This window comes from Motacilla alba, chromosome 3, assembly GCF_015832195.1.
Source record: "Motacilla alba alba isolate MOTALB_02 chromosome 3, Motacilla_alba_V1.0_pri, whole genome shotgun sequence".
NCBI classification, from domain to species: domain Eukaryota; kingdom Metazoa; phylum Chordata; class Aves; order Passeriformes; family Motacillidae; genus Motacilla; species Motacilla alba.
In genome coordinates this window covers 29,893,768-30,015,663 of record NC_052018.1, presented here as the reverse complement: position 1 = coordinate 30,015,663, position 121,896 = coordinate 29,893,768, and the positions used below count along the sequence as shown (strand labels likewise).

The window sequence follows — 121,896 nt, the reverse complement described above, 5'->3', positions numbered from 1 at the left end:
GGGCCCTCACGGCCGCGCAGCCCAGTCCGAGCCTCGCGCGCTGCCCCCGCCGGCCGCCCCGCGCCGCGCGGGGGAGGCGGGCCCGCCCGCCGCGCCGCCCCATTGGCTCCGCGCGGGACTCTCTGCGCTCCCCGGCGCCCCATTGGCCGAGGCGGCCCCTGCCCCGAGCCGATTGGCGGAGCGGGCCGGGATCCCCTCCGGCGGGGGGGGCGGCGCTCGGTGGAGGCGGCCGCTCGGTCACCTGCGGTCGGGGCGGCCCCGCTCCGCTCCGCCGGGGCGGCCGCGGCGTCAGCGGGAAGGGCCGGGAAAAGCCGGAGAAACAAAGAACATGGCGAGGGGAGGAGGAGCTTACGCTGCCTCAACCGCTGGGAAGGGCGCTCCGGGGGCGTACAATGCCCGCCGCGGGGCGGGTTCGCTTCCCTCCGCCCTCTTTCCCCGCCCTTGTGGCCGGGCTGGCGGGGGGCTGGGGCGGAACGGGACGGGACGGGTTGAACTGGACTGGACTGGAGGTGGCCGTCAAGAGTGGGTCCGCTCTCTGCCACAAGTTTTCGCCCAGAGTGGGAAAGTTGGGCGGGATCCGTGCAGGTAAGGAGCGGGCGGGGGTCCTGGGACACCTGCGGGCCGGGCCGCGCTCCCGCTCCGCCCGCGGCTCCCGCGGCTCCGGCCGGGGCCGCAGGTGCGGCAGGACGGGCAGCCGTGCCCGGCGGGCCCCGCGGAGCCGGTGGGGGTCAGGCAGCGTCCGCGTCTGGAAAGTTTTTAGCAACTTGGAAGGTTGTCCGCCCTGCTTGCCTCCCTGTGTGGGGAGAGCCGTCGCCGTGCGCTACCCCGCGGCACCTGGCCCAAAACCTGGCGGGACTGTCAGGGCTGGAGCGGGAACCTCCGAAAATACTCTTCCTAAAATTGCGTGGAGTTACAATCCTACCTGTGGAGAGGTGCCGGGACCGCTGCCCTTGTGGAAAGAAAACACTCCAGCCCATTTTATTCTGGCGTCTGCACAGAGTGCGGCTCTCTGCTGGTTTTTCTCAACTCTCAAATTATTCTTTAGCTCTGGTCTTGAATAAATATTGCTCATGTCAGAATGATTATGGTACTGCTGAGAGGCCTTGGTCGGGATTTTGATTCCTTTAGTTTGTACTGAGATGGAGACTTTGTTGTTTTTTCTTTTTTTAAAAAACTTTCAAACTAACTAATGATTTGTGCATCCGGTTTGAGGGGTAACTTAAATGAATAGTACTAAGCGTTCAGCTTTTCGGCGTTTGTTTTAAGATGTCTTGAGCTAGTTAGCTGAAGTTTGAATTTTCAGAAATGTTTAGAGATGAAGAGATAAATCACTGGGCTGCCTAAAGTCATGATTAATGCGTTCATAATTAATTCAGTTACGGTCCCGTCCTCACCATCCTCCCCCAGATTCACATCGAGGCAGCTCAATTGCATATCAAAAGCCTCTTCTCATTTTCATGTAGTAAGTTATTAGACTTTCAGACTGTTCTTGCTTCTTTTCTTCTGACTTTGCTCACACCCTCAACAAATGAAATGAAATTTTGGGGCAAGGGTCTCTGTGTACTTGCTTAGACACAGAAGATAAAGACAGCTTAGGCGCTAGAAAAGCCAGAAGTGTAAATAGCCATTATTTTCTATCAAAGGTTAATTAGTTATCATCTTTATATCTGCCCATGTAAGTATAAGATGGGTAAAATTTTAAGGTGAAAGTGCACAGCAGCTCTGGAAGGTACTGTTACACATTGCCCCAGCTTAAGAAGAATATCTCTTTAAAATGTGTTGACATTTAATTGACCTTTGAAAGTTCATTCTGTTAATCATACTCAAAGCACTAAAGCTATGGTTGACTGATCTGGTGCTCGTACATTCAGTCGTGCTCAGCATATAAATTCTGCAGCATAATTGCTACTTATTGAGCAAGAGTTTCTTTTCTCTGAAAATGAGAAAGTTTTGCTTCGCCTCCGGCTGGGTGCTACGGGTAGAGTTGTGAATCCAAATGCTTTCCTGCCATCAGTTGTTGCGGCGGGTGTGGCCTCCAGCCAGGCAAGAAATTCCTTTGCTGAAACTGTGGTTTATTCCTTCCTGAGGCCGCACATAGGGCAAGGTAACCTTGAAGGTTACTTCTGTATCTGCTTTGAGTCAAAACACAATAGGTCACTTTGCCTTTTGTGTTTTATGCTCTTCTATATGCCAGCTGCTTGAATGGAGAAGGCTGACTTTTAAAAGGTTGATTGCAGAAGATGACTCCCCTCTCCCCCTCAAAAACTTGGCTCTTAAAGTCAAACCTAATATACCCATGTTAATATGCATGCTACCTTTTTATGGGTGTTGTCCGTAGCTTTGTTGTAACTCAAACTCATACAGATACAGAGAATGGAAGCTCACTGTCTGTCACTTATGGGCTCACTGTCAAAAGATACGGAGAAATACTAATTTTTACTGGGTTCACTTTCTGGATAGATTTCCCAATGAAGCTAATCGTTGGTAATAGTTTTTGTGTGTTGAGACCTCTTGTGTCATGTAATGAATTTGTAAGTCTGTCTGTTGCATCGTGAGAAATGAGGGAAATACTAAATGTTAAATGCAATGTCAGTGATTCCTAATGCATCATTAGCTCTTTGTTGTTACCATTGAAAACTAATTAATAGTTCTTAGTCATAAATCTACTTACAAAGTTAGAGACCTGGCATAGCTGTTGTAGTTTTCTAAGCTATTTTGTCAATGCTGCTTTTGAACTAGAATCCCCTTCCCCGAACTGTGAAGACAGAAATGCTCAAGGTGCATTTGCAGCCACGTAACTGCCCTGACATTGTGTTGGTAGGAGCTGTTAAAGCCCACAGAGGGTGAGGTTGTCATCCGAGCAAGTATTTTTGTCAGGGCTGTGTCCACCAGCGCACAAGTGCTTTGAATACTAAAAAGTGATCCTGTGGTTGAGTTTTGTTTATTTTAGTAGAATAGATACAAGTACCACACGTTACTCATCTCACTGATTCTTTAGAAAGCTGAGTGAAGATAAATGTGCCAAGAGCATGTCTGTACTTTCTGTACAGTTGACAAAAGGAGGAGGAAAAATATCCGGGGTAGCTTAAGGGCTGGAGTGTGCAGATGCCTGACCTGCAGCTGCCCTGATGCCCATAGCCCAGAGTTGGCACCCACTTTGTCTGTGGGGCTTGCAGGAAAAGGCCATGTAAGTTGTCCTCTGTCACCTCAGAGGACAACGATCAGAGCCTCAGGAACCAGCAGGACATGTAGAGAGAGATCTGCTCTTCAGCTTAGCTTTTATAGAGGCTTAAGTCTTAAGGGTCTAGCTAGGTGAAGGTGTCAATCCATTTGTTATTTGCAGTTGCAAACACTGCCCTGGAATGAGATGCCTGAGCAGGGTCCCCTTTTCTAAAGGGGTCATCTTATTGATTTGGGGCAGTGATTTGAATGTGTTGGCTCTCCTGGGTGGCAGAAGCTCCTGGACTGAGCTTCTCCTGTTGAAAGCAGTGGTCAAAGCATGGATGGCATCACCACATGGGCACAAGCATTCAAGTGGAGTTTTGATAGGCACAGGCATTCAAGTGGAGTTCTGAAAGCCAAGTTTTGAGTTGTGGCTGAGACAGGCCTAGAGAGGTATTTAAACCTGAACTCTTCTTGTCCTAGTGCTTGTACTTTACAGAAAGGTTTCTGGTACAACTGATGTATTCCCAAACTTCTTATTTTATTGTTGGGATAAAGGACAGATCTGGAAGTTTCACATTCTTGTACTTCAACAGTTGAGGAGCAACAGGGTGAGCAGGGGATTTGAGAACCACGTGGTGGCTTGGTTGTGCAGTATGAGTTCAATGAGTGTTATGAAGGCTTCAGTGTTGGTACAAGTACCCACTGGCAGGAAGCTGTGTGCTCGGAGGGTAGTAGCAGCCAAGAACGGATGTTTAAAGTTTTAATAATATCTAAAACTTTATCAGGCACCTAAACCCTTGGGGGTTAAGAGAGAGAGTTATGAAGGTGATGGTTGATGTTCTTTCTATCTGCATTCCTAGATTACTCTGAGGAGGATAATGTGAAGTCATTCTCTGAAGATTATGGCATTGCGTGAAAGGAATGTAGCACTGAGCCATAAATTAACAGGAACAGGAAAAGCTCATTCTCAACTCCAGTTTATTAACTCAGCCATTTGCATATGTAATCCTTTGTGCCAAAAACTTGTTCTGTATAAATATATCTTACAATAGCAGCCTACCACAGCAAATTGATTTTTGTGCAGGAAAGTTTCCCCTTCTCTTTTATATTGAGGTGTGTAGAAAATAAGTTTTCCATTATCCTGTGAGACTGCTTCTGTCTATGACACTTCATGTTGAATAAAACACATGATAATATGTTCTTGACCAGTGTTAGATCCACTGATGCTTTTCCTCTGTAACCATGTGAAATTTTAGAAGTATGTGTTAGAGTGCGTACACAGCCAGGTTCAGTTGCATTTTAACATACTCACTGGTCAAGGTGAGTCCAAGCCATCCTAATGTGACATGCCTGACATAATCCCAAGGGGATTAGTTGTTAAGATATTTGAAAAATAAAGTCAGGTCTTGCTTCAGTGTTTTTCCTTAGTGACACATGTTCTAAATTAAAGCTTTTGCAGCAAGTTGATTATAAACTTTCTCTGAGTCTAAGCAACTGAGAGCTGTTCTTGGAGCTGTCAAGAGATGTACTCATAGCTCTAATTTTTAGCTGACTACGGAATCTATATTTATCCACCAGGGATTTTCCTCACTGTTGACTATCAGAAAAGTGGGGTTTTTTTTAATAGAAAAAGGTTTCGTATATGTCCTGTTTCTTCTTCTGTTCCTTTTCTGTAATCTCTGGGTGGTTATTTCTGCTATCAGGAGTAAAATGCAGCTATACGAGCTGTTTGCATCTGTGGAAAGCTGTGTGGGGGCAGCATTTAGAGTAACTCTTTGAGATTTATACTGAAAATTTTGGGGTGAAGGTGAGGAAGGATAATTCTAAGTTCCCAATGCCTGAAGTTAATCAGTGGGAGTTTCTTCTCACTTTGTGCCCTCCTCCCACTGGTCATTTCTCACATGCAGCTCTATTTCAGCTGTTCCAGAAAGGGTCACTGCCTTCTCCTCTTGCAGAACTTTGTAGTGTGTGCATTCTTTGGCATGTCAGCATTGATTGCTGTGTAGTAGTTTTTTGAGCACTTTGGAGCTTCCCCAGTGTCTTAGCTAGGGCATTTATGCTGGTAAACCCTCTCTTCTCTTGCTCCACTGGTCAGTCTAATGCTTTCTCCTTGCTTTGTAGGACTGAATTGCGCCTCTGTTTTAACTTGGTGGGCATTTTTTTTTGTCACATGCTTATTAGTCTCTTGTAACTTCTGCTTCTGAAAAGTTGGAACGAAAGACCTTTTCACGGTGATGAGGATACAGGATAACATTAACAAGATTCAGGTTCATGGCCCTGTCAGTATGATGTCAGCATTTTATCTGATAGGTCAGAATATATAATTTCAAACTGTGGGAACAAGCAAGTGTTTAACTACTGATGTTCAGCCTCATTCTGTTCCCTCATTTCATAAGCCTGGTCACACCCAAGAAAAGGGGAGGCTGTTGGAAATAAATGAAGAATGGGACTTGAGTAGGTGTATTGCCTCAATCGGTATGTGTGCAAAGTTTAGTGCATTTGCTGCACATAAACTCTAGTTTTGTTCTTTAAATGTTGCTGTTACATATTTCATGGTGTTCTTAATAAAGTTGCTTTCTGCACATTTTTAGTGGATGTTTTGCTTCATGTAGTACCCTGTAGTTCTCTTTCATCTAGAACTAATTTCTGGTAATGTTCAAGTACCTTTGGGACGAGAGTAATCAATGCACTGCACAACCTCATGGGTAAGGATGTGTAAGCTGAAGCCTTGCATACTCCTCTGCAACATGTGGGGCTTGTGCAGTTCACTGTGGAGCACACTAAATTGCAGTAGTGTTGTGGTCAGAGTCTGTATTTGTTTTGATCTACTGGAGATGAAGGACAAACATTATGATTGTGCTAATTATTTTGAGAGTCTTTATGTCTCAGTTTTGTGTTCGAGTTCTAAATGAGGATAGGAGTGATGGGAAGTAAAAAATGGCCTTCCTGTGTTTGCAGGATGTCTGGGATGGGTGCAGTGTCCTACCTATAGGCAAGCAGAAATGATTCCTGCATTAACAAACTGACCCTGAAATTGCAAATATGAGGGTAAACTTGTGAGGTGTGAGTCACTGGGCTGGATTGTAGTTAAAGCCCCTGCTTTTCTCAAGAGTACAGCAGGGTATAAAATAGTTCCCCAGGGATGTGACTTCAGCACAAATTACATGTCCCGAATAAAGGAAATAAGAAATGTGAGTTAGGAGACAGTTTGCAAAATACAGGATGAAAGTGTTCTAGTTCTTGGAGGATGCTGGGGCAGAATTTTGTGTTTGAACATGGTTCTTGTCAGCCCAACATATGTCTGCTCCTGTGTGCAGGGATCTCAGGTATGTGCCATAACTGTAATGTGTCCCCTGTGCCAGAGGCTTATCACTGCAGCTGTGTTTTGCCTTTGAAATGAACAGTGCAGCTGAATGAGTTGTACATGCTGTAGGTATTTTGTTCACACTGTTAAAGCTAAGTAAATGTTCTTTGCTAAGCTTGGGATCTGTTACATCCTTGTCCCTTGGATAATGCTTCTCCCATAAAACTATGAGAAGTTACTACCCCTGGAGACTGTTTTCTGGTCTAATACATGCTCTTTATTCTTTTGCTGACCCAGTATGTGGTCTTTGTATTTATCTGACATAGGAAGCCACACACTTGATGGCTCTGCACTGGGAGGTGACACAGCAATGCACAGTTAGGCACAGTTTCAGGCTGGATGCTGCAGTGCTCGTAGAACAGCTTCTGGCACAGCACTTGGCTCTGCCGACAAGGAGAGGGAAATGCTTTGAACCACCTGGGTGTCACCCACTTCTGCCAGCTGATACCAAAGAACAGTCAAACATGTTGCATCTTCCTTTGTGGCCAGTACTTAAGGTTTGCAGGCTTCACAGTGATTCCCTCATGACATTGAAATGGAGACGAGTAAACAACACTGTACTGTTCAGTGATGCTATAGCAGGGCATAAATAGTGCTCATACTCCTCTTTGGCCTTCACTTGTTGCTGCAGCTGGTTGGTGGAGATGTGTGAAACAAAGGCATCTTTGTTTCCTGTGGCATATCCAGAATGGGTTCAAGTACAGGTGTCAGGAGTGCAAATTGAAAAATAATATGTTTTGCACTTATACATTTCAGTTAATACGTCCTGCACTTCTTTGCTTTTGTTGTGTGCTCATAACTTAGATTTCCGAACCGTCATGTGTGTATTCTCCCTCTGCTTTAAGTTGGTTTACTTTGGTTCTCCATATTTTGTTTTTTCTGTGCTCTTCTCAATCTCTGTTTCTTTGGGTTTTGCTTAATATTGTGGTTTTGTCTTGTATATCTGTTTGCTCATCCATCTTCAGGGAGTTCTCTATCTCCTTCTTCCTCTAGAATGATTATGTGAATAAGTTTTTCTCCATCTTAAAGGCTCTGGGGATTGTGCTTTTCTGAAATCATGTTGAATCTGAGATTGAGTATGTGGTTGGTTTTGGTTGTGTAATCTGTACATTTCTTAATATAATAAATGAGAAGTCATTATGCCTACCTCTGGTGGGAAATTTAAATTCTTCATTGTTGTTTCTGAATACTTATGCTGCCTTAGCAGTTAACCTTTATCTACATGAATCGAGAGACAGCTGCATTCAGCAGTAATGTGTCACTTTAAACACATTCTAAGTTTTAAATGACAGTACCAGAAAAGGACACAGTTGTAATAATGGTTGTTAAGAGCTATCTGACTTCTTGCAGACAGTCCTAATAATGAGAACTATGCAATCTGAACTGCTGAACTTCTGGAATTACAATAACTTCTGTTCATGTATGTGATACAGATTCCTGGAAATCTGAGGAGCAGACTTTGGTGGACGAAGAATGTAATTCTCCCCGGAGGTGTGGGTGTCTCTTATGAAGGGGACTGAAGTAGGATCAGCTGATATCCAAGAAGTAAGTTCTTGGGGGTTTTTTTGCCAGATATATTGCTAATAAGGTGCACTGTAGTATTCATTCACTTGGGTGGATTAGAAGCTGATTAAAGTCTTTAGAGATTAGACATTGAGGAGAGAATTTTGGGAAGAGGCTCAAGAAAACTAGGCACTACATGTTCATGATTTTACCAAGAGCTTTGACATCTTGTTCCTGAATGTTTGGCTGTTTTGTTTCCTGTTTGGTGCATAATTTCAACTGCTTGTCTGTAACTGCCTTCTTAGTGCAGGGGGAGCCTGCTGCTTCAGGCATTTTAGAGCTCAAATGCAGTTGGGAGAATTGGATTCATCTGCAACAGTTGGAGATACTCATGCTGCATCATAACAGCTGTGAACTTGAGTTCATATAAGTAATGTGTGCTTAATCTTCCTGGGCTGTCAGTGACAGGAAGAGGAGGAATAATATTTTCCCATATTTAATGATGATCTTAAAGTTTTTGACAAGTAAATTTGAAAATATAAACTATAAAGCAACTTAGGAAATAATTGCCACGAGTTAAGCTTTTGCAAAGTCTATGTAGCTTTTAATTTTCATTTTCATCTGTTGATATTCCAGTGTTAATCTGATATGATTAAAAACTAACTTACCTGCCTGAGTTACCCTATCACCTTGTCTATATGGAAGGCAACAGAAAAGGTAGAGGCTCTGTTTTTGAATTCTAGGAGCACTTGGCAAGTTTTGGTTTAGTTGCTTTGTTTGTTTATTTGTTTTTGTAGTTATTTCTTTGTCATCAATAATCCATTCATCTGACTTAGAAATTTCAGGGGAATGAGAGAAAAGCAGTGGAAAGCTTTTTTATTTACAGAACAGGGCTTAATGCTACTGGTTTGCCCCTTTCTCCTTCTGGGACATGAGCTATAAATTCATTAAGACATTGAAATGTTCAAATGTTGTTCCTTTTGTCTTACCTGTGTTTTGCATGTTCAGCTATGTTTCACCTTATCAAGAACAGCATGTGTCAAGTCCTTTTGATTGCTGTTTTAGTCTCAGGCACTTTCTTACTAAACACCTCTGTAAGAATACTTTACAAAATAAATATCAGAGTGGTAAAGACAACTCATTGCCTTCTCCTGCATTACAGTCCATACTGTGTGCCTCACAATTTTAGGCTGACCTTCTTTTGACTTTGATACAGATATAATCTGTTTGTGTTTTTAAAATGGAAAGGTAGCCATATATAGAGTGAAATTACATATGGTTGCTGATATAATTTACTTAATCTAATTAATTCCATTTTATAGCCTTCCTACATTTTCCCCCTTTATGGTGGGGATATTAGGCCAGTATATTTACAAAGGAAATGATAATTTTAGTGTGATGAGTAGGTGCAATTAGGCTGAAATACTTCCATTCTGCAGTCAGTATTTAGCATTTCAGGTTTTTTGGCTGGGATTTTTTCTTTTTTTTTTTGATTTTGGTTTGGTTTGGTTTTTGTTACTATCTATGCATATTATTTTACAAGGTGATTTAAGTGTATTTCTTAGCTGGCTTGTGATAAATAATGTGGGACTGGCCAAGAGAGGAACTCTTTTCCCTTTTTTCCAAAGTATTGTTATAGTAAATACATTTGCTTATGTCCTATTCTTCAGTAGATCTCACACAGGAAAGGCCATTACCTCCTCATATTGCCAACTTTACACAAAGTTGGGGACCTTTCTGAGAGTTTCATAGCTTGTTATGATTGCTCTGCTAAGGAGAGGGTGAGTGGATCCTGTGGCTCTGATGTGGTATATAGATGCCAAGTGCTAGGAATTCCTGGAATGTAGAGTTGTGCAGCACTGATAAAGTTTGCTTTGTTTCCTTAGTGACTTGACCCATTGAGAAAATGTGATTCCCCTAGGAAGCCTTAGTAGCTCGAAGTTTATATTGCATAAAGGGAAAGGCCCTAGAATGATTCTGCTTGTTTTCACCTGCTGCCTGAAAGAGTAATTTTCTTAACCTTAGTATAGAAAATATAACCCTGAGTTTTGAAAGTGATTTATAGAGATCCTTCACACTTATCAGTTTGAGTAAATACGCCGCAGGCCTCTGCGTTCCAGCTACAGTCTTTTCATAACTGACTCGGTTTACAGTGTGGTAATTTCATTTGGGGGTAAGAAAGTTTCAAGGAAAAACACCTTCTAATTAGAGTGATATAATCGCTCTGCTTGCCTGCTGTGGTTTCATATGACTTCAGAAAAATAGTTGAGTGATTAATCTTTAATTTTCCCCATCATTAACTTAATAAGGAAATGGGAGATAGAACAAAAAACAAACAGCCGAACTGTACAACTGAGATGCTGTTATGCCAAATATTTTTGGCTTTTTCATTTGGTGAGAAATGCCATTCTGCCAACTCCATGTGAAGTGTAGCAGCAACTGGTTAGTTCAGATAATTTGTGGAAATATTTAACTTCATTGAACCCTTTGCAGAGCTTGCTATACAACTTCTTCCTTTTTCCCCCACAGTCCCCTGTGGGTTGGGTAGTGAGTGGGATTTTTTCCATGGTTTTATTTAGAAGCAAATACTATATAAGCTAACTTCTAATACTGTATAATTTCCTTGCACCCACTTTTCTGAGGGGAAGGAAGCCATCCCAGACACTTTAGTGAAATACCCTTAGGGAGGGTTTGGTTCTATTTTTGTGCCAGTTTCTATCTTTAGTTGCTGTGCTGATAAGTGAACTTCGTTGTAGAGTAGTGTGGTTTTTATATGAATGTGACAAGATTGGTCGAGTCTCTTGGAGAACAAAAACAAATACAACAGTGGAAGCAAGTTGCTCTTTTTGTACGTCTTTATTTAATTCTTACTGGGTATAAAACAGGCAAGATAATATTAGAAGTGTAATGCTTGAATAGAAAATAAGCCTGGCTCTTTGCAGATGTTCCTCTGGAAGTTTAACGTTATTTCATTAGTAAATACTATAAACAAAGTCCAGTGTACATCTGCAAGCAGCAACACAGCAACAGAAGTTGTAGTAGAGCTTAACTAACCTGCTTGGAGGCTTCTACATGTTAATAATATAAAATAAACAGCCAAGGAATGTGTATTGCTGTTGACAGTGAGCGACTGTAAACATCCTCGACTGGAAGCTGTGAAGCAGCAGATGGGGCTTTCAGTCGGATGTTTGCAGCTGCCAACTGCCACAGACGTCAAGAAATGTTTGACACCTAAAACATAGCTGTCTGTTTAAAGCTTTTATTTCATTTATCACAGGCATACGAATTAGGCCAAGCTTCTCTATATACTGCTTAATCTTTCTTGTGATGTCTGTGTCTTAATATCTGTAAATCATCCAATCTCTGTAAGGAAGAATCAAAAATGGAATCAGGTTTTATTTTTAACTGCAAACTCGGTTCTAAGTTTTCAGAGTTGCTTGTTTGTACAGGTTGTTTGGCTTTGATTTTACACTCTGCTAGTAAGTTTTCACAAGATTATTTCACATCTTTATCATCTCTCCAATGGTTCATTCAGAATTTCAAATGCTAAGCCTTGTAGGAAATAATCACTTAAAGGACTTCTGGAAACTAGAAATTGTCCAAGTGTCCAATAAGCAAAACTGGGGGGGGGGGGGGGGGAGGAAAAGTATTAAAAATTTAATTTTCCTGGAAGAGGCCCAACTCTGAAAAATGATGGGGAGGTTAGGGAGATTTCATGTGTCCGGGTTTACTTGTGACATATCATAGCATCTCAGTTGTTTGAGGTTCAGTGATCTTCCCCTTCACCCTCCCTTGCAAGACAAAAAAAAAAAAAAAAAAAGGAGGAAGTGCTAAAAGTTGATTCATACTTTTCATACTTTTCTAGAAGTCAACTGAGGCAGTTTCCAGATTCCAGTCCTGCCAATTAATTGTATGTGTGGGTGAGCCCTGTTGCTAAAATAACAACCATAAGAGATAGAGAACAATTTATGTGATTGGTACGCTGCTTAGGGGTGATTGCTGTCATACGAGAAAAAGAGCAGTAAGGTTGTAGCACATAACTGATTAAAGTTGATAATAAAAACACTAGTGAAGTCCTTCTTGAGAGAACCTATATAAGATATGCATCCACTTGATATGTGTGTTAAATATCTATGGTTTTGGTAAAGCGAGTTGAGTTGTTAATTGTTTTTTTCTTTCTGTCAGTATCCTTTTTTCTCAAATATGTTTGTGTGCATGTTTGCATCAAAGTATGAGAGGACATAATCTAAACATAATCATAATTACTCTGTCCCTTTACATTTCACATAAGATACAGATACCCTAAGACTTCCTGGACTTTGTGTCTTGTTCTGGTCAGAGTTCTTACAAAACATTATTGTCATATAGGTAGGTAAAACAGTATCTGCAATGTCAAAACCCCCATATTTTATATTTGAGAAACTTCACTGATCTGTGTTTTGCAAATAGCATTCAGTGAAGATTTGTATACTTGTCAGGTTCAAGTTATATTGTATTTCAGTAATGCTTGAAGGTCCTCTTAGGATTAGCACTACATCATCTTGCACACTTCTTCATGGTAAGGTATGAGGTCTCCCAAAAAGGATTTACAGTCTCATTCAAGACCAGTGACATCAAAGTGGAATTTAGATGATGTGTGCAGGGGTCACATGGGAAGATGGGAGGAGGAGGGCAGAGGGATGAGCATTTTTAATGGCTTTGAGTTGCTTGCTAATTAAAATGTAGGAAGACAGGAGATGTATCTTCTTAGCCATTTATTTATTTGGCTGTAAATATCTTGAAAGATGATGGTTTAGTTGGATAGTATATGGATTTGAAATTAGGACAGACACAGATGAAGCTGTGATTTTAGGTTGATGATTTTTTTCTCTGCAGATGGAGCAGGTGAAATGGGCAGAGGTTTCCAAAAGCCTTTTCTTGCAGATCTAAGTGACGCTGGAAAGCTTTTAGTGAACTCAGAAAAAGAAAACTCAACAAATACAGCATTTGACTTAAAATAATTGCAAATTTAATTCTGGACTAAGATAGTTGCTCAGGGCATGACTTACATGGGTTGTAGAAGTAGCTGAATTTTTGGAATTTATGGCGGAAGAAAAATGGGAATTATGGGCAACAGTCAAGTTACATTTGTGAATGATAGAGGTGGGTGTTGCTGCTGACAAAGTAGAACAGTAATGAACAGAGTTGTGGTTTAACAAATAACAAGTGCTTAGAGGAGTCTTTTTGGTCTTAAAACTGGCTTTATTGAAAACCACGAGAACTTTCTAAGTGAACTTGTAATGAAATTTATGAGACTTGGATGCACTTGAGAAATGCCATCTAGGCAGAGGATTCTTGACATAATCGCCTCATCTGGAAAGCTTCACAATAGTTTTGAAGAGGATTGAGCAATAGGAAGAGACTTGCATAGGCAGAGTATTTAATATCAAAAGCATTAAGTACCTCCTGTGAAGATTTACATATTGATAATATTTGTGCTTTGGCAGGAAATTCTTTCAATGCCCATTCTATTACTCTTCTTCCTGAATTACGTACCGTCTCAAAGTTCAGCATGTTTCCTCTTGGAAAAAGTAGTAATATGTTGAGACTGTTTTCTTCTGCCTCTCTAATCACACTACATGCACATAAGTTTTCTTCGTAAAAAGCAGCTTCAGACACGTAACCTGCTCTTCTGCCAACTACCTCTTAAAAACTGCTGGAGCTGTACTTCAGAAGAATTTATGGTGATCTGACCCTGTCTGGATGCCAGGCACCCATGAAAGCCACTCCATCACTGCCTTCCACCACTGGACAGGGAAAGAAAACAAAACAAAAGGTTCATGAGTTGAAATAAGGATAGAAAGAGATCACTCGCCAAATACTGTCACATGCAAAACAAGTTGACTTGGGGATATTAATTGAATGTATTACCATTCAAAATTAAAACAGAATAATGAGAAGTAAAACAAAGCTTAAAGACACCTTTTCTCCACTCCTCCATCCTTCCCAGGGTCTGCTTCCTCCCCCACAGTGGCAAAGGGAGATGGAGAATGGTGGCTATGATCAGTTCATCGCAGGTTGTTCCTGATGGTGTTCATTACCCTGCTCAAGCATGGGAACCCTCCCATGGGAGACAGTTCTTCAGGAACTTCTCCATTGTGAATCCTTCCCATGGACTTAAGTTCTTCATGAACTGCTCCAGCATGGGTCACTCTTCCACAGGGTGCAGTGCTTCAGGGACAGCCTGATCCAGTGTGGATCCCCAGCAGGGTCACAAATTCTACCAGGAAACCTGCTCCAGCTTGGGCTCCTCTCTCCATGGGTCTCTGGGTCCTTACCAGGAGCCAACTCCAGCACAAACTTCCAGCAGGGTCGCACCATCTTTCGGGCTTCCACCTGCTCAGGTGTGGGTCTCCTCCATGGGCTGCAGGTGAATCTCTGCATCCCTACAGAGTGCAGGGGAATCTGCTCCAGTGCCTAGAATACCTCCTCCCTCTCCTCCACTGCCCTTGGTGTTTGCGTAGTATTCCTCTCACATACTCTCACTCCTCTCTTTTTTGAGCCAAATTATTTTTTCACAATAACTTCTTTTCCTTCTTAAATAATGTTATCATGTGGTGCTACTACCTTTGCAGACTGGCTCTGTCTTGGTCAACAGCAGGTCTGGCTGTCATTGGCTTTGCCATTCATGGGGAAAGTGTCTGGCAGGTTCTCACAGAAGCCACCCTTTTAGTATCCACTGCTACCAAAACCTGGCCATGCAAACCCAGTACAAGAGTGTTAGAGCAGTGGCCCTTATTTTCTGTCTGAAATAGCAGCTGGCTGCTAGGTTTGTCTTACATTAAATATTGGTGTATGTTGTCTTACCTGGTACTTGTTGAGGTCACTGTCTCCCTGAGGAGGCAGGGTGTTGTTTTCAGGCCCTGGCTTTCAGATTTGGATAGGTCAAGTCAAGCCCTCTTCACAGATCCACAGAATTAACAAGGTATTCTTAAAAAGCTTCTTCACTCCCCAGCCCTGTTTGAAAGAAAAGGTCTTTTCTAAGTGGTCTTGGTTTTGACTCTCCAGAAGTGTTGTCTGCCAGCCAGGAAGGAGGGAAGTAAAAGAGGAAAGTCAACCAGCGCTATTTACATCTGCATGCTGTTTATGGAAATCATCTTTAAAATGACAGGCCAGCTGTTGGAAACGGCCCAATCCATCTGCCTACTTATGCACTTGTTATGAAGAAAATACAGGTGATGATATGAATGGGAAGCTTTCAGTACTAAGCTGCTGTTCCTACTCAAGCTGCTCTCAAAACTGTACATTGTTCAGATATGTGCTTTAACTCTTTGCTTGAAAAGAGAAGTTCTTGAGAAGTTCTTTTTCTTAATTATACCTGAAATAGGCATTAAACAATGTGCTTGTGTTGTTTAGAAACAGAATAAAAGATTAACAGTGATAATCCTGTATCACTGAAAAAATTTGAATTAGAAAGGATGATTATTTTGAGTTAAAGTGAATTGAGTTGAATTTGGCATATTACTTTTTTCCCTTTAAGCAGTAATTTACAGATCAAGATGCACGAGCACAATTTTTTTTCCTATTGTCATATACGGGCTCTTTTGGTTTTTTCCTAAAGCTTCAAATAGTTATTATGAAACAAATAAATGAACAAAGGATATGGGAAGGAAGCCACGTGCCATGCAGTGACATAGTGTTTTTCCAGATGATAGCTTGAGGCATCTTTTTAGCTGTGCATGTCAACATAGCTGCTTTTATTTAACAATACATCTCTTAATTTAATATGGATAGCCAGCTTTTTCCTCCAATTCAGGCTTCCTGTTATTGGCACTTGGATTTTTCTTGTGAATAAATTGGAAATACTTTCTGCAACTTTGTCTTGTGTTGCTGAAGTATTTCCCCCCCCCACCCCTTCCTTGTACATCCTTTGATTAAATACATACCTCCTTTCATAGTGCAGAGCATAGGAATTGGATTCAAGAACTTCTGCCTGTAGCAAGGCAAGACTAGCAGTGGAAGAGAAGAATATTGCTCAGAGCAGGTTTTTTGCATTTTTTTTGGCATCCAGGTGTATTTCAGTTAGTAGTAGGTCTTTGAGCATCAACCTGGAGGAGCTCTGTGCTATTCCGTCTTCATTGCACTCCTTTTGTAACTCTTCTTCTGTAAGGACAGAGACTTGCTTTTAGCTCTGCAGGATGCTGTGCAGAGATCTCTTGTCTCTCTGCTTTCACCATATCACTCATCTCTTTGCCTTTCCTTGACTGACCTTTATTCATTAGATGCAACTTAAAACTGCTTGCTTTTGTCTTCGTTGAAGCCTGCACATGGAACAACTCCCACATCCAGTTGTTCTGTCATGCTGTTATTCTCCATTATGGACCTGAACTTTTTCAATCCTTTTCAAACCGTTTTCCTTGGTCTCAGAAATAAAAGGTTAATCAGTCAACAACCTTTTTAACCACTTTGTTGTAGTAAAAGACTTGAGAAGCGTTTGTGCACTCTGCTGAAGGCCATAGGCTGTTAACAGATGTTTTTACAGTGATGTTTATAGTACTCTTTTTCCTCTTGCCCTCACTTTCTGTATACCTAGAGAACAGGATTCATATTTTCATATTGCAGTGTTGACTTTGCAGAGTTGATATCTGCATTTCTGATGTGTGCTGCTATTTCTGGGGAAGCTGCTTTGTTCTGTGCAGAACAGTGAAAACATTTTACTTCCTCCAGAAAGATTTTCATTACCCTGCATGATAACTTGTATATCCTTAATGGTCCTTTAAAAATATTTTTATATATGTATGCTTGCAACTAACTATATTAACAAGTTCAGCTATGCAAGGCTGATATACTCTGCCTTGTATTTTTATTTGTGTGTGTGTACATATATGTATACACACACACACTTGTATCATGGAAAGAGGAGAAGAAAGAGGCAAAGGAAGCTGTGCGAATGGCTTGGGTTTTTTCCTACCCATTGCCTAGACGTGCATGCTGTGCGAAGTAAGCCAGCCTTGTTTTCTAGAATTTCTTAATACAATTAGTTGCTAGCATTCTGCCTGTAGTTGATGACATTATTCAATGGAATATGTGCATATCTGAAGCTCTTGCTCAGAAATTAGGGGCTTAAAAAAATAAAGCAGCTGAATACTTAGTCTACCTGCATTAGATACAAATGCTGCTGTTCCTTTAGAGCAAGGATCTTATTAGTGTGTCAGCAATTTAGTTTATGGAGGCTAGAATGATCTTTGAAGTTCTTCTATTTTGATTGTTAAAAGCTATGTGACCTTAAAGCCTTTCTAGATATCTGATGTGATTCTGGGATTCATAGTAGTGATTAATTCTCTAACTATAAATGTTCCTCATCAACATCCTGAAAGGTTTTCAAAACATACAGAGGGGTTTTTGACAGCTTAAACTAATCAGTGATGAAATGGCAGAAAGCCAATATGAGACGCCTTTACTTGCTATCTCCTTGAAATCATACCTGCTATGAGGAGTTTTGGTCTTGCGTTTGAGTAGTGATGTCCCTTAAGATACTCCAGCCAGTAATTGGAGCTTCTATGTAATGTGGTGAAAGCAAGGAAACTGGCTTAGGTCCTAGATTTACAGGGCAAAGGCAAGACCCAACTAGGAGCAGAGGGAAAAGCATATAAAGCAGCATGGCTCTGCAGAGTTGGCCCAATGTCCTGTCTGCTAAACCTTCTCCAGCTCTTCTTAGAGAAACTTGAATGTGCAGAAGCATTTTCAGAAATACTTACTTGGAATGTCTGTATATATTCTGCAGAGCTTGTTAGATGAGGCCCAGGGCTTTGACCCTGCAGATGTACAAGTTCTTAGCAAAGGTGGCAGCCATTGACAGGTCAATAATACAGGTATCTGTGAATCAGTGGAGTACCTCAGAAATGCTTATTTTATGAATATATAAGCTTCTTCACAAAGAAGCTAATAGGAATTATTAACATTCTAAAAATAAGTATGGTCATGTCTTAAGGTGGAAGTCCACTGGAAATGTAATTTCTCTGTCCCACAGTGGGTTAGTGTGGTTGTCATTACCTTTGAATATTCTGTGGGATTCTAATTGTTCATGAAAATTAGGAAATAGGAAATTAGGTAGGAAATACCTGTGATATGCATTCATATTGTTGAACTTATTACAGCTGTGCTGCAGTTAAATATATCTGAGCTGCACTGTTCTAGGCTTACATTAATGAATAAGGAGAGGCCCTTTTACATGACAATTTTATATGTTTTATTTTAGAAGGCATTTAGGAATGGGATAACTTGTCCCCAGTTGCTCTGCTTGTTTCTCTCCCTTAGCTTCAAAGTCAATTTGGAATAACTACCTCAGGTGTACGTATCTGTGCTCATAGAAGTCCATTTGTAGTCAGATGAATTCAATATTTTTTCCTCAAAGGAAGAAATTCAAAAGGTAGAAAGCTTTTGAACAACACAAGGGGAAGGATGAAATATGAACTGGAAAAGTGTAGCACTTTTGAATGGCTTACAAAAACCTTACTAGTCGTGGAAAAATCCATAATCAAGGCAGATAGCAAAGATAAAATGTCTGAGACTAGAGGTGGAAACAGTGCTTTAAAATATTCTTTCCCTTCCTCCTGCCACAAGAAATCCACAAATAGGTGTCTGTCAGCTTTTATTTCATGAATATAAATTAGCAGATAATGAAGCAATGTATAAAATTAGTAAGAAAATGTCATGGACGGAGGTAGGACAGCTGGGCAGTCAGAAAAAGAAAGAAAGACTTTTATTAGACACAAAAGAATTTTAATGTTGGTGCCCATGATCAGGTAGAAGTCAAAATTTTATAGTATTGCTTAAAGACAATACCCTATAGACTTGTCAAGCTTGTGGTTAAAAAGCTGGGGCATAGTCAGATACAAATGTTGATGGCATTCTTTCTGCTTTAGCAATCAAGGAGAATGTTTAACAACAGCTATTGAAATAGGACATAGTTTAGAAGATGCCAGTAATTTGTATCAAGGAATTGGAGAGCAGTAATATAAAACACTCTGTGGATTGGTAATCTAAAATTAATGTACTCCAGATTACAAATGGAAACTAAATTGTACCAGGGCTTAACTGGGTGAGTAGCATTTATGACCGCTTATAGACTTGGTTGGCATGGTCAAAATAGACATATAGACAGCTTGACAAGGTTTTGGACAGAAATACTGAAATAGGACTTGGACCAAAGTAGGCAAGTTGAGTAGATCCTACCAGGAAATGGAACTCATTTGTTACATTGTCAATTGATTTTATTTCATGTTAAATCAGGCAGATTGATAGCCTTGTACAAAAACTAGCCTTTATGATATACTCCATGATATTGGATTTGGCAACCCAAACATCCTGATAGAAAAAATTGAAATAGTAAAAAGTCTAGATATGATATATCTGGTGAACAGATTTAACACTATCGATGAAGAATAGTCACTGAGTGGTATGTTTCCCTGGGGTGGAGAGTGGTAGGCTTTGATTCTTTTTTTTCTCTTGGTTTGTTTTTTTCCTCTAGAGAAATCCTCAGTTATTCCTGTTAACTTGCAAGTGAATTAAATATTGGAAAGGTACAGAGAAAATGGGAACAGGTCATATGGTAGGTTGCTTGTATCTCTGAGGAAGCAAGGTGGTACCGGTCACCTTGAACGACACCAGAATACATACATGTACAGGCTGAGAAACCAGAAGTGTAGGGTATGTTTAGGTATACTCCAGGCTGAATTATAACAGTGAGGAGTTAGAAAAGTGACACTATGTAAGAATAAGTGGTATTTTGTACTTTTTTCAAGGGAGTATGTGCTTAGAGGATAGGTGAACTGTGGCTGTGACCTAGTACATAGCTTCTGTTTTGGAAAAGGGAAGGCAAGGTTGCTGTCTATTGCAATGTAGTGGGCAGTGTCAGGAGATGGGGGAATAGAGGGAGGCATGAAGAATGAATGTCTGGCTTAGCAAAGAAAAAAAAAGAGAAAAAACAAGCTAGTAAAGCTGAAAATGTGGAATGGACAAGCATGGGAGAAACAGTACCAAAAACTTGAGAACAAGTGCTGCAGCTAACATTTTTGAAATACTTAAATATTCAGTCAGTTTTCTGTGTTGAGCAGTAGAGCATGACTCTGTCAGGCAAAATATGTCACCAGTGTACCTCTGATGCATCTGATCAAAAGCATTCCTGCATGCCTCACTGACAGGGTGGAAGCAGAGCGCTGACCGGCTCTGTGGGGAGTGTGTGTGTGGACAACAGCATGAGAGGGATCAGCCTTTAAGTTAGGGTGTCCTAAAGAGATGTACCTTTGTGTCTGAGGGAGATTGAGACTGGATGCTTGATGTCTTCTGAAAATCAAGCCTTTGGAGGATTCAGCTCCATGCAGTCAGCAAAGAATGCTAATGGGTTGCATTTTTTTTTTCCATACGACATGGTTATGCTCTTTTGACCCCTAAAGAGAATTGTCAGCATCATCTTACAGCTTATGTTGGATGGTATTTTTGAGAGGGATAGAACTTGGCTATATAAAAACAGCATGTTAAAAGTGTCATTTTAGAGTTCAGAGAGTTGGTTGGTCTCAGACCTGAAGTAGGTGCACAATGGATTACCTCTAACACTGAGCATGCTCTATTGCTATGAGCTGAGGTTAACAGATCAAATTCCTAAGTTAGTCAGTCTCTGATTCATCTTTTAAATGTTGTTCCAGGTCTTCAAAGTAAGCCAAATTCTCTCCAGCAACAAATAGTTCCACTTCTCTGAGAATACTGAACAAGTAAATAAGTCCAGCAAAATCGAAATGCTGTTTGGTAAGACAGGATAATGCTAGAAACACTTGCCAAAATTGACTTGGCAAAAGCTCTTCTGTTTTCAGTAGATTTGGAATAAAATCTGACAAGATCTCAGCTCTCTCTCCATGGGAACTATGTGACTCTCCTAAATATTCTTACTATTGGGTGGATTGTGTGTAAGGAGTATAGCTATAGAAGCACTTGGATGCCTTTCTTGCACAGTATCCCTTATCTCTAAGATGTGAGAAATGGAATATAGCTACATTAGTAGAATCATTCTGATGCTTGTTAAATAAATGGGAAAGTAAACATGAAGGGGCAATGCTTTCTCCACTGTTTAAAACTTAGTAGTTGTTCTGTCCCAGTCGGGCATTAGTGAAGGTCTGATTTCTGTCAGCAGAACACAGTCAGGAGGGCTTCTGGGTTGACAGCCAGCAGATTAATATCTTCCCATGGAAACAAATCCCAGAAAATGGAAGAACAAAAAAAAAAAAAAAATGGAAAGAAGTCTAGGCCAGTACCCTCCAGGGTATTTTTTTTTCTTCTTGAAATTTCTAGTGATGCTTGTGGTAGCACAAATACACATTAGGTGCTCCTGTTTCAGTTTAGGCTGTTTGCTAACAGTGGGGAGTAAATGGTTTGGGGCATTAGTTAAATTTTCCAGGCATATGTGACAATATGGAAAATAATATTTTTACACTTTGTGCAAACAGCACTGCTTTCTTTACTGCAGGTAAAGAAAGAGAAATAGTTTAAGGCAAACAAAACCACTGGAGGCAGGGGATAAATAAAAGGCAGTCTAAAGAGAGCAAGAAAACTGCCATAGAATTTCAAAGTTGTCACAGGCCTTGTTTCCTTTTCTATTTGTTATTGAGTTTTGAATTCCTGACCTGACTGAGCTGAATATTCAGGCTGTAGCAAGATGCTGGTGGTGTCACTGATGATGCCTAAGATGGATGTTCAAAGCAATTTAAATGCTAAAAATTAGACAGGATCTCCCTCTGGAGGTCTTTAAAGGCATCTCTGTCCATGAAGGGAATTTTGTACTTTTTTAAGAAACGCTGCATCATTTATTTCCTAAACCTTGGAATTATCCTGGATCAGGTAGTTGCTTCTACCTCAACCTGGATGTTTAGTGGAAGCACAATATATGACAGAACCCGACTGGTCACTGAATGAATGGGAGAACTGACCTGTTCTGTATGAGTGGTTTTTTTTACACCATACTGAAAAAAAAGTTGGTTAAGGCAGTTCATGCAGACAGATTAAATAGAAGGTTTTGGCAAAAAGGTTTTGGTTTAATCTTCTGGCAAGCGACTAAGGGATCTAGGGAAGAAATTACATTTGGCAGCTTCTTTAAAACATGGGACCCTAAAGAAGTTGCTGCAAAGGCTAAATCTCTTGCACAGCCCCCAAACCATGGTAAAGAGCAGTCAGAGTAGTCAAGAAGTGATAGCTGTATTCTTATCAATTGCCAAAAGAATAAAGGATGCATTCTGTTCATGATTGATGAAGGATGTTTAAGTTTTATACTTTTGCACCAAGTTTCTGTGCTGTCTGTGTTCGTAGCTGGTGAAAATGTCCTTGGTAGAGTCATTGGGGCCTGGAAGGTAGCCCTCTGGTCACGTGCCTGAACTAGGTGCTAGCTAGGATCTCTGAACCATTGGTAAAAATTGCATAATGCTGATGGATACAAGCTTTACAGGAGAGGCAACTGGAACTGAGGTGAAACTGCCAGGACATTTAAACTGACAGCACTTACCTATGTCTAGGTACCTGAATTAGACCCCATATGTCTGCTGTAGAGTAAGCTCAATCTCTCTGTAGGCTTTTTGACTGTAGAGGACTGTATGGTTTAGATGTCTTACTGCAAGTTTAATTGTACCCTAAGTGTCTTTGCTTATTCTTCATGAATCTGTAAATAGGCAGGCATACCTGTTGGTATAAAACCTGTGTAAGAAGTTCTCAGAAGAATCAGGATTTTGCTTGAGAATGTCAAAAATGGTGTATTTTTTAGTAGGTCCATGCAGTGTTACATTGTGGTGAAGTGTTGACAATGTTCAGAGATAATCTGGCATTTCATTCCTAGAGTAAGTTTCTTTTTCCTTGAATAAGTCTTTCAGGATTTAGTGTAGCTTCTGTTCTCTTTGAAACTGTATTGTCCCTCCTGTCTGTTGCCTAATCCACGTGGATGTTTTTCTCTAGTGCTGTGCAGAACATGTGGGGGCTTTGTGAAGTTGCTAATACTGTGTTTGTTCTCTACTATCTGACAGCCTTAAGACAGGAAGCTGAAGGGTTTCAATTTCAAGATGGATCAAGTGGAACATATTGGAAAGCTGTAAACAAGAAGTCTGATCTCCCCTCTTTTTCCCCTTAAGTCTGCACCATAGCAACTATCTATACAGAAGGATTTCGTGTCTTGTATGAGGAAATCTGTAAAGAAGCCTTGTTGTTCTTTTGTTCATTTCTATCGCAAAGATATTTTACACAAATATATCTGGTGCTGTCCTGGAAGGTTGGGTGTTTCATTCCTGGGAGGAACTGACTGCAGATACCAGCTTTGTTAAAAGAACTTTTTTTTTTCTGTTACATTTCCTTCCATGTCAGCATGCTGAGCTGAAAATCCGACAGTAAAGGAGATGCAAGCCCATAGTGAAGAAAGCATGCAGGTTTCCTAATCTGAGCATTCTCCTCATGAGGAAGATCTGCAGGTTTTTCATATTAGTAAAATGGAATTAAAGTGGTAGCTTTAGGAAAAGAAGAACATGAGTGTTTCGGTACAGAGTTTGAATAATTAAAATTTTGAACCTGACACATTTTTTTCTCAGGCGTTTTGCAGTTGCTGCTTATGAGAACAGTGTTTTTTTGGAATGTTTCGAATCTTCTGTCAGTATCACTGATGTGAGACTGGTTCAGCCCTTTTACTGCCAAGTGGACATAGATTGAGGGGAAGAAGGTATAAGTGCTTCTCTTAAGACACAGGCAAAAAGCTGCAAGCATGTAATAAAGGTATGAAAAACATTTTCCTTGCGCTAGTGTTGACTGCACCCAGGTCTAAGCCTGTCTACCACTTTTCTGTGTCAGTTTTCTCTTCTGCCAACTGAATGTTTGATGTTTGTGAAGGTGGTTGCACAGCGGGGCTGAAGCTTGGATATCCCTGCCTGGGTACTCTCCTTGAGATGCACACAGTTTGCCTTGTGTTCACAAGTGCTTATTGTCTGCAGCTCCTCTTGACTATACAAGTGTACTCATTTACTCATAGCTAAAACAGGTTTAAAGTATTTCCAGAAGGGGTATTGGTGCTTTAAGTCCTTCAGACTTCTGGCACTTAACTCTCTGACGCCGTGGGACACCGGTGATTAGACTTGGTCATATCATTGTCGGTGCTTCTCTTGCAGAGAAGTTTTCTGAACTGATGGCAGACTATAATTGCTAGGAGTATTGACTTAAAGGTAGCGTCATATGCATTCTCCTCCAGGAAAGCTATAGAACAAGAAAATGCTCATAAATGCATCTGTAGAATGTCTGCTGTCTGTTTTGGATGCTGGTGAGGTATCTTTCTTCCTAGAGATTCAGCAGCTCCTAGTAGAACACACACAGATAAAGCACTTTTGCTTTAGAAGTAGTTTTTAACTTTTCGAAGACGTTTCTGTGGTTCCAGCAAACCTGTTTTGTGAAGTATATGAGTAGAAACAGGATGTACTAAAATTGCATCATGAACTAAAATCAGTTGTGACATCCATCATATATTGAGAAATAGTTTGCACTGAATTTCTTGAACTCATATGGAATATCTTGCAGAACATCAGTTTTCTACTGAAAAGAACATCTGAATATATATCCCCTAGTTTTCATTATAAGCATTAAATCATCACTTTGATCTGATTGCATTTTGCCTTATGTTGCTACTACTCTTTAATTTGCTGGAATGGATTTGTGGAACCAGTTTTCTCCTCTTAGCAGAGAAATAGCAGATGGTGGGACATAATTTCAAACCTTTCTTTGAGCTGACCAAAATGTAACTGATATATCTTGAATGCAATTATGCTTTGAGGCTAGTATATATTACAGGTTTTAACTGTGGTTTATATCTGCTGTTATTTTAAGCCTCCAGACACTTTAAACAAGGAGCAAAATATTTGCATTTTAGAAAATGAGGTGTGTGATTTCAGATCTTCTCACAGAAATGACTGTTACAATAAATTTTAATGCATAAGATTTGTCAACTTTCTGCCTTTCCAAAGAATTTGAAGACACGTGACGTAAAATTGAACATCATTTAATCTTCACTTCCTCAATTTCCTCTTTGGTTCCTGTTTTAGCATGTCTTGGCGCAGCTCTTGCGTTGACGGGAGGTGTCACTTCGCAGAGCTCTAGGGAACGAAGTTTCCTTGCACTAGCATGAGCAGCATCAGGACAGATTTTTTTGTTATGAAAAGGGTGTATAAATTACTGTGTTTCTAGAATTTGGGCTTTGGCCTCTGCTGAAGTGTCTAATGGTGATGACAGAGTCATTTCTAATGACATCCCCTGGTAACCTCAGTGCAGTTTGTGCAGCCCGCTGGGGCTGTGGGCAGGCAAAAGTCAGTTGCAGCAGCCTTGAAGAGAAAGTAGAGTACGTCTAGCTAGAAACATAAGTCAGGCTAGGAGGGAAAGTAGTCATCATGGTTTTTTAATCAACATCACGAGGTGTTCTCAGTATTTTACATAGCCTCCTAACAAACAGCCTGTGTGCCACTTGCCGTCAGCCCTTTGAGCTTGTGTTCAGAACAGAAGATAAAATCAGGATGTTGCTGAGCTCTGCCTAACACATCAGTTCCCTCAGTAAGACCCATAGAATTGCAGCGCTGGTAAAAAATATCTCTAGAAAGGAAGTACCCAAGCTGCTTACATCCCTTTCTTCTCCCTTTAATACTTGGCAGGCTTTCACTTAGCTTGGCCAGGAAGTAATATGGGGTCTGTCTGAAATACTAGCTGCCTGCCCTCATCTTTTGCCAGAAAGGGCACAGGCAGAACTGTATGCAGTTGCTTTATTTATTTAAATTGTATTTTACCTTACAATTTTCCTATGCAGCAGTTTAGATTTCCTGGTGGTTTAAGACTTGTGAAAGAAAATGAAGCCTCTGTCCACTGTTTGGTTGGGTCTAGACAAGGTTTCTTGCAAATTAGGTTTTCTTAGAAGTAGCCTGCTCATTTTTATATGGAGAGAAGATCTGGATGTGGGTAGCACCATTCCATGTTAGCACAGTTCACAGCCCTGAAGAGGGGAACAGGATGAGATTTTGCAGCTTCAATGGGGGAGTCATTGGGCACAGAAAATTTTTAAGGTATTATTTCTGTTGCCAGGCCATTTGCTTAAAAAATCGGTGTGCTGGAGCCTGTCTCTGCCCTTATCTTATGCAGCTGACCCTCGAGTTTCTTCCTTCCTGCTTTTTGGATGGAGCCTGGATTTCCACATTTTCTGTAACAAACACTTCTTTGCCTCTTGCTTCATATCGGCTGTCTCATAGTCACCAGGCAGGTTGTAGGTCTGGAAGTGAAGTAGAAACAAGAAAAAAATGTGGTACCTTTGTCTCTTGTTCCTGTTTGCCTTGTCTCATACACTCACCATATGATGTGACAAGTTTGATTCGTTGGCAAAATGCATGCTGAGAGCAGCTTTTTGCTCCATTCCTGTGTTAGTAACTGTGAGATTGAAACCACTTCAATTACCAGATGGACTGGGTTTTCCAAAGGTTATAATTCTCATGAACTCTGTGAAAATGAAAGTTTATATTTATATATCCTTCCCTTGGATTATAGTTTTCTGTATTTATTTGTTTAAGTACAGGGTACAGCATGTACTATTTGATGTACTATTTTTGATGATCGCTGTATTGTTCCACTTCCTTAAAATAAATAAAATAAAAATAGACTAATACTTAGCAGCATGCTAAGTACTGAAAAGTTGATACTAATTAAATAAGATTGTCAAAGTCCATGTAGGAAGAATTACAGATGGTCCAGAACTTTTGTAAATAGTTTAGGTACCCTGCCTTTATATTTTCACAAACTTTGGGTAGTCTAAAGTTTTCAATGCATTTAAAAAATGCAATTCCCACAAGAAAAAAGTATTCCTTTATTTTCTACTGGCATGACTTAGGCCCCTCATGTGCACATATGGAAGTTAGGCAGCAAGAGGACAGGTGGGGATGGAAATATAGAGCTGCTGCTAAATTGGTACCTCTCAGTTCCTTTGTTCAGCATAAGATTTCCTTTAACCACAGTAAAAAAGATGTGTTTTTTTTCAGGAAGCCTCCCTATGAAATAGCTAAAAAAATGTATCAGCATTTGACTAATGCTTAATTTACTACTTTTTCATGGAAAAAAAATACTGCTGCATCTGAATCTGTCCTATCGGTGACGTTGCTGTTTCTGTAAACACTGTCTGTGGGCTGGCTCCAGGACTCTGTTTGTTCAGAGCGTGAGCTGGGAGACTCCCTTCCAACAGAGGAAATGGGACGATGTGTTAAGCTTTCGCTGGAGATTGTTCACTTCCACAGAAGCTATATCCTCTGCAGGGAAACAGAGCTTGGATCCCTGCCGCAGCGTGTCCATGATGTTAATGAGTAGGAGAAGCTGTGCCTGCTTCAGCAGCAGTCTGCGAATTCAGAGAAGGGGTTAGAGAACAAAGTGGAGTTTGATGAAATTTAAATGCGACACTTAATCCTGTTAGCAGACAGAGGGAAAAGTTTTTTGTTCCATGGAGGGGAAGGAGAGGAGCTATTGAATTTACCTGAAATCTATGCATCAGGAAGAACCATATCAAATGGAATCTGGGTCCATGCCTTGTTTCAAATACATCGTCTTTGCCAAACAGAAACCTCAGCTGAGTTTCTGTACAACTGAAGCCCTGCTTGTTTTCAACCTGCAGCAACTGTTGTTTAATACAGATGAGCAACTTGATCTTCTTTGGGTTGCTCACATGCCATAGTGATGAGCCTTACTGAAATACTGCAAAAGAAGTTTTAAGTTTACTGCCTATTTAGGAGAAAAGAAAGTATGTTCAGGTGAGGCTTTTTTTTACTGTCTTCAGGGTCAAGTGGTGATTTTATTGCTAAAAAAATTGTTTAGTTTCAGCATAGCTGCTTCAAGTAATGCTTATTATTTTCTCTCAAATTTTTCTTTAACATTGCTAATTAGTCAGCCTTAGCCAAAAATGGGTTAAATGACTTCATAAGTTGTCAGTCACATGTTCATTGTGACTGCAGCATGTGGTGCTGCTGAGCACCGTCATTTCTGTGAAGTCCCTGGCACAGTTCTGGGTCAGTGTGTACATGAACCTACCCCTGTATGGGTGGGACTGGTACATATAGACAGTGTGAAGAGAAGGACTCCCAGGGAGGCTGTGAGGGTGGAGATTTCGTTTCTGTTAAGACACAATGAAGGAGAAGGCACTCCACATTACAGCTTCTATTACAGCTCATTCATGCTAAGTCTGTCCTTGTGTGATACTGGAGGTGGAGAAGAAGTCTTATTTACTAAGGGCAAGGAAGGTTGCAGATCTTGATAGGCCTAGACCATGACAATAGCTGCTATTTGATTCAGCTGAGAAGGAACAGGTGGCCCTAAGAGGATATAGGGATTCTTAGAGTATTCTTTCTGGCAGTAATTTTCTAAATCTATTCCAGTCACAGCAAGATTTTTGCCTTTCCTTCACTGGAGAGTATCATGTTAAAGAGAACCTGGAAGACAAGGTGTTGCCTGGATGGGCTGGAAATGTAAGGATCAGTTGAAAGGACTTCAAGTTAGATTTTATACATAAATAATCTGCAAGCCTGGGTGTTTGGCTAGGTCTGTGGTGTTGCAAGTATTAATTATGTGTTAGAATTAGTAAAATTTTTCTTCAAGTGTTGGAGAGATAAAGAAAGATTTCATGTCTGCCATTGGACACAGAGTCCAATGAACCATGTTCACAAAGGGGATGGGATTTTTTTAATTGCAAAGTAAGCCCCCAGACTGAATGCGCAGAAGAGCTTTTAAGGATCTCCACTCTAAAGACAAATGGAATATTTTCTGGTAAGGAAGGAAGGAGGGGGGTAGCAGAATAGAAGACCTGGTTCTAGACTGTCACAGAAAAGATTGGTAACTCAAAATACACAGGGATGGAATAATGCAGATATCTTTGGACTTTGGCAAGAGTACTGTTTGCTAAGTTAACCTGAAGAAGATCTGGGATGGAAATAGGAAGGTGAAACTTAAGGCAACTACTGTGCTTAGTGAAGAAATGGAGATCTGGGTATTTAAAAAAGAATTGAGTAATCTAAGAGAGGCAAAATAATTAAAGGATGAAAATTCCCTAATAAGGCATACTTTGCCATTTAACTTACAAGTAAGTCATTGAAAATGGGATGTCTTTAAAAACAAATGAACCAACATTAATATTTTAACATGGTTATAGTGACCATAAGACACTAGCAATAGGAAATGCTTCCTGCATTGCTTAATTCTTACTTGTGAATGTAATAAAACTCTTAAGCTAGCATTGGCAAGAAAAATTACGTGTATGAGTATTTCAAGCACAGTGTCAAATGTTATTCCTACTTGTCCGTGTAGAAATGACAGCATTTCAAGCTGACAATTTCCCCTTTTTTAAAGGCATTTTTAACTAGAACTTTTTTATTGAGGAAAAAAATGTGTCCACTGTTCTCCATCTGCATGGGCATGCCCCTACTGCCCCGTAACTATTGAAATGCCGGCCTCTTTCAAAGCCTCACAGCTTGAATGCCATTTGCCATAGTGCATTCAGCAGCAGAGCTAACTGCTTGGTGGGTGTAGAGGAAATGCTAGAAGATAGCTGTACATAATTTAGGTAATGTAGAGAAGAATCCAAAAACTGCTTTGAATACTCAAGGGTGAACTTTGAAAAATTTTAGGAAATTAAATTGTGCTAAATAGTAACTGACTGTAAGCTTCTTTCCACTCAAGTTATGCTGCTGATCTGAACTTTCAGTAACTTTTTAAGTGCAGCTTTGCAGTTCTGCTTCTGCAGAACCTGAAATTCTTTGTGTTCTTAGAACTTAGATTTTGAAGGAGTTGCGTTTCTTGGATGAAAGGAGCCAGCTATACTATTATTCCGGCATAGTGTGCAAGCTGGCTGTTGAGTCACGTACTCTCAATGCTGGTAAAGTTCTTGAGATTTCCTAAATAGACAGTAACTGGAATAGTGCTTATCATCTGGACATAGCAAACTCAGTCTGGGCAAGTGGCATATGTAAAACTGAGACCCTTGGGTTTGGTTTTTGCATGTTTTGAATGTGAAAAAGTGGGGAGAAATGACATGCAGAAGAGCTGTTGTAGAAACAAGTGTTTACGTGTAGGGAATTTGAGGGAGGGAAGTTAACAGAGAGAAACGATGAGCCTCAAGGGTCCTTGTTACAATTAGAGCCAAGACTCAGGAATTAAAAATTCCAATTTAGAGAGTACACATAAATTACCTCTTGTTTTAACCTGACAAAGACGTGCAGTTGTAAGGAACAAAATAGGAATTGTGAAAGGTTTCCTAATAAAACTCAAAAGCAAGGTGAAACATGCTTATAGTTTCTCTGTTTAATTAAGCACTTAGTCAGGTCTGCAACAAACCTTGCCCTTCCTCTTGAGTCAGTGATTAGGCTCCTCCAGGAGAAACTTTTGAGACTACAAAGCTCACCTGAATTGAAGGGAGGTTCCAAGGCTTAGTTTAGGTATGAAATTAAGAGGTGCTCTACTTTAAGTGGTTTGAGGGTTTCCTGTGAAGAGATTTACTTCACATTCTTTTTTTTGCATTTGCTGCTGCTCAACTTACAGGCAGTTTGTTCTCCATCTCCCCTTCAAAATTATGTGACTTTCAGGATGCTGCCTCTCTGGTTTTTATTTCTCTTTCATATTAATATCCAAAACATAAATGCTCAGAAAAAGTCTCTATCTGTATTTCTATTGCTCTCTCAATTTTATTCAACCTGAGATTTGAAACTTTACAAAGGAAATCCAAGATTGTGGTATGGTTAAAACTGAAGCTAAAACCTCAGAGCTGTGAAATGGCCCTATAAGGCAAGAAAGATGTTTCAGTAAGTTCTTTTCCAAACCATTGGCCTAAAAAGCTAATTTTTTGTTCATGGTTTTTAACTCACCAAGTTTCTTATAATTATATAATTTTAAAATTTTTTTGCATTGGACTTAAGAAGATACATGCACTGAGTTGATTTCATTTAGTAAGAAAATAAGAGGTTTTGTAAGACTGTGCAATAAGCCAATATTAAAATTACAAACATTTGTTGTATACTCTTATGCAAACAAGTCTTCCTGAGGTAAATTTCCACAGATCAATGTATGTTGCTTTGCTTACCTATTATTTATCACAAAATGGAAATCACAATGTCACTAACATTGAGTAGGTCTATGTCACTTGACAATTCTCTTCTTGATTTCTACAGTTTCTGGTGTTCTCTTAGTACAGATTTTTGCTTCAAAGTAAGACTTGTTGATTGTGGGAGGATAAGAAGCTCAATCTATAAACTCGCAAAGCTGAAAATTCTTGCTGAGACTAAATAATATAGATTATGTTTGGCATAGGAGAGTGGTTTCTTTCCTTTTTTATTTGTTTTTTAACCTGTGCACTGATGGTCTGAAGTAAGGCCTGCTCTTTAAGTAGCCTGTGAAACCTCTCTAGTTAATAGCTTTACTAGCGAAGTTTGTAACTGAATTTGGACATGGAGCAGAAAAAATATTTATATGCCACATGTCTTGCTGAAACTAATTTCTGCTACCAAGAAATCACAGATTTATGTATTTGTTTGCATGAAGGAGTTAGCTCAAGTCTGCTGTTAGAAGTTTCAAAGCAAAATCACCTCAGCCAGGGGTGCTCTGGAAACTCTTTCCTTTGCAACTCTTTCCTTTGCAGCTCTTGTAAAAAATCAGAGCTGGGGAGAATGTGGGGAGAGCCTCTGCTGTAGCGCAAGGACAGACATGGTACTGCTTGTTTTGCAGAAAAGCTTTATTTAGCTTAGCAACTTCATTGCTAAATATTCCCTGTCGCTTTGCAGCATAATCTAAGGAGTCTAAAGCTATTTAGGAACAGAGGGAATGTGAATGTATGGGGCCAAGACTCACTGCTAGAGAATCTGATGAGCATGAGAGAGGAGGGCATTGAACCTTAATTATAGATTATTTAGTATCAAGCTGATTCTTGTTGTCCTGAGGCATAAGAAGTTTAGGGCTATTCTTACACCTTTGTTGGGTTTTTGTTCACGTTGATAATGTGTAAATGAAATCTATTGCGTTTGATTTTTTTTTCCATTCAGGATTTGCAGAAGGGCTGGATTTGTGTACGGGGACAGCTGGGAGGAGTTAAATAAATATCCTTACCAGCCTGGAGTCGGGGGGTTGTACTGGCAATTCTCTAGGCTGTACTGACATCTGGTGGCAGTTTATATATTTATAAAGTATCTGAAATACTTTTCATTCAAAGGTGGGCCAATTAATTCCCTGTCTAGAATATGCCTGCTTATGTATTTTGGGCTGTTCCACCTTGTTTTGTAGCTTGTGTGTGGTGGCTGTTCTTTTCCCACTGTCTTGCTTCTGACTCTCAGAGGCAAAAAGTTTAAAATTGTTGAAACTAATCTTTCTTTCACCTAGTTTAAAAATGTATTGACTTTGTTTTCAGATTTTTTTTTTTTGGCGAGTCTTACAGCAGTTATATGGAAAAGGAAACATTATTATTTTATTTTCTTCCCTTCTCTTCAGGTAGTTGCAGGGCTCATGAAGAGAATGAATGGGATAGTTTTCTTTCTTTGAAGCTGAAAGGAGAGCTGAAAGAGAACCCTGACATCTACCTCCATTTTTAGGTCTTCCCCATCAGACAGAGACTCCAGGGCTCCTCTTTACATACCCATGTGTGTATATATATATATATATATATATATATATATGTTTCTGAAGTGGAACACAGAATGTTTAAGATGGGAAAAAACAGAATTCACTGTCATGGACTTGAAGTAATCTTAGAAACATGCCAGGCTTTTTTTTTTTTGGAGAAAGTTGATAGCAAATCATTGTTACCAGGATCAAAAGGTATTCACTGAAACTGTGTGGCCTTCCAGGAACAGGCAGGTGAGAAAGAAATCTTGGCAATTTTGAGAGAAATTGTTCTTCATGTAGGAGAACAGCAGTAGTGAGAGGTTTCTAGTTTTCGTGGTTACCACACAGAGTTGGAGACTTAGGAAGAGAGTTCCACCAGACTCTAGCCAAGCTCTAAGAATGCCTGACACTGTGACTGCTCCTTCCCAAGTCCAAATCTCAGTTCTTACTTCAAACTGACACAGCCTTTACAGTGTATACTAGCTGCTTCTTGAAGGGGGGCTGATCAGTGAAGGAGGTAAGTTGGGAATATCTCCAAATGTAAAGACCACAAAGTTTCCAGGATTCCACCAGGCAAAGAAGGAAGAGTTTTAAATAGCTTGCAGTCTTCCCTGAGCCTGCTCCTTTTTAAGTTGTCTGTATTCAGAAGGGGGATTCAGCACAAGTATTTTGCCCCTCAAGTGGGTCACTGAAGGTGGGTCAGGTAAGCCTCTATGTAGGCAAGTTAGCCTTCCCTGTGTGCATTATGGATTTTGAGGAAGGTTTTGAGACAGTTTTGAATTTTTGCAAAAGGCAATGTAAGAGGCTTTCCTATATAAATTGTGCATCATTAGTTTTGCTAATGGCATTTATAATGTTCAGTGATATTTGCCCCAATTTTAATGGTGTGTTTGATGCAGAGAAGAATGATTATCTTTTTTAGAGGGCCATGAGTACACAGAGGGTAGCATAAAGTCAGCTCATTTTAAGCCTGTAAGGGAGTTAAACCTTACACATATATAATTTTCTCCCTGTTTGCATTCAGGGTAATTTTTCTTTATTTTATGGTCCTCTGCTGTTGGGTGATAGAATTGAGTGATTCTGGCTATAACAAGTATTCTCTAAAGTGAGCAGTGAGCAATTTGTGCATGTTGGCACCCAACTTATTGTCATTACCAGAAATTAAACATTTAACTTGCTGCAAAGGGAAGAGAATACGTTTTCTTTTCAGTCCTTCCCTTTTGTGCTTAGTTGTAAAATGAAAGCAAATTAATGACTACACTTTCTTTATAGTGTGGCATTTACTGGGCAACTCACAGCCTCTTCTTTCCAGGTGATAGCAGGGCAGTGCTTTAGTTTTGAGTTGGTAGTTTGTTGTTGCACTGCATTCTTTTAGCAGCTGCTTCTAGCCTAATTGTCTGTACATTTTACAGTCATATCCCTCAAGTGTAGGAGAGTGAAGCCGAGGGAGGGGAGAGCAGGTTTTAACATCAGGTGAATAACTATTTCACTAACACCTTGCCTCTTGGAGATCTGGGGGAGAAAGCTTTTTTGCAGTACTTAATCCTTACTTTTGTGATAGCTTTGTTGAGACCATGACGCTTGTGTGGCTATTCGGTGCAAATAGTGCCTTCCCTTAGATCCTTCAGGGGAAGGATTTTAGCCTAGTTTTGTGCAAGGCTTGCTGGCCGATCACCAGCTGTATTTCTTAGACACCTACACAAGGACATGCTTTGCAATGGAAGCTGGGGCAGGCAGGTTGCTGTATCTGGGTACCTAGACATAGATGAGGAACTGTGCCTGGCAAGTGGTAGGCATCTCTCTGGGCAAGGGGGTATGATACATGTAGCTTCTCATCCTCCCCAAGTACATCACTTTAGATGCATCTTTAACTACATAAATACTAGTAAAAACGGAGCCACCTGAAACAATTTGGAAGTCAAAGGCAGTCAATAGAGAAGCAGTAGAAATACAGAGGACCTGTGCTTAAAGTCGTCATTTAATTGCTGTCATGTTTTTCTGTCATTTGTTTTGACTGTAGGCCCTTTAGAATAGGAGTTACTGTGTTGAGCATAAGTAAAGTTCTTGCCAGATTTTCTTAAGTTGTTTGAAGCTACCTGGTGCACCTTTCAGAAGCACATCTGAAATATATATGCAAAACTGACTTTTAAAGTCCTAAGTCACTTATTCATTTAAATGCTAAAGCTGAAGAATATATAGTAAGTGTTGAAAGTGTTTAGGATTCCGTGAGACCATAATATGTTACTTAGGTTTTATTCTGATTTTTCTTGTTCTGAAACTCCAGATTCTTTTTGCTTCACATGTTTTGAGTATTCCCTTGTCACTGCATCATTTGCCTTGACAAGTTTTCTTCTCTGTGTGCTGACAGTATGTTGCCTGTTACAGCACTGGCTCTCACAATTTTCTTAAATATGAGGCCCACAGCTCCAGTAGTTCATAGGCTTATTTTGAAAGCAGAATTTTTCCTGCTATAGACAGTTTGGCTGTTTTTTTCCTTCTACTTATTTTTAGCCAGTAAAATATCAATGCTTTCTGAATTTACATAGTTGTGTTGGGGTTTTTGTACTGGGGACATACTAGATTATTAGAAAAGGGGTCATTTTTTTGTTCCATGTATTAAACTTGGAAGAACTGTTCTAATGTTAGAGTGTGAAGTAAGCTAATATTTTCTAAGCTGTCTGATTTTAAGCCCTGAAATTTGAATTGTACTGAAAAAGTAATTGTAAATAGCAATTCTAACCAATGGTAATAAAAGATGCACATCAAGATCATATCATGATTGATGTTTTAAATATAAAAAATAATCATCATAGCTCTTGCAAGATCAAAATAGGATCTGTATGCAAAAGAAATATCAGACACCCATCAACTAAAGATTGAGCATACTGTGGTAAATTCCATCAGAGACTACCAAAGTATTATTTTTCAACTTTCTTTTGTAAAGAGCTGAAGTGCCTTCTGCAAATCATACTTAATCTGCAAAAACTTGAATGGGAAATGTAAGGTCTCTTGCAGCAATCCATGTGGGATTTCAAAACTGGCTCTGCCTCCAGGAAGACCTGGGACTAGATTACCTACTGAGTTGTTTACACCTTGATTATTCTGAGATGTACCCATTTTCCTTGCTCTGAAAGAGCAGCTCCATGATTTTATTTCTGTACTTTGTTTTGTTTCTACTGCTGGATTCGTCATTGAGCCAATGCCAGGCTATTTCTTGCAGGGCTACCTGGCAATCTGATTGGTGTGGCCACTTGACTGAAGACAGGGATTTTCCTCTTCTACTGTATGCCCTAGAGAGAGATCCAACCCACGAACCCCACTGACATGTAAAAGTGGTGAAGTTAGGAAAAATGCATCTTCTTAGTGCAGAATTAGCATAGGTTGTTTAACAGCTGACCAGATGATTTATTGAGGACACACAGCTCGAGAAAGAAAACTTTTAATTCTTAAAATTTGTGCCACCTCTGCCCTTGCAGTCCATATTCTTTTATAGCAGAAGATAAAGACAATCTGTGTTTTCAGGTCTATTTTGACTTTTGAGCCTCCTGCACATCTCTAGATCTCCTTATGAATGGTCAAGCAATGGACAATTACATAATCCCCTTCTTTCCCCTCCTGCTGCTGGTGTATTTCCTGACCAGATCGATTCCCTCCAGGCACTGGCTTTTGGATATCTATCCTGATTCTTGGAATCACTGGAATGATACATAGATAATGGTAGAGCAGAAAACTATATAGTTACTTTGGTCCAAATGAAACTTACTTGATGCCCACAGAGCAGCTGTTTCCTCAGAAAATTGGCCAATATACTGTGCTATAAATGGTGTTCATACGATGATGAGTACTGTGCTAGTATTGGGACAGCCCTTCTATGGGTTGTGCACTCAGCTAAAGCTCCTCTACCTTTTCAATAGCAGATTAACTTTTTTTGAAGTACATTGCTGTGCTTCTGTAACACTGTTCAGGTCCCTAGTCACTTGAATATGGTTTTTTGCACGTGCATTGTTTTTTAAAGCAATAATAATCTTGTCCCAAAGTTTTTCTTACATTATACTTAAACCTGTTTAAGTGGAATCTTTTTTTGTGTCTGAGGATTTTGACTTTTGCTCTACATGAGAAAAATTTTTCTCTTTTCTGATTGGATTCTCTTTTTTTTTTTTTAATTTTATTTTGTTAGGTTTTTTTTTTCTTTTAGAGGTCATGTCTTCAAGGAAATCGAATACTTAAAATGTTTCTGAGTGGAAAGTACAATCTCAAATGTACCTAGACTACTGTTAACGGCCACATGTTGTTATTTAACCAAACTCTTCAATTTACCAAGATACATCTTTAAAAGTATTCTTTTCCTCACAATATTCAAAAGTGTTCCTGAACAGTCATTCCTCTGTTAATTAAAAATAAACTAGATAGTGTAGGCATTCTGTGAGCCAGCACTCTAAATATCACTTTTAAATCCTGTTAAAAGCTTCCCAGTCCTTTGGAAATTTCATGACAGCTCTTACTTGTAGAATGCAAAGACCATTAAAATGGTGAATTCTCTGTTTTCTGCAGGAACCACTTCGGGACATGCAAGAGTAGTTTGGAGTGAACTCGCAGAAAGTCTTGCAGTACCACGGTGGCAATAATACTGACTGTCCTCTGGAGATGCTGAAGCTCAGCCTGATTTTGAACTTCTTTCTTAGACTTATTCACAAAGGACTTAACATCGATTTGGATTCATATGGTCATGGGTATGGATTTTTTCCTCCCAGTACTGACACCTGCATGTTTCCAGCAGTCAGTGATGAAGTCAGTACTAGGTCTGCTGACATTTGGTCTGTTCTTGGGAGCTCTGAGTGACAGGTATTGTAAACATCCTACACTCTCAGCTGTGGAAACTAAGAAAGCTGGGAGAAGGCTGTTTACTCTCCCTGCCTTGGAAATCGTCTGGAGGGCAAGGTTGGAATATTATGTTGGTTGTATTTCTGACAGCCTGTATTTCATACTTTACATTATGTTGTCAGTAAACAAATGATGTCATTACATCACATCATCAATGTCTTGTGTTCAGACCAAGGTCAGAAGGGCATTATGAAATGCTTCAGCTGTACTGCTGGCTTGAGGGAAACTTAAATAGTAGCAATAATACACTGCAGTACTTCCATCCTTAAGCAGTGATTAAAAAAAAAGATCTGTCACACAGTTTGTTTATAGGTAGTGATACATAAAAGTTGTAGCGTGGACATCCTCAAATTGACACATCAGTATTGTATTTAATCAAAATCACCATTAAATGGTTGGGACTTGTTTTCAAAGATCTACTCAATTCTCGTTTTCTACCCAAAAGAGCTAGAAACAGAGGTTAGAAGGCAAAAAGATTGTAAAGGAATTAAAATTTTGGTTTCTTTTCAAAGAAAATCGGAGATGTTAACATCAACTCCAACTGTAAATTGTATTAGGATACAAAGGTCTTATACCTTATGTTTTCCACTTGGTGTTCCCTACCACTTGCTCCCCAGACTGTATTAAACTTTGTGCTTTGTCCTGGTAGTCTTCTCTTCTTCCTTTGTGTTTCTTTCATTCTATATGCTGTAAGCCAAGTAGAACTTATCAGTTTAAATGTAGAATAAGCTGAAAAAGTAATTTTCCTTTTAAATCAAATATCCTGCTGGCGTGGTCCTAAATACTCCTAAAGTGAGTTTTGCAGCTTTTCTTAAGCAGAGACTCTGGCAGAAAGAATATTGTTTCCCTCTTTTCTTTTTCCTTGTTTGTGGGGAAGGGACACCTTTGTGTGCTCAAAGATCACTGTCTAGTTTCTTTTGCAATAGCATTTTTATGTCTTCAGATCACGCTGCTTCAGCTTTTTAGAAAAGACATTTAAATATAAAATCTTTGAAATAAGGACTTTTAGAAGAGTTTAGCCTTCAGGGTTTGGAAAGGGATGGGAGTGGAAAGACAACAGGTAAAAGAATGTGTAAGGATTTGAAGTAGTACTTATACAAAATGGACAAAAAGAATTCAAACTTTTGCGCAGAATTTTAAAAAGTCAGTTATTTGAAGTAATAATTCTTTTTCAGGCTCTGGCTTGCTTCCCTATTGGAAGAAGTAGTAAGAGGGAAAGGCAGGGTCAAAGTGCTGTAGTGAAAGACTAAGTTGATAAGTAAAAAGGAGGCTTATTATTAATGTAGTAATTTCCAAGAAAAGCAGAGTTAACCCCTGAAAATTATTGTTTTAAGGAGATGTTAGCTGTTCAGACTAGTCAGACGATAGGGGGTAGCATTTCCTAATACACGTTGTTCCCTTGGCAGAGAGAGGTTTCTGGGGATGATGGAGCACAGTTGCTTTCCACTGCATGACAATACTGATTGTAGACTATGCTGTCTGGGAAAGACAACCTCCTGAGGGAGATAAAATCCTTAATTTCTGAGATGTAGGTTTGTATATTATTTTTATTAAGACATGTTTTGGGTTTGGAGTAATTTCTTTTTTTTTGTCAATTGAAAATACTTCTCTATATTTATTATTACTTACTTGTGCATTGAATAGTGAAATTCCATCTTCAGTTTCATCAGTATAAGACTCCAATACTCCCAACTTTGTCGTACATTTTTCCTGGCTTTGTACTGACATTATTTGTTTAAACCACAAACTAATTCGGTGTCTTGACCCCACTGAAAACTAAATAAGCAAAACAGCTTTTATGTGGATCAGCTGCCTACTCCACCACTGTCCTGTGGCCTGAAACGCTACTGAAAGTCCTAGTTCCTTCAAATATGGCCACTTTCCTGAAGAAGATCAACAACGTTTATTTTGAATAGAATATGTAGTCCTAAGACAATAAAATAGTGAAATTACAGGATTTTGAATATTTTATTTTATATTAAATTATTCTTGATAATTGGTTCTTGATTGTTGATGCTGTCTGAACACAATTGCAAGCATGGTGCTAAAATAAATCCAGATTAAACTGTTTTAATTAAAATGCTTCATTTTTGAGCACCATTTTTGCTTCTCCTTAAAAGATTTGTTGGTAATGTCTAATTAAATTGTGTTGCTAAAATGGAGCAACTGGTAATTTTGCTGTCTCCAGACCTTTAATGGTAAAGGTATGTTCTGATGTACCTTCACCATACTGAGCACTATATAAATTGCATCATTTTTAGATCACAGAGGTTTTTTCCCTCCAAGGTATTGCTTGCCAAGCCAAAGGCAAACATTATGTCCTTTTCTCTTGTTAATCCCAGACTTCAAAGAGTTGAAGATTCTTTCCAGTCGATCAATTAAACACAGAGTTTTTCCATTGTGGAAAAACAATGTAACAGGGCTGTTTCAAAAGCCTGTTGCCAGCAATGAGCTTTTGGATTGGGTCCATGGAAAGGTAATCTGGATAGCTACCACCCCAAGTCATGTCTGGGAAGTTGCTGATTGTAGGCATGGCCTTTTTTTCTTGAAGGGTGGTTCTGCCAAGATGTAAAAATTGTTTGTTCCAAGTGATTCGTGGCATCACCCTGGACAATATTATTTCTGCCTGTTTTGGTCAATATGCTACATTGATTGTGTTTCTATTATTTTTTTGTTATGAGGAAAAGGAAAGTTCTTGTTATCATGTTTCTTTATTTCTAGACTTTGGTTTTGGTTTGTTTGGATTTTTAAGCTACATTTTTGATTATGTAGTCCTTCAAGGTAACTGTCAAACATCCATTACATTTGGTAATACAGGGAGTGACCGTGGGAAGGAAGAAAAAAATGTATGGGAGTACTCAGGCAGAGCTGTTGCTTGTACTGAGATTGCAACTTGAACTTAAGATTTACAAGTGAAATATTAGAAAAATATTGTATTAAAAGTTTCAGAGAGCTGCTGGTGAGGGAAATGAGAGGTGAAAGGGGACAAGAGGTAATTGACTTGTCATCCAAAAGGTGAAAATAATATAATGTTGATTTTAAGTGTAAACACTTCCTTGATGATGCAGTGGAAGAAAGCGGTAATTTCCCTTAATGCTTGTTCAGAAGACAGGTTCTGTTTTATGCAGTAAATCTCACTGTTACTGATTCTAATTCAGTACAGGAGAATTTAAAAGTCTATGACAAGCTATTCTACTTTGAAGACTTATACCAAAATTGAAAAAGAAAAAAGTGTTTGCTTTGAATGAAGAAGAAAACCACATGATGTGGACTTCAATCATAATTGCCCTGAAATGAGAGATGGAGTCTAGATCTGGTTTTCTCTGTGCTGTGATTGAGATAAAAACATGTAAAAGCAACTATCCTTCTGCAGAATGCAAACAGGTGTGGAACATCTGCAGTACAAATATTCATTCATATGCAAACAAATGTTTTTACAGCTTAAAAATACATTAGCTGAAAATCTGATCAAATGCTTTGTTTGATTCAGGTTTTATTCAAAATCAGGTTCCATTTAAAAAAATATTTCTATGTAAAATGATTCTCATAAAAATCATGTTTAATTAAATAAAATGCAAAGCTGAAGTTTCTGTTACTCTTGTGAGGAGTAAGAGAATTTTGGTTCTTGTCAGCTCTGGGTTCCATCCAAGACCTACTTAACTACAGTTAAGCTGTTTTTTCCTTGTTTTTGACCTTTGGTTTTAAGGATGTTAGCATGAATTAAATGAAAATATGCTTTTCTAGCAAACACTTTATAGAATAAGCAAATGTCAGTTGAGCAGTGCAGTCTATAACTACAAAACTGAGGTCTTGCTTATTTTAAATAGTGTAATATGGTAGCTAAATTATACTTCATGTAACTTTTCAAAAAGAAGAAAAGAGTGAGGCTGTGTTGCATAAGTCTTATGTTTGCAATGCTGACTCTACTTTACAAGAAGATTGAGTTTTGTTCCCACTTAAGTTAATAGGGGATTTTTATTTGCTGCCTTGGTGCTGTTATTAAACTGTTAAAATAATACTGCAGAGAGCTGGGCTTTAATCCTGGTTTTGTATAGACTCTCTGCTTTCTCCATGAAAAAGATGACACTTCCTCTGTGAAGGCAGAACCTCGTGTTGTTCATCAATTGCAATAAAGCATGCTTTCTAAAATGATGCCATCACAAGCTGGTCTGTCTCATTGTATTCCAGCTTTTCCTGTGATTTAGATTGCATTACCTGCTTGTTTTGCTGGGAGAGCGGGAAGGATGTTACAGACCTAATGCAGGGTTATTGTAAAGGCTGCTGAGAGCTCCTCCTTGTGCTTCTGTTGTGATGCTGTGTCCTCCCGGGGATGAGAAGAGGGCATACACAACTTCTAGGGCTTTAGAGTGTGTGCTTGTAGGGCAGCCACAGTTTGTACAGGTGTACCTGGCCAGCTGAGGGAGTGACATCTGCCCAGTTCTGGCACCATGGAAACTGGCTCCAAGCCATCCCCACCCAGCTTTGAGACCCTGGGTATATTTTTAGCTATGACCTTGTTTCATTACTCAGTTTACGAGAAATATGTTGGGTATTGTCACCAACCAAGGATTTCTGGGCTTTCCATCATTTGAAGGCTGCATTTCTCCAGTTGTTTCTGTATAGCCTAGAGCATCTGCTGGCTCAGGTGTTCTGAAAAAGTGCTGCTAAAATAACTCAGCTCTGATGGGCAAAGAATAGGTTGATGTTGACAAATGAAATAATTTCAGGATCTATGAAATATATGTTCTGTAGCTTGGCTAGAAATAGATGGCTCTGTATAGCTATGAGCATTGTAAATAGTTGAACTTAGTGCAACTTGCCTGACTTGCAAAGTTGTTGAAGGACGTTGGGATGCCACCAGATTTTATGCTTAGTTCACAAAGTACAGATGAAATATGCGCAGTGGTAATTTTTTTCTTGTATGTGACTATGCTCACAGCATAGATATTAATGGAGCTGCTAATTAAGATCTTGCTGCTTGACTGTGTTCAATTTAATGTGAAATATTTAAAAGATGTGTAGATGTGGCACTTGGAGACGTGGTTTAGTAGTGGAATTGGCAGTGTTAGGGTTATGGTTGGAGTTGAGGACATTAAAGGCCTTTCTAACCTAAATAATCCAATGATTTTAGGACTCTAATTGATTAAAAGCTACAATATGCTTTGTGCCTGCATGAAAGAGCAGATCAAATCTAAATTGAAATAGATCATGTTTTACTGCGTTGGAGTAATTATGTGTAGCATAAAGCTTTTAAATTAGAAATGACAAACCTAGTAGTCTCCTTTGCCACTCGGAGCAGCTGTGTGTCACAGTGTGTATATTTGCAAAAGCAGGAGTGACCAAACTTGTCTGTTCTTCGCTGAAGTCCTAACATTCATGAGAAGTCCCACAGCTACTTGTGTGGCTAGAAGCCTGTCATGTTGATTCCTGGGGACCATGGCCCTCTGGATCCCAGGAAGGGGCTTTCCAGAGGGTATCTATTACCTACTTTCCCTGTTGGAAATGACAACTATCAGCTGCCTTTTGTGATTAGCCTTAGCTGAAGTTTGCATGCTCTAAAAAGTCTTAGCAGGTAACCAGAGGTGGCTCTGTACCTTGAGAGACAAGCTCTACTGCTAAGACAGATCTATTTTCTGATACTTCCAGTGGCAAATCTTATTCCAGCAGTTCCTTTTCACCTATACTTAAAGGTTTCTCCTCTCCTGCAGGAGGTGGGGGAGTGTGTTAGGCCAAATGGTCTTTACTGAGACTTTGCTGCCCTTTAGTTTGGAGATTTGCTGAGAGCTATGTGAGCTTGCCATGTCACATGGCTTAGAATAGGAGAGGAGCAGGACTGAAACTCAGAAAACAAAAGTAGTTGGATTGAAAATAACTGGTCAGATTTTTCTACGAATTGCTGAGCTTTTCCAAAGTGGGGAGAAAAAAAGACCAGAAATTGAAGGATATTGAAGACAAATCAATGTCTGAACTGTCAGTTCAGGAAACTCCAGAGATAAACTGAATGGAAAGCTTTCCCCTAAGGTCCCCATGAAATTTCCCAAGATAAATCTAAATGGAGAGCAGCATGGATTTACATCCTTCTCTACAGGAACAGAATAATTATGTGCAGCCAGAAAGGAAACTCCAGGTTCTTGGCAGAAAGAGGTCTGGCACAGAGACTTGAACAGAGTTGATTTAAAGTCTTTTAGGGGCAAGTGTAAGGTTTTTATACATACAATAGAACAAATTTGTGCAAATGCAAAGGTGAGAGATGAAAAATGTCGCTTCATACTTGAAAAAACATCTACATGGATTTGGTTTGAGTATTTCTGCATGCTCCAATGTAGTATGCCAAATGCAGTGTTTACAGTAAGCAAGGTAATTACCTTTAAAGGAATAGAATATATTCCCATTTCCAATTGCAGTATGCAACTTAAAAACAAGACTTACTTTGAGTATTTTAACAAAAATGCCATTTCTGTTTCACACTTCAGTCTGAAATGACAGGAAAGGTAGATGATGCTATCATCATCTCCCTGTTTGAGCAATCTGAAAAATATATGTGGACTTGAGGTGCACAAAAGTTCACAATGATTTCTTGATTGCTGTGGGAAGTTTTTCTGGGTTTTGGTTTGTTGGGTGGGTTTTTTATGTTTTAGTTTTGTGTTTGGATGTTTTGTTATATTTTTTTTTCTTTTTTAGTAGAACATACTGTTCTTTTGATCTGTTTGATATTGCTGGAATCATTTAAAGCAGCATTAGGCTGGTTTTACTCCCTTCCTCTCTGTCTCTCTCTCTCTCTCTCTAGCCTGCCTTTGTGCCTAGGGAAGCAGGAAGAGTAAGGACTTTGCTTCTGTCCATTTGAGTGAAGATTTCTATGCTTTGCAGAGATTTTTGGTGAGGCCTTTGCAGGCTTTTGTGGGTGGGTACTAAACCAGCAATTAGTTCTGCAGTATGTGAGAGAGTGAGTCACAGCCTCTGTGCTCTGAGGCTTGTACAGAGCAAGACCCAGCCAGGCAGCAGCAGTAGACTGGGCTCTGCTTCCTCAAAGCCTTCCCCTCTGATACCCCTGCTAAACTTTAAAGAAACTTCACAGGACTGTCCACATTGATTTCTCTTCAGATTAACCAGAAAGATGGAGAAATGCATATGGCTGTCACCAGTAGGGATAGTTCACATGGCTTAGCAATCTAGGGTTTTTTAGTTGTCTGCTCTTCTAAAGAGGATTTGAACTGAAACCTCAAAAGATGAGCACAGGAGAAGGCTTCACTTTTTCAAGCGGGAACATTGGCTTTTTTGTGGCCTGGCTCTGAGGACTTGCCTGTACTTGGGCTTATTCTGAACAGCTCTCCAGGATGTCTCTGTGAGTAGAACAGGGGCTTTAAAATACAGTTTCATATTTGTATCATCCGCTGTATTTGAAATGCACTCTGCTTTAATACTGACAGACTTTAGGCAAAGACAAATTCTTGACAGTTTGTTGAAAACAAAGTCTTTTTGTGGAAATATTTTCTACTTTGAAAGAATTTTTGAGAAATGTGCTTAGATCCAGACTGGCTTGTATGTGAACAGAGAGGGCAGACCTGCAGCACAGGCACTGGGACTCAAGTGGGATGTGGGAGACTGAAGTTCACATGTGTCTTACTTGATTCAAAAATGAAAACAAGTTTGAAATCAAATACAGTTCTTGTACACTATGAAGTCCTTGACATTCAGCCTGCTTCAGAGTATATTTTCAAATTAAGTCATCGTCATCCTAATTTCTCATTTCTTTAATTATCCAGTTACATTTGGGATACAATTTTTATGTGGGAAAGGAAGACTGAGGAGAGAGTCAATAAAGGGCTGGTCATGCACAAAGTAAAGAGGCATTTTTCAGAAAGCCAAAAGGCACACCTTGATCCTTGCAGATGCTGACAGACCTGTGGACAGACCAGACAGATTAACATTCAGCAGATGGGGCTATACCCTTCTAATATTGTGCCTTTAAACTTCATCCTCCTCCAGAGTAGTATTTTGCAGGTAGCTCTGTAAGGTTCATTCAGTGCTGTCGTATAGGACAGGAGCTGTCCCTGCTGGTTCCCAGGGTGGCTGATGTGAAGGGACCAGAGGCAGGGCTGTGAGAACAGAGCAGAAAATAACTTTAATAACATGGATCTATGTTTGGGGATTTTTTTTTTATCACTGGAGGCTGCAGGTCTGACAGAGGCAGAGCCTGCCCCTGCTGTCTCTGGAATGTTATAATAATAATAAACCAGTCTTCAGTGCTGCTACTGGTTTGGTAGGATGCAAATTTGCTACTCTCCCTCAGCACTGTTCTCCATTCAGCTGAAAATCATCATTTTCCTTGGAAATGAAAGAAATGAAATTGTTTCCTCAGTCATCTGTGGGATCTGTTGTCTCAAGGCACAGTCAGGTACAGCCTCCTCTGCCATTGCCCAGCTACCACACAACCTATGTCTGCCAAGGGACTCATCCTTTGGCTCAGATACATGAGGTAACTGCCTTACACTGCCTTGAGGAGAAATAGGCAATAATTGGAAGTAATGTTCTAGTAATAAAGGTCAAATTTTAATGAGAGGGGACATGGCCTAGCTTAATAACTCCTGTTTTCTGTTGCAGGACAAGAAAATTTATTTGCTTCAAGGTGAATGCTGTACTCTGCTTTGTCTCCTTGCTTGTTTAGGATTTAGGCAATAGATAGTTAAGGCAGTCTGATGATTTTTTTTTCTCAGCTAGCTAGTCTGTGAATTATAGCAGATTTGGCCTATTTTTGGAGAGTTTTGAGGCAGAGATGCTTACAACAGCTTGCAGAAAGGACAAGACTTGCTTTTGTAAAATTCTCCTTAATGTGCCAGCATCTGTGTAACTCACTGTTGCTGTTATTTGATCCGTAGCTTTCAGGAGCTTCTTTTTTGCTGGTCGTCTCCCTGTTTCTGGAGGAGAGGTAGGGAGGGGTAAGACCTTCCAGCCCGGTGAAAGCACAAAACTTGATTGTTTTCAGATGAAGCTCCAGCTGCAAGCTGCGCAGCCAAGAGAGGCTAGCAATGGTCACACCATATATCTTGCTAGCTTTTTTCAATTTTTTTTGTCACCCCACAACTACTACCTTCTCTGTCTCACTACACTCTGGAAGAATTCTTTCAGGAAAGACAACAAAGGACAAGATAGCTTTATACCATCTGAGATGGCTTTCAAAGAATAGTATGAGACTCCAAATAATCCCTTTGGTGCAGGAAAGAGAAATGTTTTATTTGAGGAAAAGTAGAGGACAACTCTTAAGCCTGGAGCTTTCAGTGACAGTTTCTTTCCTATTTTCACCTTGCTGAAATTCAAGATACATATAGAAATTTTGATACAAAAATTTAATTGGACAATAAAGACAGAGTACTGGGGGTCTGTGGATGGCTTCACTTTTTATACTTCTTATTAGAAAAGGTCAGGATTGTTAATTTCTGTTAGAAGAAGGCACAATGTGCTGACTTGTCTGTCAGTACTTCATCCATCTGCTTAGGCTTTCTGTCTGCAACCAACCGAGTTGAACAGTGTGGTTGTATGGATTCCTGCCTGCAACACAGAGGGTTTCACTGGACAGAGACTATGCTATTTGAAGTCTGATCATCTTTATTGTTTGAATGGAGGTGGGGGGGAATGCAGAAATGCAGCTCTGCGTGTGTGTCTCATGTCTGCTGGCACGCAACTTTTGTGGCAACCCCTGGGAAAGCACATTTGTCTCAGGCTTAGCGCCCTGGTCTTAGTGTGTCGTACAACACAAGTACTGATTTTTTTTTTTTTAATGTAACTCATCATTGTGGTGAGGTTTTTGTTTGTTTAGTTGGGTTTTTGGGTATGAGTGGTGGGGTTTGGGGGTTTTTAAAATTTAATTTCTTTAACAGGAAGCTTCACGCTTTTGCTCAGGATCAAACTTTTCTGGTGAGTGCTGCACTTTAGGTCTTGACACCTGAGTATGGACTTACTGAGGGAGTGACCAGCTCTGCTTGAGCTGTGAGCTTGAAACACAAGTAAGAGGGTGGTTAGAAATCAGAAGATTGACCTTGTGCTATGCTAAGGCAACTCTAGGACCAATAAAATGAGCATTCTCAAGTCAAGAAAATCTGGAATTGCAAAATGCTTGCTTTATCAACCCAGACACAGCTTGGCAGTAATTGCTGTAGGATATCTAAATTAAGCAATGAGGCTTCTGTGGTGGCAACTGCTTTGAAAGACTTTGCAATGTACATCAGATCCTCCAAGACCCAAATGCACTTTTACATTCAAGGGGGAGTTGTCAGCACTAAGATCCTCACAAACAGTCCACTAAGGCCCTAAATCAGCAAAATACTTATAAGCATATCCTTAAGCACTTTGTTGTTGATGGGGGGAGACATAAGCTTTTAATTATTTGTGCTGAACCAGGGAGATGGGAGGCTCCTTGAGTATCTTTTAAAACACTTAAACACTAGCTGTGCTCTGAAATGCAGAGCCTGGGATGCTGCTGCCTTACCCTTTCTCAAGCTGAACTTGCCCTCTGTGAATATGCTCACTAACCTTCAAGTAACTTGCCTTGCATCTGATTCTTTGTGGGAATTTTGCCTATCCCAAGTGCTTATCAGTTTAGAGGAATAGGCATAATGTTGTATTCAGCTTTAACTGGAGCACTTTTGATAACTGTCTGTCTTATTCAAATACTGCTGAGCATGGGGTTATTAAATAATCTGAAAGACAAATGGAGGATGAAGCCAGGAGGAGAACTGACTTTGTCTTTTATGTGTTTGCATCTATATTTTAACCAGCTTTTGGTAGATACTCCATCCCTATCAGCACAGCTAGCATTTTGGAGTTCACCACAGGAGGCAGAAAAAGGGAGAAAAGAACTCCCCATCCCCTCCTCAAAGCAGCAGGCAATTGCAGCTGTTCTCAAGGAGAAGGTTTGTGTCAGCAGATCTTATACAGCTATGCTCAAAAAGTTTGTGTCAGCAACCATAAAAGCTGGCCCATCAGCATTTCTGTTTTATTCCATACACAAAATGCATATTACTGAACAATTATGCCAAAGGCAGGGAATATTTCTTGATAGCACAACTTGGAAGTAGCGTCTCCTCGTGGGAGCAATCATGTCACGTGCCACAGAAGTCTGTGGGTTTAGATAGAAATCCTTTTTGTGGGTCCGTGCTGCAAGATTGTGTTGAGACCCAAGTCATTTGGTGTTACATCTTGGCCAAGGTAGTCTTGGCCTGATTCAAAGTTCAGGGAAAGTAGTGAATTGCTTGTAATTCTAAAAACTCTGTTCCGGCATGCTCCCCAAAAGCATATTCCTTGTAAAGGAAGCTTAGTGATGTTTAGGTTTTTGGCCTCCAAAATCTTCAGAGGATACATAAAACACACAGTGATTTTGGTGTGCAGATCAGTCTAGCTGGTGTAAAGTAGAAAGGAGAACTAGAGTGAATTTTGAATAAAAATTGATTTACTGCTATAATATATATTTATTGCTCTAGCTCATCCACCGTTTAACTGTGTTTTGGTTGTTTCCATAAAGTAAGGTGTTTTAATTCCTATTTTGTCAAAAGCCACAGTTCAGAACATTTATTTATTTCACCGTTCCGAACTTTGGTGGAGGAACAGAATTGGGTTTTAATTTCACTTCTTATTGAATGAGCCCTGCTTTTCTCTCCTGTGAATAGGCAACAACTTGCTGCACAGTCCTCATCTCTGCTTATGATAAACACAAGTTCTATTAGAAACAAACCAAAGAAACCTAAGCAAAACACCATGTTTAAAAGTAGTTAAGGAAGTAGGAGAAGCATAAAAATCCACAGGCACTCACTGAGGATTTGATAGCTGTCCCTACACAGGAGCTTGAGTAATTAATTACATGAGTGTCCAAGTCTGATTGCTGATTATACAAACCACTTTGGGCATGGAGACTCTGGTGATCCAAATCAGTGTGGAAATGGCTGTGATGCTGAGATCTGCCTTGCGTGCTTGGTGGTTGTTACCTCCAGCCTGCTGCTGGGGGTAACTGCTGCCAATCCCTCAGCCAGCACAGATTTGATGAGACACCCATTTCTTTTAAACATTCTTTAAGAGTGTTTGTGATAGATCTGGATACCTGTGCTAGGCAATGAAAGGAATGCAAGGATTAAGTGTGCTCAGAAATTTGCAACCAGGCCACTGGTCCCCGGTGATAATCTCCAGCCAGGAGGGGGTGTGTGTCTCACTAGAAGAACTTTAAAAATAAGAAACAAAATTACAAACCCCAAAATGAAACAAAACAAAGAAAGCCCACCAAAAAAAAACCCACCCTCAACAGGAGCAGCAAAGTCTTTTGCAAAGTCATCTGACCACAGCTGAAACCAGACTTTAAAGGAGACCCTCTCTATGTAAGAGCTAGCATACATTTTAACAAAACAATAACAAAGGACGCAAGATAGAAGAACTGTTTTCATGGAGTTGTACTTTCTCCTTTCCTTTCTCCTTTCTCTTGAAATCAGGAGACTCTCAGAAAAGAGAGAAAAAAATCAAGTCATTAAGTATATAGTATTTTCTGTTTTCTCCATGGACCTTCGAGTAATATGGTATTAAGTCAAAACAAATAAATGAATACAACAGATTTTACTGTGTTTGGGTTATGAGAGAATGACCCAATTATTAATTTGTAGCCATAATGCAGGCACAATCTCAGAAAATGAAAACAAATGCCCTGAGGACTAACTGTGGGTGTTTCTATATAAGCTGAAGAATAGTTCAAATATTGTGCCATCCTGCGTATCTGCCCACCACTTAGGGACTGAGTTGATAGTCATGTCCAGTGAGGATTTGTTTTCTCAAAACCTTCTCTACAGTAGTATCTTAATGGTTCTGATGTGCAGGATACCACCTGCCTTCTGGCATGTAGGTTCAGAGTTGGCACTGGCCAAGAATGTTTGTAGGTACCACACAGTGTTTCCATTACATTCCTCATCTGACTGCACACCTTTCTGCAGGTTATCTGGAAGCTAGGATGTCCTCTCTCCATTGATTATTGCTGTCCATGAAGTAGGTGAAACTAGAGGAGAAAAGCTCTTGAGAATTTTTAATCTTGTAATCGACAATTCAAATAACTTCAGTGACTCGTGAAAATATAAGGGGCACCAACTTTTTCTCTTTGAGAAACCTCTCTAACTGCCTAGGAGAGAGGAAAGGAAAGGGATAAAGATGATTCACTTCAAAAGCAGTCAATTTCCTCTCTGTCCAGCCAACTTTATTGTCTTCAAAAATACTTTTTCCTAATACAGAACTTTTTATTTTTTGTTTCAGCTTCAGCCCTTGACACTAGTGCAACTAATCCCAGTGAAAATATTTCTCTTCCTTTCAATCTTTTTTTCCCCCTGTGAATATTTATATAGTTATTTAGCTATTTCCTTTAATTACTTTCCCTTTAGGCCAAATAAATTTAGTTTTTGTTATCTTACTTTCAAATTGTATTTTTAAATAACAGAGCAGTGTTAAATATAGTTTAAATCAGACAACATAATGCATCTGAGATTTCACAATAATTTCAAAATTAGGCTTTAGGAGACAATAGTGTCCATTTTACTAAGACCAATACAATGCTATTAATTAGTCCCTTGTCAGAAGTTTTTGAACACTTGAAATAATAACTGTCTTTTAAAAGTAATTTACAGTGCATTACTGGCATATAAAAGCCTATTGTCAGACTTTACATGAATTCTCTATCCTATTTTAATACTAATTACAATGACTACTTGAGTGTTTCATTTTTTAAACTCTGAATTAATTTTTCTTTTGCTTGTTAAAACACTGTGAAATAGCTTGGAAATTTTTGTGACAGTTGACATTGGATTTCATAATGCCTGATGGAAGGTATTGCATGTTTCCTCACATCCTGCTCTGGCAACATTAATGCTATTCATTCTTTAGCAAGAATGGGGCTGGGAAGAAGTCCAGGCTTATCCATCTATTCTTAAGGGAACTGGAGGATCCAGGGGATTATGGGATTCAAAGATTCTTAACTTCTAAAGCATTTGTTTGAATTGCTAGTAACTGAAAAGTTTAACATACTAAATATATTTGCAAAGCCTCTTACATACAATTTGTATACCAAACAGATTCAGGACTTGAAGGAATACCAAGGAAGTTTGCTGACAATACAGAATTTGAACTGGTGCTCTGGAGGCAGAGAGGCCATGCAGGAAGACCTTGACCTTAAGAAATAGGCAGTCAACCACTGTGTGAAGTTTCAACATCTACTCTTGGGCTGGGGCAGCCCTGGATGTGCCTTTGTACTGGGGAACAAGCTGCTGGAGACCAGTGAAAGGGACCTGGGAGTCCTGGTCAACGGCAAGTTGAACATGAGCCAGCAGTGACCTGGAGCCAGGAGGGCCAGCCCTGTCCTGGAGGCATCAGGCACAGCATCACCAGCTGGGCAAGGGAGGGGATTGTCCTGCTCTGCTCTGCACTGGGGCAGCCTCACCTCGAGTGCTGGGGGCAGTTTTGGCTGCCATAATGTAAGAAAGACATTAAACTATTGGAGAGTGTCCTAAGGAGGGCAACAAAGATGGTGAAGGGCCTTGAGGGGAAGCCGTGTGAGGAGTGGCTGAGGGCACTGGGTCTGTTCAGCCTGGAGGAGACTGAGGAGAGACCTCACTGCAGTTACAGCTTCCTCGTGAGGGGAGGAGGAGGGGCAGGCACTGATCTCTGCTCTGTGGTGGCCCGTGACAGGATCCAAGGGAATGGCCTTAAGCTGTGTCAGGGGTGTTTTAGGTTGGATATTAGGAAAACATTCTTCTCCCAGAGAGCGGTTGGGCACTGGAACAGGGAAGTGATCACAGCACCAAGCCTGACAGAGTTCAAAAAGCATTTGAACAATGCTCTCTGGCACATGGTGGGACTCTTGGGGATGGATCTGTGCAGGGTCATCCTTGTGACTTGATGATCCTTGTGGGGCTCTTCCAACTCAGGATATTCTATCACTCCATGAAATGGTATCCTGCAGTTTTTCAGTGGACGTTCTCTCCTGAAAAAGTTATATAGAAATTAACAAAGATGTAACAACTGGAATTTGACAGAAATTATCTCTGAGCTCAATAATACATTTCTGCCTATTTGATTTGTTCACTATAGTTTTTACATACAATATTGCTAAGTCATTACCTGGTGGTGTATGTAAATCTTCTGTTCAGCTCAGATTTGTAGATACTCTGTTGGAATTAAAAGTGGAAGTGATGAGGATTAAAGGTTTATCAGTGCTTTCTCACTAAGATCTTGAGTACCTAAGGTTAAAACTTCTAAGTGCATTTTGAGGCAGAGTACTGAGATGCCTGCAACATGACTAAAAAATATTCTGAAGATGGATCTTTTTGAATGTTCTGACCAATAATTTGAGCTTTGCAAACTCATGCCTTTAGCCCCAAGCACTGGATATTTTAAAGCAGGCTCATAATGAGTGATGGAAGTTTACCTTTTTCAGGTGACAGTTTAAACACATTGCCAATATACCTACTTTAAATTTACTAAGCAAGTAAGCAATAAAATAAAGTCTACAGAGGTATATAAAGCCAGGGTTACTTGGATTTACTGACAATAGATGCATGATGAGTATTACTAAGAGGCAATTTGTGCTGACTTTCTAGTAACTCTCTGCTAAAATAGGCATTTCAGGCAGTTCTGTCAGCTTTATTCTTTTTAATTTTGGTCTAAAGATTTTTATCTGATGCAATTGTTTCCTTTGGGAATTATAAAATGCATAAATTTCTCAGGATGAGAGTGTTTCTATGATTCATTTTGCTTGGGCTCTGTTGGTTGAGATAAAACTCCTTATCATTGTCTGTAGTGTTGTTTTTTACTCTGAATTATTCTCTTAAATCTTCTGTGTGATTTAAAACTACTTATAGCATAGAAAAAGTTTCCTTTCTATATGAGTGCAGGAGGTCTCTCTATTAGTGTGGATATAGGAAGCCTTATTCTCTTCATAGGTGGGAAGAAACAGGGTTTGAATTCCCATCATTTTGTTTGTATTACAACTAAGTTCAGCCTGTGATCCTGCTGAAAGAAACTAGAAACTAATCCTTCTGGGAAAGCTTTCTGCCCTAAAACTAAAGGTATATTGTTTTATCTAAATTTTCAAATGCAAGTGATTTAAGCCTCATGCCTTTAAGTATTAAAACTGTGTTCATCCTGCCCATGACAAAGATGTGTCTTGCTTGTCCAGCACAAGCAAGTACAGCCCCTGGTTTGCTTTTTGCTTCTGGTTCAAAAGGGCACTGGTATCTCATGACTCCTGTGTCTCATTGATCAGCCTGTGTAGATGTAACTACACTTAAGACTCCCTCTAATGTCTAGAAAGACCTTATAGAAGAAAAAAATTAGAAGACTAAATCTTACTCTTTCTTGGAAATGAATGGATGGATAGATGAAAGTTGATACAGATTCTGGTTTAATTTCTTCTAAATTACTGTGGCTTTCCAGTACTAGCCTACAGAAGCAACAAGAATCTCTGGCTGGGTTCAGTTCAGATCCTCACGCACAGTTTTTTACTACAAATCCTGCCTAGCCTGCAGCTGCTGCTCCAGAAGGTCCTGTTAAAGCCTGTGTCCTGCCTACCAGCCTTGTGTGGGTGTTCTGGTTTCAATGGTGTCTGTTGTGGATCAAGCTGAATCAGTCTCCAGGATCTGTTGACTGTGTCTGCCTTGACTTCACAGGTAGTTCACACCCTCAGCTCTCAGGTAGACATGATTAGGTGTCCAGTGCTAGCCAAGATTCCCTTGTGCTGTCCTCTCGGTTCCTAGTTACTGTTTCAAAAAGACACTGGTCTCGCAGAAGTCTCATCTCATCTAAAAACCCTGTCTGGACTCCAGAGTGTCTCAGAAGTATTTGACTTGCTCAAGCTGAGATGCTTGAGCACGTCCAGTGGAGGGCAACTAGCTTGGTGAGGGACTTGGAACACAAGCCCTGTGAGGAACGACTGAGGGAGCTGGGGTTGTTTAGCCTGGAGAAAAGGAGACTCAGAGGTGACCTTATCACTCTCTACAACTTCCTGAGACGTGGTTGTAGTCAGATGGGGGCTGGTCTCTTTCACCAGGCAGCAACTGATAGAACCAGAGGACACAATCTCAAGCAGCACCAGGGGAAATATAGGTTGGATAATAGGAAGAAGTTTTTTACAGAAGGAGTGATAAAGCTCTGGAATGGTCTGCCCAGGGAGGTGGTAGAGTCACCATCCCTGGATGTGTTTAAATAAAAGACTGGATGTGGCACTCGGTGCCATGGTTTAATTGAGGTATTAGGGCATGGGTTGGACTCGATGATCTTCAAGGTCTCTTCCAACCTTGTGATTCTGTGAATTCTGTGACACTGTTTCATCTAGAAGTTGGTGTCAGAGCAGAGGACTCTGATCTGCTCAAACCAAACAACCACAGCTGTCCTGTTGTCTTTTTGAAGAGGCTCGCAGGGATGAACTAGTAGCAGCCGGTTCCACCTTAAGGAGACAGATTGCACATAGTAAGGGATGGGATTAATTTCACCTAACTTCACAGATCAAACACTTAGCTAGTCTACAGAAGGAGTCTACACAACTAGCTTGGTAATATAAAAAAGGGTTTTGTGACGAGGAGATGCCTGAGCCAAGTGAGATGATGGTGCCTACTTATTCCTCATGGTTGAAGAGCAAACCTGGGTGGCAAATTTGAACTGCAGCCACAGTGTACACCTACACTGTCTGCTAATGAAACCATGATTAGACTGCAGGTGTGCACTGAGGCACAGCCAGACACAGAAACACTCCAGAAACTCAAGTGTCCAGGGTTCTTTGTTGCTGTGTTGGGGACTGCCTGTGTGACAGCAGGGGGGAAGGAGGTGAAGCAGGCCCTGCTCCTGCCACTTAGGAGTAGACTCCTAGCAGGTAGATAGATAAGGCTTTAAGACATTTCCATTGAAGATATGAAGGTAGCTAGTCAGGTCTGAGTCCACGCCTGGGGAATCCACTATATGAGTAGGGCTACAGCCCACTAAACTATCCCCGCCCTCTCTGAAGCACCCATTTATAAGCTTGATGACTATGTGAAGCCATTTTAAGTGAAATTCAATGTGGACTAGTTGCTTAAGTATTTACCCAGTTTCTTAGGGCGGGCCATGGCATATGCTAAATTCCACATTGCTGCTTCTACACTACAGTAGTATCTATGCACATTATCCTAAATAAGGAAACTTTCCTAGAATGGTTGCATTAAGTCTACAATGTAGACATAGTTCCTTTCCAGGGAATTTCCTGTAGGTCTTGAGCAATCTTCAGAACCATCAGAGGCAAATGAAGACAGGGAAAGTCCTGTGGTGCTGACCCTAGGCTAGTGTCAAGAAGTGTGCAAGATTGTTGTCTATGAGTACGTTTCTAATTTCATAGTTGTATGATGATCTAAAAGCTGATTCCTTTTTTGTTCTCTTTGTCATCCTGTCATCCTACTATAGATCTATATATATATATACCCACACATGCATAGCCACACAGTTATATATGCAAACACACTGTAATGGGGAACGTGGGTGGCTGCTCTCATAGTTCTATTTGGAAAGCTAAAACTAGGCTTTTGATGTTAAAAATGGTGTACAGTGCCCAGAGCAGTGGTTCAGCTTTACCTCCTCTCCCTGTTTGCTGGGTAACCATAGCTACTGCACTTTCCTTAGCAAGAACAGACTTGTGAGAGATTTCTTCTTGCAGAATTACTGATGTAATTACAAATACCAGCAGAAAGCTTCTGCAGTGGAAGTCCAGTTTCTTCTACTGCTTCAGCCTGTTTCCTGGCATACCTGCTCAAGCCATGGGCAAAACCTGCCCCTGCTTTGCTCAATCACATACCCGTCACCCCCTTAACTGGTTTTAGTTGACAGGAGCAGCTGACACCACCTGTCCTGCTCTAAAGAAAATAACCAGTTATTCTGCTTCTGCTGAGTATGTTGATGTTTAGCCATAAATCTGAATAGATTGATTATCCTGAATTGTTTTCACCAGCTATTGGAGACGCAAGTGTTAAAAAAGTACAAGCCCCTTCATAAAAAACATGCAACGATTTCAGGTCTCCTGCAGACAAGGCAAGCCAGGGGGGAGAATAAATCATCACAGGCACTGTGGTACTGGTGATTTGTATTCTTGTAGCACCTATTCCTTAGTCCTGAACAGACACCAAATAAAAGGTATTCCCCTGCCCCAAATGATGGATAATCTTGGCACAACAGAAGGAAAATAGCAGATGTGTATAGATGCATCAGGGAATACAGTCAGCCTGGGTCAGGATAATGCCAACCTTAGCTTAGCAACTGTCTAACTTCAGTTGAATTTTTGAGGTTTTATAACTTTGGAACATTTCAATACGGAGATACTATGCGAACACTGCACTGTGCTGTCATAAATAAAAAAAAAAAAGACTGTTTTGTAACATTTCTAATATGTAAGGAAGGTTATATTTCCTTTATTCTTTTAGTGATTCCTATTTGCAGTGTGGTTTTTGTGTGAATGTCACCAGACACCTGAGCTCAGGCAAATGAATCACAGCCCTCTTCCCTGCTAACACTGAAGATGTCTGATCAGAGCCTGCAAACACGGTGTACAACCTTCATTTGGGTAACCTCAAGTGCTGGTATAAGAGTAGCAGCTCAAAAAATAGCTTAGTGTTGGAGGGATGCTCAGCCTGGATACATGCAGAGCTAACATTGCACTGGGGACAAAGAACTTGATATGGGAGTGGAAGAAAGCTGATTTTCACTAGCTGGGCTGAATGGGCAGAGATCCTACACAGCACGTTCTGAGTTAAATTCTTTAGGTTACCATTTACCCAAAAGCTTGTCAGTGGTGTACTCTTGTTTGGAATGCCTCGTCAGATGTGTCACATCAAACTGAACACTGTCTTTGCACTTTGTACCCAGTGACTGAGCTTTGCAGGAAATAGGTACAGCAGGAGCTACTCCTCAGGGGACAGTGCTGTGGGCATTTCTGTGGCCTGTGCTGGTGTCAGTCTGGGTGCAAACCTTCTGCCACGGCAGCAGGCAAACCCACCTGCATCTGGAGAAGTAGGGGTCAGCTCTACTGCCAGACTCTGTGCCCTCAGGGCAGGGCTCTGGTACTGATGTGCACTGCATGTGCTGCAGGGGAGTGCCTTGCACAGGATGGGTCATGGTATTTCACAGACCTCTGCCTGATGGGAGCCCAAGGTAAACCTTGGGGCTAGGAAATCCAAGTGATCCACCCCCGAGTCCTGCACCATCTGCTTGCAGCCCACCAAAGTGAAGGCACATTGCTTTCTCAGCATTACCCATCTCATCTACCCTCCTATGCTCTCTATGTTCAATTTTCACGTCACTTGTTTGCATTTTGTCTTAGTTCTGAGCAGTTTTGCAGGTGAGCAGTGCTGTTGTACTGCCATATGCTTTGTGGCTGGCAGCAGTGCCTACATGAGCTGAGATCCCAAGTGTATCACTCAAGGTAAGGGAAGCAGCTTGCCAGCTTGCCCTGGCTTTGTACAGGGACATAGAACAATAAGTCCTTGATTGAGACCTCTGGATGCTAGTTTATTGCAAGCAATGACTGATTCATTTACAAGGAGAATGGGAGTGACGCTGCTGTTATGAAAAGTAGACATAAGGAAGGATGTAATTTTTGTTCACAGCTGAACCTGTATGATTTTTCTAAATTGTTGCATCACCTATTTTTTTTTATCTGTTTCCACTCTTGGGTAAAATAAATGCTTTCAGTAAAAAAAAATTCTTGCTTATTTTAATGTATACTTCCTTTTCAAATGAATAGGAAGGGTTAGAGAATGAAGAAGCAGTATTACTTTAGTGTGTGTAGCCTTATTATAAGCAGAGATTACCACAGAGGACTAGAACTGTCTCTATTACCATGCAGAGAAATACAAGAGTATTAATATTTGCTTATATTTCAGGAAAGCAGGAATATTTTGGAACGAAAATCACAAAATTTGATTTTAAATTTTAGGTTTCAAAGAACATCAGTTATTAAGAGACGTATTGCATTGTGTGCCTTTAGTCTTGTACAGAGTATGCAAAAATCAAAATTTTGTAGTTCCATGTAGAATGTTACATGTAGCCTTTCTGGTGTTTTTATGTTATGTCACAAAAATCAGTGCAACAAAGTTTCAATTTTACAGTTATAAGGTTGTTCTACAATTTTTTCTTTGATACACCACTAATGAGATAGCCTTTTCCCAATACACTTCAGAAAGGCTGTGTCATTGGGGGTTTTTTGGTTTTTGGTGGGTTTTGGTGGGGGTTTTTTTTGGGTTTTTTTTGTTGTTGTTGTTGTTGTTGTTGTTGTTGTTGTCGTTGGTTTTTTGGCTGGGTTTGCCTGTTTTGCTGGGTTTTGGAGTTTTTTTAGGTAAAAGATATTTTGATCCTTTAGTAGCAGCTTTGCTAGAATTTAACTCAGGGTAGCCTACTCAGGAAAACTCAATTTTAACACATACTTGGATTAAACTGTGAAGGATTCAAAGAGTTTACTTACCTTTAAAAAAAACCCCACACCAATGTAACTATGGAAACACGCCAAATCAATTTTTAAAAATCAGAATTATTGGAATCATTTCAGTTCGAAAAGGCCTCTAAGATTATCAAATCCAACCATTAACCCAGCCCTGCCAAGTCCACCCCTAAACCCTGTCCCTCAATGCCACAACTGCTCATCTTTTAAACATCTCCAGGGGTGGTGACTCAGCCACTTCCTTGGCCAACCTGTTTCAGTGCCTAAACAAAGATGCTAAAAGAACTAGGCATGCTAAATATTATTTTTTCCCTCCTGAGAATAAAAGTGTCTATTTGTTAACAGGAAGGATAAAGGGTTTTGTAACTTCCCCAAAGAGATTGCATGAGAAAGACCTTAAAGGTGGTGAAGCAATGAAGGCACTCATAGTTGTCACATAAAACAATTCTTGTAATGATCACTTGGAGCAGTAGCTGGGATGGAGTTAACTTAATTCTTAGCACTTGACATGGCACCTTGTTTCAGTTTTGTGGCTGAGGCTGTGCTGGTGTCACTTCAGTGGGTCATTGATTAGCAGTGCTTGCCCAACCTGAAGGTTTTCTTTTTCCCACTCTGTCCGCCAGTGAGGAGGTGGGGGACATAGCCAGGACAGCTGACACAAATTGGCCAAAGGGATGTTCCACACCATATAGCATCTTGCTTAGTAATAAAAAGTGGGTAGAGAAAGAAGAAAAGGGAGGGGTGGCTTCCTAGGTGGCCAGTGTTCAGAGACTGGATAGGCATCAGTCTACCTATGGCAGGTTGTGACAGACTAACTTCCTTTGTTTGATGTGGGGTTTTTTTTTCTTTAGCTTTTAAACAATCTGTATCTCAGCCCATGCGTTGTCTCAGTTTTGTTCTTCCTGTTTTCTCCCTCTGCCCTTCTGCAGTGGTGGAGTGAGCAAGCAGCTATGTGAGTGCTTGGCTGTTGGCCAGGGTCAGCCCACCACAGTCTTTCTTGGCACCTGATTTGGAGCTTCAGGAGTTTAAGATGACAGATTTGATCAGAGTGTGCTAGACTGAGCTTACAGCTGTTACAGATATTTAGCTGTTACTTGGCAGGCTAGTACTTGCTCTTCCTAGCTGATGACGGCATATTTGCTCCCTTACCTGCTCCATTACTTTCTCCCTTTCTTGCTGTACAATAAATTCCAGGGCAAGTCATTACCTCCTTTCTGCTTTCTGTGTCGTTTGTCATTTTGTTTTTCCTTGCCTGGGAAACGTACGATAGAAGCACTGTCCTGAGGCCAAGCCTGGTGTTTGCCCTTGCATCAGTGCCTCCCAGTCTCTGGAAAACCCTGCTATGAACCAGCAGCAGTTCTTGCTCTCTTCAGCTGCTTTTTGACTGAAACACCTTCTACGTGGTAGATATTTGCAGCCTTATTGCAATTAGCACTCAGTTCCTCAAACATTCCTTACTGAACCAGATGCGGGCTGTGAACCTGATTTTGTTTTCTCGTACGGGCAGCCAGATGGTCGGGGATGTGACACAGATCTGCCCTGAGGCAGCCAATCCCTGGGTGGCCATAGCAGGTACACCTTGAACATCAGTAGCAGTGCCAGAGGTCATGCTGGAACACCTGAAATGTGCCCTGTGCCATGGATAAGCCCACAACAGAGCAGCTACACCCCTGGAGGGACTGCAGCCATGGATAAGGCTGTGCTGGAGAAGGTTTCTTCTAAAGGACAGTGACCATGGATAAAGCTATGCTGCAGTAGGTATGACCCTGAAGAGACTGTACCTTATAGGTAAGGCTCCATTTGGAGCAGGTGCAACCTGCAGTCTGTGGATAAGGCAGATAGGTCAGTAGTGCTGGGAACTGTCTTGGTGCTTTGTTTTGCAGTTTGCCCTGTCCTTTTGCAGCCATTAAAAGTTAACTGGTAGGCAACAAAATCATGGTTAGTTTAGTACAGTTTATGCTTGGATGAAGCCCTGAAGCTACTGCTGTAAACAAAAGCCCAATTTTATTTTGAATTTACTGATCGTATCTGATACATAATCAACAGGTATTTTACATCCTCAGTTAATTCAATATCTTATGCCTTGTGCCAGACTTGCCTCTGCCTTTGTTTAATGGATGTTTCCTTTGTTAAAATACTGAATTTTGGAAAACTAGTCCACCGTCCATTTGGTGGTTATTTGTTTCATTCACTTTTGAGTTCAGTAAATCAGCTATCTCATTTCATTCCTCCAGTGGTTAATGGAGCAATAGACTCTTCCAGGATCCTCTTCACTTTGGGATACATTAGCAGGTAGTGCAAGCCAGTGGCAGACCTGAAGAAGTGAGAATCTGACCTGAAGTGCTGAGAATCTGACACCCACACTACTAAGCTTATTAATTTATTTTTTTTTCAGAATAGTCCTTATCTGGTCCCATGGGCTGAATGCCCGTTGCATTTGGAGTGTATTGGTCTCGTGATCTCCATCTTCCAGTTTATTTGATCTAAACCAAATAAAGTTTTAAAGTTCCCTGAGACTGTGTGAATGAATAATATGAACCAAAGCCCAGAATGGGGGGAGAATTGGGAACTTATCTTTAAAAGCTCTGCTCTCTTCCGATCCAGGCTAAAACACTAATATAGATGCAGCCTCAAAGCATTGATGTCAGGTTACAGTTCTGAATTTCTTGCTGTAGCAGTCTCCCCCTTTCTTCATTCCCCACGGAGCGAATCTGTGGGGACTCAGCAGCTACTTCATTGCAGAAAAGTTGGGTGCTGAGAGTTATGCTGTGATTTCCATGTGACACCACTGCAGTGTGGACCTTCCCTCCTGACAGGACCCAGCTTTTCAAGAATCTTTTAAAGCAGCCAATTTGTCAGTCATCATCCGATGGCCAGGCTGAACAAGCTCATGTAAATTAAAATGTTTCTAGGTGCTGAAGATGAATCACTTCTTGGGTGACTTTAGATATCTTCAGTGTTTGTGTCTTTATGCAGGTAAGTCAGTTGTGCTCTCTTTATAAAGTAGACAAAGAAAGAGGTACTTCATCAGACCTAGTTTAAATGGCCACTTAAAGATCAAATGCTTTGTTACCTAAAAGTTTCAATTTTTTGCCCTTGACTGTAAGGGTACTCTGAGCAACCATTTAGACACATCCAAAGCTGCATGAGAAACCCACTTCTTTCTACATTTGGGTCAGACTTCAGAGATATACTTGAGGGTTGGTTTGTGTTTGGTTCTTTTTCTTGTTGTTTTTGGTGGGTTTTTTGTCAGCTTGAATCACTTTTCTAATTTTCTGTGATTTTCATACCCCCTGAGCTAATGATGACTACTTTCACAGGTTTTATTCAGTTCCTGGTGGTTTTTGCCTCACCCAAAATGTCTCACAAACATATCAAAGGTCACTAGTTCTCACCTCATGGTCAGATCTCCAATCTCATTTAATCTCAGGACTGCATACAGAAATACTGATGCTGGAACGAAGTTTAATTTATCTCTTGGTGGATGGTTGACAGCATTGACAGCCTGCAGCATATTACCATACTGAATTATCAAGCCCCTTAAAGGAATAATGAATGCTGCTTACACTGACTTTCTGCCAAAAGCATCCCTTTGTAATGTAAATGAAAGAACACAGCAAAACAGTTAGATACACATCCCACCGCTGTGTCTGCTCAAACACATGGTGCTGGAAAGGGCTGGTCCTATTCTATCTTTTTAGGCCTAACATGATGTTTACATTACTTTAGGTGCTTTATTTTTTTCACTCTGCCACACACTCAGACCTGTCAAGTATTTCCCTGCTTAAGGATAGCTATGAGTGGTGTTAGAGGGTGACAAATTTCATAGAAATGTAATACAGAAATGAATCATTGTTTTCATCTGAAGCAGAACCAGGAGATGATCATTGCATTCTAGAAACAGCAAGCATCTGCATGACAGTGAATTACTTGTGTCAGAGTTTGAATCAAAAAACCCATCCACAGCACCCAATACTGTTACTCATGCAAGGCTGGCAATCTTTGTTTTTTATCTTGTTTCCTTTGAAGATTTCATGTAATGTACACAAACATACATCATGTATTTCTTTCTCCTATGTTTCATACGATGTTGACAGTACCTCCTGTTCTTAACTTGTAGCCTCCTGCCACAAGGAAATACCACCACAAACATCACAAGCCAGCAAATGCCATTGCTTTAATGGTGTTAAGAAAAAACAATGGGGCTTTTTCCTTTTCAACACTGACATCAAGAAGAAAAATTGCCCCTTTTCTTGTTAGCCATACATTTTTTGTAGTGTGGGGATTTTTTTTTTTTTTTGGTTATGACAATAGTGACACAAGTATATATTGTTTAGTCATTCTTAGCCTCTTGGTAAGGATCCTCCTGTCCCCTGACCAAGCTGCATTTACCCTGCAAGGAAACTGTTCCTTGCTTCCAGTCCCTAGCCTGGATCAGTCCTTTTCTTTTTTTGCCTGTCCTCAGCTCTGCCTGCTGAGTCTGAATTTGGCTGTGCTCTTTTGCCCATGTCCTCATGGTTTGTGTTTTGCTTTGTAATGACCTCTAATGTAACAAATGTCATGTTTGACAAAGTATCTTAACAGTTTTATCCACTGTTCTGATTTCATCTGTAATTATGGTGACAATATAGGCTTTTTTAGTTTTGCTTTTAGTATTTTTTAACAACGCTATTGACCAACATGTAATTTATATGCCTTTGTTCCTCCCCAAATCTTGGAACTGCCAGCTCACCTAGGTGGGTTTTTTCTTTTGAAAATTTGACTCTTCCCAAACACAGTTGCAAGCAACCCCCTAATTATGATGTAAGGAAGCATACAGAGTTCATACACAGCAGTAAATAAAAAAGTACAAAGCATTCACTGTATTTTAGCACATTACCAGCAATATTTTGCTGACCCACTTTGCCACATGCAAAAGGAGGTTGTTGAGTTATTGACTCATCTCTTCATTCAGGCCAGAAGTGAGCCCATTTGGATGGTTCACTCAGCCTGGTCACACAACAGTGTGAAAGCCTGGCAATGGCTTTCCTGAGCCTGTCAAAGGCTGCTTGTATTCCAGCTGCCAGGTGGCTTCCCGCTGCGATAGCACATGTTACAGAATGAAATGGGCTAATTCTGCAATAGTGCACGTGCTCACTGTACTCTGATAATTTTCTTCACTGCATCAGATTCCTAAAGTGGACATTTGTTATGTTATTCGTTGACACATAACTCAGATTTGTTGTATCAGGAAAAGATCATCCCTATCATTCTTAGTTCTCCTGTGTCACTAGAAGCAGAATTTCATCTCTTTAAACTTACCATGCTTTGTTGGGATGGCAAATATACTTAATGTACTGATGGCACCACAGAGATAAACAGGGAAAGGCTTTCACAGGCTCTGCTAACATGTTTTCTTCAGAATAGAGGAACACAATAGCATTATGATACGGCTGTCGTGTGGTGATCTAAGGAAATCTGTGATAAAGAATGTTAAAGGGACAACAAGATAGGTAGGGGGAAAAAATCACTCCTTTCATTCCAGAATATGTGTGCATATTCCGTGCATCTTCATAAAAATTGCTGACAGGGTTTCCTATGAGGATCACATTGTGTAAAGTATAACATGCTTCAGTCCCATCTCAAATCACAGACTGTGGGCCATGTCTTGCTCCTCATCACTCCAAAGCAGTTGAATTCCTCAACTCTGCCATCATCTTCCTCCAGCCTGGCCACCCTGAAGTCACACAGTGATTGGCAGGCATGGGGAAGGCTTGCTTTGCGGTGCCATCAAAGACTAACAGGCAGGACTGATGTGGACCTTTGCTTTAAAGCTGTGCAGAATAGTTTAAGTGAACTAACCCAAATGGTTATAATAATCACATGAAAGCCAGCATTGTTAGTGGTTTCAGTTTCTGGTTGTGTCTGTTTGCTTGCTTTTGTGTCTCAGTCTATGCCTCTTTGCCTTAATCACAAGCTAAAAATGTATCATCAGTGGAGCATCAGTGACCTAATTAAAAATGGCTTCCCTGATGAACTTCTTCCCTAGTTTATATATTTATATAGATTTTCTACAGATGATGTAAAAGCATGATATGAAAAAGGATGAAAAGCAGGAGGTGGCAGAGTCAGGGCCTGCAGTTGTCCCACTTGTGTAATTTGGTCTTGTGCCAGCCTCTGGCTGGAACTAACTGCTGAGGCGTTTGTCAAAGATCAATGACTGGGCACTTTCAAATTATCCTTGATGAATTGTATGAAATCCACAATCATCTGCTGAGAAGCAAACTATAGAACTGCACAAATGCATATCATTTAATCTGGGCATTTTTTCAGTGGTCGGGATCCTATGACTCCCATGAATCACATCAATCTTGACGTCAGTTAGATCTTTGAAATAGCTATGCTGCACCATCACGACTACATAAATTCACACAATCACATAAAAACTCAGCTAAGAAAGAATGAGCGGAGTTCATGGTCTTGAAATAGTGTCTTTTTGGCAATATTTCTACCAGGGACAGCATGAGCTCCTAGTCAAGTCAAACTGAAGTGTTACTGCTTGTGCATGCTCCACTTTCAGCTGACAGAGGTGGGTCAAACTTGTGATGGCTCTGTGTTGGTACTGCTTGACTGCACTCCCAGGGGATGCTCTGACTTGATGTCACCTAAAGTGAGGCCCTTTAACCCAAGAAGAGCAGAATGGGATTTATTATTTACTATTCATTATGCACGGAGAAGAGGCTCTGCACAACTTTTTCTGTGTTTAGATGAGGAAATAAAGCACAGCAAATGACATACCTTATAACCTTTCATACTTCTCTGTTCATCAGAGAGCCAAAGGCTGGCTGTTCATTCAGAGACCAAGGAGGAGGCAGTTTTCTTGTTCATCTCCTTATCGTTTTGATCTTATGCATAAGAAATTCAATAGGATGTGACAGGAAGGTTAAAGCTCTGTCTCTTTCTAAAGAGATTTGTACTCTTGAGTTCTGCATCCCTAGCAACAGACACTCTGAAACAAGAGTCCTCTCAGTCTCTCGCTGGAAGTGTATTACATGATATGACCTGATTACAGATACTCTTCATGCCAGGGAAAGGGATGCTCACCACCAGCTCAGTTGGATGCTCTCTCTTTTCCTGTGGGAGCTGGGTACTCAAAATTCAGTATTTTCAGAAAACCTCAAGCGTGTGGGACTGGATCATGTCATGCAATATTTACAGCTTGAAAGTCTGATGTCTAAACCTGAGTTTGGCTAGATCTTGGCTTCCTTTCTAATCAGTAGAAACAAAAAATATTGTGATTTAGCCTACATTTTTAAAATGCCTGTTTTAGGATGACAGGAATTATCCTCTGGAGGTTCCTATTTTTCTCTATTGGAGTACACAAGGAGCATTATGTGATTAGCTCCAGCTTAGTGTCTACAGGTTAGACACCTCAGGACATAAATTCCCCAAATGAGAAGCCTTCTCAGCCTTCAGAAGAATGTCAGTCTCTGTCTCTGTTTAATGACCCAGAGGAGAAAATCACACTGCTCTGGGGGCATTGTGCCTACTCTGAGTACACTAAGTCATGTCCTACATCTGGCACAGGTGCCTCATTTAGCAATTCTGGAAGTTCAAGACAGGAAATACTGTGTGCTATCAGGTCGGAAATGTCCACTTACACATCAGTTGTCAGAAGGAGTCTGTAGCACACCTTCCCAACAGAAATATGGATGCTCAGGGGCATTAGGGGCAGGATCAAGTTTGTAAAGAAACACCTAAATTTATTTGTTTACATAGAGATGTATGCCAAAAGATAACAAGGGGTGTAATAGTCCAATAGATAAATGCAGCTCTGGTCAATACAGACCAGCAGCTTTCAAAGTGATTCAGCCAACCAACCAGTCACATACAGACATAGCTGGCCTATGCCTATATATGATAAGCATGCAGATAGTAGGTACATCATTTCCTTGGAGACAACCTAAAGTAGCCAAAATATGTTCATGTGGCTGGCAGCTACACCACAGGACCTCCTGAGTCTATGGAGCACCAGTGCCCTTCTGCAGCTGAAAATGGATACACCAAGGGATCTCCAAAGGCACTTGGACATTGCATTTGGGCTTCTGCATCACACTCTCAGTTTGTCTTTCAGGGAGAAGAATTTCTTACTCAGTTCCACTGCCAAAATTACTAGCTTGCATGGTGCAGTTCAGGAGCCCTTCAGCAAAACTTAATGGCATCACCTAATCCTGTGTGAACTTCTGGCAAGTGAATGTCCTTTCTTATTAGTGATGTCAGGCAGCTGACCTGCTGATGCATCGTAGACAAGCGCACTACAGAAGAGCTGGTAGTCCCAGCCTGGGGAGCTGGTTCCAGTCCATCACAAGGGATGTGGGATTCCAGCTATAAAGCAAGGGTTTCTGCACAGCAATTAATTTAGACCATGTTGCATCCTAGAACTGGATCAGTTTCCTCTCAAGAAAGTGGCTGCTCAAACTCTTATCTGAAAGACAACAAGCAGAATCTTAGAGGCTTAAGGACTACACTGAGACTGCCTCTCTGACACCTAGACAGATCATCTTAAAGTAAAACACTCTTCAATAATTTGTTCTGAAGTGACCTTTTACAGACTTGTAGTGCAAGACACTCCAATAAGCAGGGCTTCACTTAAGGTCTTCAGGTTTGTAGTCATAACCCAGCAAAAATGAGAGAACTTCCACTGCCTTTACTGAGCTTAATACACTGATCTGCCACATCTAGCATGATTTATGTGCAGTCTTTTCTTTGCTGTAAATTAATTTCAGATTTCAATAGAAACAAATTTAGGCAAATATGCAACCTGACTTCTGAGTTTACAGTTAGTTAATCATTTCCAATGACACTCACTAGAGGGAAATTGTGGAGAACTTTATAAATTAGATTCACCTTCTATAGCTACTACATCAAGCTTGGCATTTAGCAGTCTGGGGTATTACTGGACTGAAGAAGAGAATTAACATTCACTATAGTCAAAAAATAAGCAAATGAGGTAACAAATCCCATTAAAATACCAGTCAGCTACAGCTACTTCTTGCAAAACATTGTCATACCTGTATGACTTTGAACACTTTCCCAATGTTGGTGTCCAAATATATTTGGACCCTTGTCTGAATGTATGCAAATAATACTGTAGCTGTCAGACATTTCTGTCATATCAATGCCTTTCTGCATTTCCTAAATCTACCTTGCATGTTTAAATATCCACTGTGAATCATTTTACATTAGCTCAACTAAATTTCATTTTACCAATGTTATTTATTTTACCCTCCTCTGTCATTTATCAAAGCAGTTTTGTAGTCTACTATATCCTCTATGGATACATAATCCCTCCCAGCTTTATATCACCTTAATATTAGGTTGGTCTCTTCACAGTTGTTAATTGACCTCTCTGGTATCCTATTCCAAGCATCCTCCCAAGATAATGATAAAGTATTACAATTACCGCATTTTTAAATAATTTTTTTTAACAGTTATCACTCACAGCATTAGCTTTGAGAAAGCTAATGTGGTTTCCACTTTTAAGTCCTCATAAAACCATGTCCTCATCAAAGAAAAAAACCCACAGCTTTGACTAACCTATGCTGTTTAAGATGTATATAAATGAATATAATCAGAAGTGCTTATTTTTATAAGCGTTATGAAAGTCTGTATTTAATGTGCAGTGGTTTGCAGTCCCCTAGTATTGCAAAACAAAGCAACCCCCTCAATGAGGGGAGAGAAAAATGACGAGGCATCTGACTCCATCTTCAGAAGGCTGATGAAGCACTTTATTCTATAAATCTACAGTTGAATCTGCCATGCACTCACAAGCTCAACTGCACTCATCCATGACTCTCGCTGACTGTCCCGAGATTGCCAGCAGACAATCTCGACACTCTTGGCCTCGATTGGCCAAGGGAAGAAAACATCTTTACTTTGGGTAAACAGTCTCCACATTCCATTCTACTTTGGCACAATACAGGCACAGCAAGTGATAAGAACTGTGTTTTTCTTTCTCTGATGTTCAGAGAACGTGAGTCCCAGCTATATTCCTGGGAAAAGCTGTGCCTTGCTTTTCTCCTTGAGGAGAAATGTGGTAACACCCTAGGTCTTCTGTTGTTTTTCACCTGTATTATGCGACAGTCAAACTACGTGATTGAAACAGGTCTTTCTGGCTTTAGCACTTAGTCATCTTCCATTGTACAGGAATACTTTAGTGAACTCAAGTGCCATAAATTCACTACCTTTGCAAAAATGACTACCAGTTCTGACTGTGAGGTAATGGAATTTATTTTCTACATAAGATACGTCTTGAGGGAATCTGTTCAAGCTCTGAAATACCACCCTACAAAGCTACTTAGGGTGCTAGAGCCTCTACATGAATCCCGACTGCCTCTAGTTCACAACCAAAACCAGCAATAAGCCATAACCCTGAAAAAACACATTGTTCACAGGAAAAATACATACATCTGGCAAAGGGCAAATCCCCCACCACCACCAGAACAAAAAACTCAAAATGCCAGGGAAAGAAAAAAAATAATAAAACCGCAATGGCTGGCAACCTGGGGAGAAAAAATTGGCTCCTCCTGTCTCAAGAAAAAAAAAAAGCGCAAAACAAAAGGTTCACACAGCAGCTCCAGCAAAACAGATGGGAATCTGGTGAATCTCTGGTGTTGGTTCCTTCTTCAAAGCAGGTGAAGGAGGTGGATTTGGTGTCCTTTTTCTCACTGGCTCGGCTTTTCCGTGGTCTGGGGCTGAGATGGAGCAGCTCCCAGCCAATTCTTCTCCCTCTGGTCATTCTCTCAGGTCTCAGACCAAAACCAAACCGTACAGTTCACTTCAGGAAAAAAGCCACCCAAGGATGGCTGCAGCAGCCTCTCCAAGGCCAGGGGAAGTAAAAAAAAACCCTTCCTGCCTAAGCTAACAAAAACCAAGCTGGCTAAGAAAAAAAGAAAAAAAAAACACACACTCTGCATGGCACTAGGGATGCCAGGAGAATGAAACTTTGAAAAAGCCCATGGAAGAGTCCCAAGGCTCCCCCCTCCTGCCAACCCACCTTAAAGCTACAACATCCATTTCTGGGCATACAGCAGATGATAGACTACTCATCGTAAAATCACCCCAAGACACCCATCTTGTAGGTGGGCATCATACTGATTAACCTCCAGTCATCTGGGACCTCCCTGGGACCTCCATTTGGCTCCCAGTTCTTATCAGTGCTCTGAGATCCAGATCTTTTAAAAATCCACCTAAAATTCTGTTATGAGATTTGGTCGACAGCTTTGAGACTTGGCTGACAGCCTTGCTCTTCAGGTAAAACTGAGCTTTCTATAATAAAGTGCAGTTATTTGCACAAGAAATTGAGCTTTCTTGCAGAAAGATCTTTAGTTTGTGGGATTAACTGCCATGCAAACTGAAATGTCATCAAAACCTTCCCCTGATTTTTGATGCCCATGCAAGGCATGCTTTTGAAGCTCCACTGTATAAACACAATTCCAGTGAGGGAACCTTGACAAAAGTTGTAGCAGGAGAGAGAAAGCAGAACTGGTCTATACTGAGCCTGTAGATGTTGGCCAGTGGAAGTACCTGGTTAGCAGACAGTCAAGGAAAATGTGTTCCAGACGTCAGAATTTCTTAAATCATTTCCTTCAAACTATGCCAACATGGGAGGAGATACTGTGAAAGCAGGAAAGAAATCCTTTCCCCCAAATGAGGTCAAAGAAGAGGGAACTCTCCAAGAATGTGATACATAAGCATGAAAGTTATAAAATACTCTGTTCCCTCAACTGCAGCCCTAGCATCTAGTCTTACTGCTTGCCCTCTTATAACCTTTCTTCTTCCTGCTTGATGAGGATTTTTTATTCTTTATTAAAATGATGTCCACAGGCGAAAATGAGACTGAACTTTCCTGTATGCTACATGCATTCTTTAATATCACATGTCAAAAAAGTTCCAGTAGACCTTGAAAACCTACAGGGCTGGGGGTGGAGGGGAAGTCTTGGCTTGGGCCACTAGCTTTGATCTTGGGAGTGGGAGTAGCTGGATCCTGAGAGGGATACAGCTGGCATGATGGTGACTAAGGGGAATTGAAAAGGCTGAGTGGGCGTCATTGATCTTCATGAAGGGCAGAGGAGGAGGAGAAATGTCTTTGCCAAGGCAGGTGATGGTGGGAAGCAGCAGGGGCATGGGCAGCAGGGGTAGACTGAGCTGTATTGCAGGCTCACGGGTCAGCCATGCAGCTGTGACTGTATCTAGGTGAGCTGCTACTGCAAATACACTTGCCTGAAACAAGACCTGACAAACCAGGGCAATCTCAGTAATTTCTTGTGTTTGGTGTCAGTAGGTGCAGTTAACATGCTTCAAATGAACCTGAAGCAGGGCTATGTATGTGAGTGACACAAGTGCATCTAAGCATGACACTGTGGCAACTTATCTTAAAATGATCCTTGAGTTTATAGAGAGTGGATAAGGAAACAAGAACATATAGATGAAACCACCTCTATGCTGACATCCTCTTAAAACGTTGGTACCTGCACTTGAAACAGATGCTAAAACATTCAACACACAGCAGACAAAAAAAGGTACAACTTGGAGTGAGGGAATGTGAAAGGGAATTTACAGCAAGAGGCTGAAGAAGCTCAACCTGTTTGGTTTACCAAGAAAAGGACTGAGATGACTTGATGATAATCCACATCTTTAGGAGTGGTCACCAGACATCACAGAATTGTCTTTAAGAGAAGGCAGAAATCCCTGAGTGGGAACTGAAGCCTACCAACACTGGCTGGAAATTAGGACATGTTTTTAGACATGAGCGTGAGAGTAGGCACTGGAACAATGTGCTAAGCTGTCAACTCATCAGGTCTTCACTCCTGGCAGTGTTTCTGTCCAAAAGGCATGTACTGGCCAAATACAAAATACACTGTCACTGCCCCTTCCAACTGGTCCTTGAACATCATGTCAATTTCATCCCCAAACTCGCAGGAATTTTAGCAGCAGCCAAAACTGGCTGGTTACCACAGTATTGCCCCCTGCATTCCTGTCTTCTCTAGTACCTGTACGCTCTTTGGGGTCAACAGCTCCCATGTGTAGTGGACAGCCGGAGCTTGCACACTGCAGGTGTCACGACCACTTCCGTCACTCAAAGCATCTCTTCCCCAGACCGCTGCCCTGGGGCAGCCGCCACGCCCGCTCTCCTCGATGAACACCCGCACCCACTTGCTCGTCTCACAAGCCTCCAGGGGACAGCGCGGTCGCCTCCAGGAAGTGAAACGCCCTGGGGCGCATCTCCTCGGGGGGGAAACTCCCACTCACTCTCCCCTCGAGCACGGCCTGCCCGGTGCCGGGGCGGCGGCGGGCGGGCCCTGGGCCGCCCCGCCCGACCCCGCGGTGCCGGCGACCGGGTGTTGCCGGGCGCTGCCCGCCGCCAGGGCCGGGCGCGCGTTTCTTGTGGAAATCCCGGAGCCTCCAGCTCCGCCCCGCGCGTGTCCGTGGGCTGGGGCCGGGCGGGGGAGCAGCCCCGGCCGCCGCCGCCCCGCCCCGCCATGCCGCAGCCGTAGGCAGCCCGCGGCCGCTCGCAGCCCTCGGCCTCCGCGGCCTCCGGGCCGATGGGCAGCCTGCTGAGCGGGGTCAGCTTCAAGGAGCCCACCACGGTGGAGGACTGCGACTCCACCTGGGAGACCGACTCGGAGCCCGAGGCGGCGGAGCCGCGGCGGCAGGAGGGGGTGTGCGCCGCCGCGGGAGGCGGGGAAGAGCCGCCCGAGCCGCCCGCCGCCGACTGCCGGCCCGGGGAGCCGCCGCCGGCCCCGCCGCCGCAGGAGGACGCGGAGCGGGCAGAGGCGGACGCCGCCAGCCCCGAGCAGGTACCGGCAGCGCCGGACGCGGCGCCGCCTCGCCCTGCCCTGCCCGCGGGCCCGGCGGCCGAGCGGGGACGGGCGGACCCGAGCCGAGCCGAGCCGCGCTCCGGGCAGCCCCGCTGCCGCTGCTCTGCGGCACTCGCGGGCCCGGGCTGCTGCCGGCGGCACCTGCCAGCGCCCGGAGCGGCTGGGCACAGCCCGGCACTGCATCTCCGCTAAGGACGAGCCCGTTTTTGTCTCTCCCCCACCCCTCCCCTGTCATTATTGGGAGAAAATCGAGGCCTTGGTGTCGTTGACATTCCCGCTGCTGCTGTTTCCAGGGAATGCTGTGTTTTAAATTAAATGGAGCATTTAACGTGGCCTCTTCATTAAACAGGATAAAAATCTGAACATTTGATCCTATGTGGCAATGGAATTGTGACTCCTCGGTGGGTGTGACGAATTTTCAGAGCGAGTTTCTCTTCTTCAGGAAGCTTTGTAAATGCTGAGCGTAAAGAAATAAAGTGTTCTTTCGACAGTAATTTTATTTGAGTTAGAATACCATGTAGGGTGGAGCAGCTGGGTCTTTTTTTAGGTTGCCTGAGTGTCTTTCCTGTTTCTGCTTGTTACTTGGTGATACTAGTGCCGGATAACCGAGTGTCAAGGGGTGTGTCTTGTTCAAGCAAGTGTGTTTTGCCTGCAGGTATGGTCAAAGCTGGTCTTGTGAAAGGAGAAAGGAACGTAGTTGCTTGTTTGTCATTAGTGTACATTTGATAAGCCCTGGGAGGATGGGCAATAAGAACGGCAAGTGCCCAGTGCAGTCCCAGAGAACTTCCTCTTTTAAGCTTGACTTTAACTTATTACACGTGTATTGCAAGGAGCAGAATGAAATTTTTTTTTTTTTAGTAACTATCCACTTCCACAGGGTGTAATAATAGCAATTAAGTCTATGTACAGATGACTCTTTTTTTTTTTTTTTTTTTTTTTTTTTTTGCAAATAACATGATTTCCTCCTCAAAATTGGTGGTGTCTCTGCATTTTAAAGTTCAGTTATTTATTTCACCTTGTATTAGCACTTGCCAGATTCCTTTGAAGTCTTGCATTTGGAAATGACAATCAGACTGTTAATTTAGTTCAAATTCAGCTTCATTGGAAGGATAATTCATAGTCTTGCTTTTGTATTTTAGATTAATTTTTTTGACTTAGGTTTAAAGTGTGTTGTGTAAGTATTGAGCAGGGAGATTTTCAGTGTTTGACCAAACAGTAGACAAATATATGTACTTACATTTGTTTACATTACTGAAATCCATAATGGAAAGTAATTAATATTATACAAGTATGCTATTTAGGGGGTTTGTGTATGATGATCATCTGCTTTCTAACTGTTTCAGAGTGGTGATGGAGCTGAGCTGACAGCCAAGCCAAAGAGAAGCTTCTACGCAGCAAGAGATTTATACAAGTACCGACACCAGTATCCAGTAAGAACATTTTATGGTTTAAAATTGCCTTTTCAGTAAAAAAACATTCTTAAACCTTTGTGTTGAACAGTAAGTACAAGAAATGAGAACCAAAAAGCTGATACACAAACCAAAAAGCTGAGGCACAACATATGCGAGTGGGAGAGAAATAATGTCTTTTCATCCCGGGCAAACATGCAAACACATGATATGTGTAAGCCCGGGAACTGGGGTAGGAGCCTAGGAAAACGCTTGTGCCTTAGATATCCAAGCTGATAGATCATGGAATTTGCCTGACTGATTATTTGTCTCTCAGATTTCTTGAGACTGAAGGGGGAGGGTGCTGCTATGCTTGCTGCTGCTACCTCAACAGGAGAAGGTACCAGCCAGAAAAAAATTTCAGATCCTAAACTGAGTTTTTAAGTGCATGAGTAGAACTTTGTGGTTCCTAAAACTCTGAAATTTTTTGTCCTTAAATTATTCAAAGAGCCCAATATCACTTTCTGGATACTCTTGGTAGCTTTTTGTGGGCTGTTAATATCCTATTTCCTTTCTTTTAGCAGAACTTTAAAGATCTTCGGTATCAAAATGACTTGTGCAATCTCCGGTTCTACAAAAATAAAATCCCATTTAAACCTGATGGTGAGTAATCTGCCACAATAACGGTGATAACAAAAGAATGCTTTCTAATGATAGTAGCAAATTGAAACAATGGTGATAATTGAGGCAAGTTAAAGGTGTATAGTAATGTATTATAGAACATGAACCTCCCATGTTGGAGTAACACATTGATAACACGAGAGCAATTTGTGCTTAAAACGGAGTTAGCTTTCACTCTAGGAAGGTGGTGCTTTTCTTAGACATTATCAGCATGAAGTATTACAAGGCGTTGTTAGTACCACTGTTTGTTGCTGTACCTTTTTTTAAACAAAGATAAAGTTCTTCCACTATATTGCACCAACTTGCTGTTTGAATAGGAGTGGCAGCAATCTTTGGGTGATATCCCTAGAACTGTGTAAGGGGGGAAAAATGTGCTTTAATCTTGTGTGAGATTACTGTAATACCAGTAATAAAGCCATTTCTCAGTGTCCCTAGTGGTTCTGGTAGTGGAGCAGGAACCTCACATGCAGCATTCTGCACAAACACGGGAGAAGCTGAAAGATGACAAGTCCTACTCTGGAGAGTTTGCAGTTGACATAGGAGAGACAATAGGATAGCAGACAGATGGGGAAGCAGGAGGAGGCAATAAAGCAATCTTGGTTAGGGTGATAGACAGGAGTCTCAGCACATGAGAGCTTAGCCATTAGCAAAAAAGACAAACTGAAGGCCAAAAATAAGATTTTCTGAGTTTTAAAAGAGCGATGACAAGGTTTCTTTGAAGGTATTTGCCGAAGGATCCTCTCAGCATGAGAGTGGCTTGGTAGGAAATAGTGAAGTGCACGTTGGAGTGCAGAAGGAGTGAGATGTGTAGGCTGCCTCTGAGGCAGAATCCTGTTGGAAGCAGGATCAGTCTCATAGCAACAAATGGGTTCTGATAAGGTAGTGAGGGACAGGTCACAGAGGCTTTGGAAGTGAAAGTGTATTGTTTTTGTTTGATGTTACAGAGCAGGGTTTCACAGTGGAAGAATGCAAAGCAAAAAAACAGGGTCAGTATAAAAAAGTAACAGTCTAGAAAGAAGATCTTCCCAGCATTCAGGGTAGCTGCATTCAGCAACATTCAGGGTAGGTGTAAGCATGACAAGAAAGCACTTTTCAAGGTCAGGAAAAAAAAGTTGAGATGCAAAGTGTGAGAGTTCAGATAGGAAGCTGGTTGGAAAAGAATGTTACACAGAAGGTTGTAAAAATGTACACACAGAAAAGTTGAAGATGAGAACTGTTTATAGACAAGATAGCAGTAATACCCTTAGCAGGTGAGAAGATAACTCAGGTTGTGAAAGAAAGATAAGACTTTTGCTTTGACCGACTTGCGCTTTATCTAGATACCCATAGGCAGATGCTTTTAGTCAGTTTTAGCTTGACTGCAAGAAGAGGTGGGAATTGCCAGTAAAGAAGTAGCAGATTTGGGAGACATTACACAGAGAACAGATAGAAAGAAAGCTAAGGGCAGTGAGGTCTGTGTGAACCTGGGGACCATATGGGTCTGGAACTAAAAGACAGAAAAGGTTGTGGGGAAGAACTCATTTAAAGTCAAAAATGAAGGAGCGGTTCAAGAGGATTAGCTATAAAAAGAGACAGTCATGAAAGCTGTAGGAGGGCTTCCCTCCCAAAATATGTAAAGAATTACAATTCTCTTGGTATTCTAGGAGAATACCACAGTTAATAATGTCAAAGGTAGCTGATAAGCCATGGAGGCTGATGTGTTGTTGGCTGTAAGCTCTGGCTATGCAGAAGTTTGTTTTGAGAATGGAAAATCGTAACCACCACCTTGACCCAAATCTGTGGATCTGTGAGAGTGTTCAGAGGGAGTCTCAGCTACCAGGTTAAGGACTGAAGTACTGGAGAATGTTGTTAAAAAAAACCCCAAAACATTTCTAGTGCAATACAACATCTGAAGTGTAGTCCCTTGACCTACAGATTTAGCTTGTGGTTCTGGATCAGAGCTGGCCTGTTTGTCTCTCTGCCTTGGGACTGAGCAGCAAGTTCTCCAATACATGAAATATAGGTTGGATACAATGCAGTGATGGTGAAGATCCTCTTTCCAAGGTCCTTTTCCAGCTTTTCCTACACTAGAAATCCCATGTACTTAGGAGCCCCTTAGACTAGCTGCTTTCTTCACTTCTTAAATAAAAGTATCAAATGTGTCCTCCTTTGCTGTTGAGATCCAAATGGAAATTTTCACTGGGCAAAGAGGCATCTTAAATGTATAGTAGGAGACTGTATACATGGGGCTTTGGTTTTTTTTCCTGTGCTGTTTGGCTTTGGTAGATGCTGTGCAGCAGTACTGAAACTGTTGTTGGTTTCAGAATAGAAACAGATGAACACAGTGCTCATTCGTGGAAAGATATTGTACAGCTTTGGGAACAAGCACCATCCTTTTATGTGCTTTGTATATCTGTGTAGTACCTGGAAAAGTGCCCTGGCTCATGACTGAATTTCATGAGCACAGTCTCAGTGTTGTGCTTGGCCACTATTAATTGAGAAAGATTTCCCAATCATAATGGTATTTGCAGCTGGAGAGATTCCTGGTATGGGAGATTTCCTAAAGAGCTGAGGCTTTGTTCTATGAAGATTTGATAGATAGATAAAAGCAATGACAGGTGATTCACAGTACAGTGTTTTATAGGAGCAGTTTGTTAATTCTCAGTCAGTGTGATAAAGGGATCTATGACATGAGAATTCTTGGATATATTTTACATAGGTTGCTGTCACATACCTTCACTTTTTGGTAGCCCAGTATAAGTCAGTTGGTTTTGTTTATATTGACATTTTATAAGTACCTTGTTTTTTAATTTTTTAGTAACTAAATTAGTTTTGAATTAAAATTAATTTATTTATGGCTGCAATAGACCTTATTTCACATATTATATGAAAGACAATTAAAGTATGTGTTCTGTCATTGTTTTAACATGCATGTATTTTATGTATTTGTAACAGTTTTTCAAATTATTTTTATGCAGGGGTTTATATTGAAGAAGTCCTAAATAAATGGAAAGGAGACTATGAAAAACTGGAACATAACCACACTTATATCCAGTGGTTGGTCAATTATTACCTATTTCTGTTTCAAAGCAATAATTTGATTAAGTGTTTTTATACTGAGCCATAATGCACTTCTTCTTTTAACAGGCTTTTTCCACTAAGGGAACAAGGTCTGAACTTCTATGCTAAAGAATTAACTACATATGAAATTGAGGTAATTCAAATTGAGCTCCATACAAACCATCACAGTAATTTTAATACATAACTGCTTTTTGTTATGTAGAGTTGTCTTATATGATGCAGAACTACTTGCTTTAGTGCCACTAAGAATTTCGGACATATTCTTTGTCCATTAGGAATTCAAGAAAACAAAAGAAGCAATTAGAAGATTCCTTTTGGCTTACAAAATGATGTTGGAGTTTTTTGGAATAAAACTAATTGATAAAACTGGAAATGTAGCACGAGCTGCTAACTGGCAAGAAAGATTTCAGCATTTGAATGAGTAAGTAATGACATGCACTTCACTTGCTAGAATTGCTGTAGAATCTCTTTATCCTTTTGTTTTCTAGAGAAACCAAAAATATTTTTTCCAAAGACTGCCAGGAAAAAAAAAGGGAAAAGTAAATAGTTGATGCCTGGTGTGTGCCTCTTTCTGTATGTTCCTCCTTCCCTTTTTTTTTGATTGTTCTTCTCACCCATTGCCAGCTGGACTGACATCATTGCATTTCTTGAAAATACAACTGTAGATGGTATTGAAGAAGATGCCAGCTCCAAACTAATTTGTCATGGTACTGAATTTGTTTTCACCCAGTCCCAAAGTGCTGCTTCTCACTTAGGAAAAAACAGGCGGCTTATCTTTGTATTTACATTTCTTTTTGAGAAAGATTAAATTTTCCACACCTGTACAAAAGTTAAGTGACAAGAATTCCCTCACTCTTCAAAACATGAAATCCTTTGTATTTAAATATTTTTAATTGAAATGCTGATCTGGAAAGGTTTAATCATGTTATGTCAAGCCTTGGCCCAATGTTCAGCAAATTATATCTGTAGCTTTACATTGTGGTATTGTGTGGATCCTAAGCGTGCACTGAATTTTGTCTCATACAGATTAATTGTACCAAAACCTTTTTTCAAATTTTACTTTCCTAATATCTCTAACCTTAGAGCTTCAGGATGTTTTCTTGCAGCATTTTGTTCTCCTGTCCTGATAAAAGCTTGTAGGTACACTTGCTGATGGATTCCAAGTGAATAGTGGGAATAATTTGTTAATAATTTTACATAAACCTTATATGAGCCAATACTCAGACTCAGGCCACAGATAAAACAGGTTTTCAGGAAGCCCAAATGTTACTGCATGCTTTCACTCCTGTTCTTTCCGGTGAGTAGCTTCAGTTTTAAGTCAGGATTTGGGATTCTCTTTGCCTGATTTTATCCATCTAAAATCCAAACTTAAAAGTTTTACTGCTTACTAAGGTGTGCCTCACAAGGGAAAGACCTTGTGAGGCACAAGCACTTGCAGAAGACAATTAATTCATTTTCTCTTTGATATTTCCTACAACAGTGGGACTTACTCTCCAGAGGTGCCTGTTTTTCCCCAGCACTGACTGTATCAGTAGTGCAGTGCTAGTCTAGACTGGAGACCCAGCTTTTAAATAACTTGAGTGAAGTGCAATGAACCCTGTTCCATAGCTGCACTATAAATACACTACAAACACTATAAATACATTACAAACCCTTCCGTTTACAAAGCAACTGGGTTTTCTCCCCAAAAGGAGAACAGCATAGAATCATTAAGGTTGAGAAAAAACCTCAGATCATTGAGTCCAATCTTTGACCAAACACCACCATATCAACTAAACCATAGCGTTTAGTGCCACATCTCACCACCATATCAACTAAACCATAGTGTTAAGTGCCACATCTACTCATCTTTTGAACACTTCTGGGAATGGTGTTTCCACCACTTCCCTGGGCAGCCTGTTCCAATGCTTAACCACTCTTTCAGGGAAGAAATTTTCCTCATGCCCAACCTGAACCTCCGCTTGGTGCAACCTGAAGCTATTTCCCCTTGTCCTGTCACTTGTTGCCTTGGACAAGAAACTGACCCCCCCTTGCCACAGCCTCCTTTCAGGCAGTTGTAGAGAGCAATAAGGTCTCCCCTGAGCCTTTGTGGCTCCAGAATAAAGAACCCCATTACTTTTAGCTGCTCCTTGTAGGACTTACAGCTTCCAGATCCTTCACCAGCTTTGTCGCCCTTCTCATACAGCAGAAGGAATCAAAATCAGTGCGTTTGATTTTATTTGCTCTCAGCTCTCTCCCCCAGTGGTTTTTACAAACACTAATTTTCACTCACAACATCCTAGCAGAGGAGGTGCTAGTAAGCTTCAGCTGCTTTGAGAAAATATAGGAAGTCTGAAGTACATATCTGAAGTGATAAAAAGGACTGAGGAATTGCAGTTCCAGTTTTGTATTTGTAAAGTGGTTTTTTTTTTCTGATTCAATAGAATTCTTTTTTACCCATTTCTTTCAAAGGTCTCAACATAACTACTTGAGAATCACTCGAATTCTGAAAAGTCTTGGTGAACTTGGATATGAGAGTTTCAAATCTCCCCTGGTAAAATTTATTCTGCATGAAGCTCTTGTGGAAGACACCATTCCCAACATTAAGCAAAGTGCTCTAGAATATTTTGTGTATACTATTAGAGACAGAAGAGAAAGGAGGAAACTGCTGAGATTTGCCCAGCAGCATTATACGCCCTCAGAGCATTTTATCTGGGGACCCCCAAGAAAACAGAAGTCAGAGGGAAGCAAAGCAAATAAAAAGCCAGCATCTCCAGTTTCTATTCCCAATAGTCATATTTCTAAGCATAAGAAACCAAAAGAGCCTAAGAATACATTGGCAAGTGGAAGCTCAGCTGGTAAACTAACTGAAGAAAGAAAGGTAGAATTCACAAAAAACGGGGAAGAAAATGATCAGGATGAACAAGAAGTGAACTGTGATGCTGTTAGGCAGAACAACAGTGAAAAGAACAGTGACATTGATACCAGTCAACTTTCAAAATCAGAAGAAATTCACGATAATTCAGACAGAAAGGAGGACGCTTCTTACTCCAGAAAAGATGATGAAAATCTGAACAATGACTGTGGAAATCACCCTGGCGTTACAGAGGAAGATTTATGTAACACTGAGAATTCTTCAAATGACCCATCAGCAGATCTACAAGATAACCTTGATAAGGATACACTTTCAGGGGGGACCACCACAAAAACTAAGGATGAGCTCAAACCATGAGTCTGAGATTTAAAACATCTTTGTTTCACTTTGAATGAAGCAAATTATTCATTGCTTCTTAATTTTGGTTGAAATTTCCATCCAATATTAGTTTACAAGACTATGCTTGTTGCAAATGCATCAGATTAGGCTACTGTTAGGTTAATGAGTTTTGGTTTTTTCAACCTCAGTTTATCAGCAGTCAGCCAGGTGTGTCTCTTTAAAACAATTGTGTGTATTGAGAGCTAAGAAATTCATTATCTTTTCCAGACAGATTGCACAGAAAAGCTTATCTACTTTTTAAAATTCATCCAGCATTGAAAAAAAAAATAAAGTGTAACAACTAAACAGCCTTGGAACATCAAAATTTTTAAGTTTCCTGTAAGTTTGCTTTAAGTTTTGTTTTCCATTTAGGAAATTACTAGAAATTATTTCAAAACCACAGTTTTTTACCCTAGTGGTTATTTTTTTTAGGAACTGTGGTCATGATTAATAGCAGTATTTGCACAGTATCTTTTAGCTTAGATTAGCATCTTTGTTGGAGGCACTTAACAATGGATAGCATATATCATGTCCTGTACAGCTGGGAATCACTGTACCTTGAATAAAAGTTTTAACTTAAAAGCAACTGTATCCACAGTTTTTGGATACAAGGGAAGCTGCACTTTAGACTTCTTTTAGTCCCTGTTAAATTCTCCCTTCTCTTGACTCATTTGTTACAACTAATCTGGAGGGAGGGATCTCTTTGATCTCTCTAATTTGGTCTCAGTTTGAAAGCTCTCTGTTACTCAGCTGTAGTAAGACGACTCCCCCAAGTGGGATCAGCACCTGGAAAACCTCTGGACAGCTGAATAACAGTGTCCTTACCACAGAGCACTGCCTTATCAGCAAAGCCATCAGAGAAAAGGTCAACAGGCATTGCTAGTTGGGTCTTACTTGAACTTCGATGTTTCCTGGCCAGTTTTGGGTAGAATCTGCACAATGCAGTCACCTGTCGCTGGTTTCAGAGGCAAAGGCAATCCTCATACTTCTTTCCAGATGTCTCTTTCCTCTCTTTCCTCTCTATCATAAGACTCTCACAGTTTTATGTTACTTTGATAAACAATGTAAACTTAAGGCACGCCAGTCTGTTGGCTGGGCTGGAGCCCAACAAGTAGGAGTTTCACTATTAAGATCTTTCCCAGCTTCTACCAAAGAACTGTTTGCTCTCCCTGAGCAGCTTCTTCTGATTTTCTACTGTTCAAGTCAAATGATAGTACCCAGCAAGTCAGTTGTGCAGAATATGAATTAAAAAATAATGCAGGTGCAATTCACACTTCCTACAGTTCTAAAATAGTCTAAAACTTCTGTATGTATTTTCTGTTTAAAAGTGTACATATTATCCACTGCCTTTAATGTATTGCTGATTAAATGTTATAAGGCAAGAGGCTGACTACAGTTTGAGCATCAAAATGCTACAGGACTTTATTCAAGTATTATAACTCTAAATGATGAAGTTTTCAGGGGTTTCAGAGCATAGACAAAATGTCCTCTATTCTGTTTTGCCAGTGCCCGTCATGGCAATGCATCATCCGTTTTTTTCTCCAGGTAGCACTGGTTCTTGGGATCAAGTAGAGTGGCAGTTAGGGGTCTTGGTACCTATGGAAAAAGATTAGACTCTTTCCATCCTAAAGAAGCAGAGAAGAAGGAAGATGTATTTTATTTCTCCTTCTGTGCTGACTTGTGAGGAAAGGAACTTATATACATGGATTTTTTTTTAGGGTAACCTGGATCATTCAAGTAGGCATTAACTCTGTCTGAGCAGAAATGCCCCAAAGAATTCCAGCCACCACCTTTTTAGAGGCAGAAAGATCCCGAGAAGCTTTTCACAATTCCCTGGACATGAACTGGGATTCCCTTGTTTGTGTTCACCTCTGACCTTCAGAACGGAATGGGAAGGAAGTGCTGTGATAAAACTGGTCTGTGTAGTTAAGAACTCTACCCCTCCACGTATGCAAAGGGAGGACACTTCATTTTCTGCCTATGACTTCTTCAGTCTTGAGTGCCTAACTGTGCAAACTTCCTAGAGTTGTTCTTACATAGTTATTTTTTGAGTATCATAGGGAAAATTGATACCTTGTGTATAAGGAGCATAACTATAGCATAAGAAGCTATACAGAGCCTTCAATTTATGAACTTCATATTAATTTTAAACACTTTACAGAAAATGTGGAGTACTGATGTGAAATAAGGGATGACAAAGGTGTTATTATATTTATAGTGTAATTTGATTGAACATCAGTGACCTCAGGAGATCTTTTGTCTACTGAATAAAAAAAAGAGAAATCTTGCCCCCTGATTTTAAACAAAGTTCTTGGGATGCACATCCAGAAGATTACTCTGCAGTATTCCATTATCATGACATATGAAACACTTCAAAATGCTTACTGGTTCAACATTCATAATTAAGTACTTAAAATACGTTTAATCTGACCAAGCTGCCTTCATTAAGGAGCCAAGGTATCTGAAAATATTATCAAGAACTTTGGTACTTAAATCTGTATTAACTCTGCAATTTATTTTTTTTTAAATCTGCAACTCAGTATATTTCTTTCAGTTTTTGTAGAAGAGTAGTGGCATATCACTTGCCTACAAAGACCTATGGGGACTATATAAGTGAGGGTGTTTGTGTCAGGTGGGCTCCTACACTCTCTAATCCTTGTTTTACAGCTTTATCAACAGAATTACTCCCATGGGACTTCAGCTTTAACTAACAAATTCTGCTCCAAGTAAAATTTGACAGTTTATCATTCTTTTCATAGAGGAATTGTTTTTTTCTGATTTTGCAAGTATTAAAAGAAGGATTTATTGCAGGGCAATCATACAGCGAAGCGTCCCATTGAGATTTGTGAGGATCAAGTGGGTGCACTGTATGCATTTTTGTTACAGAATCATGGCCTTAGCAACCAGAAGCACCCCGTGCTTGAAGTTTCTAAGTATTGGTTTTCAGGTTTACAGTATATATACAGTATATATGTGTGTTGAAATGATTGTATTCTCATAGATACCAGTACATAGGTGGTTAACCATTGCTTCAGTAACTGAGGGTATGCAAAGAAAGTCAAGTCATTTGCTTACTGTTAAATTTCTTTTTGTCTTGCTGTATGCTTAAGTATTCAGGGATTTCTGTGTACTTATTACAATAGTGTATCTTGGCCCAGTGTTAGACTAGAATCTGAGCTGTTCATATGTTAATTGAACAGAACCTTCCATATGAAGGTTCTTCCCAAGTAAGTACATCTGAGTAGCCTCTGGTACTGTTAAACTGGAGTAGTGTGTACATGCACGTACCTGTGAATTTGATTTCAAGGATCTTATGGCGAGGGGATATGAAATATGCCACTTGGAACAATGTTACTGAGTACACAGATGAGTACACACAAGGTGATCATATAAATCATGCAAAAATGCAGCACTTTAAGGTTAGTTACAGCTCTGTGCCCTTCTGTGCCAGACACAAGTGTGCCTCAGTACCTGATACTGTGTTGGTGTAGAGACTGAAGGCTTGGGTACATGAGGTGTGCAGCACAGACCATTCAGAGCAAAAGAGTAGTTACATGTGTCCACGTATCTAGGAGCAGGTCTGAGGTCTTTGTGTTCATGTTGCTCAAATAAAATCTTGAAGGATGCTAAAAATAAGTGCAATAATCCTTTGAGAGCTGTTCCCTGGCATGGGTCAGCTCCTCAGTTTCCTGCTCTAAGATTGCAGCACTCTAATGTATTAGGTATTTGTACAATCATTGTTAATATTTCATGTAACCTAGTGTAAGCCTCCCTGAACTGTTCCAGGATAATACTAATAATCTGCAGTTGCATATATCTGTACTATAAACAGAAGGTTTACAGACCTTAAAAGCTCTGTACAACATTGATGGATGGTCCAGTGAGGTAAGACAAGTGACATTTACTGGATTTAAACAAAAAACAGCTCTTGTTTGTTTCTAAATAAAATTTATGTCTATCTGTTTAATTGAGAGGTTATTCCTCCCCTTTCTTCTGACTATTGTGATGGTACTGATCACAATTTAGTGTTATATATGTTTAGGTCAAAACGTAATTTTTTACACCACACTTTTGCAGGAGACATATAATACTGAATTTGCTTGACAAAAGCTGTATTTATGAATAAGATGCAAGTGTGTGAAGCAAATTTTGCCATTAATAAAAGTGTGACAATATCATGCTGATGATGTATGTTGTCTTCAGAATTGCCAGTGGGGATCAGAACCAAAGATATTTCTAGCCTTGTGTCCTGCCTCCAGTGCTGGCCACCAAAAGACGCTGTGAAACAAAGAAATGATACAGTGACCCCATTTTTCTCCAGGAATTTTTTGGTTTTGAACTCATGGTTTCTTTCAGCCTCTTCAGTCCCTTGTGGCTGTGAGTTCTGTGTTTTAATAGTGTTTTGTGTGGAGAAGGTGATCTTTTATTTGTCTCAGATCTGTTTGTTAAAGAATTGCTACTGCATTTGAACACAGTAGTAAAAGTACTGTAAGATGAAGAGTAATCCACTTCAAATCAGTTTTTAAACGCCATGGGAGATTCTAATGACAAAATACCTGTTTAGGCAGAAAATGTCCCATGTTTCTTCTGTTTTCAGGCAGAAGATGTCTGTTTAGGCAGAAACTTGTCCTAAGCTGATGACAATGCTACCTTACTTATTCCTTCTGAATACATATTTGCACATAAATCCTTTTGCAGACTAATGCTAAAAGTGTAGATGAAGTGTTAAAAGTCAGATTCCAACTGCAGAACAGGGTTGATTTATTTTTTTCTTACCAGTGTAAAAGTAAAATCAGTCAAATGGAAAACCTATTCCTAGCCCACATATGGTTGAGCTACCTCTGGATTTGGAGCAACCAGCATCAATGAATCTAGCATTGTGATCATATAGAAGATGGACATCATTCCACATTTTGGTAATTTGTTTTGATACGTGTTCACATTTCCAATTGTAATTGGAGTAACTGGTCAAAAGGTATTTTTTTATGGCTGTCGGAGCCTGAAAATGGGTAAAAAAAGGCCTAAGCATATTCAACCCCCCTTAATTCGCATCACAGTCAACACCTTAGTTTCACTATTTACAGATTTTTAGATGCAGTTCTCCAAGGGGAGTGCACATTGTGTCTCTAATATCTTTGTGCTCAGTATTGGCTATGAACTGTTTCTTTTCTTGAAAGCTGTGTTCACTTTTCAGCTCTTGTTCTTAAGTACACTTAGTTAAGACCTTTGTTGAAAGCAAGAATTTACTTTAAAGGACAGGTTTATTACATGCTGTACGTAATGGACTCCTTAAAATGTAGTTCAAAAGCTGTAGAAATCAATTCAACAGAGACCTCATTTCTTCTTAGAAATGTGGCTCTTTAATTTTACCACGCTTACAAGTTCAGTGGTGTATTCATCAACTAAAGTTTATTGTGAAATATACTGAATGTACTTACTACTGTGGCTAACCATGTGAAAATTATTGTTTTGCAGTGAAAAAGGTTATGGCACTTATATTTTTGGGTCTACTGAAGCATGTTTGCTAATCATCAGTTGCTCTTTATTTTTCTGTGTTTTAAGGTGTTCCACGGTTGTTTGCCCTTTATGCAGTTTGATTTTGGCAACAGATGATTAAGTGTAGTTTTGCACTGATAAAATTTGAAAATATCATAGACTTCATTGTTGAAATGTATTCTAAGAAAAAAGTGCAGTAAAAAGAAAAAACCCCAAAGCCCAACAATTTTTACTTGCAAAATGGAACAGCTCTATGTCAGTTTTTTATGAATGGTCCTGCTCTCTTCTCTGTATTCCTTTGCAGTGTTTAATTACAGAATGCCATGCATGTTTGGTAGTACCAATACCATGTGTATGTGGTGGAGTGGTAACCAGTTTCTGGATTTGTAATGCACTATAAAGAGATATTTTATAATTCTGTATCTGTATGGCAGTGTTATGCCAAAAAAATGTATAAACATAAAAAGCAATAGTTTATGTTGCTTACTGCTATATTTTAAATCATTTGTAAAATGAAATACTTGGATTTCCTTTCAGGTAAATATATTTTTAATAACAGCAGCCAAAAACTCAACTAATAAAGCTTCTTCATTTAGCAGCATTGTTTTAGCAACATGTACAAATATTGTGTAGCTGTAATAATGTGCAATTGCTGTTTGGCGCTTGTTTGTAAAGTCTTCTGTAAATATATTTACACTTAAAAGTAGGGAACTAAAGGCTCTGGTCCTCCTTTTTTCGTTGTCAGTGGCAAAATGACCATAGATAGTAGAGGAATGAGGGAAGGCCCAGAGTCTGCTTTTCTAAAAGTCCATGGTTAGTTTTTTAAATTAAGAAAAATATATACTATCAAAACACTTAACTTTAAAGAGTAAAATATCCACTATGATCATGCAGGCATAAACTGTCTGGAGCAGTGTCAAAACCAGGCTACTGCTGCTTAAATGTAGCAGGGAAACATTTAACCTGCTGGTTTTATTTATCCTGTGCTGAAGCTGTAGGATTGGATGGCTTCAGTTCTGGTTTTGCAGTAAGCTGTTAGTCACATGGTGTGACTGTAGATGTATAAAGCTCTATAAAGAGCCCAGCAGATTTGGAAAGGGTTTCCTAATCTCACATGTTTCTTCTTAAAGAGGAAAAACAGGTTCTCCTCACACTGAAGGAGGACTTCCCATGTGGTCTGTGTCTCAAATCAAGCTTGGTGTTAAGATGGCTCTATAAACCTACTTCTGTGTTGTCAGGTCACCCAGGGTTGGCACTGAACTCGTAGCCAATATCATTGCTTGTCAGTGTGTTGGTCTCCCCAGAAAACTCAGCTACAGCTCCCTGAGGCAGCTGCTGTGGCTCATCTGTGCCTCGGCAAAGACGGGCTGTCAGGCAGTCACCCTCCACTGCCCTGGGAGCGTGAACTGCACCAAAAAGGGCCAGGGCCTCTGTGGAAACCCTTCCTTATGTTGCTGGCTGAAGCACCTGCAACTCCAGACCTTGAGCACGTCTGCAGTAAAAGTGCTGCTCTTGTGTGAGCACAGACCCTCCTGGGTGCCAGAGCCACTTGTGAAGTTTTGTTGGTGCTTGTTCCAAGAGTAAGAGCCTAAACTGATATCCCGAATTTAGCTGGCCCTTAATTAAATTAAGCCTGAGCAGCTCCTGGAGGAGGTGCAACAAGGGGCTGATGAGCCAGCACCCAGTGCCTCGCCCACCGCCTCCCCCCGGCCCTAGGGCAGGCACCTGCATGGAGCACGGCCACACAGCCTGTCAGCCCGGGAGGGAGCTGCCTGTCTGTCCCTCCCACCTGTATCTCCCAGGGCATCCATTCACCTCCTTTGCTTTATTTTGGGGGGTAAAATCTAGGGAATTTCCACCTGCTGGGGTGATGGTGACACACAGAGCTCAGTTCTGCAGTGGAGGGGAGAGCACGCAAGGAGGGACCGAAGTGGCAGTGCTTGTGTCTATGCAAGGTGAGTTGGGAAGCACTTCTGTTACACAGAGAGCAGTGGTGGAGACAGCCAAAATAAATGGCAACTACCCATGTGGTTTAGGGAGCTAAACCACAAAGTTTTGCTTTGAAATTGTTCCACTGAAATACTTTTCTAACAGAGCTGTGCCATAAAACTGGGATGAGACTGTTTTAGTTCGATGATCCTGATCCTTTACATCTGTAAAGGCCACATTAACTGCAAAAATGTGATTTAGTTAACCAAACCTGGGAATATTCTTCTTAAATTACATTTTAATTGATGTATTTTGCTTTGTTTGCCAGGGACAGGTAATAAACTGGAAGAAAAAATATTAAATATCTTCATTCTTTGAGGTTAATCAGGCCAAACATTATCCCTGCAAAGTTAAATCAGTAAGTATGACTGGAGAGTATCTGCAGTTTAAAAATATTCCTCCAAAGAAGCAGTAAAACTAGGTTCCAAAGTATTTTGCAACTAAATAAAGACACATAATGGCATTGCTTTTTGGGTGTTACATTTGTGTATCTTCAGAGTTGCATTACATTGTAGGCAAAACTTTAGCATGACTATTTTGACTCATCTATACCTATAAGGGAAGTGGAGCTTCAGCTCCGTGAAACCTGTTCTTTAAAACCTGTTCTTTAAAATGTGTCTCTCTTCAGTGGGGGCAGGTGGATTGGATGTTTAGAAACACTGGTGCCCAAGGTGCTTTGTCTGCACCTTGGAAGGCTGTCACTCCTGGCTGGCACAGGCAGAGTTGAGGGCCAGAGTCATGGCCCTGCTCCTACCTCTCCAAAGATGCTGTAATCCAACACACTTCATTGCCCCAAAAGGAGATGAGCTGAAGATTTGACCTCCTCAGAGGGGTCTGGTCAGGATCCAGGGCTGGGGTGGGGATTGTCCTGCCTCACCCCTAGGGTCTGATTCCTGAAGGCTTTTATGTGCCCTGTGAGTTTATTGACCTGTCCAAGAGCAGTAACTTGCAGCAATTAATGGCAGCTCAGATCTTTCCTTATATTTAATCTCGGACTGGACTTTATGGGGTGAGGTTAAAAATAAAACTACTTTTCACAGTGAAAAGCCAATTTAAGAAGGTTTAATTAAGCCCAAGTATTTACCTCATCTGATAAACTTGCAGAATGCTTTTAAAATATTTTTATATTGTATATGCAGTCCATTAGACATTCTTGCAGGAAATATTCTATCGACATTGTAATTTCAGTCTTACTGAATGTGGGGGAATGTTTAAAATTCAACTGGCTCTTTCTATTTTTATTTAATGTATAAATCAGACATAATTCATGCATAGTTCCTTCCAGGTTTACACATTTATTGAGGACTATGTATGGTTATAAACATTTTGTGATAGCTGTTTCAAATTTCAGAATAGAAAAAAAAAAAAAAAGAAACTTTACATTTTCATTTCTCCAATTTCCTCTGAAAGCTTACACAAGGAAGCCTTGATTTCTCAGCATCCAAACTGGCAGCTGAAATTAGAGCCTTGAATTACCTCTGAGAACTAGGTCTTGGGATTTTCGGTCCTATATGGGACCCTCAGTCCATTGTAGGCAGATCTGTAGTACTTAGTTAACTGAAAATGCAGAAATTCAGTAGAATTGTTCAAAACTACAAGGCACCTAATGCTAATACTTAATTAACAGATGGTCTTGGGAAATCTGTGAAGGGTTTCTCTGCATCAAGAGGAAGCTCAGAAGCAGTCCAGTTCTTCAGTCAGATTTGAAAAGATTAATATGGACCCCTGTATTTTAACTCTATTTAAGTTTCTTCCTATTTTTCCCCTTTTCTCTTTTATGGTCAGGACACTGTGATAATGGAGCCTTTTTTTTTTTTCAGTTTAAAAAGTCAAAATAACCCCTTTGTTATGCTGGCACACCTTAACAACACCCCGCCCCCCCCACCCGGTGGTTGCTTCTCACTCCTCCTCAGTCACCACCACACCGCGCCCAAAGCTGGCACTTGTCAGTGATCCTGCCCGGATCTGTGAGTGCCCAACACCATGGAGGTGACCTGTGTAAATGGCACTAGTGGCTGTGTCCTGCATGGCCACAGGCACTGCTGTGGAGGTGATCACACCCAGCTCTTCAATGAGGAAAGCTGGATCTACAGGAAGCATTTGGTTTTTCCTCTTCCTCCCCAGATTTGACCCTTTCATAAGGTTGAATTTTGAGGCAATTCCCAGCACTTGACCTCCTCTAAGGCTGCACTATACTGCCTGGTCCTGGAGGGAACACTACATTCCAGGCTGCAGCAGGTACCTGTTGCTTACTGTTCTTTCCTTGCTCAGCTCCTGCTTCCTTTTCCAAAGCAGAAGCGGCTTCTCCCAGCTTTCGCATTGCCCTGTTTAAACGATAGGGAGTAGCCCATCTGTGCATTGTTGCATGTCTTGGGACTCTTTACTCAATCATTGTCCATATTTTCAAGGCCTTGGCTGTTATCCCACCTTTAGACCATGCAGACACCTGTTGCCAAGCTCCGTTCACCTGGAGAGATGGTGACAGTCCCGTGACCCCTGTGCCAGGTGGCACAGCCTTGCCAACACTGAGGAGCAGCAAGAGAAGGCCACAATCCCTTGGGAAAAAGAGAGCCAGGCCCAGGCCCAGCCTGCACAGGGAGTACCATTGCTTCTAAGGACAGAGGTGTCGGAGGCTGCAAAAATGAGCCTTCCTGTGGCTTTATATGAAATTTCCCAGAAGGCCACACTCAGGTATTAGAGTTTGTTTATGGTAATAGACGCCCAGTGCCATAAAGCTGGCAAGAATGTGTCCCAAAAGTGCTTTATAGAAGCTTTTTACCACTTTGGATAAAATGCTGCTGACAACATTTCAATCTTGAAGTCTCCTGCAACAATCAGATAATTAAGAAATGTTGCTGAGTCACACCCTCTTAGCGTAAGTGCCTCCCTGGGGCACGGCTGGGAACGCTGCTGCCTGTCTCAGATGTGTCCCCAAACAGGCAGATGTGGATGATTGAGTAACATACCCAGTGACACATTCTCTGCTGACTCATTTGCTGCACTGCTACTGAGATAATAGAGCTCCTACCAGGTAAATCCAAGGCAGAGTTTGGAAAGAACTTTGCAAAGATCTTTCAATATAAACTCAGAAGAATGATAAATTTATGTAGCAAAAGTCACACTGTAGTTCAAGGATCCTTGCTGGAGAGAATCTGTCTCCTCTGGGACATGTTTGTTGAAATTAGATGTAGAATGAAAGCTGTGTCAGAGACGACTCTCCCATTGGCATGTGAGTAAATCCCAGTGAGCATCATACACTTTTTTTGGAAATAATTTGGAAAATTATACAAATCCCAGTGTTTTGGTATAAGTGGACTGAGAGCAAAGGTATAAAAAGGATTTTGCTGACTGAATCCTTTGGTATAAAATTAAAATATAGAATTTTAAAAATATCATATCAAATGTGAAATTTGTGACCAGGTAACTCCAGCTTGATGGTTGCCTAACCCTAAATTGTCTTATCTATTAAGTAAAATGTTTCCAGCATCCCTGATATCCCACTTGTGGGCAGTCTCTGATGATAAAATTCCAGCATCAGGAGGCAGCTGGGAATTAATGAAACATTTCAAGTTTCTGCGCAGAGGGATGCTGAGAGAGCAGACACAGAAAGGAGTGTATTGAACTGCAGAGTTTCTGACCCAAGGATATTTTTTAAGTAACGGTTTGAGAATGAGAAGAGGAGTGTTCATGCCATTGTGAGGTGGGGTGTGTGCAGACTAGAGGTGGGCACTCCCCTTCTCTCCTACTGTCTTTCTCATCCAGAGCTGATTGGATGTCATTGGCATGGAGATAAGTAGAAATGATGAGTATTTCAAGAGGCTTGTGCTGCATTCAATATCTGATGCATTTATGGATCTACAAATATAACTTTACCTTCCTGTAACTTGAAGGCTTTATTCAAAAGTCCTGAGCCTTCTTTGAGCAGGGTTTCTGCAAGGGTGGAAACTTTTAAACCCTAGTGGAACAACTATCCTTATGATTCTTCATGGTTTTGGTCCTGAATGCAGCAACAGTCTCTGCAGTATTCCAGGAGGGGTTTGGTGTCTGTGTTCAATGCAGCCCTGACCCATTGCAGTGCTGTAGTGTGGGATCACACCACTGCTAAAAGAGCTGTGTGAGAAAACCATGAGACCCCTTGGTGGGTGCCTCCACTGGAGCTGGGATTAAGCTCCGGCACAGATTCCTGGGCTTGACTTGTGCCCAACCATGCTCCTCACGGAGCCTAACAGGATGGCTTGGCTCATGGCTTGTATGGACCTGCCTCTTCAGTATTGTTATTTTTTTGTTATTTGGAGACTAGACAAGGGAAAGAGGAAATGAAACAAAGCAATTGAATAGTGTTTGCTGCAAATGTATTGAGACAGACTGCTTGTAAAACACTCTGATGCCTCAGACACCAGCCTGGAGAGCCTCTGAAAATATTTTTTCCTCCTCAAACATCCTTGTCCCACCACTGCAGCCCCACACAATGGCACCAGCCAGAGCAGCAGCTGTGAGCATCTGCATCACTACTGGTGCCTGCTCCCTTCTGGCATCACAGCCTGCTGACTTACCTCATGGCCCATGGCTAGTGGATTTACTCGCACTTCTAGCCTCAGGCTTTCTCTTTCCCTATTCTTACTGGGAAAATTTGAGTTTTTCTTGTCCTTGCTGCTTGATTTTGGGCTTGTCCCATTACCCTCGCCTTCCACTCACTCTTGTCTGCATTCCTTTTCAACAAAAAGTCTCAGTCTCCCAGTATAAGGATGAAACCAGTGGCAGTCACGTATGTTCACATCTATGTTAGTGCCAGACCTGTTAACCATTGCTGTGTTACAGCCTTTCCCCCAGCCCTGGTCATCATTTGGATGGTAGCTCCACTCAGTGGCAGACTGCATTGGGCCTGCAGATACCACCCCAGGCTCAAAGAGTCAAAACTCATGGGAAAACTCGGAGCAGAAAAACAAGATAGTTGTCACAATGTTTAGGATTTACACAGTGCTGTTCACACAGGTCATGTCAGCATTTTGATTTCTGTGTTCATTTGGCACTGTTTTCCTCCTGATTTTTCAAGGATAACTATGGGCAAGATAAGAGAAGTCTTTCTTCTCTTTCAGATGTAAGTCTCCTGTGAGAGAGAATTAGTGAAAATCAGCTGAACTCTTGAAGAGGTCTCTTTTCATGGCTGAAAACTGGGAAGCTGTTGAGAGGTTAAGGTCATTATTTGAAAAATAATTCTCAATTTCTGAGGTAAAGGATTCTTTGATTTTTCTGTCTCCAATTTCCTTTGCCTCTCTCTCCTTTATATATATCTACAGTGAAAGTTGAAAATATCTCAGAATGGGAATGGCTTGTAAAGAAATGCAATGAGACCATAGGAAACTGATGAGATGCTTTCTCTGGAAGCCAAGCTGCAGGACAAGAGAGGCAATTCACAAGTGGTAGAACAGCTGGCAACTCCAACCCACACCATCTGGATCTGTGTGATTTTATAATATTTATTGTCACTAACTCTGAGAGGAATATGAATAGAGCTGGCTGCAAATGGAAATGAGCTGGCTTTTCCAAAGAGCGGATTGTGTGTGGAGCCTTGGCAGGGGCACATGGCAGCGGGAGCATCTGACACCCGCCAGCCAGCCAGGCAGTACCACTCCATTGGTCAGGCTGGCTATGTGAAACAACAACAGAAACGCTTCCAGTCAGGCAAGGGAAGCCCTGCTGGAAAAGTGGCATTTCAAATCTATCATCTGGAGAGGGGAGATATAAAGTTGCCAGCTCTCCATCTTTAGTCTTGTGTGAAGCTTGTGACAGGTGCATCATTTTTCCTGAAATCCTTAACATCAGTAAATGTCAGATTACTCCAGAATCTTACAGTTGGAAAAATTCTTTTTGAGTCTTTTGGCTAAGAAAATCTGTGACCCACCTCTACCTAACAGCTGCTTCCTTCCTTCCTTCCTTCCTTCCTTCCTTCCTTCCTTCCTTCCTTCCTTCCTTCCTTCCTTCCTTCCGCCACTTCCTTCCGCCACTTCCTTCCGCCACTTCCTTCCGCCACTTCCGCCACTTCCGCCACTTCCGCCACTTCCGCCACTTCCTTCCTTCCGCCACTTCCGCCACTTCCTTCCGCCACTTCCTTCCTTCCTTCCTTCCTTCCGCCACTTCCGCCACTTCCGCCACTTCCGCCACTTCCGCCACTTCCGCCACTTCCTTCCGCCACTTCCTTCCGCCACTTCCTTCCGCCACTTCCTTCCTTCCTTCCGCCACTTCCTTCCTTCCTTCCTTCCTTCCTTCCTTCCTTCCTTCCTTCCTTCCGCCACTTCCTTCCTTCCGCCACTTCCTTCCTTCCGCCACTTCCTTCCTTCCGCCACTTCCTTCCTTCCGCCACTTCCTTCCGCCACTTCCTTCCTTCCGCCACTTCCTTCCGCCACTTCCTTCCGCCACTTCCTTCCGCCACTTCCTTCCTTCCGCCACTTCCTTCCTTCCGCCACTTCCTTCCTTCCGCCACTTCCTTCCTTCCTTCCTTCCTTCCTTCCTTCCTTCCTTCCTTCTGCCACTTCCTTCCTTCCGCCACTTCCTTCCTTCCTTCCTTCCTTCCTTCCGCCACTTCCTTCCTTCCGCCACTTCCTTCCTTCCTTCCGCCACTTCCTTCCGCCACTTCCTTCCGCCACTTCCGCCACTTCCGCCACTTCCTTCCGCCACTTCCTTCCGCCACTTCCTTCCTTCCGCCACTTCCTTCCTTCCGCCACTTCCTTCCGCCACTTCCTTCCGCCACTTCCTTCCGCCACTTCCTTCACTTCCTTCCTTCTGCCACTTCCTTCCTTCCTTCCTTCCTTCCTTCCTTCCTTCCTTCCTTCCTTCCTTCCTTCCTTCCTTCCTTCCTTCCTTCCTTCCTTCCTTCCTTCCTTCCTTCCTTCCTTCCTTCCTTCCTTCCTTCCTTCCTTCCTTCCTTCCTTCCTTCCTTCCTTCCTTCCTTCCTTCCTTCCTTCCTTCCTTCCTTCCTTCCTTCCTTCCTTCCTTCCTTCCTTCCTTCCGCCACTTCCTTCCTTCCGCCACTTCCTTCCTTCCGCCACTTCCTTCCTTCCGCCACTTCCTTCCTTCCTTCCGCCACTTCCTTCCTTCCTTCCTTCCGCCACTTCCTTCCTTCCTTCCTTCCGCCACTTCCTTCCTTCCTTCCTTCCGCCACTTCCTTCCTTCCGCCACTTCCTTCCGCCACTTCCTCCCTTCCGCCACTTCCTTCCGCCACTTCCTCCCTTCCTCCATCCCTCCCTCCCTCCCTTCCCTCCCTCCCTTCCTTTTCTGGGATTCACTAGTATTTGTAGTACATCAATTTACAAAACCTGTTAGGCTGAGGAATAGTGTAGTGAGACATGAATGCCAGAGAAGATGAAGTGCCTAGCAGACAAAAATACATCTTATGTCCTGCCTGGGCTGACTGCAATGCCTCAAAAACAAAAGGACAGGCGTGGCACTGGCTTTGCTGTCCTTAGTTAGCAGAAATGGGTAATAAAAGCAACAGCAGAGAGGAATGAAAAGATCTGGCACTGGCCAGATTATATTAACAAGATACCCTCTAGAAAAGCCTGCAGTGGGGACAGAAATATCTTCAACATCGAGACTGCTCAGTAACTTGTATGTTAAGAGGACAAGTTTGTGTTTCCAACTCAGGCATCATGGTGAAGTTAAATCAAGAAGCAAAGAAGGAAACTCAGCTGTTTCTGTCAGCTCTCAGCATGGGGTGAGCTGGCTGTGCATCCATTAAAAAGGGAGACTTCAGCTAGAGGAACAGCAAGAGCGTCAGAAGGCACAGCCTATGTGAAACCTTCACTCTTCTCCAAACAGGCCCAGCGCAAACCCAACCTGTGCCTGGGATGGTCTGGCTTTGGAGTGCCTGGTTCCACTCTCTGGGATCAGGGTTTGTCTCTGAAAAGTATCTGTGCAGCCGTGAAGGCAAATGGAGAAGAGTGGATCCTGAGCAAGGTTCAGACAGGTTCAGCCACTCAAAGCAGCTGCCTGCACAATAGAAGATTTGAAAACCATTGTGAGAGAGAAATGCTCTGCTGAAATGAGTGCTTTGTGTGGGTACGTGTTCGGCATCCCTTTCTCAAGGTGATAGAAGAGCCCTGACAGAGCAGGAGTGCTCATAGAGACAAAGCATTTTCAAATCTCTCTTCCCTTACTGAGTGATATCACTCTTCCACTTCAAGAAGAAGGACTGGGAATTTTTCAGCCTGACATTGACTTCATCCATTTTACCAGTTTTTATGCCCCTCTGGTGAAATCTCATTGTAGCTGGAAAAATAGCAAATCTTGAGGAACATATAAAAGAAGGGAATCCCAGCTGTTCTTCCTGGGCACAGGACACCTCCCGCTCTGAATGCCTCGTGTGTGTACACCAGGATCTGTCCCTCCCAGAGGCTTTTCCTAAATGAGACTGTATAATACTAAAGAAGTTCCTTTATGATGAATTTCCCAAGGGTATTTTGAACAATGCTCCATCACAAAACTCTTTATTCACTTTGTATTGTTTTGTGGTAGGAGGGAAAAAAATGGTCTTGTTTCAGAAATGCTGGCATGTGCAGACAGAGGGAAAGACAAAGTGGACAGCAGCATCTTCTCTTTTTCCTGATCAGATGAGCTCACCCAGAGCCCCAGCTTCCAGCAGCAGCTCAGATATTCCCAGGCTGAAGTCCTGACTTGTGACAGGTTTCAGAGGAAGAAGAGGGCAGGCTGGTGCTAGCCCAGCCAGCTGTGCTGGGCTTCCCAAAGATCTCCCACTCCTTCACCTCAGTAGTCTGGGCTTGATGCCACAGGAGACTCAGTGTCTGAGTGAGTGGGTCTTTATGTGTCCTCAGCCATTAAACAGAGGGTCAAGGTGGTCTTGAAACAAAATTATTCAATTGAAAATCATTGTTAGCAATCATTCACTCAGATCCATAACACTGAAATTCCTATACATGCAGATATTCCACAGGAAGATAGCACGTCCACTGTTCCTGAAAGAATAGAAGAGTTGTATCTTTTCTTTTTAAGTGCTGCTGTTGAGCAGACAAATGGAAACGTGACCATTATATAGAACAAGATGTGTAGTTAAGAGAATAAATCCTTCAGATCGTTGGTAACAAGATTGTGTTTGAAGATATTCAGCATATTGCCCAGGCATGTCCAGAAAAAAAATCAGTCCTATGATCAATATGCCACAACAATCTTACTTTTTAATTTATGTCTTTAGGGGATTCATTTTTGATCCTTCTGATCAGACAAGAACAATTACTGTGCCTCTAAGCACTTCCCTGCCTCTAGTCTCCAATTAGTCACATCTGATATCATTTTTTCAATGTAAAAATAAGGTTATCTCTTCAATTGTTTATGTCTTAATCAGGCAATACTATCATAACTACCTCACAGACCAACAGCCAGCCCAGGGCTTTCTGCATCCAGGTTTTCAGAATCGTTATCTTTTAAAAACTTTTTTCTGGACTGTAGGAAAGCCACTGATTGAATTTTTGTTTGCTTGAGATACCTCCTCATGTTTTGAGAAGTACAGAGGCTAAGCCAAGCACTTGGCTGGTTGTGTTTCATTTCACTAAACAGGCCTTCTGAGATCAGTGGTGTACCAACACATCCTAAATAGAGCCTGTACTTAAATGCAGTACCAGAATTATCTCCTCCCCACTTTTCCAGTTTGTTTATCTCTTTTCAAAACTTTGACCTATGTTATGCATTCATTCTTCATCTGCTCTTTCAATTCTATCATGGAAAGAGGTTACAGTCTTCACAATTTTTTGGTTTTCCTTTCTGATTTCAGTCAGGCCTTGAAGGCAAGAGTTTCTCACCTACATTTGTACAAGATGAAAAGCATATTGGACATGATGGTGCATGAGCTTATTGTTGATACACTTCCCCTCCCCATCAGGGTATCCCTTTCCTTTAGGCAAGTACCAACAAAGATTGCCAATCATTCAAAACAAAATGGTACTGGGAAGAAAAACCATAACTTTTTATTCAAAAAAAGTGCATGAAAAATGAAAGAAAAGGCTCACAAAAAAACCTCCAACTCTTCTCCTTTCCTATGAGGCCTGGCTCTTCCTCTGGTCTGGGGTAAAGATGGGGCAGCCCTGCTGCAGAGCCAAGCCTAAGCCTCAGTGTGAGGACACAGACCCTGCCACCCAGGGTGCTCTTACTACCCCAGACACCTCAGAGGTGCAAATCTCCTGCCTTCATCCTTGTGCACAGCACTGCCAGGAAGCCAGAGCAGGAGACACCTGACAGCACAGGTAACACAGGCAGCCAACAGCAGGTGCTGCCTTCAGCTTTAAGATCTGTGAAATCCTGGGATCTTAGGGAGACTCCTGGGAGCTCCCTGGAGATAAAACTGCAAGATAATTAGAGGAGGTTTGCTGGGGACTTTTTGATCTAGGGTGCTGTGGAGAGGCTGCCAAGTCTTGTCAGCTTTGGGACTTTCTCCTACTGCTGCTCCTCCATGGGGGCAGCAGGGAGGTCAGGGGAGACATGGAACATATCAAGCATGAACTACATGGATCCAAGGGTGGTAGCCAAGGGCAGAGAGGCCAAAGCAGTGTTTTCTTGGTACCATCAGTGAGGGGAGGGTCTTGAGGCAGAGTGGAGGAATCCTATATGTCCACAAGGGATTGCATAGCTGGTGGCAACAACAAAGATTTGTCTTCAAGACCTCGGAAGCCTTTCTGATTATCAAGAACTTTGGGGAAGAGATTTGTTTCCTCTGACCAAACAGGGAAAAAAATGTATTTGCCGATGTGCTGGCCAACCTGGGGAAGAGAAGTTTTACACTAGAGGTGGTTGAGGAGAGAGGTGATGATGACTTACAATAAAGTGAAGAAGTGATTAGCAAGGAAGGGATATGGGGTGATACAGATGAGAGATCTTACATCCAACATAAGGTAGAAAGGAGAAGAAATGCGGCCATTCTAATGGTAAGCACACAAATAAGGTCAGTGTACATGACAGCATGGTGGGGCAAGCCCTCATTCATTTTCTGGGAAATCAAAACCACTGAGAGTTGACTTTATATGAGAGAGCAAGGAGGGTGCAGCTGTCTCTGCCTTGGGGAGGGCGATGAGCTGGGCAAAAAGCTTATGGGTCAGAGTTAGAAGGTAGATCATCATGGATGACATGTTGATGGGTGTCTGCTACAGCCCACCTCAGCAGGAAGAAGTAGGAAAAGCCTTCTTTAGACAACTGGAAGAACCAAAACATATGGATGGTGTGTATATATAGCCAACCAAAAAGGTTTTATATACAAAATCCCGACACAGTGGTGGGGCATCATGGGACGTGGTCTCCTACCTGGGAGGAAGCCTAGCCCTCAGCAACTGGACATCTCATTGTAGGTGGAGTTGTGTGGGAGGATGCCACAGATCCAAAGATGCCAAGTCTCAGGCACAGCACCAGGCAGAGCCTGGTTGCTGCCCTGGGGCTCTGGCTGGGGACAGTGATGGTGTCCTTGAGGCAGGACATGCTGCGGGAGCTTTGGCAGGCAACGGAGTTGCAGAGGAGGTAAGCAGCTGCACACTGTCAGGACGAGTGAGCAAGAGATGGACAGCCTTTGCAGAGGCTGAACAGCCCCAAGGTCCCTTCTAAATGGAATTATTCCATGAAACTATGATATGAGGACAAGCAAAAATAAGCAGATCTACCTTCATAGAAGCATGAAGGAAACTGTGAGCACAGGTAATTTACTGATAGGTTGCACAAACAGATTTGTAGGGCTACAGTAACTGAACCTTAATAACACTGAATAACGCTGAAAGGATAACCTAGAGGTCTCAAGCCAAGGTTTTGTACTCAGCTTTGAGGATAATGTGGAGCAATAAGAGTGCTGAGATAGCTAAAAATATAACTTGCAAAGAAATATTAAACAGACTCACACTGTTAACTGAAAGAAGACAAATTGAATGAAAAAACACTGTAGTAGTCTGCAAATGCTTCAGACTATACTTGGATGGTTCCAAAGAAGAAAGAAATCACCTAGTATATACTTGTGCTAGATATTGCAAAAATACAGCATTCTAAATCTTCACTGACTCCTAAAGCACTGGTCTTTTATCTATTGCCATGTGGGCAGCCTATCACACGGAAAGCCCCTAGCAGCAAGGAAGGAGTTTTTGTTAAGTGCTTTTACCCACTGAACAAAATGCCATAACCTGCAACATTTACTTGAGTTCCAGACCTGGATAATTGCCTTTTGCTTGTGGAAATTAATTGTCCCCTTAGTTTGCTTGTAGCCACAGATACCTGAGAAGCTTTGTTTTACCTTCAGGTTCCACATTGCTTTGCAACAGTATTTAGCTGAGGCAGATGGTGGCATCTCAAAGCATTACTAGGCTACGTGTCTTCATCAACAGAACTCTAAGCACGAGAAGGAAATGAATATTCATAGAACCACTGCCTCCATAAACATAAACAAACATGTAGGGAAAGTGAGGCAAGGGATTGGGAGAGTTAGTTAAAAAGAGGTGGAGTTGTTAGGGTATGTTTTTATCCCCTGTAGTAAATATCTAGCTGAGTGAAGATCCTGTATTTTCTCCACACCCCTATCTGATGGGCTGACCTTGGCCAGCTGCTGGATACCAAACCAGCCACTCTCACTCCCCAGTTCTCAACAAGATAGGAGGGGAAATGATGCTCATGGGTTGAGATAAGGACAGGAAAATCGCTCACCATTTACCATCATGGGCAAAACATACTGACCATGGGGAAGATTAATTTAGGTTATTGTCAGCCACAATAGAGTTGGATGATGACAAGCAGAGACAAAACCTAAACCATCCAAAATCCCCACTGTCTTCTCAGCTTCAACTTCACTCCTCCATTCCCAACTTGTTCAAAGTTGCTGTTAAAGAAAGTTCACATTCCTATGCAGGAACTTGAAGAAGCTGTTGTGGGTAGACACAGCTGATCATAATATGTACAATGTATAGAAAAGAAAACATAATCATAGAATGTATACATTCCCGTTTCCTTTCTTTTCACTAGCGGTGTGTTCCTGTAAAGGTTAGGAAATAGGATTATTTTTGTAACTTACATTTGTCTTTCTCATATATCTTCTGAAATTTCCCTTTAACATACTGGACAGTATCATTCGTCATTGTATGAAAGCAGCCAGTGACCAAAAAAAGCGCCAGCTAAATAAAAAACTGGACAGGCATCTCTCCAATCCTCCCCAAACTGCTCATAGGTGTACCTTACACATATACAGCTCAGCTCTTTGATGCTGTGAAAGGTGAGGGGCCAGAAAGTACAGCTCATTTTTTGGGTAGATGGTCAGTGCTTCCTCAGTAAGCCCAGCACATGGAGGAGACCTCAGACTTTGCAAATGCTTGTCACTTGAGCAGTAGATGTGTGGCAGCCTGGTACACCCTGGCCATTGCAGACTCTGTGGGCATGTTCATAAACTTCTGTCCAGGAGCTCCGGGACAGAACTATGTCTGGTCTGTGATATAGGCATACTCAATAAAAGTCACATTTTAAAAAGCAACTAAATAACGGCATAAGGTGCACAGTCAAGAATCAGACATTCAAGAGTTTGTTTCATCAGAATAGGATTTAGTGTATGTTTTCCCAAAGTGCTTACATTGTTTGTGTTTTAAACTTTACAGTGTTTATGGCTGTGGGCTCCCTGAGGTTTGCTACTAGTTTGATAGAGAAATATTATTTAATATCTTCTCAAAATATGTACAAGGTCATTTCAATCTATGTTTTTTTTTAAGCAGGAGCCCTACGGAAAACAGCTGAACAATAATCATCCTAATGGTCCTGAATGTGCTTGTATCAATATGTTATTTCACTGCACAAAGAAATCAATGTTATTAAAACAAAATCATAGCAATTATAGGGACAGCCAATTTGAGAGTGCTATTTACTGAATAGCTAGTGACCAATTTTCCAGTCCTCCTGTTTAAATTAATGAATATTTAAAGATGAGACTAATTCAATTTCCTTAGAACCTGCCCGGTTTCATTAACACAGCAGGGAAAAAACAAAATATGTACTTGAATGCTTTATTCTTCAGGAGAAGCAAGTCTACCTCAGATATGTGGAAGATTAAAAGAAACCAGAGATTAAAATTGTATTAACACATTTTGTAGCACTCCCGTTATTTTTTAGTCTTAAACTCTGGCAAATGAGAGATGGTTAGAGTCCTATTTTTTAATGAGACTTTTCATACAATAATATACAAGCTTTGTGAGAAGGCTGAAAAAACGGCTTTTTTTTCCTTCTTTCTTTTTTTTTAATCACTAAGCAGCAACAACCATTCGGAGGGGAGTGTGACTCTGACATGGGAAAGCCTGGTGCAGGCTAGGATGTCTCCCAAGTACAGTGATACTGTATTAAAGCTATTCAGAATGCCAGCATGCTTCACTGTGCATGGAGGCTGTAAATGATACCAAAGCAGTACCTTCTCTGGGTAGAACAAAGACTGTCAAAAAAATGTTCCTTTCTTTTTATTTTTTTTTTTCAGGATGAATTTCATTTACCTTTTCAATGGATTTTAAATCTTTTGTAAAATACTCCAAGGGCGCATAGCACAGTGTGAGACTTGTAATCAGCCTGAAGAGAGTGACAGAAAGCTGGCTCATTTTGTGTCTCCCAATGCTTTCCTTTATTCTAACCTGTCTGTTTACAGCTTAAATCAAAGAAAATTTGAGTTTTTAACTCTTACAGCAGGCAGCACAAAAAAGCACAGAGGAACCTGAGCAAAATATTTGAAGTAAAATCTACATTCAGAAGAAAATCAAGGGCATGGCTCACCTGCAAAAACCAATTATTGTACATGCATAACCTTCTTTTGCTATTGACCCACCTGACAGGTGAAAGCACAGATTTAACACGAAAAAATACCATGCTTAGCTTTTCATAATGGAAGTAATTAACTGAGTAAAGACAATTTGGGGGCAGGAAGGGCATGTATGAGCTGTTGAACAGCATGAAAAACAAGGTCTTGGTGTGGAACTCTGGCAAGAAGAGCTGAAGTATCTATGGCTGATACTTATCAGCCTGTTTGTAAAAGCATGTAATACAGGTCAGAGGTGTGCCTCAGCCAACTTTGGGTCCCTAAGGAATTGTTTGCAAGGAAAAGTAGGCATTTGGGTTTTGCCTCTTTACATCCTGCCTAAATAAATAGATGCATATATTTTAGATCTCATCTTCAACCTCTTGGGATGAATGCTGTGTTTCTGTTCTGTGTTGGCACAATAGCTGCTCTGCTGCAGGCCTGGGCTTTCTAGGAGAAACAAATTGTGTGGAGGAACAAAGTGAAGACTGGCAATAGCTATCAAGATGAGAAATATATCACCATATCAGGTCCCTTTGTGTGAGACTGTGACAGCTGCATTTTGCCTTTCTCAATTCCATCTGGAACTTCATGCACATGCTTCCCTAGAGATATTTTCTTTGCCACTGTGCTGTGGTTTAACTCCAGCTGGCAACAAAGCCCCACATCCACTCATTCACTCATTTTTCCTCAGTGGGATGGGAAGAGAATCAGAAGGCTAAAAGTGAGAAAACTTGTGGGTTGAGATAGAGACAGTTTAACAGGTAAAGCAAAAGCTTCACATGCAAGCAAAGCAAACCAAATAATTCATCCATCAGCTCCTGTGGGCAGGCAGGTGTGCAGCCATCCCCACGACAGCAGGGCCCTATCATGGGTAACAGTGACTTGGAAAAACAAATGCCATCACTCCAAAGGTCCCTTCCCTTCCTTCTTCTTCCCCCAGCTTTACACACTGGGCATGATGCCATATGGTATGGGATGTCTCTCTGATGGCTGGCATCACCTGTCCTGGCTGTGTCCCCTCCTGAGTCCTTGTGTACCCCCAGCCTCCTCACTGGTGGGGTGGCCTGTGGAGCAGAAAAGGCCTTGACTCTGTCCAAGCACTGCTCAGCAATGACTAAAACATCCCTGTTATTACCAGTGTTTCCAGCACAAATCCAAAACTCAGCCCCATTCCAGCTACTCTGAAGAAAATTAACTTTACCTGAGCTACAACCAGGACACACTGCTATTTCTTTGTCTCTTTAAAATAAAAACATAATTTAATTTTTAAGAAACACATGCTGAAGCCGCTAAAACCAGTCTTTTTAATATCATGTTATCAATATTAAATGCAACTACTTTTCTCCACAGCTAGAGCATAGAACATGAGGGATAGGATATTGTCTGATAACATTATTCAGCATCCCCACAGGTACACACCTATATCATCTGAAGGTCTCTGTACGTAATGAAAAGGTTCAAAATAAAAGTTAATGCTCACTCTGTATGTCTCTGTTATTTGTGAACCAACAAAGACAGTACTTTCAAACAGCTAAGAACTTCAAAATCAATAACATTAATAAATGGCTTAATGAAAAACATGTCCTCTGTAAGTCCAAGCAGATTCTAATGGAAATAAAATTAGAACCCAAATTTTCTAAGGGTGCAGTGTCAAGCCATGCTACAGGTTATGTACTTGTTCTTTCATCCAGCTTTGCACAGCAGGCTCCACCTACAGTGCCAGACGCAGCCAGACACAAGGGAACTGAGCACCCTCTGGAGGGCCATCTCTCTTGTTTAGTTATTAAGCATGCCTTGTGGAACAGCTTCAGCTCATTCAAGCTGCACATTCCCAGACTGTGGGGTTTCACCCCCGGATTGGGATGACCCCAAAAGATGGAAAAGTCCCTCCTCCAACCCGTGCCTTCGAAGAAAGACTCAGTAGTCTTCTGTTGTCTGTTCTCAAGGTTGTTTATTGTTGGTTATCTACAAGATTCTTCTCCCTGAACTGCTGTGGCCCGTTCAGCAGCTCAGACAAAGGCACTCTGCCCTCCCAGGGGGCTGGTGCCATCTTTTATATCATATATTACGTACTACATGTTTATACCTTTCCCCCAATACCTACTATCTATATTGAATGGTGACTTTCTACTCTAAACCAATCTGTGAGTGCCAACATCACCAAAGACATGGAGGTTAGGAAGGAGAAAGAAAGAGGACAGGGCACACCCAAGTCCCTCCATCTTAGATCTCCTGACCCCCATGTACAAAACTTGGACCCCTGCGTACAAGGCTTAAAACCCCCCTGTACAGCACTCAGAAATCCTACCCTTTACTTCGTGACTACTTCTACTACAATATCTAAACTTGAGTGTGTGTGGCTTGTAATTCTTCATACAGAGTTAGTAATTTGCTCCATGGGCTAAGATTAAAACCCCAAGAGTGTCTTTGGCTGCATGCCAGGGTCTCAGAGCCCCCTGCCAGAGGCTCTGGCCATCCAGGACACCCAGAGGAGAGTCCTGGGTTCCGACACCAGACAAGGCTCCCAGTGGACACTCTGGGTGTATCTGGTTTGCATGGTAAGGTCTTGGTAGTGGGACTGCTGCAGGGGTGGCTGCTGTGAGAAGATGCTAGAAACATACCCCCTGTCCAACAGAGCCAACGACAGCCAGCTCTGAGATGGACCCACTGCTGGCCAAGCCCAACCCCATCAGTGGCAGTGGTAGCACCTCTTGAATAAAGTGTTTGATAAGGGGCAAAAAAACTTCTGCAGAACTGCAGCCAGAGATAAGAGTGAGAATACTTGAGGGCAATAACCCTGCAGACCCCAAGGTCAGTGAAAGAAGAGGAGGAGGAGGAGGAGGAGGAGGAGGAGGAGGAGGAGGAGGAGGAGGAGGAGGAGGAGGAAGTGTTGCTGAGCTGAGTCCCCCCTGCAGCCCCTGCTGCAGACCATGGTGAGGCAGCTGACATCCACCTGCAGCCCATGGAGGGGACCCACACTGGAGCAGGTGGATGCACAAAAGAGGCAGTGATCCATGGGAAGCCCTTTCCAGGAACAGGCTCCTGGCAGGATCTGTGACCCCCAGAGAGAGGAGCACATGCTGGAGCAGGTTTGCTGTCAGGACTTCTGACCCCATGGGGGACCCCTGCAAAACCATGTCTCTCGGGCTGTTGAGGGTCCACTCTGGCTGGCTATGGACCCCAGCCCACACGGACTTACATGGATAAAAGTAAAAGACGAGAAGCACCCTTCTCCACGTGGGGACGAGGGTCCTCTCTTTATTGACTTGAGAGGGGACACCTCAGACTCTGGTGACCCCCCAGGCAGAAAAGAGAGTGTTCTCTTCTTGTGGGGGACTTTTATATCCGAGGGAATGGGGGCGGGGGGAAGAGGATCACAGCCAACAGGACACCACTGAGGAGGGGCGAGGAGAGGGGCAACCAGGGGACAGACCACCAGGGGGTACAGGGCAGAGGGGTGGATGAGGGAGAGACCATGCGATGGGAGAAGGGAATAACAAACCAAGCCATACAACACAAACCATTCCGTGCAATGCAAGGCCCACTCAGAGCAAATCCCTAATCACCCAGTGCAAAACAACAACTAAATAACTATTTAGTGCAACACAACAGATCCCCGCTGAAGCAATTCATGAAGGACTGCAGGCTATAGGGAGCACCCCCATTGGAAAATTCATGGAGGATTGTCTCCCAAAAGACACACCCCATGCTGGAGCAGGGGAAGAAATGTGAGGAGTCTTCCCCCTCAGGAGTGATAAACTGACCATTCCCTGATCCCTACTGGGAAAGAGGAGGTAGAGAAAACAGGAACAAAGTTGAGCCTGTGAAGAAGAAGGGGAGGGCGGGGAATGGAAGGGTTTTTTTTAAGATTTGGTTTTATTTCTCATTACCCTACTCTGATTTAACTTAGAATGAATTAAATTAATTTCCCCAAGTCTGTGCTGCCTGTGACAGGAACTGGTGAGTGATCTCTCCCTGCCCATATCATGACCCATGAATCTTTTGTTATATTTTCTGTCTCCTGTCCACCTCAGGAGAGAAGTGATAGAGCACCTGGTGAGCATCTGGTGCCCATCCAGGGTCAACTCAATACACTGGGTAAAGTCACCCTGCTTTGGGACAAAAGAGCATTTTGTAAAGAGCTCTTTGCCCATATTATTTGTTAGTTCTGACCTGGTCATGAAGACCAACATCTAAGTAGAGCAACTACTGCCACACACAGACAGGGATGCAGAATCACAGGGTAGATTAAATGGTAGCCAGTAGGGTTGTTTCCACTTATGGCACGCAAAGATTTGGCAGTTAATGGTAATTTTACTTACATACCACAACAAAAGCTGTGATTAATTAATTTGTCCATTATACTTTTCCCAGGACACACAGAGGCACTTAGAATCTGTAAGAAATTCTATAATTTCTACAGAAAAAGATGGCTCTTTTTCAGCCAAATTCACTTTAGACCAAAATCCACCAGTTTCCAAAACAGATTGATCTGCTGTGTAATTAAAAATACAGAATTTGCAGGGGAATGGGTGGGGACTGCAGCACCTCCTTTCAGCTGTCTCTGGCATAGGAGCGGCTGCAGGGAGCAGAGGCTTGTGGTACTGGGGCCTGAAATAATGTTGCATACTTCCAGAGTCACTTTGTACCTGTCACATTAGACATTTTCGTGAAGTGCAATGTCAGTTCTGCTCCTGAGTACAACAGTAAAACTGAACCCAATATGGATTAAACCTTTTAGCTCAGACATCTAGGCATTCATGTTCTCAATTTGGCAGTTTATGTAAACAACAGTATTTCTGGACACAGGAATTGAATTTTTTTTCACTTACATTTAGTTTCAGTTCTGTTCTCTAGAAATTGTTTTCTAATCAACAGCAAAACACTCCCCCAGTGGCAAATTTGATTTTGAAAGACAAGCTGTTTTCTTAAAGGTGATTTGATAACCTGTGAAAAAAAGCTGCCATCAAGAAACTGTCCTCTGTCTAGTAAATAAAAATAAGATACATAGAAATCTTTCTTTTGGTCCAGCAGAGATGGTTCATCAATTTTAATCTTATCAGTGAGGAGGAGACTGCTTTTAAAAACCATGTAAAGTGCTTCAGTAGTGCTCTTTTGAGCTTTGACAATGTCACATTGAGCGTGGTGATGTTCAACACATATATCTGAGAAGGCTGGCTTAAGCAGTGGTGTTTCTGCACACTTTTGTTACCTTTTTCCGTATCAAAATGAGCTTCAGTTTGGTGTGGTAACATTGCTTTTCCAGACTTATCTGTGAGGAGCTGCAGTCCGATTAATATTAGTCCTCTGTATTATTTAAAAGGAGCCACAATTCTGCAAGCCACTTTATTTGTACAGAGCATATTTTTAACAGCAGCAGCTTCTGGTATTTTTTGCTTAAACTGCTGGGATTATGTGAAAGAAGCTGGAGTTATCTCAGCAGATGTTTTGTCTGGGTAAGACCATAACAACTGTGATCTTGCTGTATGAAACTTTAGATTAAGAAAAGCCATCCTACCATGGTCATCATTCCAACTGATCTGAGACTATTGCATCCTCTTCTCATTTAAATCCTAGCTTATAGATTTGGAAAAATGATCCATTTCAGACCTGAATGTGTGAAACACAAGTTTCAAACTCACTGGTGAGGTTGTTTCTTTCCTTCTTTCTAAACTTCTCAGAACTGAAGCATTGTGGAATATTACACCATTTGCAATGAATGATGAGTAGAAGAACTGTTTTATTTTGTAATCTTTCCAAAGCAGGGACATCAGTGTGAATGTTACTGGCAGCACTCTGCATCCTTGTGTGTATTGCATTTCAGCATGAAGAGTTGGCAAACATGTTTGACAATAAGAAGGACACAGTGGTGAGGGAGTCTCGATGGAGCTGTCTGAGAAACTGATCTTTACACAGCATGAATTTTTGTAACAGCTGAATTCAAAAACAGACACCCACTTCCAGAAGCCAGGAGTACATAGGCTTATTTATGGAATGTGTGAACGTATGCTGAAAACTTGACTCTAAAAATGGATTTTGTGCTTGTAGCAAATTGAATACAAATTCCAAGTGGAAACATCTACTTCTCTTGATGGGTGTATAAGAAGTAGAATGAGTAGGCAGGAGTATCTCCTCTGCTTGATATGAGAATTTGTACAGTTGTGTGTTGCTACACATCTCAACTAGCACTCATGATTTAACAGAAAGGAATGTAGTCAAAACTAGCTGTTCAGACATCCTGTGCATTCAATTAGACACCTTCAGAGGGCATCCAGCCTTCCTAGATGCCTGAGAGAGGTGGGAATAATTGTCTCCTGGCACTGTCTGTTTCACTTTGTTGACTAGATAGAGACCCAGAACTATTACGTTAGACAAGGCACCTGTGTTTTAGACAACTAAATTTAGATTATTTGAATTCTATTTGCAATGTCCACATTTCCTAAAGGATGTTGGCATGCTGGAGATCATATGAAAATTATTTTTGGACTACTGGAAAAGCCTTTTGTGATATTCACACAGAGGTTGATTAATTTAGTTTATCCAAGAGACACCCAAAATAAGAGGATTGTAGTGTAATTATGTAAGGGAATAGATTAGATGTTGAAAGATCTTCTACTGAGGAGAAAGAGAAGGCAGAAGGAACAGGTAGTTGGAACCTAGAGTGGGTCACCATCACTCTCTGCTCAGTTTTGTAAGCAGTCTGAATGAATAATTTGGGAGCAACTTTCAGGGAAAGGGTGTCTTCTACATTTCTTGGCGCATTCAGGTTGGAACTAAATGACTTGCTAAAGTACATGCTTGCTGGGTTTGGCTGGGATGGAGTTATTTTCCTCAGCTGGTATGGGGCTGTGTTTTGCATTAGTGCTGGAAACAGTGTTAATAACAGGGATGTTTCAGTTATTGCTGAGCAGTGCTTGGACAGAGTCAAGGCCTTTTCTGCTCCTCACACCACACCCCGGCAAGGAGGGGGTGCACAAGGAGCTGGGAGGGGACACAGCCAGAAGAGTTGCCCACAACTGACCTGAGGGTAACCCCACACTATCTGATGCCATATTCAGCATATAAATCTGGGAGAAGAAGGAAGGGGTGGACCTTTGGAGTGATGATGTTGTCTGCCCACGTCACATTACATGTGATGGTGTCCTGCTTTCCAGGAAATGTCTGAGCACCTGTCTGCCCATCAGGATTGGTGAATGAATTCCTTGATTTGTTTTGCTTGCATTCATGGCTTTAGTTTTACCTTTTAAACTGTCTTTGTCTCAACCCATGAGTTTTCTCACTTTCACCCTTCCCATTTTCTCCCAGTCCCACCAAGGGGGAATGAGTGAGCAGCTATTGCTGGCTGGGATTAAACCACAACAACCTACTACAGTGAAATCCAAACTACTGTGCTCAAAACGAGGTTAAGTGGTTGGGAGCCATCCTGCTAGCTTGAGAAAAAAGACAGTAGCATAAAGGCATGAACAGGATCACAGGGAACGGTCCATTTCACAGGATTGGATTACAGTATTCTTCTGGAATTTAAAAGGAAGATGAATCTAGTCAGTCTTCTTTTCAGCCCTTGCTTATCTGTTCTACTGCCTGATTAAATGTTTACAAGATGGGAGAATCTTAACACCTTTTTTGACACTAGAAGCAAAACACCTTGCATCACAGTATGAACAAATAATGCCTAGCAACAAGAAATAGAGTGCAATGTGGGCTGCTTTGGTTTCACATTTCACTGATTAATTTTTATTTTAACATGCACAATATAAAGCAATAGAATTCATGACTGTACCATCTTTCTATTTTATGCTGCAGAGTTTCATTCTATAGAGCAATGTATTGTTGCTGTTCACTTGCTCCTTAAAAATGTAGACATTGTTCCCACTACTTTATAATCAGGCTTCGTTCAGTTTTCCATGTGGTATATGGAAACATAATATATACACAGCTTTATACCTTAATCACATCAGTTCCATCTCTCCTGTCACCTATCTTCTCACTACATCATATCCCCAGTTTGCACATATCAGGGAATCACTAGATCATTCAGGTCAGAAAAGGCCTCAAAGATCCTTGAGTCCAACCTGCGACCGAACAGCACCGTGTCAAATAGACCATGGCACTGAGTGCGACATCCAGTTATTTCTTGGACACCTCCATTAATAAATTGTTCCTGGTTTCCAAACTAAACCTTCCCTGGTGCAGCTTGAGGCCTTGTCATCTTGTCCCGCCCCAGGCTGCCTGAGAGAAAAGACTGACCCCATCCAGCCAGGCAGTTGTAGAGAGTGGTAAGGGCTCCCCTGAGCTTCCTCTTCTCCAGCATGAACACCCCCAGCTCCCTCAGCTGCTCCTCACAGGACTTGTGCTCCCAACCCTTCACCAGCTTTGCTGCCCTTCTCTGGACTCACTCCAGCGTTTCAAAGTCCTTCCTGCAGTGAGGGGCCCAGAACTGGACACAGGATTTGAGGTGCAGCCCCACCAGTGCCGAGTACAGGGGGACAATCACTGCCCTGGTCCTGCTGGCCACACTGTTGCTGATCCAGGCCAGGATGCCACTGACCTTCTTGGCCACCTGGGCACATGCTGGCTCATGTTAAACTGCTGTTGATCAGCACATGGTCAGTTCATACCCAGCTATTGCCCTCTTTGCTGCTGCCTGTGGCTGTCTGGCTAATAAAGCTGTAGCAAAGTACCCTGGCTTATCACACAGGCTGCTGTGCATCCTCTGATTGAAGCGCTATCTGTAATCCTGGGTCGTCACCCCTCACTGAAGGTCACATGTGCGATTCCTTCACAATGGTCTTGGGTCATTTCAAGAGGTGTCAGTATAGAAGGGTCACAAATGCTGGTGATCCTAAAGACTTGAGGAGAGAATTGTCACGCTGTGTGAGGGGAGTCATCAACAAATTATCCCAGAAGACCTCTTAATTAAATGGGGAGGGGTTAGATGGTCCTGCTTAATTCAGCATATGTTCTATCAGGCACCTAATCAATCATCTTCACCCAGAACATTCTGAAACCATAGTTGTAAGCCTGAGGTGAAATGGATCTGTAATTTGAAATTACGTGAGGAAAACATTGTCCAAAAAATCTTGGAAGCAAAAAAAAGAAACTTGGTTTGGGTTCATGAACTGAATGTGTCTCCTTGTTTCAGACAATAAGGATTCCTTTAGAGCAGCTGAATAGCAGGTTTCACAGCATCCCTCAGGATATTACGAGAAATTCAATAGTTGAGTTAGAAAATTACTGCGAGGATAAAAGGAAAAACAATCTTGCATTAGACATGCCAGTTTTTACTGCTCTTTGTTAGCATTCTCATCTAAATCCCTCTTATCAAGATTTTTCAACTGCCATTTCCAATTACATTGGACTGAAATTTGTCCATCAGGATGGGAATGATTGATTGAAATTCTATTTAAGTTGCTTTAACCTCTTTCAATAAGAAGAGGAACAGTGAACTGTTTCCTTTAATATGCTTTCAGAGTTTTACTTGTTCCACTGTTGTGAGCTCTTCAGAAAGTAATTTGGTACAGTGGCTTGAGGTGAGACTGGTGAACTCCTGAAACTGACGGTCACAATTCTGACATTCTTTCTTCCTGGACAAGGTCTTTGGGGTGGCTTCACCTCTTTACTTCTGCTTTGGCTCCTTCAGCTACTTTATATGTGTGAAAACAGTGATTGGAAGAAAAATCAAAGTGCTTCTCTTGTGTTGTTACACTGTTGAGACCTATTTCTTCTATGCCCCACTTTATCCTTCATTTATTGTCATCACTTTCTATGTTTAGTCTCATTAATATTTTAAGGTCTGAAGTCAAGGCCTGTCACCTTTATTTGTCTATGATGTTGTGTGAACATTACTTGTGCTTGCAGGTAAAATTAGAATAATAAGTAATATTAATACGAGTGTAAGATTCTGAACACTGGGCAATCTATCTGCAAAATATATTCCTTTTTGCTTTTTATTATTATCCATTTTGAAGTGGCAGCTTAGTACTTCAAGTGGACTAACAGCATCTCTCAAAAGCACAGTTTAATTGCAGCATACTATTTTTTTTCTTCCTTTGTAAGCATAAGTTTGAATTTGACATGGACCAACCAGCAAAACTAAAAAAAAAAAAAAAAAAAAATTAAAAATCTGTCTATCTAAATGTCATTTGGAATGGGATTTATCAGTTCAAATTCAGGTTCTTGCAATGTAGGTATCTGAATGTAAACAAGGCATGTAAGATCCAATTTGCCTGACACAAATCCTTCTAGAGAGTTCTGCTTAGTCCCTACACTATGTGGGGCTTCTGGACAAGTAACTCATCTGTATGGGGAAGATATTTCAAGTTAGGTAAGATAAATACTTAAATTATCCTGGTGTTGTCTTCAGCATTTTTGTGCTCCAATTCCAGTCTCAAGGTAACTTGTTGCTTACTTTAGAATTCTAATTAACACCTTAAAAAAAAACCAAAAAAACCAAACCACAATTATAAATTGCATGAGTGTTGCAAGGAGTGAACTTTTCTCCTGTGAGGCAGCTCCTTCCGGGTAAGCACTTGTTTGGATAGTGTGGTGAGGAGGATGACTGGGGTCCTGCAATTTGCAACATTCTTGTCATGTGGGTAAGAGCTGCAGTCTGTAAAGCTGTCTGTCTGGTGGATTTTTACCAACAGACATCTCATTTTAAAGTGAAACAGGAAGAAAGGGCATCACTAGTAAACAGTATCTGTCTATGTTAGGAGCCTGTGCTTGTCTAGGGAGTGGTTTTGATCCCAAGGTACTTCAAACAGCATATCTGGAATGTTAAATGACTTAAATACTGCAAGGGACAAAGTATCACTTTATGTCAGCAAGGACTGAAGGTTGCAGACACTTGTAAGTTGACTCCTCTCACTGAAAATGTCAACATCAGCCAAGCCTCAGACGAATTCAATTATTTTCCCTTTACAGTATGATGTCCAAAGGAAGAGTTCACAGTGCCTCAATGTCTTCAGCTTCCCTGCACATTTTGGTCTGTCTCAGAGAATGATGCCTTCAGATCTGACCCCCTGTCTACTTTGCTGAGTGCAGAGAGCCGCAGAGCTGCCACAGGAGCTGATGAGTGTCATGATTTCCCTTGGTCATTCCATTGCTCTGCTTTTGAGTGAATGTTCAATTTGTCAGTGTCTAGGGCCTATGTAGTGAGAACTCCAGCTTGCAGGGACTAGTAAGAAACAAAATTCTCTGTATTAAGATTATTAAATTAACTTGCTTCATTGAAGGATGAAGCAGATTGAAAAAAGGAGTGGTTATTGCACAGACCCTGGGGGCTTAGGGCATCAGTAGAGGAAATGGAATTATTTGTTGCAGTGTATTTTAAAGCACTTTCAAAGTTTGAATCATCTTTGTAATTTGAAATCAGTTTGGATTTATCAGAGCTTATCCAAAAATTGGCAGAAATTAAAACCCAGAACTTTATAAAATCTGAAAGTGTTTGAGCAATGTTAGCAGAGATGAATGAACATCTCTGCAATTGACACACAGATGTTGCAGAGAAACAGGGTAAAGATTAAATTTTGGACCAAAATGTTAATGCTGTAACTGATCTTTTATTCTTGCAGCTTCCTTGAACATACACTGAGGTTTTTGGCCTTTTAGCCAAAACAGGGAATTGAAATAGCAAAGCATCCTCTGGTATGGCAAGAAGGTACAACAGAAGCTGGAGAGCTTTTCCCTTTTTAATATCAAATTCACCATTGCCTCAAGAGAATAGGTTTGGGTTTGTTAAATAAACTCTTCACCTCTTTGCTGCCAAGGTTTAAAACATTTTTAGCTACTTTATCAGCATGGGTACATCCCCTTCTGCCATCTAGTATGTCATCCTTTTCTTTGCTCCTGTGTTCAGCAAAGGTCCATCTTCATGCTCATGGTAAAAACAAGACTTCTTTTAAGGCCAGTGCTTTTATCCTGCCAGAGTAGATCTGTCAGCAACATAGATTCTATTCTAGATTTGCTAAAACTTTTTGATTATACCTGGGAATGACTTCCAGAAATGAGACCTGTTGCTGGAGGCACCCTACCTTGCTGGTTCACTACCTTGAGGAAATCCCATGCCCTTGGCTGTCCAAAAAGCAGTTTCCAAGAGTTTCTTCTTTTGAAATGAATTCCCTAGAATGGGACAGGCTGCCTCCTCTCACCCAGAGCCATAGCTCTCCCGTCCTAACTGCAGGTTTCCTGTGGGCTATCCCCTCAGCCTTGCCCCAGACACAGAGTGAGAGCCTTGTGAGATTTGTAAGAGATTTATGGTTGAGAGTGGCCTGTAAAATCCACGGAGCTTTAAAGAAATTTCCAACCTTCTCTTCTCTAAAAATCATGCCTTAATAGATCAATATGGTTCACCTGGTTTATTTTTCAAGCTGTCAAGTACATACTACACTCCTCAAACAAACATGTAAGGAGAGATCCTGCCAAGAGCTCAAATCCATATTTGGCACAATCCAGTGAGTAATGTTGATTATGAGATAAGAGTGAAAGAGACACAAGGGATGGGAGCTGCTGCTAAGACAGGTGTTTGGCAAAACTGGGAAAGGAATTTACCAAAGAAATTTGGAAGACCTGAAAGCACTGACAAAACAGTTATGGGCAGAAGGAAAGATGGTCCTAGATGGGTGGGAGGGGACCACAACAGGAGACAGCAAGGCTTACTTGTGGTAGAAAGGTGAAAAGAACAGAGGAAACAGAATTAAACTTCAATTGTTTAGAAAACCAGGTCTGAGGACTGGCATCCAGGTCCAGTCTGTAAATTGAGCCCTGCAACCAACGACCAATTTAAAGCAGTAGCAGAAACCACATTTTTGCACAGCTGGAAGTAGAGCTTCAAACTGCTCCCCTGTGCTCCTATTTCTAGAAATTTTATAGATTATTGTCTTCTCTGTTTCTCTTTTTATTAAACCCATTCCAAAAGTTTGAATACGTAGTGAAACAAAACCACCAGAATTCATAAAATTTTACTGCTTTATTATAAATTACAATTCCTAGTTTAAAGTTAAGTACATAGAAAGAATGATGGGCAGTCTTCTGCTTTACTTTTAGTATTTACTGCCATTTTTTCTCCCATTATGTGTAAACCCCTGCCCCCCAACCCCCACCCCATCCCAATTTCTGTCCTTATGATAGGTATTAAAAATATTATATGTCCAGGGACAGATAAAAGGAGAGAGCCCCACACAAAGAGAGGCACTGCACAAAGGCAGGGTCAGAAACATTGCCAGACCCAAAGAAATAATAAAAAATGCGTTGGGAGGCATATGGCTAAGTGATTTACCCACTGTCATGGCTGGGATGCCAGAAGAATAGGACCACATGCCTGTTACCTCCACCCAACACAGATTTGGGCAGGGTGCTCTGCAACTCGGCAGCCTCACGTTGCCTTGGCCACTGCACAATTCAGCAACCTTGGCAGCTTCCACAGGCTTGTTCTTTCCCCTTTTCCTTCACATTATACATGAGTCACACAAAGCTATCCAAACCCACACATCTCTTCATTAGCTTCTGCTACTTTCTCTAAGGGAGGGATGTGGGGTAAGCAAAACATCTCAACCAAGCCAGACACCCTGTTTATGGATCTCAGAGTAATCTCATGCATTTTGCAGGGTTAATCTGCACAATTCAGCTACAGAATCCAAAAACCAACTAAACAAATGGCAGAACTAAATACTGGACAGGGTAATTTGGTATTGTCCACCAGAAACAGAAAAGAGAAAGCATAATCTTTCTTCCAGGTTCTCCTGTGCTTTCACTGAGGCAACAGCAGCAAGATTAGTCAACGTGCAGCTAAATAATCTGTGTTTGAACCAGGGTGTCTCTGGAGAGAAATCTTCCTATCTGAATTATATCTGCAAGTGCACAGCAGAAAACCTGCACCTTTTTACAACTCCTGGGAAACATTCAAGAGGCCTGGGAGCAGCTTCTGCACTCTTTTTAAAGCTGGTCACTAGTCCTGCTGTGCAGCAAGGACAGTGAGCTCTTCAAGTACTTTGGACTTGTGGGAGAGTTTTTTAATCATCTGAGCCTGTAATCCTTCACAGCTGCAATGAAATAGCCTCTGACACAAGGAGCAAAGGGATTTCTCTGGGGAGATGTAAATATGTTCAGTACTTCTAGTTAGGCTGTGGGATTCTCAGTCTAGAGAAGGCAAGCACATTTGCTATTTTTGCACGACAGACAGGTTTTAGCTGGGGCCTCTTCCTGTATGTATCACATCACAACCAGGAATAAGTAGCATGATCTTACGTGTGCTGAGAACTGTAGGAACTTTCTGGGAAGAAAGGGCATGTGAATAGCTCTCAGCAGAGGAGGATGTGAATTGCTAGGCAAGAATTTTGTGGGGAAACAAGTGCCTTTGCCCACATTGGTACAGCAGGAGGAGGTGGCCCAGGTGGACCTCTTAGTCAGAGCTGGATTTGCTCACTGGGCTCTGTGCTTCTCTTTATTCCCTGCATCCAAAAGGATGCCACTACTGCATTCCAGCTGAGCCATCAGAGTGAAATGAATTCTACCCCACACATCTGTATTAAAGGGAAATGATGACTACTACTTTTTCTGATGATGCCAAAGAAAGTTACTGCTTGACATGGACACCAGCGATTCACTATCTTCTTTAAATTTTGCTTTTATTACAAATACATGTAGTACATTTATGGGATATAATACAACGTCAGCAAATATTGAGTAAGGGGCTTTTAAAGGTAACATTATAAAATAGTTGCTTCTTACCTCTCATTATTATTGAGCAATAAATTTCCACCCAGTATGCACAGTCTTGTAAAAAGGTTATTGTCCCTGGGCTAATAATTTTGTCTATAATAACAAGTGATAGGGCATGGTTGAACGAACTACACATTTCAGAACAAAGCCCAACAAGACAATTCTTTTAAAAATAAAGAATACTTACACTGGACTGCCTTCAAGATATAATTTTAGTTTTCCTAAATAATTGCATTCTCTAGATATTTGGTTAGTTAGGATGTTATTTTCTGATGTATGTTGTATCATTAAAGTAAATGACCATAGGATTTTAAAATTGCATTGGTTACTGCTTTTATCTGCAAGAAAAGGTCAAACCTTAGCACACGCTGAGCAACTACCATCAGAAATTATCACTGGGCTATAGTTAAAGTAGAAAGCTCACAAAGCAGCATCTGCATTCCAGAGAGATTGGGGAGGTTTAGGAGCTCATTGTGTGGACAGGAAGAACAAACAGAAGCTCCTTCTCATAGCATCTCCAGAGTTTTCTTGCCTAACTAAACCCTCTCCAAAGCTGTTTGCTAGGCTAGTTCTTCTTTCAGGTCTCCCTGAGTCCTCTAACCCTTCATCACCTGAAAAAGAACTTACTGGCAAGCTTGTCCAGCTAATTTTTCTCAACTACATCACTTTCCATAGTGAAAGAGACATTTCCCTGTAAACTGTGCCTTGCTTAGTCACAGACAGTGGTTGGAACTCCTTGATTACAGGGATTTACATGCAAACTCATTGGGAGAAAAAGCACGAGGATTAGTGTTAAGAATACCCTGCAGTCTGCTCTGCACTGGGGAAGCCTCCTTGAGTCCTGTGTGCAGTTTTGGGCATCACAACATGAAGAAGACATTGAGCTGTTGGAGACAGTCTGAAGGAGGGCAATGAGGATGGTGAAGGACCTTTAGGGAAAGCCACATGAGGAGCAACTGAGAGCACTTGGCTTGTTTGACCTGGAGGAGACTGAGGGGAGACCTTATTGCATGGACAACTTCCTTATCTGGGGAAGAGGAGGGGCAGGCACTGATCTCTTCTCTGTGGTGACAGTGAAAGGACCCAGGAGAACGGGCCAAAGTTGTGTCAAGGGAGGTTTAGGTTGGGTTCTTCACCCAGAGGGTGGTTAGGCACTGGAACAGGCTCCCCAGGGAAGGGGTCACGGCACCAAGCCTGGCAGAGTCCAAGAAGCATTTGGACAATGCTCTCAGGTACATTGTGTGACCCTTGGGGCTGTCCTGCACTGTCCTGGGCAAGGCGAGTTGGACTCCATGATCCTGATGGGTCCCTTCCAACTCAGCATATTCTACATTCTAATAAGGAATAATGTCTGCTCACAACTGTTCATCCAGTGATAACAGCAGCTCTGCAAAAAGGCAAAACTAAATTCTGATGTTGGTGCCATTCAAAGGGAGTTCCCCTTGCCAAAAGTCCGCCTGAAACATTTTGTTTCCTTTTATAATATCTTGAAAAGCAGGATTAAATATAATTTTCAGGTGTAAAGCTAACACTTCAACTTAAGGACAGACAAACTCTCAGTTCAGGGGACTGCATCTGAAGATGCTTCTGCAGCAACCAGAGTCTTCAGAACCTAAACCCATCAGACATCGCTACCTCTCCTGAAAGAAAAGCAGACTTGTATCTCACATTCAGCAACACATTTGTTTATCTGCTGCCTTTTAAAGTAGTTACTGGCATTTTCCTGTTGTGCCAGCGTGGGCTTTCCTGCATCACCACGTGTCTGCCCATCTAGTTATGGTAGCACAACTGTAGGCTACCCTTCCAACCTGCTACAGCTGTGCTACAGCCTCAGCCAAAATGACAGTTTTAGATCCCCACTGTGCTATTTTTAGTGCAGATTTAGTCCCTGAAATATGCAGCAGACAAAGCTGCAAGAGATGCTCTTTGCTTGAGGCCATCCCTCGGTGCCACAGAATGTCCCACTGGCTCCCAGCATGTGCCCTCTCAAGCACCACACACGGCTGCATATTTCTCTGTATGGAACTTCTCTTCTCCTAGAAACAAATCTACACAGAACCTAGTCAGAGTAGTTTTGTGTTCAAAAACACATAAAAATGCTGTACCTTTAAGCATAAGGTAGCATTGCTTCAGTATTATTAGGTCTCCTGAAATTCAGCTTCATAACATTATCTGAAGTATCTTGATGAGTATGAAAACATGATCATAGCTGGAACAATTCACTTGGAAATTCACTACTAAAGTATGCCTAGCCTTATGCCCACTGTGCAGTCATATGTCGGTCTCTGTTCTAGGTCCTTTGACCACTGCTAAGAAAGCAGCTGTGGGATATCACTTATCCTGGAATAATTTTACTAACTATTAATAAGAAAACTAGGACGTGACTTTATTTCTGTTTATACAGAAACACACTTCAGACTTCCATCCTGTTTGCTACTTATCCTTTTATTTATTTTCTTACTCTGGAACATAATCACTGTTACTATTGTTTCTTAATATAATTTGAGATGTGAGGGCATCCAAAGTCTTACTTCAGCTGGAAAGAAGATGCCCTAGAATTGGAAAGACTATGGATACATGTGAAGACATTGTCTGTGTTCCAAAATTTTAAAATGGAATTCAAAACAAGTTGTAAGGATGAAGAACCAGACAAAAGATGAGCACAGTGGTGAGCTGAATAATCATAATGCTGTGGTTACATAAAGCACATATGTGTGCTCTCAGGGCAACTAAGTCTGAATCTATTAGTATAAGAAAACCCCAAGAATATCAGCTTGAGCATGTATTGGCTATCAATGGATGACCAATTTCTTGCAGGCTACCCATGTGGGCTGCAGAAGGCAGAGATGTCTTGAGGAGGGTTGTGAGCAGGATCACGGTCTCACCACGGGGCATGTACAAGGAGAGATGTGCAAAGATTACATACAGCCTTTAGTGAACGAGACAGCAAAGGAAGACTTCAGTGCTGGTAGCATGATAATGAAAGCTGTAAGGGCCACAGGTTCTAAGATAAAATCAGTAAAGTAGGACAAGGTAAAACTGTGCAAAGCCTCAGCGTAGAATCTCAAGCTCAGCAGCAGGAAAGGGGAACTTGTGAAGACTTGCAGCAGGGTGGGAGAGCTGGGCTGCTGCCTCAGAAACACAAGGCTTTTGTCTTACTTTTTTATAGTTTGAAAGTAATACAGGCAAGGGAAGCAAATCCATTACTGTAGGCTTTGCTGTTATGGAAGGTGAGGCAGGTCTGATTGGCAATGTGCAAACCACCAACGGTGATTGCTCTAGAAGGAGTTCTTGCTGGGTTTGAATGTGGTCTGGGTGTTTGGAGAAATGAGGAAAAAAAAAGCATGCAGTGTCCAAAGCAATACAAGAACAGTGGCAGTGGCAGAGTTGTAGATAATGAGAGTTTGAGGATTTGACAGGGAAGAGGACTATGGGTTTTTCTCAGTTAAGCCCATGATTTGATATCTCCAAGGGGGGATGTTGAATACAGACCAAATTTCAAAGCCTGATGAAAGTGGGTAATGGAAGAGGTAGTTTTGAATTGCAGCGAGCTGTAGAGGGAAAAGGCTAAAGGGAATTTGGCTGGAAAGTCACCATTCTAGCTGATCATGGAAAGCTTAAAGGAGGACAATATTTTAGAAAGAAAATTTATTAATTTGCATAGAAA

General features: G+C 41.3%; 1 protein-coding gene across 6 annotated transcripts; it reads left to right on the top strand.

The window, feature by feature from the left end:
* Window positions 1-203: 203 nt before the first annotated feature.
* Window positions 204-87,332, top strand: OGFRL1 (opioid growth factor receptor like 1). 6 transcript variants are annotated; one of them, XM_038130798.1, is made up of 8 exons: window positions 204-585; window positions 7,963-8,074; window positions 74,218-74,304; window positions 74,847-74,925; window positions 77,901-77,979; window positions 78,070-78,136; window positions 78,279-78,424; window positions 80,455-87,332. In XM_038130798.1, exons 2-8 carry the CDS (start codon window positions 8,036-8,038, stop codon window positions 81,212-81,214), a joined length of 1,257 nt encoding a protein of 418 aa, XP_037986726.1. In that variant the 5' UTR covers window positions 204-585; window positions 7,963-8,035; the 3' UTR covers window positions 81,215-87,332. The 6 variants fall into 6 exon arrangements, with proteins under 6 accessions (XP_037986726.1, XP_037986725.1, XP_037986724.1 ...); XM_038130797.1 differs by having other exon boundaries at window positions 74,844-74,925; XM_038130796.1 differs by lacking the exons at window positions 204-585; window positions 7,963-8,074 and adding an exon at window positions 72,062-72,853.
* Window positions 87,333-121,896: the final 34,564 nt, after the last annotated feature.

What these genes read in the sequence shown, in the direction of transcription:
- OGFRL1 (XM_038130794.1), top strand. Translation starts at nt 72,599, where the DNA reads ATGGGCAGCCTGCTGAGCGGGGTCAGCTTCAAGGAGCCCACCACGGTG. An exon ending in ACGCCGCCAGCCCCGAGCAG is followed by an intron (nt 72,854 to 74,217) that starts GTACCGGCAGCG and finishes TAACTGTTTCAG; the next exon opens with AGTGGTGATGGAGCTGAGCT. An exon ending in TAACTACATATGAAATTGAG is followed by an intron (nt 78,137 to 78,278) that starts GTAATTCAAATT and finishes TTTGTCCATTAG; the next exon opens with GAATTCAAGAAAACAAAAGA.